The sequence below is a fragment of the Brachyhypopomus gauderio genome, chromosome 7, assembly GCF_052324685.1.
Source record: "Brachyhypopomus gauderio isolate BG-103 chromosome 7, BGAUD_0.2, whole genome shotgun sequence".
NCBI lineage: Eukaryota > Metazoa > Chordata > Actinopteri > Gymnotiformes > Hypopomidae > Brachyhypopomus > Brachyhypopomus gauderio.
In genome coordinates, this window is record NC_135217.1 from 21,520,400 (window position 1) to 21,663,463 (window position 143,064).

The 143,064-nt window shown below is 44.9% G+C and overlaps 8 protein-coding genes and 1 long non-coding RNA gene across 16 annotated transcripts; 3 read left to right on the forward strand and 6 right to left on the reverse strand.

The window, feature by feature from the left end:
* Positions 1-8,502: 8,502 nt before the first annotated feature.
* On the reverse strand, positions 8,503-19,186 carry nr2f5 (nuclear receptor subfamily 2, group F, member 5). The gene is made up of 4 exons (XM_077012580.1): positions 18,136-19,186; positions 12,398-12,678; positions 11,627-11,873; positions 8,503-9,946 (listed from the first exon to the last, which is right to left on the reverse strand). Exons 1-4 carry the CDS (start codon positions 18,500-18,502, stop codon positions 9,630-9,632), a joined length of 1,212 nt encoding a protein of 403 aa, XP_076868695.1. The 5' UTR covers positions 18,503-19,186; the 3' UTR covers positions 8,503-9,629.
* Positions 19,187-37,697: 18,511 nt separating this feature from the next.
* bola1 (bolA family member 1) lies at positions 37,698-39,825 on the reverse strand. Of its 4 annotated transcripts, none has more exons than XM_077012581.1 (2): positions 39,727-39,825; positions 37,698-39,033 (listed from the first exon to the last, which is right to left on the reverse strand). In XM_077012581.1, exon 2 carries the CDS (start codon positions 38,995-38,997, stop codon positions 38,545-38,547), a length of 453 nt encoding a protein of 150 aa, XP_076868696.1. In that variant the 5' UTR covers positions 38,998-39,033; positions 39,727-39,825; the 3' UTR covers positions 37,698-38,544. The 4 variants fall into 4 exon arrangements, with proteins under 4 accessions (XP_076868696.1, XP_076868699.1, XP_076868698.1 ...); XM_077012584.1 differs by lacking the exon at positions 39,727-39,825 and adding an exon at positions 39,580-39,688; XM_077012583.1 differs by lacking the exon at positions 39,727-39,825 and adding an exon at positions 39,377-39,529.
* A 1,944-nt stretch (positions 39,826-41,769) lies between these two features.
* sv2a (synaptic vesicle glycoprotein 2A) lies at positions 41,770-72,868 on the reverse strand. 2 transcript variants are annotated; one of them, XM_077012585.1, is made up of 13 exons: positions 72,661-72,868; positions 59,674-60,438; positions 54,545-54,725; positions 54,020-54,171; positions 51,915-52,048; positions 51,557-51,646; positions 50,897-51,007; positions 50,614-50,702; positions 50,099-50,263; positions 49,114-49,247; positions 48,130-48,333; positions 46,601-46,760; positions 41,770-46,087 (listed from the first exon to the last, which is right to left on the reverse strand). In XM_077012585.1, exons 2-13 carry the CDS (start codon positions 60,281-60,283, stop codon positions 45,904-45,906), a joined length of 2,214 nt encoding a protein of 737 aa, XP_076868700.1. In that variant the 5' UTR covers positions 60,284-60,438; positions 72,661-72,868; the 3' UTR covers positions 41,770-45,903. The 2 variants fall into 2 exon arrangements, with proteins under 2 accessions (XP_076868700.1, XP_076868701.1); XM_077012586.1 differs by lacking the exons at positions 54,020-54,171; positions 54,545-54,725; positions 59,674-60,438; positions 72,661-72,868 and adding an exon at positions 52,592-52,604.
* A 2,267-nt stretch (positions 72,869-75,135) lies between these two features.
* LOC143519293 (uncharacterized) lies at positions 75,136-76,969 on the forward strand. Its single transcript, XM_077012590.1, has 2 exons — positions 75,136-75,730; positions 76,219-76,969. Exons 1-2 carry the CDS (start codon positions 75,642-75,644, stop codon positions 76,568-76,570), a joined length of 441 nt encoding a protein of 146 aa, XP_076868705.1. The 5' UTR covers positions 75,136-75,641; the 3' UTR covers positions 76,571-76,969.
* A 136-nt stretch (positions 76,970-77,105) lies between these two features.
* Positions 77,106-99,357, reverse strand: mtmr11 (myotubularin related protein 11). Of its 2 annotated transcripts, XM_077012588.1 has the most exons (18): positions 98,894-99,357; positions 93,076-93,145; positions 88,011-88,147; positions 87,580-87,649; positions 87,353-87,492; positions 87,002-87,086; positions 86,713-86,860; positions 86,492-86,579; positions 86,237-86,325; positions 85,948-86,072; positions 85,058-85,136; positions 84,546-84,616; positions 83,635-83,807; positions 82,522-82,692; positions 81,653-81,868; positions 80,826-81,125; positions 78,989-79,442; positions 77,106-78,762 (listed from the first exon to the last, which is right to left on the reverse strand). In XM_077012588.1, exons 1-17 carry the CDS (start codon positions 98,945-98,947, stop codon positions 78,996-78,998), a joined length of 2,463 nt encoding a protein of 820 aa, XP_076868703.1. In that variant the 5' UTR covers positions 98,948-99,357; the 3' UTR covers positions 77,106-78,762; positions 78,989-78,995. The 2 variants fall into 2 exon arrangements, with proteins under 2 accessions (XP_076868703.1, XP_076868702.1); XM_077012587.1 differs by having other exon boundaries at positions 77,106-79,442.
* Positions 99,358-100,498: 1,141 nt separating this feature from the next.
* Positions 100,499-125,132, reverse strand: otud7b (OTU deubiquitinase 7B). 2 transcript variants are annotated; one of them, XM_077012592.1, is made up of 12 exons: positions 124,926-125,132; positions 111,883-112,067; positions 111,300-111,464; positions 110,750-110,977; positions 110,319-110,420; positions 109,550-109,677; positions 109,174-109,280; positions 108,784-108,911; positions 107,629-107,778; positions 107,030-107,144; positions 106,334-106,418; positions 100,499-105,969 (listed from the first exon to the last, which is right to left on the reverse strand). In XM_077012592.1, the coding sequence occupies exons 2-12, from the start codon at positions 111,965-111,967 to the stop codon at positions 104,521-104,523; spliced, it is 2,742 nt and encodes a 913-aa protein (XP_076868707.1). In that variant the 5' UTR covers positions 111,968-112,067; positions 124,926-125,132; the 3' UTR covers positions 100,499-104,520. The 2 variants fall into 2 exon arrangements, with proteins under 2 accessions (XP_076868707.1, XP_076868706.1); XM_077012591.1 differs by having other exon boundaries at positions 100,499-105,972.
* Positions 117,086-118,121, forward strand: LOC143518248 (uncharacterized). Its single transcript, XR_013132115.1, has 3 exons — positions 117,086-117,318; positions 117,608-117,787; positions 118,021-118,121. It is a non-coding gene; the product is annotated as an uncharacterized LOC143518248 (long non-coding RNA).
* Positions 125,133-128,927: 3,795 nt separating the features above from the next.
* rbm8a (RNA binding motif protein 8A) lies at positions 128,928-132,678 on the reverse strand. Of its 2 annotated transcripts, none has more exons than XM_077012593.1 (6): positions 132,544-132,678; positions 132,115-132,174; positions 131,954-132,031; positions 131,411-131,547; positions 130,246-130,382; positions 128,928-129,477 (listed from the first exon to the last, which is right to left on the reverse strand). In XM_077012593.1, the coding sequence occupies exons 1-6, from the start codon at positions 132,653-132,655 to the stop codon at positions 129,432-129,434; spliced, it is 570 nt and encodes a 189-aa protein (XP_076868708.1). In that variant the 5' UTR covers positions 132,656-132,678; the 3' UTR covers positions 128,928-129,431. The 2 variants fall into 2 exon arrangements, with proteins under 2 accessions (XP_076868708.1, XP_076868710.1); XM_077012595.1 differs by having other exon boundaries at positions 132,550-132,670.
* A 2,210-nt stretch (positions 132,679-134,888) lies between these two features.
* LOC143518249 (uncharacterized) lies at positions 134,889-136,687 on the forward strand. Its single transcript, XM_077010708.1, has 4 exons — positions 134,889-135,037; positions 135,290-135,354; positions 135,513-135,639; positions 136,343-136,687. The coding sequence occupies exons 2-4, from the start codon at positions 135,309-135,311 to the stop codon at positions 136,560-136,562; spliced, it is 393 nt and encodes a 130-aa protein (XP_076866823.1). The 5' UTR covers positions 134,889-135,037; positions 135,290-135,308; the 3' UTR covers positions 136,563-136,687.
* The last annotated feature ends 6,377 nt before the right edge of the window (positions 136,688-143,064 follow it).

Sequence of the window (143,064 nt, forward strand, 5' to 3'; positions counted from 1 at the left end):
ATGTGTATTTGTGTCTGTAGTTTGGTATGAACCACATGTTCATAACGACAGCAGCATAGTTCAAAACCTTCATTAGTTCACTTGCTTCACATTTTCTTTGAAAAGATACTTGAAAGTCAAAAAGCAGCTCAGAATAACTTAAATTCTGTTCTGTTCTTAAACATTCCTCAATGTTTCTCCAAGCAAATCTTCAGGTATAAAGCATTCATTTGATGTTTGTGCCATGGTGTGCTTCATACAGTTCACAAGTTTAAACAGATTATATTTTTACAGTGAATATCTTCCAGTTTTCTAACGAGGCATTGGCAACAAATATTAAAACTATTAAACTATTAAGAATTAAATTGAATATCACTGTTTTTGTGAATGATTATCATTAACAATGACAACACAATCATCCTCATCATATTTTTGCAGTAGTTGTTGCAGTAGTCAAAGTGAGAAAGGCAGACAAATCCATGTGGTATTTCTGCAGCTATTTGATTATGAGAAGCAGAAAAGCTACAACCCATCCAACTGGCTGCCAGAAACAGGAAACTGAATTGTTTATTGTGGATAACTCCCTCTGTAGCGCAAAGCAGAGATACATGAAGATTTTGTAATAAGCGCTGCAGGGACTTTGGGGATTTATTTATTTTTGGATGTTTCATATCATCATAGACTGAAGTGCTTAACCAGATTGGCTCTTTGTTTTTAGGTTAGGTCTTGAAATATTGTGTGTGAAATGGTGTGTTTGAGAAGGATCAATGAGATACACAAATGCTTAACGATGTATATTTTAAATTACCTCTCTGTTTATTTTTTTTATCAAATCTAAGATGGAACAACAAAATTAAACATTCTTCATGTGTTCCCTGAAAAGAATGGTGCATTTTTACACAACCACACACATGATTTTTGTTTCTCTGAATATTAAAGGAAGTCCTGTTTAAAGGGAAGTCCTGTTTAAAGGTAAGGCCTGTTAAAGGGAAGGAATGTTTCAAGGGAAGGCCTGTTTTTGGACTTTCAGTATTTCTGCTCCTTCTGACTTGAATGAGGGCACTATTAACAAAACAATTGGCCCACAATTCAGACTGTATACTTAAAAACATGCCAGCGCTACTTGTTAACACATCGCTCTGCAGCCTAATTGCTGAGATTAAGTGATAGAGAGAGAAACAGAGAGAGAGGAGACGAGAGAGAAAGAGAGAGAGGGAAGAGGAGAGCTAGTAGCAGCGTAGGCCGCTGACCGGCAGTTGAACCTCCCTCTGAACTGAGGATGAACCCTCAACTTGAGAAACATTCGGTCACAGATCTCCCTGGGAGCTAGAAGCAGGGGCGGCCGGTCCAGGGACTGACACTCAGGCACGTAACACACACTTCTTCACACTGCACTCTTGCATACACACACAAGCTCACAGACATTCTCATTCTCACACATGCACAAAAACAAAAGACACATATGCACACACACAAAAGCAGTCATCTGCAGGCATAAAGGTCGACCCTGTGTGCACACACACTTTCACATACACGTACACATGTGCTCAAGTGCATGCCAACATGCACGCACAAAAGCACACGTTATTTTTTTTTTACTACCACACACCCACACACATACAACACTTCACTAATCACATGTACACAACAGCCTTTAATCCCAAACACTCCAACACGCCCAGTGGGGCGACGTGTGAAGTGGAGCACAGGGGTCATGGACAGGTCACTGTCGAACATATCATCCCCATCCCTGTTTGGCATTAAGCCCAAAATGTCAGCGGGGAGGAGAGGGGTCTGATGGCCAACGGCAGGTCTCGCCCGCTCCGAGATGGTAGCAGCATGTAACCACTTGTGAAGGCAGTGATGATGCCACCTGAAGTAAAGCCAATCTGAGTCCCGGCATGAGAAAGAAGGCCGACAGATCTTGTAAAAGCCGTCACGGGGCTCGTGTTCTTGCAGCAGATCCCTCTCCCACACACACGCGCGTACAGAAATGAGGCTTGTCCCTCACCCCTTAAATATGAGTATGTGTAATGTATAGAGCGTCAAGATGTAATGAAGCGATAATCTGTGCTAAGTGAAGATGGTGGTGCTTTAGCACTGTGAAGGGGTCTGCAGTCTTCTACTGGACAGTCTTCTACTGGACAGTCTTCTACTGGAGTCTCACAGAATGCAGGTCTACACTGTGCTGGGTGCAGGGCTCGCCTGGTACTACAGTCTAAACACAGAAACAATAGCACTACAGAACCACAGTCCAAAAACTTTTTTTTAAGTCATACTAAAACATACTGAGTGCTTAATAAGTATTTAACCATATAGTAGGATTCATTTGCATAAGTATAATCTAATAATCTAATCTGTTTGTCAGGACCAATGTACTATGAACACCTTTACTGACAGTACTCTTATGAGGACTGTTGAATAGGTCATACACTGCATGCTTCTCAGATTTAGGACAGGTAGATCTTGGGACCCTGGGGATTATTTTTTAAAGTCAGTGTGTCTTACTTTAAGACATTCGGATGATGAATATGTGAGTTTGTTCGATTTAACATCCACTTCATTGGCTCTGGGGAAAATAGGACAAGGGAGATTTCAGTGAGACAGAACAAGAACAGATTAGCCTGCCTGCAGTATCTGACAATATTTTATTTGCTACTTAGTATAACTACTTAAACATTTTGCGAGCTTTATGAACGTGATAAAATCATGTCTGTGATTTACTGCATAGTCGTAAACATCTATTTTATTAAATAGCGTAGATGTTTACGACTTAGGGCTGGGTGGGTGGGGCTTCTGGCAGGATGACATGCGATGACAATGTGCAGCTGGAGAAGACTTCAGAGTGAAAAACAAAACCCTGTGTGGCTTGTTTGCATTGGATTCTGCTTGTTATCTCAGCGCACGGCCAAGTAAGGTTCATATGTACTGTTTTTTCTTAATTTAGAAGACAGCAGTGCACGGATCCCTCTTTCACAGTTCAGCTGCCACCACATCGGCGTGAAAAGCCAGGGGCCTTTCTCTGGACATTTTTGGACAGAGTGTTCCCACGTCCACATATCTGCCAAAGCAAACAGAGCAGGAGTTATGTGGGACAGCACGGGCCATGGTGTGCTCTGTTGTCCTGGCTGGGTCATCCTGCCCCCTTCCAGTACCTCCAGAGCGGAGCCCTCGGTGTGGAGCTGGCCGGCCTCGCTGGGAGAGTCCAAGCGTCACGCTCAGGGTCCTGGGAGAACGCAGGTGGCCTACTGAAAGCCCATCATGGAACACTTGCTTTTTTGAGGGTGGCCAAACTCAAACTACGTGGACACTGTCATAATCAAGGATGTCACCCTTACCTCATGGTTTCTAGGTGCGCAGGATCTTGGGGGCCTAATATGAAGATTTTGACATGTGTTATAATATCTGACTGACCCCCCCTTTGATTTCTATGGCCCAGTTTTTAATGTTGACATGCTCATCATTGCTTTTCCCTTTGAGTTTTGTTCACCTATTTTCAGTTTTATATTCTCAACAGACAAAATGCAATTTTTTACTTCAGTTTACAACCTTTGAATTGAAATAGTTTTAGAAAAAACAACAGAATCTAAGTGAGTCTGTTTATTCTGGAACATGGAATCTGCGTGACCCTGTAGATTTAGCTCCACGTAGAGGTTAGTCGTATAGAGGTTTAATCACGGAGGCAGGAACCTGTGTCAGTTACTTTGAAAGCAGCCGTCGGATCTGTGGACAACGAGCCTTAAATCATTATGTTCTCACGTGCCTGGGCAGCTGGGAACCGAGGCTTCCTGAACGCGGCAAAGGCAAGTGACGCACCAACTGGGCTCAGCGTGGCCATGAAAACAGAACAGGTGTGGGTGGGGGCAGCTTAACCTCCCCGTGGGACGGGGCTCTGCCGGGAATGGCAGCTGGACAGGTGGAGGAGACGTCAAACACCGCCGCATGCCTCAGATTCAGGTTTCAGCCCTCAGAGGCTGGGGAAGGAGCAGTGGAAACACTTTGAGACGGAGAAAATGATTTATACAGAGACGAAAAAGATTGTTAATCGCACCCGCCTTTTCCGCCTTTTGTTGCTTCCTTATGTCACTGGCTGGATGCCTCTTAGACGTTTATTTTTCCCCAGGAGAGATATTCAGATGAGCAATTGGCTTATTTGTTCAGTGTGATGGGAGAGGCAGAAGCAGATGCAGTCAGTATAGCAGCTGTATGTGTAGTGGGGTTTGTTATACAGTCAGTATAGCACCTGTATGTGTAGTGTACAGTCAGTAGACCTATAGCAGCTGTATGTGTAGTGGGGTTTGTTATACAGTCAGTATAGCACCTGTATGTGTAGTGTACAGTCAGTAGACCTATAGCAGCTGTATGTGTAGTGGGGTTTGTTATACAGTCAGTATAGCACCTGTATGTGTAGTGTACAGTCAGTAGACCTATAGCAGCTGTATGTGTAGTGGGGTTTGTTATACAGTCAGTATAGCACCTGTATGTGTAGTGTACAGTCAGTAGACCTATAGCAGCTGTATGTGTAGTGGGGTTTGTTATACAGTCAGTATAGCACCTGTATGTGTAGTGTACAGTCAGTAGACCTATAGCAGCTGTATGTGTAGTGGGATTTGTTATACAGTCAATATACCACCTGTGTGTGTAGTGGGGTTTGTTATACAGTCAGTATAGCAGCTGTATGTGTAGTGGGGTTTGTTATACATTGTATGTGTAGTGGGGTTTGTCATAAAGTCAGTGTAGCAGCTGTATGTGTACTGAGGTTTGTCATACAGTCAGTATTGACATTTGTTTTGTTCCAGTGCGCAGCTGTCACTTAGTTTGAAGTTGGTATACTGCACTGACATACACACTCACTCGCTCAATCACACATTTACAGAAACACCCCCCCCCCCCCCCCCCCCCCACAAAAATAAATCCACTGAGCATCATTCAGCAACAACACCCTTGTGCCAGTTAACATGGTGGTGACCTCACACGTCTGGGTCAGTGCATTCAGCCAGTGAACCAACGAGAAAACCGCACTCAGAATATGAGTTTCCAATTACCCTTCAGTAAGTGGACCCCGAGCCCTAGGTGAGAAGCCACTTCTGGGCCTTGGGTTATGGATGACAACGGCAAAGAAAGGTCTTGGAAAACAAATACAATTGTCAAGTTAAGTGGCTCAGATTTACTATTGCTCTTCCAGCCTATGGCCTCTTATTTGTGTTTGTGTGTAAGCCCCTTTGAGTGGCAAGTGTTCAGACTTTCAAAAAAGGATTTCTTTGTGAATAGATTTGAATAAATATTGCAAATGAATATAAATATTTCTTTGACTTCATGATATGCTCTATAGCTTTAAAGAACTCAACTTGGAGACCCAATTGTGATTACACAGCAAACTTTACATAAACAAAACAACAATCACATCTAAATAATGCAATAATTTAAGGTATTTGAACTAGTTCCCTATATTTACATACTTGATGGCTTTATAAACAGCATTTACAGGACACAAAACTACCAACCAAAATGTTGCTTTAAAAGACTTTTAAAAGCTTTAGCCTCAGGACCTGGGGAGTCATTTCAGGATCTGGAAATCTTTGTGGAATCTTTGTGGAATCTCTACAGATGTTAAATTGGTCTTACTGCACCTATTGAGTATAATGCATAAAAGAATATATATAGTGTTACACACGGCAAACCCACGATCAAATGGACAATAAAACACTTATGAAATATGCTGGAATATGGTATTCACAGTACATAGACTGAGACTGTGTATATACATATACATATATATTGATATATGTAATATTGATATATCAATATTACATATAGCTCAGCTACTCTCTGTCCTATACTGTGTGAAGTCACTATTCTTCTGTCTTCCTCCATGTACCACTGATATCCCTCCAGGTCATGTAAGCATGCATGACTTAGTGGGTCAAATGGAGCCTTAGGACATAACAGCCTATACACACACACACACACACACACACACACACACACACACACACACACACACACACAGAGAGAGAGAGAGAGAGAGAGAGAGAGGGAGAGAGAGTGTGTGTGTGAGTGTGTGTGTGTGTGTGTGTGTGTGTGTGTGTGTGTGTGTGTGTGTGTTGCAGGAGTACACAAAGTGGAAACAGACGTGTCTAAAAATACACCATCTGAAATATTTAACTTACTGACCCAGAAACTTGCACAGCGTAATCACACTGGAGCTCTAGCACATGAAGCAGCAGTGGAAGGCCATGATATGATTAGTGCTGGAGAAAGAAAGCTGTAATGAAATAGGAAGGGCGGCCATTTTGGGCAATCACACACAACATCCACGACAAAGTCAAGCATGTACCATCAATCAGTTTGTCCTATGGAATCGGAAAAACTAATAAAATGCAGATGACTATGCAAACATATTGCACATGTACATATTTCATGCATATTGTTATATAATATTTACAAAGCTAGCTCAGTACAAACTGAATTATTTGATGTATTGAGATTTTTGTGACAATTTAAAAATTCAAATAACAATAAACTGTTTGACAGATTCCTTTTTCATGAATGCTTGTTCAACTTGGATAAATAATCCACATTTGACTGCTGTTATGGGAAGTATGCATGGGAGTAGTGAAGCTTTATTTTTAGTGAGTATTGGCCCTAAAACAAATGCCCTCTTAACAATTACCCTCTGAGATCCAGGAGGTGGCAGGGATGAAACACAATGCCATAAATATTGATGCTCTGGTGCATTTTTTAAAACTGTTTTTTAAAGTAACTTTCTACCATGTTAATATTGATGTATCCCATATCGGAGTCAGTCTCCTCTTTAAGGGTTTATAGGAGGAAACACAGGGGCACACAGTTTTATTCAAACCCAATAGAAGTTTTCACTCAGGACAATAAGAATTTCTCTCTCTCTTTCTCTTTCTCTCTCTCCAGTTTTTATGCGGCACTCGGGAGGAAAGCCGGCGAGGTGAAGGAGAGAGGCCGGTCCTCAACACCAGCAGGGCGCTTATGCTGTTATCGGCCCGTCTCGACCGAGTGTCCCGGAATGCAGTGGCTTTTGGTTAGGAGACGAGAGCCAGGGGTTTTTCCACCAGCAGCGTGGATGGTGTGCAGCAGACTGGGAAGCTACTGCATGTGCTGCTGACATGATGGATGCTAACTTGGGCCAAACTGCTCTGTGCCGTGAACAGGGACATCAAAAAAGCCGCCGGCAGCCTGAATTTTGCACGCTCAGGACCACGTATGCCACAAAAAGGCAAAGGAAACATAGTTTTAAAAGATCCAGATTGTTTGGCTTTCAACAGCAGCGAAGCGAATCGATCTTGCACTCTGTTAATTTTTCTTTGGCTTCATACGTTATCTCCACAGGTTCACATAGCATCTCTTCAGAAGTCAGATAAAAATAGCATCCATCCATCCATCCAACCATCCATCCATCCGTCCGTTTATCCATCCATCCATCCATCCATCCATCCATCCTCAGGACTAAAGTGAGCACCCAGCAGAGAAAAATTCTGCCTAGCCCAGCTGGCTTTTTGACAGCCAGCCAGAGAAGTGGGACCCCTTATGGACAAACAGTGACCTCAATTCACTTTACCTATCGATTGGGACATGGCGGGCTGGTCAATCCCCCAGAGACAGGGACGACATGCCCTTGTGACTAGCATTCACATTTAAAAGCAGTAGCTGTGTCACTTCATTCATCTATTTAATATACAGAAGAGATCCCTATCGTAGCTTTGCCCTCCACGGCTACGATTCACTTAGGTCCAGCCACATTTCTGGCTAAAATGAAATCGTGTCACACCAGATTGAGGCTTTGGGGTTAGATGCACATGGCAGTGGCAGACACAGCAGGCCTGGGACAATTAATGTCAACTGTGAATGATCTATCGGCAAGGGCCGGGATAGGCCATTCCATCCATCCATCTTGCTCTGGCCCCTATAACAATTTGGATGCACCTCAGTGAGTATTATAAAATACATGTATTAAGTTATAGCTTCTCATTAATACTACTGGTAAACAAGAGATCTGGTGTTTATATTGCTAGGTTATAAGGTTGCTGGGTTATAAGGTTAGATGTCAATATGCAGCACTGACCCACAAACGTGATCTCATGCAACACACCCACCCATCCGTCGCTATAGGCAATATGACACATGTGTTCTGCGCAAGGAGCTAACATTACTGGCCAGTGCACTATAGGTCACAGTGTCAGGCTGGGACCGACGGCTTTGGAATGAAGGCATAAGTCATCCTCATAAGAGCTGTCTCTCTGCCACATGGTGGAAGGGAGCTATCTTATCTCCGTCTCCCATGGGGGGCTTGTGGATAAATGGCATACGCTTCCCCAGTGGGGGGGTTATGTGTTAACAATAAATATATCCTAATACAAGTTAGAAAGAATGTAGTATATAATCCCATATTATATCCCAATATTATATGAAGAAATTTTATTTTATGTGCTGAAAGTACTGTGCTGTTTGATTTACATTTTGTATAAAACAAAAAAAAATCACAATTTTGTGAATGACAGCTTTTATTTCAACAATTCACTTTTTTCAAACCTAAAATGCAGAAAGAAAAGTTATAGAAATATTCTGTGAAGTAATACAACAGTTGATGCTTTCAGAGGCTCCTATGGCTTCGCAAATGTCGCCTTTGAAAGCTGTAGTGCCATGTTCAAACCGTGACAACTGGACTTTGACATATTTTGACATACTCTGACAATTCAAATAACAGAAAACTTGAAGATATCTATTGCTACAGCAAGGCGTCCCATCCTCAAAAGAAATGACTATATGTTTTCACTGAGATTCTAACTCATACTGATAGAATGTTCAGTCCTTGATAAACGGAATGAGATTTTGAAAACTGGCAGTGAGCACTGTGAACAGACCCTGTCTGCCGAGGGTCTACAGTGCCTCTGTGTAGTGTTCTGAATTTTTGGTGGTAGCTGGGACGATAACAGAGAGGATGGTGCCTGGCGGGTTTCAAATAGCAAGTGCCTTTTTCACATCTCAAGACTCCCTTCAGAGACTTAAAATGCGAGCAAAGTCAATATTGAGATGAGCCAAAACCGGGTCGTGTCACCAGCACTGGCTCCCTGTGGTTCGTATGGCAATGGCTTTAGCATGTTCAGGTACTCACTGGCCTCTCTGGTTCTCTGGGGCTAGACGGTTAGCCTCTGTCTAACCTCTCAGATTTAGCTGCTTCAGTTGAGCTGCAGGCACACTGTTCTCAGAGCTCTCCACTCACATATGGACAAAGTCTTGAGTTTGTCTTTAAAACTAGCTGCAGACTGCCAAGCCACCCCGCAAAATAATCTTTTCTCAAAAATCCTGGTAAAATAAAAGAAAAATACACATTTTGGTATCAGCTTTAACGGCTTCTGGTTTGTGTGAATAATCGGGAATGTACTCAGCCCTTTTCAGTCAAGCAGTGTGTAAGTCCTCAGAGATCCAAGATCCAAAATCTTGTCGAGGCTCTCGAAAACCAGCCTGCAAACGGGGAGTTCCGTTTCCTACCACGGCACAGACGGCTGGTGCATCATAATAGCGAGTGGTGCTGATGGGTACTGGAGATGGGGTGCGCGTGGCCAATCGGCTGCGACCCCACCAAGGAGGGCGTGGCTTCGGTTAGCCATGGCTGAAGCTCAGGGCCCGTTCTCGTTGTAGTGGAGGGAGATAGGCCGGTCCCTCTGCATGGGAAGGTAGGGCCAGTTGTAGCTGGAGCCAGAGAGTAGCATGTCTCTCAGCAGGGTCTCGATGGGCGTCTTGCCCACCAAGCGCACAAAGAAGAGCTGCTCGATGACGGGCGAGGACACGATGCGCAGGGACGGCAGGCGGAGCAGCAGGCGGCCGAAGCGGTTGGGCTGGTTGGGGTACTGGTTACGCACATACTCCTCCAGGGCACACTGGGATTTCTCCTGGATGCTCTCCACGTGCGCCACGTCCGAGAGGCCCATGGCGTCTGGAACAGACGTGGAGAGATGGGGAAGGAAACATTAGAGAAGCTGCCAACAGTGGCATGGGTGTTCCTCCAGAACATAAGGGCTTCATTACAATACAATGTAGCCCTGTAAACACTCAAGCTCACTGAGTTTGGAGAAGCCCATGGCTAAACTCCGGCTTCTCGCTTCAAAGAGAAACGCACACATTTGACACCAGCAGAACTCCTTCCAGGATGAGAGCCATTTGGTGTTTCTGAACACATAAGGACAGTACATTTCTTACAAAAGCTTGAGAATGAAAAATTGTTTTAAGATTTCAACCCATGACCCTCTTCCTCAGTTCCTATGACTATTTATGCCTTTGTAGCCCAGACACACAAAAGTGGCCCCGCTGGGTTTCTGCTTTAGAGGAAAGAGATTGATTGCTTCATATTTCAGAAGAAGCCTCCTCACCCACCCCTGGACTGGTTGGATGGATGCAAATGCACGTGTGTCAGCCTGATGTTTATGCACGCAACGACATCCTTCATTATCGTACGCAGTATTTTGTATGTTGTGTGTGTGTGTGAAGGGGAATAGTCAATGCACTGGCCGCGGATGATAATGTCAGTACAGTAATAAGACTCGTGTGCCTCTGTGCAGCTTCTGTTATGGCCGCAGGCATGCTGTCTCTCTCTCTCTCTCTCTCTCCCTCTCTCTCTCTCTCTCTCTCCTGCTCTGTCGCTTTCTGTCTCTCTTGCTGTCTGTCTTTGTCTACTAGTGAGAACATGCATGGAGCCCCCACCACTCCACACCCAGGGACCGTTGATGCTGGACGCCTGCAGGGCGATGGAGGGGCAGCAGGGTCAGGGCTGCTCTCCCCTGGGCTGGGGAGGTGGGGAGGTGGGGAGGTGGGGGGGGGGGGGTGTGCTGGTCTGGCTGGGACTGAGGCTCTGGGTGAGACCTGTGGATCGCACTACAGAGGTTATGTAGGTCAGGCCTGGGTTCGGGCGAATCCCCTTCTCTGTAGCTCAGCATGCATAATTCAGGCACGCTGGTGGGAGGGTTGGTGGGGAGAGTGGGGCGGAGCCTGCCTGGATGGTTTCAATAATAGATGGAAGCGTGAAGAAACGAGGGATGAAGGAAAGCAAAAGAGCGGATTCAGCAGACGCTTGGAAGAGTGCGATTCCGAGCTCGGCGCGTTTCTGTGATTGGGAGCTGGGAGTCAGGGGGGAGAGAGACAACTGGAGAAAGATTTTTAAAAGGTTTGCACAGAAACTCTCTGATGTTATGTGTGAGGTGGCTCTCAGTGGCCTGCCTCTGTCTGTTGATATATCACTCTGCACACTCAGCCAATATTAACTGGGTTTTGTGCATAAAAGAGTACAGAACATTGCAGCACATAGTGCATGGATAGTGTTTCAAGCAACTTCATATGTTCTCTAGGCCTGGAGGGCTTGAATGTCACAGATGAGGCCTCTTACACAGCTTTAGAACTCTAGACCCAGCACTGAAGAAGGCTTATGACTTAGGGGAACATAAATAATTAAGACCGTCTTTGTAGTTGATAGTGGCTGGTGGGTCCACAGATTTGTGGAGAACAATGAATAATGAGGACTGACCACCTTTAAGGACACGAGGAGTGTGGACCTGGCGACGTGGCTCCATGGTGCTGAGGTCGGCGAGAAGATGCTGGTGCTACAGGCCGTGGTGCCTCTTACCTGAGGTGAAGAGAACGATGGACTTGAGGCAGGAGTACTCAGCCGTGTCCACCTGCAGCGCCTTCAGCTTCTCCACCTGCTCCTGGAACACGCGGATGTGGTCCATGAAGGCCACCACGCGCTCGGCCGACATGGGCGAGGCGTGCAGGCCAGCGGCGGCCAGCAGGGGCGCGACGTGCAGCGGCATGGAGCACTGGGCCGCGTTCAGCACAAATAGCTCACTCCACGACATGCGCAACAGCGCCACCTACGGGTCAGACATCAGAGTGGTGAGCAGGACGTCAGCGAAGATGCGGCATCCGAAGGGTCATCAGCTTTGAGGGACAAACCGCATCTGTTGTAGTGCTATGACTGTAGGTTTTGTGCTGTTTTGCGTCACTGCCAGTGAAAGACCGCCATGCAAAGTCTGAAGCCACACATCTACACTGATTCTGTCTGATGTGTTTTTACTGGATGAACTGCTGAACTGGTGAAAACAATTGCACAGAATTCTGTGCATAAGAAAGTGCATTTGCACAGAATGCATTATCACATCTATCTAAATGTAGTAATTATTTGTATTATTTTTGCAATGACATTTAACATTTCTTGCGATACATTTGAAAGGATTTGAGATTGCCTGGGAGAGTGGTTTGAAAGCTTCAACAGAAGCAACACTCTTGACTCGCACTGAAAGATGTATGTTCGTGTAGTTGTCTAGCTATGCGTACTGATTGGTCACCGACGACACGGGTGCCACTGGGCAACCCCGGAGAGACTTGTCGGCTCTACCTGGTCCATGAGCTGCAGGTCGGGGAAGAAGGGGATGTTCTTGGCCCACTCCACGGCGCTGAAGAGCAGACGTGCCGCCAGCTCACAGATGTTCTCGATGCCCATGAGGTTGTTGGACTGCATGCACTGGGCTCCGTAGCGGGACGTGGGGTACGGCTCGGCACGCAGCAGCAGCGAGATGAAGCCCGACAGGTACGGCTGGCCGCCATACGCCTCGCTGCCGTTGGTCAGGTACTGGCCCGGGCTGGACTGAGAGCTGGACATGCGTCCCCTCTGCACGGCTGGGGAGACAGGAGGAGGAAAAGAGGAAGGATAAGACGTATGACTGGAGTGGTGCTTAGGACTGACTTGAAGGGACTATTTCTTTCCAAAAGCCTTAGGTGCCTATGTTTGTGGACTATCTGTGGAGCCAGTCGGGGCAGTTAAGCTCTCCTCTGCCCTCTGTCACCGAGCAAAGCTCACTATGGCAGAAGTGGTTTTCACACCTCTCCCTGACAAATTGCACAGCGGGAGGCCAAGGGCCAAATACGGGCCATTTCGGCTGCGATGCCACTCAAAGTCCATTTGGAAAACACCTGTTCAGCTACCCTGCTGTCCGAACAATAACTCCATCTACTGTTACATACAACAAACATGGGTGGGGGTGGGATGGGGGCAGGGGGGGTGTGCAAAATGTTTTAAGGCCCAGTGTATCTTAGAATAGATCAACTGTGCCACTTGAGGAACGTTGGCTGTGGCATTGGTCATAACCTTATTCTTAAAGTGGAGATTATTCATCATCATTCTGACTTGCAGATGCGGTGTGGTTTCTCCGCGCCTGGATAAACCTTAGATGATGTGCACACCTAGTGACAGCGATGGCTTACAGGACATATGGTACTGATAATGTTCAGCATGGAAAACATCTTCAACAACAGTAAATAAACAAGCAAAGACCTTTGTAATAGCGAACACCGGAAATGTCTGAAATTTCAGTTTTCTCACTAACGTAAGACGTGTTCTTTGAAGCTGCGTGCTTCAGCAGGGCAAAAACAAACACCACAGACAGGAAAGCCATTAAATATGAGATGGGGGGAGGTGTGTGAGGAGGATCACAGGCTGGCCGCACGGAACAAAAGGACTTAGAAAGGGGGAGCAAGGGAGGGATCGTACTCAGCAATACCAAGAACCTAGCCAGCTGCCACAGTTGTCTCAGAGTGTCCGGCCGGAGCCGGGGTGAGACACTGGTGCAACTTACGTGACCAAAGTTAGAAGAAGTGGCACCTGGTAACCTCCCCCTATTCCCACCCCCCTTCCCCCATTTCCCAGCGAGAGTGGGCTCAACCCCCCACCCCCCCACCCCTCCACTCCTGCTGCGGGGAAGTCCTTCTCCTGGGGTGAATGGAGCGGGCATCAAAGACAGTTTCAGGCAGCATGAAATGTGCCCGCATGCCGCGATGCCCTGGTGCTGGTGCGGCTGTGGGCGTTTGTCCTGAACTTAGCATGCTGTTCAGGTCACTCAAGACTCTCATGCTAACACATAAAGGGAGGTTTTACAACATAACAAGACCCACTGAAGTGTTTATTTTACTGATAGCCATTTTGTCCTTTCCAAGTGACCTGAAGCCCAAGACATTCCTGTAAGTGTAATGTCATTACTGCAAATTCCCCGAAACCAGGCACCCGTCAAAGAAGAGTGAGTTATTCAGTGTATATACGAACAGCTAAATGAATTTTATTCTAATGTAGATTTCATTTTGGATGTATAATGATGTACACATGTTGGAGACATTGAAAAACCTCCCTATTCCTTTTAAATACATTTTGTGTGGTATGTGTCTGTGTGAGCTAAGAGCACCAGTTACTGAACAGGATTATCCGATGTGGCTTTGAGGATCCCATGCCCTGCATATTTTTTATATTAGACCCGAGAAATAACAAGAATGTGCAGTTCTTTGGGTCTCCATGACAACCAGCACTAAGAAACGTTGTGTCAAAAGGTCAGACAAGGGTAAATGGTGGACAAACAGGTTTTTGACACTTTAAAGCCATTATTATCTTTGCTACACACAACAGAAAAGAGGCTGCAGGAGATTTGAGTGTAGTGACTCCTAAGTCTCCATAGTCCCATTTTACTGACAGCCACACAGGCCGCTTATGAAGTACTGGTGAATTATTAAGAGAATATGCTAAACCTGAAGGTGTGATGGTGGGAGTTCTCAGAGAAGTCTTCTGCTGTAGGTTAAGCATCTCAGCAGGAAGATCAACACTGCTCTCTCTCTCCCCCTCTCTCACCCTCTCTCTCTCTCACTCTCTCTCACACACATTTCTATGGTCCAAACTAGCACATTTCATAACAGTTCAACACTAAGCTCAGGAGAGATCAGGAGAAACACTACTGAACGACCATATTCATTAGAGTCAAAGTACCTCAGAATCTGCAATGTGCACTTTAACCTTGATGGAATGTTCAATGGAATAATGTACCTCACCCATACATACTAGAATTGCCACTAATGAGAGAAATTACTGCTCAAAATTCATTGTTAACTGTTGTTAGCATTTCTGAGTGTCATAACTATGGCATAGGTCATCTTTAAAAGCATGACCTTTTGCCTTCCTTGCTAGCCAAGTGTCCTCAAACAAATTTACCTTCCGGCCTGAAGCTCACATTATAGGACTTGACAGAAAATACAATCAAAGAATCTGCCACCATGTCAGCCCCAAATGGGAAGGCATCACGTTTGTTTGTGGACCAGTGGGGTAGGGTTAGCTGACTGTACGGGTAGAGATGTGATATTTACCCAAGCCCTGCAGAGAACTGTCACATTTGGACTTTGCCTTAAACCTGTCTATTATTAATGTTTATTTTCCTTTGACCTATATTTTACCCTGTGTGTGTGTGTGTTACGGGTCATGGGATGATGCCCCAGGGTGAACGTGCACACTGAGGTCCCAGCAGGCAGTGCATGTGCACCGTTATCCACTTTGGCTCTTACGCTCAGGGCGTTGCTCACCCGGGGAGAGCTGAACATTTTTCTCCTTCCCTCCTGTACAGCACATCTCAGGAGCCAAAAAGCAATGTGTACCACTTGGCATGAACCAAGTCGACGGACATGAGAGTCTTTGCATGTGTGTGAGAGAGGGAAAGAGAGTGTAATTCACTACGGGTGAATGGTGAATACGCGAATGTCGGTCTTCTTTTTCTGTCTATATTTGGCCTTTTTTCCCCACCTGACACAGGTCATGCATGTAGAACATTCCAGAAAGCCACACGCTCGCAGAGCCCGTGGGGCTGCTGTCAGCCGGTGGCACTCGCCCTCTCTCCGTCACGGGAGGCCTGCTGTCAGCCTGGAATGTCAGTCATGTCGAGAGCAGCCCAAGGTGCGAAAACAGGTAGAGCAGTCAGCAGGGAGGAGGACAGAGTCATGACCTGGTGACGTACCGAAAGAAGAAACAAAGCCGCAGTAGCCCGGGCCCTTGACCCGACCCGCTTCAACAAAACACACACTCAGCCCGAGCCTGTGGTCATGTTCGGTTGCACAAAGAGACCTGATGGTCAAAATACAGGCAAAAGAAAATGGCAGAAAATGGTGTTTTCTGACAGAGTTTGAGCTGGGGGTTTGTTACGCGGCATGACGGAGGGCACACCATGATTCACCCTCATTCATCGGCAAACACATGTGATGCATCAGTAGGAGTAATGAGTGGGATTTCTGAACACTTCGAATCACAAAGAGCTCACTGAATTCGCCCTCTTCAGAAAAAAAAAACTACACAATAGTTCAACCACACTCTTCAGAGAGTCTCTGAGACAAGAGCTCCTTTTTCAGGGCCATTAATACATGTCTGTTTATCAGTGTCAACACCTACAACATTTTTCACATCTATTCAATTAAGAAGTAATACCACTGCATTGGTGACTTGATTACATCCCAGTGGACATAAAACAAAGTCGGTGTGAGCTCTGATTTGCTTCTATGATTGTGGTTATACCTAACCACAGGGTGTGGTGAGCACATTTTGGCTTGGTATAAATATTCCAAATAATCTATCATCATTTTGACATAAAGGCTTTTTGAGCACAGGACTAAATTACATCACTTGTGTTTTTAGATTATATATGCACCAAGCCTTTGAATGTGACTGTAATATTGTAAAATGGTTGTGTAAATTCTTCAGAACGTTTAGCCAGGAGTACAAATGATTTCCTGGTGGGTCCTATAAAAAATTTTCTGTTGTTTAATAATCTTATTTGCTCTAATTATAATGATTGTCTGTATACTTCCAGGACACAATGAAAACGTTACGCCTACCAGAAGGCCATAGACAGACTGAGTAATGGAGTGTGCATATTTTTAACACATCAGAATCAAGGACCATGCCTTTATTAAAATCAAATTCATTTGTTTTCATACAGTATACAGAATAGAGTACAGTACAGAGAGTATAGCGGTTCTGATGCACACATACACACGTATTTGCACACATGCACACGTATTTGCAGTGGATGGTTTTGTTGGAGCACGAGACGCAATGCAATGTGCTTTCCTGTCTGTTACCTGTCAGGCGACCACGCTGCATAATTGAGAGCAAATATAACTTATGTATGAACTCGAAGATATATAACGAGAAGGTGCGGTATATGTGTGCACAGGCGGTGCACACGTCTGGCAGTAACTCCATTTAAGTGATCTCACAATGTTAAAGGATTAGGTGTGAATGACAAATCACATTCTTTCCATTTGCTTGTGACTAACGCCAATCACGCAAGGATAAATTAGCTGCCGTAGTGTTACATGTGCCGACTCACACTTATGTACCGTACACGAAGAAGTCTTTAAAAAAAACTAAGACCATTTGAAGTTAAAATGTAAGCAAAAGGTGGTCTTCTTTGCGTTTTGTCACTTTAGCATACGGCTTGTACAGGCTTTATAAAATATTTCCCATATTTGCTTTAATAAATCTCAGAAGTGGTGTGGGAAACGATCTCATTTTCATTTAGACACTAATGCAAATAATGCAAATACTATATATTTCCATAGACGAAATTCTTAATCAAGAAACTAAAATTTTAACCTACTTCGAACCATCAAAGTTATACGTTACATTTACATTCCATCAAATGATACCATTGTTTTACGCACAAATGTATTGGCTGCTACAGATGTATGGTGTAGGCCTACACCTATTTACCAACCACAAGATAGCCCATTACACCTATTTACCAGTCACTAGACACCCATTACCAAAGAGCACAGCTCTGATTGCATAGCGGCCTATCACACAGAAAACAAGGACGCACATGTTTCTTCAGTTCACCACTCCAGTGTCAGGACAAATAAACCAAGACACAAACCTCTTTCCTCCTGCTCAAAACAGATGTTGAGTAAGATCCTGGGAGCTCCGTGAGATCTCCATATGTAACCAAAGTGGACCACGTAGTGTCACGTCTGCTGGTACACACGCTTGTATCCACAGTACTCGGCCAGAACGATTAGGAACTACTTGATTAAAATAAAAAAAAACGTTGTGTGCTGAATTCTCGCCACCAAGATGTCCCTTTTATATCAGCCAGCTCATCCTAAACTAAGCACGATGCAATAAATGGACTAGGACTCTGGTTGCAAATGGAGTATCGCGAGGCAATCACCATAATTAATGAGAAAACAAAAGGGATAATCGGCCAAGGAAAATACGAGAATGCACATGCGACAAATATCTTGTACTAACAGTGCAAATATAATGTACAGACTCACCCTCTCGCCTCATTCCGACTTTTAGACACTTTTTAAGCCGACAGTACTGACACTGGTTCCGATGGTGCTGGTCGATTGGACAGTCGCGATTGCCCCGGCAGGTGTAAGTCAGGTTGCGTCGCACGGAGCGCTTGAAGAAGCTCTTGCAGCCCTCACAAGTGAACTGGCCGTAGTGTTTGCCGCTGGACTTGTCTCCACACACCATGCAGTCCACGTTGGGAATTTTGTCCCCGGAAAGTGCGTCGTTCCCTGGGGTGGAACCAGAAGGTGTTCCCGGGGTCCCTCCGGGCTCCTGGCCGCAAATCTGGAGCTGGGACCCAGGATCAGCCGAAATGTTCTCTTGCCACTGGTTTACTACCATTGCCATGCTATCCCGCAACACTGTGGTTGAACACCAGACACAGAGGGACTCCTTCAAGCGGGGAGGAGATCACAATCCGATCTGACGTCCTGGGAAAGCAAGGCGAGTCTGCGGTGAGCCTTCTCCCAGAAAAGAACGTGAATTTTATTGAGTGTTACTACCGACTGCAATCTATGAAGCCCTAGATGTCTAATTATTCGACTTACAGAGTTTATAACGAAAAGGTAACGATGGCATGATCACGAAGTGTTGAAGTTTTCATGCTCCGCGCGGAAATCCCCAAGGTGCTTCGCTTAAGAGTTTCAGTATGTATACAGTCAATAGCGCTCAAGAAACCCACAGCAAACATCTATCCAGAGACCAAATGAAGTCAATTACATTCAGCAATACCAGATTCGGTATGTCTTTTGAAAGGTGGACATATAAAAATTCCGGCTGAAACACAGGCTATGTAACAGTTTCAATATAAACCGCAGCTCTCCTTTTAAACAGCAGAATAAGCGCTGCGAAACGCAGGTAATTCAATTCACATGTGCGCTCCGTCTAGCCAACAGAAGGTAACACACGTCGTGAAGCACACGAAAGTTTGAAAAAGATGATCCATTAAATCACAATATGGCAAAATTTGAATTCTTCGTTAACGAGCAAAAATCTTTGCCACAGCACCGTAGTTCATCCGCCAGCTGTCAGTCCCACGTCTCGCAGTCGTAGTTCAGAATTTGGTGAAAGTGACACTAAACAGCGGTGGTGGGTGAAGCTCCACCCACCACGGTCCATATAAGGAGTTACCCACCATATTTGGACATAACGCCTTCTCCTGGTGCGCGGTTGAGATAAAAGCAGAGCGCCTATTGGTTAGTGGGAGTGGATCAAACACGCAGTTGTCCAATTAGATGGTGGTGGCTTTACTAGCGCCGTTAATGCGATTTAATTGTGAGTAAGAGCTATCTCAAGATTATTTGCTGAATTGGTTCAGTTGTAGTGATACTGATATGTACGTATTATGAAATATACCACTGACAGTAACACTTTCATAGGCTGCGTAATTTTAGAGATGTTATAGGCAAAACATTGCTGGAGAAAAAATAATCTTGAAAATACATAAAATTATATTCATCAAAGTGGTATGACCACCTTCACAGCAAAATAAACACACAAAACAAATGAAGTTGTTTTCTATTTGTTTCATAAACTGAGTAGACTTTTCTCATTTTTGCAACACTCATCCTTTGCAGTTCAGATTCAGTTGGAGAAGTGAAGTTTTCAACAGTTCAATGAAACGTATTTCTTAAAGGGGTCTTTTCCACGTGGAAGGATAGGCTACTCAAGTGGATGCACACGTGTTAAATTGTTTGTGCAATGTAGTCTATGATTAAACAGAGGCCAGACCGAGGTGACTAAGTTTTCACCGTGGGATGCTGGACCCTGTTGGACCCTGACAGAGTTCAAACCTTTCGTGTTGGTTTTGTCTCTATGGAGTACTCTACGTTATGGTGTTCCTCAGTATCACGTGGCATTTCGCTGTTAGGGAACAAAAGGTCGTAGTTAAGAGTGGCAGTGATGTTAATGATGCTGTTTTATAAAGAAGACGCGGACGACCATAGGCTACGACATTACGGGTTAAAAGGACATAAAATAAACCAATTAAATTAAATAAAAAAAACGCCCCTTTTTATTCGTAACGGGTCGTGTCGAAATTAAGTCATAAATTAGCATGCTCTAATAATGTTACACAAATTGGCAATGTACTGATGAGTAGAACTATTATAAGCTGTTGTTTTATAGTTTACATTGTCGGGTCTAATTTTTTAATATCTCTCATCCAAACGAGGACCACAAATAGGCTAGTAAAAGGTGTATAAAACGCAACAGTCATGAAAACATACAAATATCTATTAAAAAACTGAAAAATGTATTAAGCTTTGCATTAGTATATCAGTGGACGAGCCATATAACATGGAAATACTATCAATATGCTAGTGGTTAAGTAAATTCTGATGTTTACTTAAGGATCAAAACAAAACAGCTTTACTTATATACTTGATCAAAATAAATAGTTCGACAGTGTTTTGTAATTACAGTGTGAACTAAATTCCTGGTGGATCCACCAATAGATTAAAAGTTTTAAAGCAGCAAACGGCTGTCTGTCACAAAATGACAACACAACTATCAGTTCTGTTCTCAGTCGGCTTGTTTTCTTTGAATAGCCCTATGGTCAGTCTCTCTTTCTAGCCCCCCCTCTCTCTCCTATAAACCACCCAAATCTTATGACTTGACACGCTCCAGGTTAAGTTTTCACTAACACAAAGTAGCCTACATTCTCCATAATATCAAATGATCACCCTCGGTTAATTATGCTTATTAATAAAACATGTCTAGACTAAACTACTGGAAATTAAACATAAACTTTGGAGACTTAGAAAATATATCCTCCAGTTTTAGAATGTGTGAATAAAGCTGCTTCTCTTTAGTACTGCCTGTGGTGAGCGTTGCCCTTTTAGTGCCAGGGGCCATACCGCTGGCCTTTAGCTTTGCTTAATTGTTGTCACATGTAACCCTACCTGTTGACCAATTAGCCCCTTGACATGCTATTGCATCATTCCACAGGCTGTCATGGTACTGAGTATGGGGCATTATTTTTGGCAGGGGCTGGTAATTAAGTGTAATTCTCCACAGTGCCAAATTTAAAGACTGAATGAAGTTTGATTAATTTCATCTTAACATCTATTGCTTAAACACAGAAACTAGTGAATGAGTAGTGATTATGAATATGAATGAATATTTTTGAACCATTATCAATAATCACTGGCCAATACTGGTCTTTTTTAGAATAACTCCAAGTGAGATGTGAATGAAGGCAAACGATAAAACTCAAACGTTTTCCGATCAGATTTGTTAAATGATGGATTAGAAGGACACACTGTATTTGAAGCCAAGGTTGATGGAGTGACGAATTAAAAAGGAAGAGACGTCGGTATCCTTGGGGTGACAGACAAACGGAGCAACTGGGCCACAGACACTAGGTGAACGGGGTCAGAGAGTAAATGTGGACACACCGAACTGCCTTGGACATGCAAAGGCCAGTGTTTCACTGGATTATTTATGGTGCTTCTGACACTGCATGACCCATGAGTCATTGCTCCCTCTCTTGACACATAAGACTACCCGATCCAGAAAGCATGGTTTAGGTAACCTGGATGAGGGCCAAAACAAGGACCTGTGGACCTGTCAGGCAGGTTTAAGCCACATTCACAAGCTGACACCGAACATTTCCTACCAGACGAAATAAAGCCTTCTCAGCTTTGGAATCTGTTGAGTCAGTAAGATGAACATCAGCGAGATCGTCTGAATAGTTTTTTCACAACTGGAAACCAGATATTGAACCTGAGCTTCACATTTGATCTGTTTAAAGGAATGAGTCTTTTCCTCACCCACTCTGCCATTGTTGATAACTGTATGTATTAATTGTATGTAAATTGGGTTTATAAAAGATGTCATATGAATACATTTCACTGACATGGTTATAAACACTACAAGCCCATTGTTTGTATGTGAATGTTTGATGACCTCAGTCTCTTTTTCCTTAAGGGCTTCTTGGTTGTTGCATTTATCGCATGCAATCATTGTCTGCAGATTGTAGCAGTTTTAGGGAAAAATGCTACATTATTATTATTATTATTATTATTATTATTATTATTATTATTATTATTATTAAAATGAAAAGTGATAAATCAGAAAAAGTAAACATGTCACTTCTCATCAATTAGATGAAAATCTGTGGAATTATTATGGTATACTTAGTTATGAGTTGTTTTAAACACCAAGCTGATATGGTACTGATGCACCAATCACATAAATCACTTCTTGACTAGGTTAACTCACTTAAAATGAAAAAGTTCAATTTTCCACTGCACTGTATTAATACATATTGCCAATGTGAGAAAAGTGTTCATTCATTTTATTATGAAATGTCCAGATGGTTATTAAGGAGTATTACACACATCAGTGTGAGATATATGTGACCATACGCAAAATTTCATGTTCAGTTGAGTGAGGACTAGCTCAGCATCTCAATACTGCTTCCAAAAATTTTTACAAAGTTTTTACAAACCACTGTGCTCTGATTTCAGTGGCAAATGTCACAATCAGAGTGTCTGCACCTTCACAACTGGTTGCACTGTGGTATTCATTTATAATACATGTGTATTTAATAGACAAACATTTCTATGTAGTTTGTCTCAATATGTTTCAGTGTAGTTCAACATTCCAGAATTATATGACAGTGATCAGTGAATGCAGATTAAATTAAAGTAGCATCAGACAGTGATGAATGAAAGATTCCACTGTGGTCTTCTGAGTCCTCAGCTTGGACAACTTTAGTGTGCGTGCCTTCCTTTGTTCCACTGGGGTTGATTAAGAGGTTAAACACTGAGAATCATGGCGTCCTTAACTGAGATTTATCTGTTCCTGTACTGACCCCCTCTGGGGTAGCTAACCTCCAGCCCCTGGTCCCCAGATTTATTTAGTTATTTGTTTGTGTATTCAGAGGGGTCCTGCGTTAGGGTTAGGGGTCTTACACTAATTTTTTTTTGTTCCTGTTTATGCATCCAAGTTCCATATTTCATGGCAGTAGTAGTTATGACAAGGGTGCTGATTCAGCTCAAGCGGGGTCAGTGAGCCCTACTGAGTCACCCAGTCCAGTGGAGCTATCTCTGAACGAGCCGGAGAGAATCTTAGACCCAGCACATGGCTTCCCTAGGAAACATTTCAAAGTTCTCGCACTAGCATAGCTAGGTACGGAGTCAGGAGCTTCTCAGAGCTAAAGAGGGAGCAGTAGTGCATGTGGCTGGCATGACCTGACATGTCTCTGAATCTGGAGGGGGTCTTGACCTTTGCCCCCAAGCTCCAAAACTAGGAAGACGATAAAAATGGGGCTTTGGATGGGAGGGTGGTTCCAAAACAAGAGCTTCTGTTTCGGCCGGCACAGGAATGTCAGCTCCATAAAAAGATGCCTACAGAGAGGTAGAGAGGAAGAGAAAGAAAGAAGCAAGAGAGAGATAAAAGAATGAGAGAAGGATAAAGAAAGAAAGAAAGAAAGAAAGAGAGCCAAAGGTTGAGGTAAAAGGGTTTTACTTTGGTCAGCCAAATTAAGTCACATTTTAAGTCATAATTAGTGAAATTAATTAAAAGTGAAACTACTGCTTTAGAGGACTGTCACTGGACACAGAGCTGTAAAGACCATAAATGATCTCTCTATCTGATTCACTTGCCATTTTTTTCTCTCAGTGCGTTTGGTAGAAAAGTACTCCTCCTCCTGCACCAGTGAAATGCAAGAAACCACAAGAAAGCCACAAAAGGCAAAACCTGGCATTCTAAATCATCAGGAGAGGAGACTTCAACCATTGAGCTTAACTAGGCTTTGACCCCCCCCAAACCCACCCCCCACCCCCCCCCCCCCCCACCCCCCCAACCCACCTCATGCCTCCATCACTATAATGCAATGTTTATGGGCATTTTTACCCGAGGACTTCAGTCATGCGATCGGGCTATAAATTTCTCCAGCAGCTCCGTGTGAGAGGGGGAAGCCTTGTGATTCTTGCACAGTGCTGGTGGTGGAACAGGGCGTGACACTGAGGGTCACGTCTGCTGGTGAGCTCGTGTTTTCTTGCTAGTCTTTCCCCCAGTGTTGGGGGCCTGCCCACAGAAACATGCGTTGTCCATGCAGCACGGGGGCTGGAATGGGGGTGACACGCAGCGGCGATACATCTCACGGAGCGACACTTCGTTAGCGTCATCTCCGCCTCCGCCAGTGGACAATGCACACAGAGCCAGGAAACAAGAAGGAAAGGCAAACACAATTGCAGCGGCTGGATTTACATGCAGATGTTTGGGAAGATCATGAATTTAGCTCTTGCTGCTTTTCTGTGTGCCAAATATATGACAGCCAAGCGCTATGAGAGCCATGATTGAAGACCACATGGGCACTAGTGTGAGATTAGTGGAATTTAGAGACTGTGAGATGTTCTGACTCTGCACCATTTTTTAAATGATGACTTCTATAATTAAAACAATACATGAAGATGAGCAACGGGATGGATGCTTTGGTGTGGGGCAGGGTCAACATGAAAGCCTGTCACGGGCGGCCTAGAAGGGATGTGTCACCCCAGTACGCTCTATGAAGGATATTTCTGCACGTACTTGTGGCTCGGCGTCCTGCCGATCTGGACTTAGTGGAGATGCCTGATTCCTTGCAGTTAAAATCTCAGACGGTGGTCTTTAACGCATCCTCCCTCTCTCCCTCCCTCCCTCCCTCCCTCTCAATCCCAATAAAAATCTTCTGACCACCAGTTGACCTCTTGGTGTTCCCCCCCTTTTCCAGTGCTCCCTGCTCTCTCTCTCTCTCTCTCTCTCTCTCTCTCTCTCTCTCTCTCTCTCTCTCTCTCTCTCTCTCTCTCTCTCTCTCTATCTATCTATATCTGTCTTTCTCTTGCTCTCTTTCTCTCTCTTCTGCTGCAGCTCACTGGAGGCCTGTGGGGGCCAGCAGCTGTGGGGAGGGGAGGGGGCTCTGAGGTCAAAGAGGTCATGGCACTGGTAAAGTCATCATCGAGGCTCCAATGTGGGGCATCATTTCCCCCCTTCAAAGGCAGTCCTGACGTCCACGGGGGCCGGCTCGCTGGCCCCGCTGTTCCCCAAGCGTTCAGGGGTCGTGACTGGTGAAGGTTAATAAAGTGATACCAGGTGTTGGCCAGAGAAATGCACCAGGCTGGGGCCTCTCTTCCCACTAAGCAGCACCCTGTGCAGTCAGACGAGCATTCGCAGCTCACTGGATGATGAAGGTAGTCGCTAAGCAGAGCGGCCGTATCTGGGGCTTTATCAAACCAGAATCTTCTGTGCAAACACCTAACAGCAAATAGCATCACTGCAAAGTGGCCCTCTAACACAATGTGGGGGGATAATCGAATTATCAGATTACACAGAAAAAAAAGTGTGAGATTACGGTGCAGTAGATTTGGGAGAAAGCGATGCGGGAACCTCCCCAAAATCCCAGCTGAAGGGAAATGCAAACAGTGAAGAGGGATGAGTCAGAGGATAGGGGTTGTGTTCTAAATGATGACAGGGAAAAGGTGACCCCCCCCTGAAGGGCTGTGAAGATCAAGCCTGCAGAATGGGTGGCGAGAGCATGTCACGAGAGACGAGTGAACACAGGGACGAACTGCTACAAGTCCACGTAAAAAACTTCACTATGTTCAAATCTCACCTCCCCCCCTCCTCAAAAAAATTGCCAGAGAGAAGGAGGACCCAATTAACGTTAATTAACATCACTGACAAGCAAGGGGCCATTAGTCCAGCTAATCCATGGTTTACATTTTCCTTTTGGAACCATGCTGACAAATTCTCACCCCAGTCATAGAAAGGACATGTTGTTAAAAAGACCAGCATCAAAGCCTTGCCCTTCTACAAAGTGCCCCATTAGAGAGTAGGAGCCCAGCCTGGGCTCAAAGCTCACAGACTTTGTTGGCGGGCCTGGGCACTGGGCCCCAGTCTGATTCGTCAGCAGTTCGTTTGGGTCTTTAATGACCCATAACCATGTAAAGAGCAGATGGTCAATGAAAGAGGCCAAAGATGTGATAATATTAAATGGCTCATTATAGACACTGAATTCTAAGAGTGTATGTATCTGTGTGCGTGTGTGCGTGCGTGTGTGTGTGTGTGTGTGTGTGTGCACGCGTGCAAGAACTGGGTGAAGAGATTCTGAATGTGGAGCAAAAGGGAGGGAGTTGAAGCCAATTTCAGTATAAGTGAAGAAAAATGACCCTTGTGTGTTAATATGCAATAATGCTCTTTACCCTACTGGGTTGAGCAATTGTTGTGTGGAAGGTTTGCTCAGAGCAGCCTCTTAATCCAGCAGCTACAACAAACACACACTGCCAAAAGAACAACTAAACAATCTACATCTTTGGTAGTACAAACAGAAAGAAAAAAATATAAAATTGTGAAATATTAATAGAAAATAAAATCAAATGCATCTTTATAAGAACAGCATCCTAATCTTTCAAATAGATTTTTTGTTTTAAAGAACCAATATATAGCAACAGTCTAATGAAAGGCATATGACAATGAAGGTAGAAACACTTAAGGTTAGGGCGAGCTGAGGCTTACAACGTTTCGCACGGTTCATTTTGTGTGAAATCCTATAAAATGACTATAACTGGCTGATGTTTCAGATATTTTACTGGATTCTTGGTGAGCTGGTGTTTCCTTCTCCCTGGGCCTAAAGTATTTGTTACGTTTTATCATCTGCATGAAGTTGGACAGCAAATGAAACCTGAATTAGTACTTAGATATACGCACTTAATTACTTTTTGAACAGTGAAGGAAATAAAATCAGCAAATTTTTCATGGTTGATAAAAGACAAAAAACTATAATATTTAAATAGAAACAACTGCAATTTCTTCATTCATAATGAGAAACTCACAAGGTTTGGAGTACATGCACATATACATTACACAGACGCTACACAATAGCTTTACAATCGGGAAACTACTGTTGAGAGTGTCTAAACAGACAGATGGATTTTCTAAGTGGTTAAAAGTAAAAATAACCTCATATGCTGCTTTGCTCTATCTAAAGAGCAAATATATTTAAATCGCGCTTAAAATACTGGGATATCACATAATACATGACATACACAAAACTACAGGTCACGGTATTAATGTACATATCCGGTCTGTAAAGCTGAGCTGACAAGCCTTCAAAAAAATGCAACATTACTGCTAAATCTTATTTCCTGTAAAATACTAATGTCTAGGTTTAGGATAACAGCAGCCACTGTTGAGATATTAAAAAAGAAAACTTAAGAAAAAGTGTGTAACACAGTGAAACTTCAGAAGCCTCCACAGCAAAAAAAAAAAGGCAGCTAGGAGATGCCTTAAACAAAAAGCTGTTGGGACAAGCTCACACATATACGGCACCTATCGCTCTAGGGGAGATGCCTCCCCTCCCCCAGTGCCGAAACACGATCTGTCGGCATGCAGCTCGGAATTCTTCAATCGCCCTGACATTTGACCTGTGGCCTTTCTGGCAGCACAGAGAAGAGAAGATGAAGTGTCCAAGGCTCTCTTTCTCCAACACAAAAAATCTCCTGTTCTTGTGAACCCTCCCTCCCACGCACACGCAAGGACACACACACACACACACACACACACACACACACAACTCTCTCTGGACCGCTCCTATCCATGTACACCCTAGTTCCTGTGAGACACAAGACATAATTACTCATAATATCTGGGTAATAGTCTGTGACATCAAGAGAACACTTTAAAAGCATTGTCCCTCTGCTCCTTCTCAGCTGCCCACAGCCCCATGCAACTTAAAAGCCTCCTAGCCCGTTTCATGGACCCATTCGGCTATTACTGCCGGCGCATGTGGCCACTCTGTCATTTTCTTCTTTGATTGCGTGATTACAATGTCATCTGTGTTCGGGAGGCCTGAAAAGGCCCCGTTGTCCGAGCCGGAGTGGTTCCTTCCTAACCGCTGCCCGCCACCGAGCTTAATGCCTTTTATGCACTTGACAACACGCTGACTGTTGGGGAAGTGTCGGGCCACTTGATATACTGCGTCACAACGTCACGGTGGCCTTTCTTTGGCTTTTCATGGCTTTTCCTTGTGTTGCTTGAGATTGTTACGGTCGGGACCTTCCTGTGCCTTCCAGCTGGATCTCGGCATCCAAGTGCGTCATCGTTTCTTATTTTTCCCCATCAAAATCACAAATGATGTCCTTCTGATGGATTTGGAATTTTTTTCTGTTTGCGCATTTATGGAAATTATTCTGAGCAGGGGCAGGTTGGGTGAATAACACTGGAAGACCTCCAGGGACCACCATGTGGTTTGACTTATGATGTTATTAGGAGGGGGGTGCTTCTTTCAACCCAGGTACCTCAGTGTGGTGGATCCTTAAACTGTGGCAAATCAATGAAGGGAAAGCCTCTCGATGGCCTTCCCTAAAACCCTGACCGTGTCGGATTCAGTGGAGCCAATTTCTACGCCTAAGCTTATGGAGCCATGGCCTGAATGGAGTCTCCGAGCAAAACCACGGAGAGCCGTCACTCCTGCAGCCCCAGGGCCACATAGAGGAGGAACCCACTAACTGGTTCTTACGACCATGCCTTGAAGAGCGCTCTCTCTCACTCCAGCTCTCACAAGTCTTCTTCTACCTGCAACCAGAGCTAAGTGCGGTCGAACATGTGTCATCAAACCCTAGTGGGAGCAAATCGTGGTGTGTATACGCGATCAACCCCCCCCCTCCCCTCTCCTCCACCCTCCTCCACTCTCCTCCCTCCATCATCCCCCCATGATGGGAGCTTCAGGTCCTGTCCTAACACCATCCCAAGGGATTCCTGGGAAAGAGCTGGTGGGAAGGGGAACCACTGCATCTGTCTCCCTGCCTGGGGGCAAGGCACGGTGGCATTCCTTCACCGGGTGTCCTATCCTGAGAGAGAGAGAAGGGAGGCTTTATGAAGCCATCCATCACTGCATCAATGGCGTGGCGGCCCAGAACAGCCACCCCAGGAGTGGGTGAATGGGAGTGGGAGGAGCAGTGTTCTGCGGCAGGCTAACGCTGCCACTAGCCCTGCCACTAATGCTGTGATCTTTCACTCCAACTCGTGAGGAGACGGTGGGGAAAGTGATTAGCCCTCCCTCCTTCAGCCCTCCCCTCACAGCTGGTGGAGACCGTGCACTTTAGAAGTTTGCTGTTTGCTGTTCTTTCAAATGGGGCCAAGAACACTACTTCAGGCTGTCAGATTCAACACTTCCAATACGCATTCCCTTTAGTTGGTCAATATACATTGTTAGATTGTTTGTGAAGCATCTCAAGTTTCAACTAAACAACTTCAGTTGAGGAAAAATGTAAGGGCTAATACACTGTGAAGGAATTTATTTAGAATTTAGCGTAGTTTCACAAAGTGACGGGGTAGGATCCGCAGACCCCCTCACCCCCCACCCAAAATGTTTCCATTTGGTATTTGTCCCTCCTTGTACTCATTAACTAAGTCTGTCAGACACTTATTTAGTGCTCAATTTGTCATCTAGTTATTCATCTACCAAAGGCTCCCTCCAATGATAAACACCGTGGGCCTGGACACTCGGCTGGCCTTTATTCAGAACAAAGCTGCTGTATCTGCAGAACTTTTTTTAAATGGCTGTTTTGATGACCTAAGTTCTTCCTTGGGGGCTCGGGCTCTGACTCGGGCCTTTATTGTGCTCCTAAAGTCATCCCAACTGCTGCACCGAGCAAACGTCTCCTAATGGAGTCACTAATTGGCCAAATAGGTTTACGGGGTATTGAGGTAAGACTGGAGAGCGTTAAGTTGTCACACACCCTCGTGAGATTTTGAGATTCTCAGCAGAGACAGATTAAGAGACCTCATCTTGACCTTAGAATCTCCTTCTGAAACACTGAAATGTGTTTGAGTGCTGTAACGAATCATTTCAAGGAGTGCAATCATTAAGTGCGTTGTAGTTCACTGAAGTACGGCGTAGCAATGTTCAAAGCTACAGCATTACCAAAACATACATTTATGCTTGCAGCCATGCAAGTGACAATGCCACGGAGCTAAATAACCCAGAAAACCCCCGTGGCCTGGCCCTGTCATGAAGCATATGTGCATGAATATGCACTGGGTGTTGTGCAGGGCTGAATCATACAGCCTTCTACCGCAGAGTATCGACCAGTAGGGCTGAGTTTTTCAGATGCAAAGAATAAAACAAAAGGTGGAGGCCACTTAAATAACGACAGGTGGCTGAACCTGACCAGCTTTCTCACAGTCCACAAGCAGTCAGACTCATGCATTTACTTTCCTTTAAATGGCCTTTTGAACACAGCAAAAGGGCTGTCAGTAATTCTCTTTGGCTCCAGAAAAGAAAGAGATGTCTAAATTGACCATGTCACGTACATGTCCTAAGGCTCTCTTCATTCACTGCAAAAAATTACTTATACAATACATATTAATAAAACAAATTGCTGCCATTAAGGCTGTTTTATGAATATCTGCAAATAAATAAATGTTTAGCAGCATGTTAAAAGCAGTGAACAACAGTCAAATTTCCTAAATCTTGCTCCCCAAAAGCACCTTAGTGTTAATGTTAATGCTAGATTGCTGTCTCGGTGAACAAGAGAAGTACACATCTTCTCCTGATTGAAAAAGATCGGTGTTATCTGTGGTGACCATGTGAAAGTAGATCTGTAGTCACAAAACCATTATTCAAAGATCAGAGTAGAGTCTGCAGAGACCAAAATGCCGTCCACGCTGGCATACTACTGTTATTTATTAATTAAATTGTTCATTTAATTGTTTATTTATTTATTTATGTAGAGACACATAATCATTTAAATCCATTCATAAATGCAATTAATCTTCTTTTTTGTGCTCCGGTATTTTTTTTAATAGTGAATTGACCTTTCTATCCTTTCGCCTTGTCACTTTATCCTTAAACAATGGGAGACTGTAGCTCCACGCTCTTTGCCTTGAGGACAGGCTTAAAAGTAGAACTATGCATTCACTCAGAAAAGCATTTTTTTAAAGACAACAGAGCTGATTTTCCCCCCAGGATGGCGTGTCTCAGAGAGTTTCTAAAACTGGTTCTGGATGAGCTGTCAAGAAAGAAGGAACAACAAGAGATGAAAATAAAATAAAATAAAGGCCTAAAGGTTCCTGCCCCCCCCCCCCCCCCCCCCCCCCACCAAGGCCCTTCCCCACCGAGCTTCTCTGCTGACCACTGTTTCAGGCCCCCCGGCCCCTTTCAGCCCAGGACAATGCAGAGGCCGTGTTATTGAAGGCACCAAAGATCTGGTCCTCCTCGCTGGCCAACGACAATGGCCACCCCATTGAGGGCTTTTTTCATTTAACCTTCCTAATGACAGGTTTCATCCTCTTTCCTCTTTTTAAAGGAGGAGTGCGGTCAGCCCACCGTCTTTCTCTCACTCCCCCTTTTCACGCCTTCTCTCTCTCCTTCCCCCAAGCAGAGGAGGAGAAATAAAGGGGGAAAAAAAAGAAAACAGAAAACAGTAGCTCCCGCTCCACTGAGCAAAGTGACAGCTCGGTTCCCGTAAATGACTTTGTTGTCTGTTTTCCGAGCGCGTTTTGTCCACTTGTTCGCTTGAGTTTGTTTTAGACTCGGCCTGCTTGCCATGCAAGAGTCCACATCATGCAGCTTTCAACACACCAGGCAGCGTCGAATAGCAAAGCACCGACACAACGTTCCTTCTCTCCCTTACTCTCTTACTCTCCCTTACTCTCTTACTCTCCCTTACTCTCTTACTCCTGCCCAAGTGCTGCAGTGACCAGTGTGTCAAAAAGGCTCACTCAGCACTTCCTGAGCAAGACGCACGCCTACTGAAGCAATTACACAAACACGGCCGACATCTGACACTCGGGGTCGCCTGTTCCCTGCTTCCCCCGAGGCATCCTCGCCCTGCCACCCCGCGCGCGTCTCTCACGGCACGGCAGGCGGGCACCGACATAAAGGGGGGGGGGGGGAGCTGCCCGCCTCGGCCGATGCCGCCCTCGGCAGCTGGGGGGTGGGAGGCTGGCGTTAGCGGCTCGGCCCGGGGGGGTGAAGGGGGGTTATGTGGAATGGGAAGATGGGTGAGCAGGGAGAGAGGCTGAAGACCCCAGCAAGGGAGATTTTACGGTTGACCTTCTCCTCATGCTCTCGTGAGTCTCTTCACCTCATGTCGATTCTCTTGACCTACTTGGCCATCCTGGAACAAGGCACTTAAGCAGAAAGATGTTGCTCTACAACACTCTGTGCAGCTGCCCCATGTTACTCACCGCCAATTTGCCAAATTCATCCTTAGCATGGAAATAGGGTTAAAAAATGGGGGAGGGGTTGTTTTAAAAATTACCATGAACAGAACTGGGCTGCAGTTGGTCACAGGCATGGGTCAGGTTGCTAAAGTCTGCTGAAGTGTTTTTGACCTGTGAACACTTGAGAAATAATTAGCTCGCCGATGAAGCCCAGTATCACGTATCTTATTATGTGCACTGAGAAATCAAGAACTGTCAGTTTTACATTGATCAACGTATCATTTGGAAAATCAGAATTTAATAAGTAATGTACTAGTGTAGTTTATTTATTAATATGCAACAAAACAAGAAAAAAAACACAAAGCCTAAAAAAGAGGGAAACCATCAATCCAACCTTATATATGTAACTGTAAATATATACATATATATGTAAATGCAGTGTACTAAGGTATAGATATAAAAGCACTTTGCTTACACAGTTGATGAAGGACCTCTGTCTGAAACGTCCTGTTTCTCTCTCTCTCCCTCATATATATATATATATATATATATATATATATATATATATATATATATATATATATATATATATATATATACATACATACATATATTTAAAACATTTATGTGTATGCTCTGGGTGTTTCAAAACATACTTTTATTTATTTCTTTATAAAGAGCAAAAAAAAAAAACTTGAATAAAGTGCAATAAATATATTTGTGTATCCCTGAAGTGATGAATGAATGAATAAAGAATGCTGGATCATATATAAAGATATTTCTTGCTCCACTTTACTACATGTATTATTCATTTTACATTTGATATACCATTCACTTACTTTATTCAATATATTAGAGTAGGTGTAATAAAGTACAATAGGTGACCTTAGATATCCTTTTCCGCACTAATGCACCGTTTCATTATTTTATTCATTATCATCATTAATCAACTATCTCCCCCTGCTAAAGGATATACCATGTCACGCATTTCATTTCATCTCATTTTAAGGCCGTGCTACTACTCTTCTACTATTTTTTTTTACCTTCTGCTGTGGAACTGTTTAACGCTGTGAAACAGTGAGTGTCTCAGAGCATCTCTAAGTGTCTCTAAGTGTCTCTGGGCGTCTCTGGGCGGTGGCTGAGGAGTTATGGCTAGCGGAGGGAAGACAGTCAGGACGTCTGACCTCAGCGTGAATGACGTGTGCTGAAGAGCGAGCTGGTGGAGCGCTGCTGTCTGCTCCAAGCTGGAACAAAGAGGATGTGTGTGGCAGGAAGTGGCTGAGGTGGGGAGCCAGGGTGAGTGCCAGGGGACCAGGAGGAAGACTCCGGCTGGGTTGGTGAGGACCCAGTCACGAGGAAGACTGCTCCCAGCATGCATGCGACAGGAGATGGGGGTCTGGAGAAACACAGGAGTGGCTCAGTGGACTGAGGTGGTGCCAGGTTATTGTGACTGTGACGTGTGATGCCGGGCTCTGACAGTGGAGGGCGCTGCGAAACCCCTGAGGGCTGAAAGCAGAGGGTCCTCTCCATGAGCACATGTGCCTAGAGAGAGAGAGAGAGAGAGAGAGAGAGAGAGAGAGAGTGTCTGGGGGAGGTGGGAGTAGGCCAAGACAGAGGACAGCAGTGATGATAAAACTCAAAATCACATGAACATCACGACCCCTTCCGTGGAAGCAAACAAAGGTCCCGTGCCCTGTACCCGCTCGGTCAGAGGTCAGGGGCCAGCATGTCCCTGCTGCCAGTGGAGCCAGCCTCCTGTTAGCCAGTAGGTAGACAGCAGCCAAGCTTACGCAAGTGCGTGGGAATCTCCCTCTGTAAAAGTTAAACCAACAACATGTATTACAAAGCAACGCCTTTGAGGCTTGTTGTGCTTTAGGTTGTTGCAGATGCTTCCAGAAGATCAAATGGTCTTTGATGTGAGTGAATCCTGATGGGCGTGCTGTGTTATCAACCACTGAGCTGTGGGTTTAAAGGGTCCGAAGTGTGCAGATAGCACTCATGACTGCAAATTCTCCAGCGTGTAGATGGGGAGGGTCCAATCCAGCATCACAACCGGCTCGTCCCATCATTAATCACGCTAAAGGGTCCGAGCGCAGTAAACCCTGGGGTGACCTCTCACCCCTCCCGCCCGTACGCTTTATTTGCCACCTAATCACCATATTAAGGCTTTATTTCATTTTCACTCTAAGGGGCTCCGTTTCAAAGGCTTAATGAAAATCAACTGGAGGGCCCCTGACTCCTTTTTATTTTTAGCCGAGGACACAGCCGCGGCAGGTTGATCACGAAGTGGTAAACGGGGTGGGGGGCTGGAGGCTGGGGGGGCGCACTAAGGACAAAGAGCAGAAGGGCCTGGGTCAAACGGCCCGGGGTCACGCAGCCTGGGGTCACACGGCTCGGGGTCCCCGCCGTCTCCAGCGTGCGCCAAGCCGACCCTCTTACAGCCACCGCTATGTGTTTTGTCCTCACCAGGGTAAAATACATCATGCCGCATGACAGATGAACAAAAGGAGCTGCACTTTTGTCCGGGCCAAAACCAGGGGCCTGCGTGCCCCGCGGAGACCCCGTAGCGAAACGCGCCCTGCGACTACGGGACGTGAAGCCTTGGTTCATGGGGTAAACACACTGAAGCCCTGGCTGGAGCAGAGGTAAGACAAGGGGGCCAAGCTCATCTGGAGATCTCGGGATCGTCCAGGTAAGCACACATCATCTGGAGATCTCTGGATCCCTGAGGTACGCACAGATCATCTGGAGATATCTGGATCCCTGAGGTACGCACAGCTCATCAGGAGATCTCCCTGAGGTAAGCACAGGGAAATACTGTCTTTTGGAATTTCTTTGGGTTGTTTCCAAACTGAACTTGAGTGTTTGTGTGTTGCAAAGAAACAGTTGTTTATCTAAGATCACAACTAACATTGAAGGTGAATTTTAAATAGGAGTCTTTGAAACATCCCAATATAGTTAGACAAATAGTTGAGATGTAGACAATTTTTAAAATATACAGTACTGCAAATGTAGTAAAGCAATTGGTATCTGATGAGCTAGTTTATACATCTTAAACCACACCCAATTTGTCAAAATCCTACAATCATATGACCTGCTACAATCATATGAACGCTGTGTGGAACGATGGCGACTTTGCAGAAGGACTTCAACACTAAAAAAGCTCCCCGCTTTCATTAGTTCTGTACATCTCACACTTATGATCAAACATTGAACTTAGGGACAAATAGTTCTGCATGTTTCGCCTTTCTTTTAAATATGACTGAATGATGATCTAACTGGGAACCACGCATGTGTGCCCACCTGCACATGATCACAGTCCCTGCTCATCAAAACTCAAGTTCATTTCCATTTTTGACGAAGATCTACAAGTACAAACATCTTCTCTTTAATTACTACACTAGCCTGACCTGCTGTATTCCAAAAAAGCTCCTGTCCTGACATGTGACTCCTGCACCACCCACCTGGGTGGACTCATAATCCCCACTGATCCTCTATCTGATTTGAATACTGGGACTACGGAGTGTAACTAATTCTACCACACAAGGACATTGTCTTCCCCCGTTTGCCTTTGTCTTCACACTGTCTTATTCACCAGCTCCTGTTCGTTAGGCGAAAGGCCAAAAAACAAAACTCCATCCAATCAAAAGGGCTTAACGAGCTCTTACCATCACCTTAAACCTGTCAAAAGAAAGCACACATAAAGTCTAGAGCCGAACAACCAGGCCAACAAAATCCCCCATAGACTCACTGTAGTGATTCTTTGTCAGCAGGTCATAATCACTGTTCGCCACACAGAAGATTAAACCTTGCAAATCTCACCTGATCTTTCTGCATAAAACAACGGGACAGCCCCAATTACAAGCCTGCACACGGCCATTTGTGCTCCAGTATACAGGCAAACAGCTGCTTTTGTGCTTTAGAGCAATCACAGTAATTGAGGTTTATGATTGCAGCAAATGTTAAACCTATTACCCTACCAGAGGACACAAACAGCACATGTGACAGGAGAGTCACAGACGTCAGTCCCACAGAGACGGCAGGGCCCTAGAGGTTTATTTTTTTCAGACAACCATTTGGTGCCCCTCATCCCCGCCCCCCTCCCTGACCCCGACATCTCTGACCTCTTGACCTCTGAACCTGAAGGGGTCAGCCGTGCTGGGGAGGCCCAGGAGGCCAGCAGCAGGCCTGTAAATCAGGGTGCTCACGGGAACCCCACGGTAGGCAGGATCCCAGACGGGTCCGGCACCACCGCTCTCCTGGCTCTGACGCACCACAGCCAGGGTTCCCAACGAGACCACGCCCGAGCCGGACCTCCAGCGCGACCCCGCTGCCCTCCATGTCCGTCATGTTAGGGCCCGCGGGAGAGCAGAGGCTCGGAGAGAAACACCCACCTGCATGTGCACACGTGCCCTCACTCCTAACCCAGCCTCCCCTCGTCCAGGTGGAGTGTTCTCAGGACTGGCGAGCACCTGGGACCTGAACCACACAGATGAGGCTTTGAGGCGATGAGCCCTCATCATCCTTGACTGTGACCGGTGTCCGATCACCCTCACTTTCTCTCTAATGGATGGGGACCACAAAATGGGCACAGCGCTGCCCAGCCATGACAACAGATGCTCACCGGCTCAGGGAGACCACAGGTTGACCTGTTTCACATGAATGAACCGAAACACATTCCACACATTCTCCTTGTTTTGGATAAGAGCTTATTTGTGTCTATTTTTACATTGTTCATAAAAACAAAATTTAAACACGTTATACGGATTCATAACGTGTAACACTTTGTGAGAAGAGAAAATGTTAGGACATGTGGGAGTCCTCACACAGCCTCACACAGCCTCCTCTGTGGTGTTGAACTCTTCCTCTACAATAACTGGGACTGCAGGAAGGCGAAAGTCCAGCAGTAATTCTGCTGTGGCGTTACGTCTGTTACGTCACGGCGCTGCTGTGGTTTAGGCTTCCCTCTGACATAAGAAAAAACATTTAAATAGTCAACAGCAAACTGGTTTATGACGTTACAGAACTTTTATCTTCAGTAATGAGGTAAGCATTACTGACAGTCCACCTTGCTACATTGTTTTACACAGACACGCAGAGGATTGGCAATTTTAGCTGATGGCGCCCTCTGCTGGGGAAATGAGAACCAGCACGTTCGTTCAGTTTCCTGACCATTCGTGTGAATTGCACGATACCAACAGGGATATTTTCATTAATTAGATCACCGATAGAAATGATTACATACGATGTGAAATGCTTGAGCATTTTTTAAGGGTCATATGTTTTCTTGTCCATTTGTTGTTAATCTCCCCCAGTTTCCGAGACTACGTGTTCATTACGCATTCATGTACTAGTGACTCAGGGAATGAACTGGTCCACCACCGCAGGGTCCCTTGAAAGCATTTTTGTTTAATTTATGCAAGTTACTCCCAGTTAAGTCGCTTTCCTTTGAAGCAGCATTGCAGGTTTTTTTTTTATTACTGTACAAGATGAAATGTGATCATTATTCATAATTCACTGAATAAATTACACAAAGTTTTTCTGAGACACGAGCCTACTGCATATTTAACATTGAAATATTAGTTCTCCAAAAAATATTTTCTATTTCCACATATAACATAAGAGTGGGAAATAAACAGGTTGTCAGGTAATTACCAGCCATCTGTACACATGATTTCTAATTATTATATCAAACATTTTGTGTGTTCCGTTTTCGAGTGATCACCTTCTAGGCTACCAAGATCATACACATCAGCACATGAGTAAAACAGAATTGTCCCCTCACAACAAACCTCAGGCAAGCCTTACAAGTGTGGAGGGACATATTACTTTGTTGGTGAGACAAATCACCCAGGACTCATGCTTCTGAGATGACCTCAACTTCCCAACCTTTATCAACTGCACAAGAGTTAGAACGTTATTCTGCTAAAACAGGCAGACAGCAGGAAACTCCACAACTAGTGTGTGTCATCAACCAGGACCCGAACCAGTGACACTGTTAATCAATATACTCATCACAGAAGCTCCTTGTCTCACAGAGGTTGAGATTTCCTCTTGTAGCATCAGATCATCCAAAATGCTACTAAGCCCTATAACAATCAGTAAGGGGAGCCCTTATTATTGAGACAGTGGCTTTGAACTGTTAGCATCAAACATGGACATGTTAACAAAGTGTAGCTTTATAAGCCACTCTTATAAAGGACGATAGGCAGGATCAGTCCAGGATCAGTCCAGGATCAGTCCAGGATCGGCTTAAGTTTGTGTGCCACACTGCTGTCATGTTTGGACCCCCCGAGGCACTGCGGACTCTCAGCCAGGCTGGGGTCACAGCGCCACTGCTCCGGCGTCTTGGCCTGGATGGCGAGGGCATGAACGCGGGAGCTCAGCTCTTCGCGCAGGGCCTCGTTCACCAGGCGGTGGCGCTGCAGCAAGGACAGGCCTTCAAAACGAGCGCTCACCACCAGCACACGGAAATGGGACTCGGATCCTGGTGGCACAGCGTGCATGTGACTCTCGTTCAGCACCTCGAGGTGGTCCGGATGGAGAGCCTGGGACAGTTTGGTCCGGATGGAAGCCTCAACAGGCCGGTCGGGGCTGGGCTCCATGTGCGACCCAAAACGAGATGACCGTCTAAAGGCGGCGAACGTGAGAGAGGTCGAACGCACAAAGTAGCGAGCACTGGAAAGCATCTGAGAACCAGTACTGAGAGTTCAACCAAAGGAGGCCTGCAAAGATAAACACAAGATTCGCTATGCATGATTTCGTATGAAAATTACATAATTCATAACATATAAGCAATATTAATAGGAGGCCGAGTGAAGAAACTTTAAATGACGCCCTTTGAAGTAATTAACAAGAATAAGCAACACACTGCTGACAACTTTGATAAAAAATATTGATATATTCCCAATGTAGATAGCTAGTTAGATATAAAGAATATATGCACTGGTGCATTGACGTAATTTATTGATAGATATTAGAATTAATAATCATGTACAAAAATATGATCAATTATAGGGCCCTACGTTTGCCTTCTCTAGCATAAAGTAATTTCTTTCCGTCTACTACCAGTCTGCGTAAGTTCAACTTCGGTCTGTGCTGCTCAGTCAGGACCAGAGACCGTGGACCAGAGACCGTGGACCAGAGACCGTCTATACGGGACCATCACTGATCATGACGTCACTCCAGGGACACACAAGGACCGGTTTACACTGGAGCTACTGGCCATCAGCTAGCTTTCACACAAACGTATAAATGATGGCGAACGTTACCTAACGCTATATTTCAGGCTCAGTGACTGGCTATTAAGAATATAGAAAACAAAAAGAGTTTATACAAGTAGCAGGTAACTGCAAATTAAATGTCCAAAACGGGATTGCTCGTTAGCTAGCGATGTATCTAGCTAACTTATTACTCACCTGACGTGTCGCCCGTTTCTCTTCGTTGTTCAGACGCGGTTAATCTAAACAGCTCGTACTGCCACCTACTGACCATTAAAAACATTGCGTTGAAATGACGGTGAGGATCCAAAATTGTCATTGAAGTAGCCATTTAATTATAGCCAATTGTGTGAAACTGTGAATATAACCTTAAAGCTGCTTTGCATAACTCAAAGAATTGAAATGAAATTGTTATTCCTGAAATGTTCTGCATATCAGAATCAGAATCGCCTTTATTGCCATTATAATTTGCATTACAATGAAATTTGATTCTACTCCAAGGTGCTTGTTGTGGATGAATAAATACACACAATGAAATAAAATGACAAGTTAAAAGTAGTGCCACATTTACAAAATAGTTCTGGTAGATTATTTCTATGATAAAAGTTTTGAATATTGCACATAAGCTATTTACAGTATATGTTATATAATATTGCACGTGGGAAAGTATTGCACACCTGTTGTATTGCACATGGGTTTGAGAAATTACATTATTCTTGCCATTATTTTTACATGTTGTTCAATGCAGTGATGGTTCTTGGGAAAAAGCTGTCCCTGAGCCTACTTGTGCGAGTTTTGAGCAACCTATACTGTCGGCCTGAGGGTAATAGGTCAAACAGGTGTTTGCTGGGGTAGGATGAGCCCTTGGTGAAACTGACCGCCCTTCTGAGGTAGCAAGAGGTGGCATTGTCCTCCAGGCTGGGCAGGGAGCAACCTGTGATCCCCTGGGCCGTGTTGATCACCCTCTGCAGCTCTTTTTTATCTGCTGCTGAGTACCCTCCGTACCATGCCGTGATGCAATATGCAAGAATGCTCTTAATATCTACAGAAGAGCACCAGCAGTTTCTCCTCCATCTTGATCCTCTTGAGAACCCTCAGGAAGTGGAGCTTTCTTCACCACTGTTGTTGAGTTTGCAGACCAGGAGAGGCTGTCGGTGATCTGCACACCAAAGAACCTGATGGAGCTGACCCTTTCCACGCAGACCCCATTTATGTGAAGCAGGGGCCTAATTTCACGGACTGTGGGCAGTCTGTGAGAAAGTTATGTATCCACTGGCAGATGTAGGTGGAGATGCCCAGAGCCGTGAGTTTCTGGACCAGAATCTTCGGGATAATGTGATTGAATGCTGAGCTGAAGTCTAGGAAGAACATCCTCACGTAGCATCCCCTATACTCCAGGTGACTCAGCGCGGTGTGGAGCGTGATGTTTATGGCGTCCTCTGTGGAGCGATTTGCCCTATAGGTGACCTGATGGGGGTCCAGGTTGAGAGGTAGCTAGACTCTGAGGTGTTTAGAGACCAGTCTTTCAAAACACGCCATGACTACTGGTGTAAGTGCAACAGGCCTGTAGTCATTTATGCTCTCCACCACAGACTTCTTCGGGACTGGTATGATGATGGAGGACTTGAGGCAAGGTGGAATGTTGGCTTGTGACAGGGACATGTTGAATATGCAGGTGGAGACCCCCACCAGTTGGTCGGCACACGCTTTTAGCCCCTTTCCAGGTACGCCGTCGGGGCCAGCCACCTTCCTGGGATTCACCGCCTTCAGCACTCGTCTCACTTCATGTTCCTGGAGTGTTAACATGCGTCGGTACCAGCGTTGTCCGGTTTCATGCATCTGTAGTTAGTGATGTGATTTATGCCCTGCCACATCATTCTGTGGTCATTCCCAGCTAGGTGGTCCTCTATCTTCCTTTTATACGCCGTCTTGGCCTCCCTGATGCCTCTTTTCAGGTCGCCTCTGGCTGCGCTGTACCGGGCCCTGTCCCCCGATTTAAAGGCGGTGTTACGGCTTTTTAATAAGGACTGGACTTCATCCAGGGCTTCTGGTTAGAAAACATCCTGACCTTTTTGTAGATGGTGACAGTGACTGCATACTAAATAGTATGATTGATGTTATGATAAGTATTTAAATACGCAGACTGTCAAGCAAGTGAAATAATTAGTAATTAACAATATGAAACATTTTCATTATGTCAAAAATTACAACGTCAAAAAAATTTGATCTTCATCATTTATTTATTTTTCATATATGTGATTTTCATTTTTTATTGAAGAACAGGATTTGTTCACTCCACAAGTGTAGTGGAATTCCCAGCATGACCCAAAAGGCCTTTCATAGACCTTAATACAGAACCATTTGGTGTAACATTGAAATAGTCTCCATTTTCAGTGATAAAATCTTTAACGTAATTTTCATTCTCACATACAAAAAAAATAAAGAAAAAAGAAAAAAATCACAAAATTAACAACATACAACAGTACTCCATTTTTCAGGTTAAATGATTTTGTCTTTTTTCATTTTTATTGTTCCACATATTTATACTTTTACATACAAACAACTACAATCTCTACAGCACAATACAATGATAAGGTGGTAAACTGTCACATTTAAATTATGGCAATACATTTTAATCGACAAAAGCATCAAAAGACCCATGGTATATTTTAGAATGGACATTGGCCTTATATTATATATATATATTTATATATATATATATATATATATATATATATATATATATATATGAATTTTTTTTTTCAACCACTACACATCTCATCGCGAGTCAAGGGTAACATTTTTTGTGTGCTTTCTTTTCCCAATAATTTGGGGGCAGAGCAGACATGTCAGTCATTTATTTCATTTATTTATTGCTTTGATGTCTTTTTGCACACATGATTGACTGTTCCTAAGTGAGTACGTTTAAAAATACAAAAGACCCTGTAACAAAACAAACAGGCCTAAAAAATGTACAGCCAATAACAACTTGAACGGGCGGAGTTCACAAATTTCAGGACTGATTCTATGTACAAATACATCATAGCTTCACTGAGATCGGTTACTGTAATTCAGCATTTTCACAGCATACGACAGCAATATTGACATCCTCTTCTGCAGGTCTAAAGACAACACGGTAGAGACGTGACAGTTAGGGCTGACATGCTGCACAAGCGCTGATGAGAGGGAATATGGGCAGGAACATCAGTGAAGCAGAAGTCCTCTCTGGCCGAGCTGGCAGTGATACTACAGTCTTTGAACTACTGTAAATGATGTGCTTTTCCAGTGGAGCTAAAAACTACCTTGATTTCCCTGATAAAATAAAAGCTATTCTAAAACAAATATTTTGTGGTTGAAAGTTGGATTCTTTCAAGATCAAGTGTTCTCTTGACTTTAGTTTATTTGTTTATATTTAATATTTAATATTTTATGCATTTTATATTTTATGCGTTTATTTATTTGCTCCCTTTAGCATGATTTGCACCTTTTAATATCATGTATGCTGCTTCTAACAAGTCTGAGCTGATAAAACATTTTAAAACCATCAGTGCTTTCTGTCACACGTGACCAACACAACAACCTGTGACACATCTCTGCTACCAGGGCAGTTACTTGTCTTCATTTCTACTGAGATCTATTGAGATTTGGCATGAAAGGCTAAAATCATCATCATGGCTAGATCACAGTAAAGTACAATTTGCCTCCATTGTGTGAAGCTGACATTATACAAGCCCATTAGCACGCTGCATTATCTTCAACCTGCAGACCCAGGTTTCACCCATGGCCATCTGATTCTGCTTATAATCGTAACATTTCGGGTCTTACTAAGTTGCTTTGATGTCAAAATACAAAAGAGCACATTGTTGCAATGTCTCTTTTTCTGAGTATATCTAGAGTATGGCTGCTCTCCTGCGTGGCAGTATAGAAGAGCGTGACACCCCTGCATCACTGCTATGAGAAGCACTTGCTGCAGACAGAAGCTGACACTGCAAATCTAGTGTGCTTTTTTGCTAAAGTATCTGTATGCTTATGCACTTATTATCATCTTCCTTAGGTCTTGTTAGATGTGTATTATATTGATAGTATATTAGAATAACATGACTGGGGTTTAACTATTTTAAAGCAGGTGTAATATTGATACTGCTCATTCAATTAACTCCTTCTATGCCCCCAATTTTAATTCTGGTCTTTTGACTGGCATTAATTATATTTATTGTTACAGTATTTAACATCATTTTAATGTCCAGCATTGTTTTAAAATTAAGACGTTCATCAAAATATCTTATCTAATTTTCAGCTGTAGTGTTGTAATTCTAAATGTGATATCAAAGATGACAGCATTAGACTCAGCCTGCATGTGGCACTATCTCTACAGACACCCAAAGTAAAAAATACCATAAAGTCAAACTCTCAAAAACAATCATATAAATTAACATAATAAATAAATAATCTGTGGAACACACATTTCACATGCAAGCACACACACACACACACACACACACATACACACACATACACACACACACACGTACATACATATACCTCATTTTAGGGACAGGGAAATTCTCAGAATAAACATGTTCTACATGGATTGCCTTTGTGTATACTTGTTTTGTCAGGTTTCTGAATATTTGTTTTGTTAAAAATAAAATTACTTTAACAAACCATTATATATACAGACATTAAGTAAAACCTATCTAGGACATTATGAGTCTAGTTATCAACATCTGAAAAAGAAACATAATTTCATCTATTTGGAATTTCCTCCTATATATGTATATATTTGCCATTAGCTAGAACATATTACATAATTTAGTACAGAATTTACATAAATCTTCAAAATAAACCTCTTGGTTTTTGATAGTCTCTTCAAACCATCTTGTGCTTGATTTGTTTTCCCTCAAGTTGTTAATGTTTTTTTGTTTTTATTATTTTTTTCTATGTAGATGGAAGAAATTATGTTTTTTTTTTAAACTTCCATCAGTAGAATATGTTTCCTAGTCCCACTAGAGGGCAGCACTTTAACTGATGATCCTCAGTGATGGTTGCCATGTTCGACAAATGCAAAACCACATAACATCAATACAGCAGGTAATGGCCATTTCTGACAGGGCTGGTAACATAGGACACAACGATCTCCACCTCATTTGTGAGCTGAGAATGGGGAAGGTTTTTCTGTCATTTTTCTGTCATTTTTATAAGCAGTCATAAACAAATTCCGATGGGCACCTTTCCTGAATTCATTTGGCCTACACACAACACTTTGAAAAGAGTCATTTTTCAAGAGTATTCTCATCATAGCATACAAATGAATCTCACTGTCCTTAACACAACCTAGAGTCAATCTAGAATGCTCTAATGCTATGAGACTGCATCATTATGTTAAATGGGCAAACAGCTGTGATCTAAATGTGAGAACCATTGGAAAGACACAATTCAAACAATTATGTTGCACATTCACGCACAATCTAAACATATGTGATTCACACTGTCTGTGAAGAGTTCTTAGGATATTGTGAGCGGAAGAAAACAACAACAACCAGCACCAGTACCAGTACCACACTAGAGCAAACACTGTCCGTGCAGATATATCTACCCACTGACAACACAGGCTCTCAGCCATGGTTCCACATTAACAGAATGGCTTGGACAAAGATTAAAGGGAAAAGTTTAAACTCATCACTCAATAGATCTCACATGCAAACTGTAAATAAACCTGGAATGTGTCTAAAATGGCAGTTGCACAACACACATACACACACACTCACACACGCACAGAGAGAGAGAGAGAGATACACACACACACACACACACACACACACACACACACACACACACACACACACACACACACACACACACATAACCTCTGTTTTCCCTGTAAAGACAGTAAGGTTGGAACTAGACCTTGGTGTAAACTAAGACTGAAGTCCAAGATCCATAAGACTGTGCAACTTGACAATACAGTAAAAGAAGGTGTGAATCTTACCACTATTTTATCCAAAGCTAAGGAATGTACATTTGTTTGAACAATGGATGGGTTTCCTGTGGTGAAACTAAGATAGTGCCTAGCAGTTTGCCATCACCCCACCTTTAAGGAAACATCGTGACCTGTACATCTGTCTATCTTACTAAGGACTGCCTCTCAAAACGATCATTCAAAGAAGTTCAGAACAGAAAACAGAGGGGCGGAGTTATAACGCCTATAACCGATCTCCTGCAGTAAGTGGGGAAAGAATTTGTTTCTCGTGCGCTTTTTCCACTGCTTGCAGTGTGGCTCACTCATTGACTGGGGACTGGGGTTCGGGGCACATGGTAGGTGGGTTTGCGCGTGCTCCCTACTCAGTGCTGCCACCTGCTGGCAGCGAGGCAGCACTATTGGAGTACCTGGCCCCGCGTCTCCGGGAGCTTCAGTGCCAGGAAGCTGCCGGCAGCCAAGGCCCCCGAGGCGAAGAGAATGGGCACAGCTTTAGTGATGCCCACGAAGGACTGGAAAATGCTTATTCCCAGCACGGCCGCAAGCTTACACAGGGCGTTCAGGAACCCGAAGGCTGTAGTTCTACAGAAGACAAGGACACACAGATACAACAGACAGGTGACTGAAGTGGCTTGAATAGAAACAAACAGACATGTAACCCCCTGAGAAACATTGAATCGAATACACGCAAACTACAATTCCAAAAATTGTTTTTGACTGTGTGGCCACAAGAGGGAGCTATAAGACATAGTCTGTGGCAGGCACCACAGTTAGTGCTCATCTTCTCACAGATAACACATTGGACTAAGTGCCAGGCCAGCCGGGATTTCAGACATTTTGGAGGAGAATTTTCAGATGTTCCCCCAGAGAATGTTGAGGGTCTGTTAGCTGTAAAGAGGAAGTGGCACTGCAGTGGCTATGCAGCAAACGCAAGCTGTCAATACACCAATGGCACGTCCTCAGAGAACTATGGCAGGCAGTCTTACTCTCAGACAATTAATAAGGATTTTAACTTCAAAACGAATAGCTAATAATAATTGTTAAAAAAAATGCTTTATTTATATCGGGCCGTCTGAGAGAGAGGAGTGGACCCACCTCTTGTCAGACGGGTACACCTCCACAGTGAGCACGTCCAGGGCGTTCCACGACGCGATGCTGATGCCCCCGAAGAGACAGAGCAGGGCGATCATGGCCGACTCGCTGTTGCCGAACGACAGGAAGAAGCAGCTCACGCAGGAGATCACGCTGGAGCCGGCTGCGGACGAGGAGGACGGCGTAAACACGTTAACGTGGTCATGGTCTGGTCTTCTGACCTACACTGCATAACTGAGATGATCGTTCCTGTTTCAACTCAGAGGCTATTTGTTAACCACTGCACGACTTCAGTCTGTTAAAGTAAAAACAAACGCAACTATGTACTGGGTGCAGTGGGGGACAGTAGGTCTGGGAGAAGACACCATATGGACAATATGCCTTTACATTGCTATAAATCGCCATGTTAATTGAAATATATCCTAAACAGCCATTACAAACACGTGCCTAAAGATGGTATATGGCTACAATGTGTTTCTAACTACTGTTGGCTGAATATATTTGAATGATCCTCCTTTAACATCAACACTAACACATGTCGTGTCAAACGTGTCAAAGTCAAAAGTCCAGCATACGCTAGTTTACCCACAGCCCCTACAGCCATGCTGCTGTCGCTGTTAATCACAATGTGTTTACATGCACTTAATAAACCGATAACTGCAGAAAATCCGATTTTGTCAGTAATCTGATCAACCCATTTACATGCACTTGGGCATTCAGATAATGGAAAAACTGGCTTTACACAAGTCACACAGTAATGATTTCCATTTCACAACCGGCCAATCTCACAGAATCTCAGAATAATATGATGTAAACCTCAAACTTCCTGCTATGGATTTTGGAATAGTTCCACTTTTACTGACAATCATGGATCTTTGGTTGTTATGGTTACCTATGGCTAATAATAGTACTGAAGTGCACAAAAACGTCCTCATATTCTGACAGTGGCGTTCTACACAAATAATGTCCACTCAGCAGTGGTTCTGTGGTCAGAGACTGACCAGTGACCAGTGAGACTCGCTATTGAGCTGTGTATGCAAAGATAACACAGGTAAACCATATGAAGAGGCCAGTGAGTGGAGGCATAAAGTAAAAACCCTGAATGAAGTGTTTGACACGTGTATTAATAAAGTACTTGTGTGAATGTTTTGAAAAATAGGTTTACATTTGTTGTATTGTGTGATTCACCAACACTCAGAACACTTGTCTGCAATGGCAGCAACTGGAGGTGATGTTCACAACACACAGCAAAAGGGCTTCTGCTGGTTGGTGGCAGTAACCATCTGGGACCACAGCATCACAAAGACCAATACTGCTGTATAATTAAGAAATAACAGATTGTGTTTTCCTAGTTAAAGGTATTCAGCTCTGGTCTGAATGCAAAGCCGGTCATTTTTAAACACAGACACATAATTAAACTGGCCAACTGGTTACTGGCTTTGTGACTCCTAGGCAGAGAGATCCATGGGATTTTCTATCGTTAATCTGGCCAATCAGAGACTAGCACTAATGACAGCATAAGGTCTTTTTACCCAGCATCCTCAGTCGTCCAATCTTGTCCATGAGCAGAGCAGACACAATGTTCCCAGGCAGCACAGCCAGTGTGCCCAGGAAGCTGACAAAGTAGATCATGTAGGCGTTGTTCTCATCACTGAAGTCCAGCAAGCAGCCTTCCTTGTTATGCAGGAAGGTACTGTTGATCAGACGACTGTTGATCAGTCTGTACTTGAACAGGTCTGAAAAGAAGACATGGACCTCATTAGACCAGCACCAAATACCCATTACAGCAGTCTCCCAGCAGATAAAACATCCCATCAAGGATAACAAACGAAAGTTAATAAGGTTAAGCACTAGCTTTAATATTCTGTTAGCGTTTAAGGTCAAACCATCCCCTTAAGAGCAGCTAGGCTCAGAAGGAGACATAAGTCTGGGAAGGCTGCTTGTTAAAAGGAGGGCAAGTTCAAAGCTGGGCCTACTAGTTAATGTCTGTCTGAGTGCAACCATGTAAAGCTGCGTGTGGCCCAAGACACGTGGAGATTCATCTACAGACTAATTTAGAATGTATGAAAATACATGTATGTTGGCGTGAACAGCGTATTATACGATGTGGTCTTGGAGAAAGTAGCGTAAAAGTCTGTGAAAGTCTGTTGGCTCAAAGGCGATAAATGAAAACCAGAACGACTGTTTTGTGTCACCCTTCGGAATTAATGCAGCGGCAACACACGTTTTCATTCCTTAACGGACAGAACTTCTGTCTGTGTTGCTAGGATACCTGAAACCTTTCTTAAGCATTTCATCGTTCCACTGAAAGAGGTCATTTTGAATGACGTCAAACACATCTGGCAGGACCTCTCGTTATGGATCACAGATGGATAAGATTGGGTTTGGTTTCTCATGCAGTTCACTCCATCTGTCTAGATGGCTGATGTAACAACACAGGACGTGAGGTAGAATATACGGGAGGCCACCCAGCATGCTTTGCAGGATATTTGCAGGAAACCACCCTGTTTTCTCACCAGTGTTGTAGAACAGGGTGGCGATGAAAGTGCAGTTCTTGAAGAAGGTGTTGGTGGAGGTGATGTCTTCAAAGTAGCACTCTTCAAACAGCGAGTCCTCAAACACCATGGACTTCATCTTCAGATTCAGAAACCTTCAGCGAAGTCAGGAATAAATCTCAGTACTGTGAGCAACATCGATAGCATAGTAAACATTCTAGAATATGGCTAGTTAGGAGAGCTGGCATAATACCAGTGCTTTTGTACTGATCCACAACTCGATATTGACACAGATATGATTTCATAAAAAAACACTGTGAAGCTGTGGTTTGGTTGTTTGGGTGAAATTTCAATTGTTGGGGACATGTGAGATGTATTATATATGCTATTATATATAGATCTATTATATATGCTACACATGGAAACACATGGATATCAATACAATTATGGAAAACAGAAAATAACTTTGTTTACAAGACTAAATCATTTATATATTTCTTTCATTTAAATGTCATATAGCACCTTTCTGAGATATTTATTTCCTTGATCATAAGTTGCTTGGCTCACAGCAGAGACTACATGCACACATACACACACACACACACACACACACACACACACACACACACACACACACACACACACACTACTACTACACACACTCACTGGCCAGGCAAAATACCATGTAGAAAAATGTGTGGTACAGCTCAAAAATGTCTGGCTAAAATCTTTATGCTGGAATCATCACATATAACACCAACATGGTGTACAGAAGGCGCTAATGCAATGCTGAGGAGGTGTTAATTAAATGCACATAGTACATATTCATTACAACATTCCTTCTGAAGAGCATGCGTTTAGTTGTTGTCACCACTCAGTTGCATTACATTCTTTCCTCACACCAACTGAACCGACACAACCACGTTTTTCATCCTGGGCAGTGCAACAAAAAACAACAGGGTCCATATCTTCTGAGATTGCCCCGCTACCATGGCGGGGGACCTACTTATTATTGAAGTACTCTCCTTGGCGATGGATCTGGTTCTCCAGGGTGAAGTTGAAGGTCACATGCTCCACCTTCTCCTTGATGAAGACCTTGGTTCGTGAGGCATACTCCTGCCTCTGCAGGTACTTGATCATGTCCGGGAACCACACGGTGAGGCCATAGTAGCTTTGGGTCAGAACAGGAGGCCATTTGAGCCACTCATTAGATCAGCGTCATTTTCATAGATAACCAGATGCAATAAAAGTGGGGTCAGCTGTTGCTTGTTTGACCAATAAACGGGAGTAACAGGGAGAAAAAGACCAGTTATGTTCATTATGACAAGATCATGTTCATTATGACCACCAGCCCTGTTACCGCTAGCTTTAAATCATAGTACAGTTCGCCTTTTCATTAGACTTAATGTGCTCGAAAGAGAAAGATTAGACATATACTAGCTATACTGGTCATCAATCTGTGAATGACACCTCAACGTTTCGAGCTGTTTGTTGTGAGCATGCTCAGTCAGGTCTCTCTACCTGAAGGACATGGAGAACCACACGGCCATCATCATGTAGGTGACACGGCGGTACTCTGGTCTGAAAACAGTCAGAAAGTTGCTCCACACCTGCAAGGATTCGAACGGAAGAAACCAGCATTGGCAAGAGAAGCTTCGGGCCGCGCGGTTAGCTCAGTTAGCTGATGCACCTATGGAAGTCCGGCCCAAAACGCATGAATTCATCAGCCACATGGCCTGGATTCTGAAGGTTTATTGGCAAAAAACAAACAGTTTTTAATTGCTTTGCTATATAACTGCTGTACCTGATGAAAGAGGTTGGTGAGCTTGCTCCTCCAGCGCTGATGCCAGACTGTGGTCTCATCTCCCATATCCACCAGCTCATCCATCTGCTTCACTGTCTTAATGGTGGTCACCTGGGGATTCAGTCTACCTATTAGTATTCACATCTTTCTACTGAACAAAATACTACTTAGTTTGGAATACATTTAATATTTGTCAGTACAGGGACATTTTCATCACTAAACTAAAAATACTACAAGCCTTAGCCAACAGAAAGCACTTGTTTCTATATATTTTAACACCCTTTAATATATTTAAATAACTGGTTTTTAGATAGTGATAAAACTTTCCCACTAATTCCCACAATTACAGTCTCAATCCACACCCTTCTTAACAAGTCTGCTACACCCACTACATCTCTGCTGACCACAAAGGGACAGTATCCAAGGCAACAAACGGACAATTCTGCATCAAGCAGACGTGTTTATAGTCCACTAATGTGGTTAAGTACAAATCACATAAACGTACGACACTTTGATCTCCACTGTTGCCATAAGAGATAAATGAAAACCCATTATCAAACTGAATTATTCATTTCTTAATCTGTGCAATAAAACATCTCCTACAAGCAGTTTATTGTTGGTTTTTTTCCTGTGGAGCTGGTAGCAGCGGCCGGTACTTACGGAGAAGACTCTCTCTGGATAGCCCTTGGCTCTCATGTTGGTGTCATGGACCTGTTTGAGGATCATCCACGCTTCATCGTGCTTCCCATTCTGTTACAACCAGAGGTTCACTCAGAGGATTTCACGTCGCTTCAAGATTCAAGATTCAAGACGTTTTCTACCCACACATCGCTTCACTTTACCCTTTGCTTAATTTTGTGTCATTTAACAACACAGAAAATGCTCAGATTCCATCCTGGCTCTGTCTTGTTAAACATACATAGACTTTAAAATGCAACATGCTGGAGGCACTACGATGTTCTGTAGTGGTGGTGGTGGTGGGGCGGTGTGCAGGGCGAGCGTGTGCAGGGTCCCTGACCTCCAGGAAGAAGCGCGGGCTCTCTGGCATGGTGTTGAGCGCAGCGATGGCGGCCACCGCTGGGAAGGCACACACCAGCACGAACACCCTCCAGCTGTGGAACTGATATGCCGAGCCCATCTGGAAGCTCCAGCCTAGTCATGGAGACGGAGAAGGTTTCACTGACAGGAGGCAGAGGAACGCCCATGGACGAACTCTCTCATTCAAATACATCTCCACCCGTCTCAAAGCTGAGCGTCTACCATGAAGCTTCTGTTAGTATCTTAAGCCCAATGGCAAATGCTGAAACACCTTCAGTGGCATATAGTTAAACTTTTACCTATGCAGCAGGTAATCTTAATTTCCAACATTAACTCTCAACTATCTGAGTTATAATGTGTATTTAAGATTTGGTTAGTATTGTTACAATAGATTACGATTGTGGCAAGAATGAGGGTGTGATTGTTATAAATAATGATCACTGAAATAGCTAAGATGAAACTGATACCATAAATAACAATTATAGTAATAGTTGTAATTGTTACCAGGTACGGTAACTGTGAGACTGTTACCATAGCAAGAGATGATGGCAGCGGTGTGGGTGGGACTGTTACCGTAGCGAGGGATGATGGCAGCGATGTGGGTGGGACTGTTACCGTAGCGAGGAATGATGGCAGCGGTGTGGGTGGGACTGTTACCGTAGTGAGGGATGATGGCAGCGGTGTGGGTGGGACTGTTACCGTAGCGAGGGATGATGGCAGCGATGTGGGTGGGACTGTTACCGTAGCGAGGAATGATGGCAGCGGTGTGGGTGGGACTGTTACCGTAGTGAGGGATGATGGCAGCGGTGTGGGTGGGACTGTTACCGTAGTGAGGGATGATGGCAGCGGTGTGGGTGGGACTGTTACCGTAGTGAGGGATGATGGCAGCGGTGTGGGTGGGACTGTTACCGTAGTGAGGGATGATGGCAGCGGTGTGGGTGGAACTGTTACCGTAGTGAGGGATGATGGCAGCGGAGTGGGTGGGACTGTTACCGTAGTGAGGGATGATGGCAGCGATGTGGATGGAACTGTTACCGTAGTGAGGGATGATGGCAGCGATGTGGGTGGGACTGTTACCGTAGTGAGGGATGATGGCAGCGGTGTGGGTGGGACTGTTACCGTAGTGAGGGATGATGGCAGCGGTGTGGGTGGAACTGTTACCGTAGTGAGGGATGATGGCAGCGGTGTGGGTGGGACTGTTACCGTAGTGAGGGATGATGGCAGCGATGTGGGTGGGACTGTTACCGTAGTGAGGGATGATGGCAGCGGTGTGGGTGGAACTGTTACCGTAGTGAGGGATGATGGCAGCGGTGTGGGTGGGACTGTTACCGTAGTGAGGGATGATGGCAGCGGTGTGGGTGGGACTGTTACCGTAGTGAGGGATGATGGCAGCGGTGTGGGTGGGACTGTTACCGTAGTGAGGGATGATGGCAGCGATGTGGGTGGGACTGTTACCGTAGTGAGGGATGATGGCAGCGGTGTGGGTGGAACTGTTACCGTAGTGAGGGATGATGGCAGCGGTGTGGGTGGGACTGTTACCGTAGTGAGGGATGATGGCAGCGGTGTGGGTGGGACTGTTACCGTAGTGAGGGATGATGGCAGCGGAGTAGGTGGGACTGTTACCGTAGTGAGGGATGATGGCAGCGATGTGGATGGAACTGTTACCATAGTGAGGGATGATGGCAGCGATGTGGGTGGGACTGTTACCGTAGTGAGGGATGATGGCAGCGGTGTGGGTGGGACTGTTACCGTAGTGAGGGATGATGGCAGCGGTGTGGGTGGAACTGTTACCGTAGTGAGGGATGATGGCAGCGGTGTGGGTGGAACTGTTACCGTAGTGAGGGATGATGGCAGCGATGTGGGTGGAACTGTTACCGTAGTGAGGGATGATGGCAGCGATGTGGGTGGGACTGTTACCGTAGTGAGGGATGATGGCAGCGGTGTGGGTGGGACTGTTACCGTAGTGAGGGATGATGGCAGCGGTGTGGGTGGAACTGTTACCGTAGTGAGGGATGATGGCAGCGGTGTGGGTGGGACTGTTACCGTAGTGAGGGATGATAGCAGCGGTGTGGGTGGGACTGTTACCGTAGTGAGGGATGATGGCCCAGGCCATGGCTGCAGCGTAGATTCCACCAATCATCCAGAACATGCAGAGCCAGCTCAGGTGCTCACCACGCTTCTCCTGAGCCAGAAACTCAGAGTAATACGAGAAAACGATGGGGATGGACCCTCCAATCCTGCAAACCCCCAGACAGGAGAAGGAGAGAAAGTATGAGGTAGTAAGTACACTATCGTTATCAGAAAACATCCATGACGATACAGTGCATAAATCCAAACCTGAACATTCATTACACTGTACCAATTACATTCAAACAACTATAATGCTTTACAGGTGATAGATATTATAGATATTACAGATAGTAGAATGAACCTAGATCGACTTCTGTTTGTGTTAAAGCTTGTAAACTCATATCCTCTAGAAGAAGCTTTAGGCCAAGGTTATAAGACGTGTGAGTCCCATTAACTGTTACTATCATGTTATATCATACAACCACAACTAAAAGACATACTGATGACTGGACGTAAATAATGTGGGAAAGCATTTTTTACCCAACACCAGAGAGTAGGCGGCAGAACAAGAAAGAGCTGTATCCTTGGACAAAGGAGGAGAAGAAGGCAAAGACGCTGTTGATGGAGAGAGAGATGAGCAGCGTCTGTCTACGTCCGATCCGATCGGCCAGACCACCCCAGACAAACGCCCCCACCATCATGCCCAAGTAGACAATCAGACCTGGCAAAGTGAACGAGATATGAAGGGAAATAAATGAAAATAAAACAGAATAATGTGAAAAATAAATGCTTTAACGTCTGCTGAGCAACATACAATAAATGAACATTAAGTAGCAGAACATTGGTTCAGAACCCAGAGTTTTATTCACGTGGGTAAAGTTCATGCTCCTGCTTATCTAGCAAAGGAGGATCAGACGTGGCCTGTTTCCCGGTGGCTGTTCATGAATCTGTAACAGCCACCCATGGTGTAGTTTGGAGTGTGACCCAGCGATGAGTCACCCCACCAGGGACTGAGCAGGCAGCCAGCCGCCACTGCTGTGACCACGGTGGCATCATCAGGGTCCGCTACACTGGCCAAGTACTTTACTGACAACTCAAGCGGTTGTGAATCAGCCGTGTTTGTCAGACTGTAACAGCCACTGGACTCCTTTGCTCATATCAGGTTCTGGGAGAGCGTAGTACAACGTAAATGTAGACGTGAGATACCGGAGTGCCGTTTTGAGAGAAAGGCCAGCAGGCGTGCATGTAGTTACTTGACGTTTGATGCTGAGGGACTCTAACAGCTTAATATTTTATAATACCGTCACTTAAAGCATGAATGTATTAGTGCTCTTGGTCAAATACTTTCTATTCAACTTCTATGATGTAGCGCTCAGAGCAAGCTTGGCGTTCTGCCAGCTGATCTACTATCTTCCGTCTGTACCTCCGAATATGTACAAGAGGCTCTGGTACTGAATACTCCACACGTGGAGAGCTTTGTAAGTCTTAATGCCATAAGGGTCCATGAAAGTGTTGTTCCTCCTCTCTAAAAGCAGAGGAGCAGAGTAAAGCGTGTTGCTGTCGCGGTGACAGATACAGAAGAGAGAGCGGTGAAGGTGATTCATGCTGGGAGGTCGAGGCCTCCTCGGTCACCTCGGCCGCACGACGGGCCTCCGTGGCAGAGAGCCGGCGATGGCAAACAGACGCAGCAGCCCCCAGTGTTAGCTCACACAGGCGCTGTCCCTGGTGCTGATTCTATAGACTCTCAACTAGGGATGCACCGAAATGAAAATTCTTAGCCGAAACCGAAAACCGAAAATGAGGAAACCAAGGCCGAAAGCCGAAAACCGAAACACCGAAATACATAAAGCACTTTGAGTTACATGTATGTATGAAAGGTGCTATACAAATAAAGATTATTATTATTATTATTATGCCAATTATTAGTAACATTGGATTTATGGCTAACCTCACTAAAATCAAGGCATTGCTATTCAAAGAATAAATCAACTACAAAATTTGATTTGTATATATTTATTTAGCACTGACATTACAGTAATGCATATTATAAAATAAAATTAGTGGTGGGCCGTTAACGGCGATACCGCTGACAACGGCCGACCACTAATTAAATTAAACTCGCTTGCAGACCGTTTTTATCTTAGAGGATAAATATATGTATTTTATACGAGTTAAATTTAGTTATAACTGACTGGCCTGAAAGATAAATATAAATTCTCTCATAAAAACGTGACGTGAGTTGCAACAACATTAAACAGCTCGGGTAAACACACTTCTGAGAAATGTCGTCTGCTCGGCAAAACATAACGGGGCTCAATGTGCTCTATTAGCCTACGAAATCCCTACGACAGAGAACGGCTGATCGTCTAAGGCAACGAGTTCCATAATTTTTGGTGTAATGTCTTTTGCCTCGGCGCCATCACTGGAAAACTTTTTTGCTAGTTTTATCCAAATAAGCGCGTGCAGGTGGCGATTTTTGCTCGCGTCATCACAGCACATTGTTTCGGCCGTGTTGTTTCGGTGATGAAAGTATTTCGGCCGAAAACCGAAAATGCAAATTTAAGCCATTTCGGCCGAAAATTTTCGGTGGCCGAATTTTCGGTGCATCCCTACTCTCAACGTCTTCTGTCAGTGGTTGCAAAGAAGGTTGCAGCCTTGCGATATGTCAGCTCAACCTGAGAGAGATTCTCATTTAGCCAAGAGGTATGACAACATCAAACCTGTACTGGTAGTGCTGCAAACATTGTGTCCAAGTATATAATTAGCCAAAATATCTGTGCACATTGTACCTTGTTACTATTCATTACACATGATCCAAATCAGACCTGTCTATTGTTCATGTGTTTTAGTGAATATATGTTTTCTAATGTTTCTAATTAATCTAATTAATCTAATGAATCTAATGAACCTAACAAATTCTAACATTTTTGCCACTAGACTGGATGTAAAAATATGCAGGTTCCAGACTACTGCCATGATACACGATGAATATATTAAAATGAAGAATAGAGAACACAATATCTATGTTACTCTGACCACTAATGATAATGATACCAGATTCAGCTCACTAACTCCATCCTGTAATTCAGGAGTGCTAATGGAAAACAGCTGCTGTGTATGTGGCTAACCACATTTTCAGTCTAACAGCAGGGCCTGTGCTTCGCAGTACCAATTTGCACGCTGACGCCATCTGAACGGACAGCTCAACACAGCCAATTAGAGTGCTGCTGTCGCTCGGCAACGGCTGAGTGGGCGGTACCACTAGCGTCGTGCTGTGGGAGTCTCGGAGGCGTGAGGGAGCGGGAGCCCGGAGGCGGCTGAGCGTTCTGTCAGCGAGAAACGGAGGGGATAGAGTGAGAGGGGGAGGGGAGGAAAAGAGAGAGCGAGAGAGAGGGAGGAGAGGACCGAGCAAGAGGGGGAGGGGAGGGAACGAGAGCGCCAGAGAGAGCGTGAGGAGAGAGAGAGCAAGAGGAGGGGAGAGAATGAAATGCAGAATGCAGAGGAGGTTGTGAGTCTCCTGCACAGTGACAGAAGAACACACAGGCTGATGCAGGAAATGGGGGGAGGGGAGAGAGAAAGAGAGGGAGAAATAGTGAGTGATGAAGTGGGATGGGTGTGGTGCTATTAATAGTGTTTTGCCTTTCTGCAAAAAAATCTGTCTGCATGTCTCTCTCTCTCTCTCTCTGATTCTTCCTTTCTGTCTGGCTCTCTCCCTCTCTCTCTCTCCCTCTCTCTCTCTCTCTGTCTCTCTCTCTGCACCAGAGACAGCTCTGCCAGAGACATGGGCTTCACAACTCTGAGCTTTTTACCTGCATGTTGACATAAAAAATGTGTATGACAAGTCTGCAAACAATTATGCAAATAAATATTAATCAAATGCTATAAATATTCATTTTGAGCCTCAAACCAGACAAATCTGTAATAGAGCTTTGCTGGATTCTGTTAAACAGCTTTGAAACTACAACTGCCTGTAGGTTTTGCATTTCATGCCAGTGTCCTTTAACTGATGCATTGTATGTCACATAAGGCATGCCCTGTGTGATAATGTATTCCTCACAGTAAACTGGGTGTGAAATGAAGAATAGAGGGTCCTGCTGAGAGCAGAGAGCACTGGTATTGGATGCATGTATTTTGATAATTGTAAAAATGTGTGCGTGTGTGTGTGTGTGTGTGCATGCGTATGTGTGTAAGGCCCTGTGTGTAATTCTGTCTCCTATTACGCAATGGCTCTTGATTCATGCTGGATTTTCTCTATTACATTCTGATTCTGCTTGATTTTCCTCTGGGTCCTTCTGCTCCAGACACACGCACGCACGTGTACACAATTCATAAAAAATTTGCAAAATATTCCTCATGTAATCTGTTTTATAAATGCAACAATGTACTATACATATGTAACTAACAGGAAGTGATGTATTGTACATGTAAGTAACAGGACGTAACAGAAAGTACATGTCCTGTACATTTAAGCTACAATGTACTATACATCTAAACACAGTTAAGCAATGTGCCCATACACACACAGACACACATGATCAAAATAATCAAAGCATAACTCCGGGAACAACACATATAATGCCCAGTGGCAGTTCTCTAATGAGCATCTCCCCCTTGCACACATGTTCATTTCACACATTCACTGACATTCACACATACACTATCTCACACACACAGGACTCCGGAATACATGTCCATTAGCACCTGCTGCATGCATGAATGCAACAGAGACGTTGCCTTTGTCTCCTGAATGGAGGACAATGTTACCTAAGTCATCTCTATACCCGCTGCAGTGCAAAATGTTTATCTACCCTTTCCCGTTAATTAAAGGTACCAAATGCGTCATTGCGTTGAAGAGATCAGCCTCTCACAGTGTCCTTAGCTCAATCGAACAGGCAGATGGTGTATTGGGCATGAAATCTGAAGAGACTTTGGCCTGCAGGAATACACTGCTGACTGTCATTTCAAGCCTCTGAAATGTAATTAGCAGAACACATATTACTACGCTCTAAACATATGTATCTATATTGATTGCATACTAGAAACACTTACTTTAGACCTGTACCTCATAGGATAGCCATACATTTTATAGCCATACATTTAATAGATATTTGTAATTGTACTGCTCTCCGGGCATGCTTACTGTATGATGTAGTCAGCTCACTAACTAGAGTCATAATGGCTATGTCAGCCATTACTGGCCTCAGTCATGAGGGATGTGGATTAAGAGGAAGTATTATGTGTGTGCTTTTTATATCCAGCTATACTGTAAATGCACTCTAAGACAATAATATAATTATAGTTACTAAGACAGAATAAAAACCAATGACAAACTAATGGACATGAAAATGTAGAGATTTGATTCAAAGCTTCCAGATAGCATAGCTTGTAAATAACAGATGTTAAAGGTCAACAAAAAGAAAGGCTTATACAGCTTATCAGCAATGATACAATGTTAAATGTATCGTACTAGCAATCACTTACTAAGAGTAAGATGAGTATTTTAGCATGAATTACTACTCAGCAAATTTGGAAAGAAATCATTCCATCTACAGCTCCTGTAAAATCTCCCATTTGTTCACTCTCATAGAAAATACAAGCAAACAAATGAATGGATGAATGAATGAATGAATGAATGAATGAATGAATGGAATAGGTGATGGCTGACTTACCCAGCATGCCCTTGTTGGGTTCAGACAGGCACATGTCCTTCTCGGCACTGGGCAGCACGAAGCCCACCACAAAGATCTCCACCCCGTCAGCCATGAGCGCCAGGCCAAGCACGAAGTAGAGCGTCCACTGGAAGCGGCCGTGCCCGCACTCCTGCAGGATGGTCTCGTACTGCTGCGCCAGTTCCTCCTGGTCCTTGCGCCTTTCGCCCTCGAACTGTGCCACGTCGCGGTACTGCGCGTGGGCGCCGACGCCACCCGCAGGTCCGTCCGTCTTGCCCGCTGCTGAGTCGCTCCGTGGGATGCCCTGGTACTCGCCCTCGTAGATCTCGTCGTCTTCGTCGTGGCCCTCCGTCGAGTCACTGTGGGCGCCGCCGTCCTCGTCCTCGTCGGCCGCGCGACTGTCGCCGCGGTAGTAGCCGCCATCTCGGGCCGCTGTCGGGTAGTCGTCGTCGTCGTCCTCCTCGAAGCGCGTGTACGAGCGTTTTGTGTACTCGTCAGTCATGCGGTCCATGTGCCGGCCCACCTTCTTGCCGGCATGACGCTTGACCTCTTTGGCGATGTCTTTGGCGCCTTTGATGAAGGCCGTCCGGTCTCGGTACCCCTCGTCCATGTCGGGAAGGCGTGCGGTGCTGTGTATGGTGGGACTGCAGTGGTTGGAGGGTGGTCAGCAGGGGTGTGCGTGCATGTAGGAAGGGCAGCAGAGGTGGTTGAGGAGTTCAGCACCCTGGACAGCGCCTGTTTTGCTGCAGAGCTGGAAAGGCCAGTCTGTGATAACAGATAAGTGAAATGTGGATGTGTTAACACAGTTTTAAAAAAGGACGCAAAACAGCACTGGCATCATTTGTTGAAACATATTGAGCAAATAAATACATCATGTTTAAAATGGGAAGGTGTTGCATCTAACACAAGACATCTTTTGATTCAGGAAGCGAAACGGGGCTTTTGATCACATCAAATCACTGACAATAACCAGGTATAAAATATGCTTGAGAGCAGCAGACTATGAGGACACACTGTCCAGAATCCAGAATCACCCTCTCTTTCTCAAAGAAGACAGAAAACACTTAAAGACATGGTGTGAACCTGAAAGCACCTTCTTAACAAACACTGTATTTAAAATGTTCCTGGATGAAAACCCATCATTTTGCAATGGCCTATACAACCTGCTGGAGACCCAGGACTGATATTAATAATCTGACGCAGATAATTAGGCAACATTAGTACTTTTTCTGTAGCACATCTGAACTTAAGCACTGTGAGATCAAACTCTAATGTAAAGAGAGACCTTTTAATGTGCCCGAATGTGTAGCAGACATTTTTATGTAGACGATCCATCTTTGACACTCTCCGCCATCTCACTCTTGCTGTCTCACTCCTGCTGTCCCCTCCGCATCTCCTACAGTGTCCCGTGGGCGCGAGTAGCTACAGTCCTGCTGTGCTAGGTTCAGCTGAGCTAAGCAGGCACAGTGGTCACGTCCCGCCTCTCCCAGAGAGAACGAGGACGTCCAGGCGTTCACGCAGGCTGTTACTGGGGAGACAGACTCCTGCATTTTACAGGGCATTATGGGTGTCAATCATTCTTCCACCTCTGTTAGAGCAGGATCTGTGATGCCAGCTAATCTGCTGTTCCACCGATAACCGAACACACAGGCACTGTGAACGAATAATGGGCCCACAGACAAAACCGAAACGAGCCACCGATTCTACTGCGGCTGTGCTTTGTGTAATATGATGCTCCAAAACCTGAACAACGTGCAAGATGAAACTGGGTTGTGTGTGTGCGCATGTGTGTCACAGTATGATCATCATCATCTGAGTACAAGATTGACCCTGTGGAGTAATGTCGCACTTGGCAGTGGTAAAATAGAAACTGCCTTATGGTGTCATCAGCACGACAAGAAATGCCTTATGGTGTCATAAGACACAGGACTACAGCCTCTTATAAAACCTATAACCCATTACAACCCCTCGAGACCTGTTAATAAATGTATTTGTCCAAATGTGCAGTCTCACCACAAATACTAATAAAACAGTGCAGCCACGTAATGATCTCCCAAATTCCACTCTAATCACTAGCACTGCTACCATGTAAGTGTTCCTTTCTTAAATCAATAACTGCCTGGTTGAATCCAGACTCTCAGAGTGTGAAATGGTATGGCGGAGGGCTCTGAGGATCTTCAAGACCCCGTATGGCCTCGTGGGTGAGGAGGTGAGAACCAACCACTTTCTCACCACACAGTCGTGCAGGTTTAACCGCTATATTAGATTCTTTCTGATCTGCTTGATCAAGGCTCACAAAGAAGAAAAAATATCCGTGCAACCCGAGTGCTGATCTGCTGAACACTGGTCTCCATGGGGTTTTGACACATACTGTAATAATGTCATTCAAAAGTCACGAACAAAAACAAACCCATACTTATAGTCATTACAAACTTGTGAAAGAATAATAATAATCAGCAATCTACATGTCAGATTAATGAACATGTGAATCAATACATGAGTATAATAAGTATATATCTGTGTATTCATGCCCTGTTGCCCTGGATGAGGCCACTGATATTTATGAGAGTCGACTTGATGGAATGATTCATCACTTCAGCTCTTGCACAAGAAGGACTGATGTGCAGATGTCAGGATGTGTTTGTTTGCACCTTCTCTTCTCCTAGTAGTAAAGTGTGATGACACACTGCTAAACCAGCTCCTCGACACGACTATAATACTCACATATTGTTTAGAAAGCATGTACATGTAGGCAGTTTTTTTTAAAGGATCTGCTAATTGCACTGCCTACACCATTACAAACAAAAAAACCAAGATTGGATCTGTGTTCAGGAAACAGAAATGAGTGTGCTCAAGATGAAAGCAAATATCCAGAACAATACGTTGCATTATTTCAGTTCAACCACAGCACAGTAGGTGTGACTGACAGACCATCAAACATAAATCAGTAATCAGTATTGAGCTTTCACAGTAGAAAAAGCATTGCATTCAAGTGTCATGCGGATTAGATCCCTCACTCCCTCTCACGCCCTCTCTCACACCCTCTCACCCTCACTCACCCTCTCTCACCCTCTCTCACTCCCTCTCTCACACCCTCTCACCCTCTCTCACTCCCTCTCTCACACCCTCTCACCCTCACTCACCCTCTCTCACCCTCTCTCACCCTCTCTCACTCCCTCTCTCACACCCTCTCACCCTCTCTCACTCCCTCTCTCACACCCTCTCATCCTCACTCACCCTCTCTCACCCTCCCTCACTCCCTCTCACGCCCTCTCTCACACCCTCTCACCCTCTCTCACCCTCTCTCACTCCCTCTCTCACACCCTCTCACCCTCACTCACCCTCACTCACCCTCTCTCACCCTCTCTCACCCTCTCTCACTCCCTCTCTCACACCCTCTCACCCTCTCACTCCCTCTCTCACACCCTCTCACCCTCACTCACCCTCTCTCACCCTCCCTCACTCCCTCTCACGCCCTCTCTCACACCCTCTCACCCTCACTCACCCTCTCTCACCCTCCCTCACTCCCTCTCACGCCCTCTCTCACATCCTCTCACCCTCACTCACCCTCTCTCACCCTCACTCACCCTCTCTCACCCTCTCTCACACCCTCTCACCCTCACTCACCCTCTCTCACCCTCACTCACCCTCTCTCACTCCCTCTCACCCCCACTGCATAGGGGAAAAATTGCCGACTCGTTACATATGAGGTTCCAATTGATCATGTTGTTCAGTTGTATCATTAAAGCTACAGAATCATTAGACTGCATCGATTCACAATTATCACACTTTTCCACCAGGCACTTTCCTCACACACGGCACCTTCATCATCTTTGGGTTTAAATCCCCCTCACATGGACTACCTCATTCACCTGGACCTCCCATTTTCCCTGCCCACCCTCTGTTCTTTGCGCAAACGATAAGCCTACATATTATTTTATCTAAGGAGAATTACCAGGAGGCTTTTAAAGAGGAACATCTGATATGGACTCAGAAGGGACCTTTGAGCCTCAGAGTCAGGTCTGGTTTCATTACTCTAACTCTACAGCTGGAAAATCTCCAGGCCACTGCCGTTACACCACAGCCCATTTGTGTCAGATTCGTTCAGTAAGGCCAGAGAGCAGATGCATCCTCGCCTCCACCCGCATCACTCCTCCACTCACCAACCACACTCTATGGGGTAAGAGCTGGAGATCCTCCATTTTTAAACTCTGGGTACTATTAGCAAAGCTGAAAAATATACTCATTGATTTACTTCCCCACTGCACTGAAACCTGTTTGAAACTTGATAGTTTTACATTTACTGCCGTTTCCAATATGCAGATTGCCGGTTAACAGGAGAATCGTCCGATCAATTGCGCTCAATGACATGCAATGTCAAACCATTCAGCTGATCAATAAACCATCTGCTTTAGTGATCAACCTCCAACTACCTTTCACCACACCGGAGGTCTGCCAATACAAGATCTCAGATGTATTTTTCTGTGTGATGCCGGCCTCCCCGTTCCGTTAAGTCTGTGCTCCCTGGTCTTTTGACGGATGAAGAGGCAGACCTCTCGTGTTGAGTGCTCTGCATGAGACAGTACACAGCTTTTGCTCATCCGAGGTTCTCCTGGATAATAACTCAGCAGGGAGCCATTGTCTTATTCTGGGTGGACCTCTCGCGTTTCAATTATGCTCACTCAAGCACATTCATCACGGCAGGTAAAACCAAAACGGGCACTCGGACAGCACTGTCGTAATGTACGATGGTGGTTTTTCCTCTTGGCAGTAACACAAAAGCAGCTTGCATTGTTGGACATCAACAGAAAGGATCTGTAGAGAAAAGATATTTATAGGACATAGAGGCCGTGCTCATGTTTAAATGCTACTGCAGGTGCAGAATGGGTAACACTCAGTTGTTACTGCTCAAGGCCCAGGAGTGTTACGCTCTTCCTAAGACCTAAGACTCGGTATGATGGCACAGTGGCCAGAGGGTAACGCAAACTGTCCTATTAAGGAGCAGTAAGGCATCAAGGGTGGATTGGGATGCAGGGGCCAGCAGAAGACTACATCTCCAGCACACCTCATTAGGAGTGACTTGATTGTGAATCAGCTGTCGTGTTAGGGGGTGGGCAAGTGCCACAGCTCTTGTTCAGCGGTGATGAAAGAGCTAATTATGCAACTGGATGTTTTGAAGCTGCATCGAGGGGGCCAGAGGGAGTCTGCCTGCTCAACCAGAGACCACGACAGAGCCACACCGGAACACGGGCGCTGCACCGAAGACATCGCTCAGTTCTCAGACTGTCGCTGACGAATCCCAGCAGAGCTTGTTCATGGACCACTGAGGCCAAGAGTGGAAGACTCACAATTATTTCAAAACGAAGTGGATCAGTGGATCAGATGGAGCTTCTGAGTCCTGGTCCTGGATGAACATCTCATTGCAGATGTTAGTGCCACCAAACACCCACATGCACATGATCAGATCACATTTAGGACTTTTTACCATTTCACTGTAACCAATATCATTCACATTTTGTTTGGTTGATAGATACAAAACAGAATCTTTCATGAATGCAGATTTACTAAACAACTTAAGATTGTAAACATTCTGTCCAATAGGTGAAAAGTTCATTGATGTACCTATTCCATAAATGTGATATTTTGTTCAGGTTATCTCCCAGAATTATTCTTCCTAAACACCACTGAATCATGCTTCCTAAACACCACTATGTCTAACACTCTGAGGGACCTGATCAAAGACTCTGCTGTAAGGACTTCAGTTCAAGGTGGAGTAATACAGCTACAATACACAGTAGTTTGTTTTCGAGGACTCAAATCGCACCATTCCAGCGAGGGCTGTGAAGACAAGCCACTAAGTAAATTCATGTGCTCCTGTTGTTTTGATATCATATGCACTATGAACTGGTTAATCATAATCCAGTCATAAATTGGGAGAGATTAAAGACTTACAGAGCTGGCCCTGCTTGTAGGGTTTATTCAAAAGGCTCCAGAAGCAGATGGTCACTCACTAAGCTAAATAAACACCTCCCCACCACAGATTCTAGATGTGGGCAGATGATTTACATAAAGCAGCCAGGAAGAGCAGGAACAGTAGAGCCAAAGGATTGTGGGAGGATCTTTGTTGGGAACACTTAGGAAATGAATGTTCATGTCAGCACTCATTTGGAGTTGTGCACCAATTACCATAAAGCAGAATGTCATTTGCATGAGTTTTGATGAGTTACAAGTCAGACACACACACACACACACCCAAACACACACACACACACACACACACACACCTTCTGCTTCCCCACCTAATAAAGCTCAGCCTCTTCCATATCACACTCATCAGGTCTCCAGAGATGTTCTTCACTGTGAGGTGAACACGCCCATCTCTCTCCCCATAACTGTGACACAGCTGCTCACGTAGCCGCTGCGCTGCTTTGTGTCCGAGTGAACAGATCAGGAGTCACAGGCAGCAGCACATATCGAAAGAAACCGGAAACTGGCAAACAAGAAACAGGTGCAAACGCTGATGAGGACGTGGTGCCAGACCGGAGCCAGAACAGCACCAGACCAATCAGGGAGAAGAGAGCTGATGCAGACTCTCCCAGGGGGAGACGCTTAGTCATCGGGCTTTGCCTTCTCCTCCAAACTCCAAAACTGCAGTTATACAACGTGAGCTTGTTTATGAGACATCTTTTGATGTTACAGCAAGTGGTAAAAGGATTTGGCTGCTGCCTAGCAAACATTAGTTGATGTCTACTGGTAGTTTTAGAGATAAGGGATAAGTTAGAATATTAAAATATTAAATTATTCATTAAGACTATTGAAACAGCTTCCTACAATATTTAGTTAATTATTAAATGATTTAAGCAGTATTCAGAATCAGGAACTGCATGTTAAACATGATTTTTTTTGTAACCCAAACAGGCCAATATTCATAGCTAGGGTGAACACTGTTGAATATTCAGTTTATGTTTTCCTTGAATATTCAAACTGTGGTTTGGGTGGATTTGCACATCTTTGGGAGAGAAAAGGCATCACTGCCCAGCAACAGTGTCCCACAGTGCTGGCCTTAATGTGGAGGAGGAGCAGGGGCTGAACTCACAGCTGCTGCTCCCACTGTTCCTGCTCCTCCACCCTCATGCTACTGCTCCACCCTGTATGCTGCCCCTCCACCCTCATGCTGCTTCTCCACCCTTATGCTACTCCTCCACCCTCATACTGCTCCTCCACCCTCATACTGCCCCTCCACCCTCATGCTGCTTCTCCACCCTTATGCTACTCCTCCACCCTCATACTGCTCCTCCACCCTCATGCTACTGCTCCACCCTGTATGCTGCCCCTCCACCCTCATGCTGCTTCTCCACCTTTATGCTACTCCTCCACCCTGTATGCTGCCCCTCCACCCTCATGTTGCTTCTCCACCCTTATGCTACTCCTCCACTCTCATACTGCTCCTCCACCCTGTATGCTGCCCCTCCACCCTCATACTGCTCCTCCACCCTCATGCTGCTCCTCCACCCTCATACTGCTCCTCCACCCTGTATGCTGCCCCTCCACCCTCATGCTGCTCCTCCACTCTCATACTGCTCCTCCACCCTCATGCTGCTCCTCCACCCTCATACTGCTCCTCCACCCTGTATGCTGCCCCTCCACCCTCATGCTGCTCCTCCACTCTCATACTGCTCCTCCACCCTGTATGCTGCCCCTCCACCCTCATGCTGCTCCTCCACTCTCATACTGCTCCTCCACCCTCATGCTGCTCCTCCACCCTCATACTGCTCCTCCACCCTCATGCTGCTCCTCCACCCTCATACTGCTCCTCCACCCTGTATGCTGCCCCTCCACCCTCATGCTGCTCCTCCACTCTCATACTGCTCCTCCACCCTCATGCTGCTCCTCCACCCTCATACTGCTCCTCCACCCTCATACTGCTCCTCCACCCTGTATGCTGCCCCTCCACCCTCATGCTGCTCCTCCACTCTCATACTGCTCCTCCACCCTCATACTGCTCCTCCACCCTCATACTGCACCTCCACCCTCATACTGCACCTCCACCCTCATACTGCTCCTCCACCCTCATACTGCTCCTCCACCCCCATGCTGCTTCGTGACTCAGCCCTGACAAAGCCCAGGACAAGACGTCATTTTGCTTGTTCTTAAACCCACGACTGGATTCATTTGTATTTTGATAAACCCTTAAAAGGCTTATTCAGCACAGCCCTACAGAGCTCTACATGTCCTTGAATACTAAAAAGCACTAGAGAGTCTTGGTAGCAGACAGACTGCTGGCCCCACAGACAGGTGGAGGAACCCCACGCAGACCCTCTCATGAACACCTTCACAGCCTTTCCACTAGCCAACAGCCCAGCCCAAGGCATCGTCAGAAGGAATAAACTGCCATTTTGTTAGCAGATCACAGTACATACTACTGAAAGTGTCTCCCTAGCCATTTCCTCAACATATCCCATCTGCATAAGCTGACGTGTCTGCATCTGTTTAGTCAAACCCATCTCTATTTTTCTCTATTTCTCTGGGGGTTTTTTGCAGCCTGAGCCAACGACGAATGAAAACATTTCTGCAGTGTTCCTGTTCTCATTTGACAACATAAAGCACACGCCAGGCTCAGCCTGTGATGCCTGCCAGGGAACACAGGTGAAACTCACTCATCTACCGAGGTGAGAATGAGGAGAAGAGAATAGCAGAAAGGAGAGGAGGAGAGGAGAGGAAAGGAGGAGAGGAAGGTGAGAGGAGAGATGAGAGGAAGAGAGGAGAGGAGAGGAGAGGAGAGGGAGGAGAAGAGAGGACGAGAGGAGAGGTGAAGAGAGGAGGAGGAGGAGGAGAGGAGGAGATGGAGGAGAGAGGATAGGTGAGGAGATGAAGAAAGGAGGAGAGAGGGAGGAGAGGAGAGGAAAGGAGGAGAGGAAGGAGAGAGGAGAAATGAGAGGAAGAGAGGAGAGGAGAGGAGAGGAGAGGGAGGAGAAGAGAGGACGAGAGGAGAGGTGAAGAGAGGAGGAGGAGGAGAGGAGAGGAGGAGATAGAGGAGAGAGGATAGGAGAGGAGATGAAGAAAGGAGGAGAGAGGGAGGAGAGGAGAGGAAAGGAGGAGAGGAAGGAGAGAGGAGAGATGAGAGGAAGAGAAGAGAGGAGAGGGAGGAGAAGAGAGGGGGAGAGGTGAAGAGAGGAGGAGGAGTGGAGAGGAGGAGATGGAGGAGAGAGGATAGGAGAGGAGATGAAGAAAGGAGGAAAGAGGGAGGAGAGGAGAGAAAAGGAAGAGAGGAAGGAGAGAGGAGAAATGAGAGGAAGAGAGGAGAGGAGAGGAAGGAGAGAGGAGAAGAGAGGAGAGGAGAGGAGAGGGAGTAGAAGAGAGGAGAGGAGAGAAGAAGAGAGGACAAAGCCACAATGACTCACATTAGCCACTGTAACAAATCTCTCTGTGTGCACTGTCACCATGGACACACTCGCTATGGCACCTCTCTCCATCAGCCTGGCTCCATGATCTGTGTCGCATCCATTTTAGCCGCCCACAGCGCAGCCAATCGGTGCACGGCTCACCCCCCCAAGCCCGCCTTAACATGTCCCATTAATACACCGCACAACAATGTTCAATGCATCAGGACAATACTCAAAGCAGATATGAAGAAGCACAGTGATCCTCGATCTGTGGCGTGGCAACAGTCCTAGGGTTGTACACTGCATGTAGCAGCACTGAATCTGTCATATTCAGAAATCCCCTTTGACCTCTTTGATGTGTGCCTTTAACTTCTAAATGGTCTGTGCTGGTTTGTGCTCGATGACATGACTCTGAGGGGAAATGCAAGCTCTCATATTACAGTGCCATGTACGCTTCCACAAACGAATTGAGAGAAGCTGATTCATTCAACAGGTTACAAGGGGAATTCCCAGCAGTGCATCCTGGGAACACTGCAGATCGCCTGTTGGAGGAGAAAGACTTCCTCCCCAGAAGAGCTACGACTTCACAGCAGCGATCAAGATGAAGGAGTGATATTCCTTCTGCCTCGCCACCACATAATGCAGGTTCTGGACACAGTCGTCTCTTGTGCTATTGCTGTCACCTTGATAGACCTTGCGTGGGCTTAAATCAAGGTGGTGGTGTAGTGATGTCACTGATATTTGCTGCAGTTTAGAGAGATCATCTGAGAGCTTTAAAAAAAATTTTTAAATTTTTTTTATTGTACAAATGTAGACATTAAAAAATGTACTCCTTAAGAGATAAAAGTCTACTTTTACCTTTTCATCTATACAATATAATGACTCTGTCAATCAATGAAGGTTTATCAGGGCCAGTTAGCATTATGGAAACAAAAAATCTCATGACCTGAAGTCAATATTAAACAAATTAGCATTTTGTGGTTACGTATGTCTATTTCAACAAGACTTGCTGCAGCAGTAACAGTGAAATTTACAAAGGATGTTGAAGAGAATCTTTGTATTTACATTTTGCTTTTTTTTAACTAAAAAAAAGAACTTTTTTTTGTATTTACATTTTGCATTTTGAACTAAAAAATTAAACCAAAAGATATCCTGTGTCTGAAACTGCCCAATTCACTATATAGTTCAGTACTTTCACTATATAGTTCAGTACATTCACTATATAGTTCAGTACTTTGGGCCTCCACTATCCTGTAGTAGTGTCTGAAAACATAGTGTGGAACATCCAGTGCACTGTAACAGTCCTACAATTCACCACAATATGTAGTGTACAAACGATGTACCCTACGGGGCAACATCCATAACGTTTGGTTTGAAGATTCGTGTGCAGCACTAGGAGGACTGTAGGACAGAATAACTAAAGAAATGCTTTCAGTTTCTTACAGGTCTGTCTGAAATCACAAAGTTTATAGTTAATTACATTTGAAATCTTCCAGGTCACATCATTTAACGTTAAAACATTTCATTACAAGTTAGCTAGCCAGTTAGCTGCCAGTTAGTTCGCTGGATGTTTAGATTAGCTCAGGCTAGCCATGGCTAGTTTAATCCAGCTCAAGATAACCATGCCTGGCACTTAGTCAAATTGGCAGTGGTGTTGAGATTATTCTAAGGGCCTGTGAGTTGGAGGAGCCCTATAAAGGTTTCTGGTGCTGGGCCAATACGGCCCAATGCAATATCTCTCCTTGTGGACCCAAGATCACTGGTGCCACCAGTGTGAATGCTGTTCACATTGTTTGTGTAATGCAATCTGATGTCACACAGTAACAAGCTAACACACATAACACATTCTATAGTGAATAGACCACAGTTTTGGACACAACATTCCTTAAAGCTCTCAGCAGATTAACCTTAGCATTTCCTTGTAGGAAATTTAACAACCAAAGCTCATTTGTACCCTCGTTATACAACCATATGGGTATAACACATTGAGAAACATTTGGTTGCATGTAATGCCAGCTAAACACATCTGATTGTATGTGTCTACCATTCGTATCGACCTCTTCAGACCTCTCCCAGTGGCAAGCCATGACTTGGTCAGTCCAGAAATAGCCCATAGCAATGGTCACCTAGAAGCAGATCATGTGATCAGTGGACACCCACCCCCAACTGGGAAGTGCAGTAAATCCAGAAAGGCGCTTTCTGCCTGCTAGGAACCTCAACCTGTTTTCTTCCGTCATTCAGAGCATCACAGATCTCCTCTGAGGGTTCCGCTCAAGGTTACGCAGCAAAGAACACTGCAGCACAGGGGAAACTCACAGCGAGCTCTACCAGCATTAGCAATAAAGCAGGGAAACAAACACGAAATATGATGGACCATAGCAGCATAGACAAATCGATGAATCTGTGAAGAACAGCTACTCGCAGAGCCTTTAAACAACTCCCTTAGAGGTTCCCTAGGAGTATACTAAACCAACATTTGTCGCGCTTGTAATGTGATTCAGTGGTTCAGTAACTGCATCTGGGAAAACATCAAAGTGGCAGAGGATGAGGAAACTTCTTATTACGCGTTTTATGTTAGTGTAAAGGTGCAGCAGTAGGTATCATAACTGCACGATCCGTTACAATTGTATTAGAATAACACTTCACATTTGTAGGAAAACGTTATCAGTCTGAACCTTCTTAAGGACGCTCGTTCCACACAGCACGGCAACATTTTCATTATCAAGTTATTTATTAGGTTACATCTTATTTCACGACGATTAGTCGATTACTCGCAACCAGCGTTATTCACACCCACCGCCTTTCATACGCAGGCAGAAGCGATCACCAATCTGTCCACGAATCGTGACTATGTACAAACATCTCAATACGTGACATGTCTTTTAAACACAAGGTCGACTGAAATCGCTGTAGTAGCTACAACTGCGGCACCATAACCGCCACAATGATGGGCCAGAACCCTTTCAGCATCCGACCCAGAACCCTCATGCAGTCGCGTCTGCAGCAAGGTCATTTAACGCTCGGAGACGCCGAACACCAAAGACACACCATGATTCATTTCACTAAACACGACGACCTCAGTCATAGCGTTATAACGCGGTTATAATCGATCCACATTCACAACGGCCTGCAGATCTGGTAGCGTCAGACGCGCTGAGCGCACAGAAGGTGAAGGGCCGAGCGCACTGACTACACGCTAATAAAAGACACATTTATTAGGCTGCGCTTTTATCTCTCCTCTATTTCCTCCTCTATTACAGTTCCGCCGGTGTAAAACACACAGACCTACCCGCAGGCACCACACTGCGCATTCTGCAACTAAACCCACACCAGCGTTCATATTTTAATACCGACATCAAAAATGATGAAGGGAATGCGACTAAATCGCTAAATATTTATTTCTAGAATGGTTATTGTCATTATTTTATTACAGTATTTTGGCGATACAAATGAAATGTAGGCGCAAGAGCCTGGTAACAATGACAGCTAATTATGAGATATATTACAGGTTGTCAAAAGATCTTTCACTATACAGCTTCCTAAAATGTTCTGGGCCAAAAAGACGACTGCATTATACCGACATGTAAAAAGAACGATCACTTACCTTTATTAATCTACTTTAGTGGGTTGTTCGTGACGGTTTCCCCTTTAATCTCCCCGTTATGGATGCTTCAGTGAGAAATGTGGGATGATTATTTGGTGGGGTGTGGAGTAGTGAGGGATCTTCAGCCCTGAAGAGGAGAACAGCTGGCGCGCGCGAGGAGGGTGCTGCCCTACTACACCGCGCGCGTCTCCCCCCCTCTCGCGCAGGCCTACACCATTCGCTTAATGGAGGGGGTTCCGACATAGGATCGGAAGGGTTATCAAATATTGGTAAAAAGATGCGCTGCACGGGTCGACTTTTGTCGGAGCTTATCTTGACGGGGGAAGATTTAAAGTTCGTGTTTTGAAACGTTTGAAGAGAACTGCAGCTTTTTGCAGTTACACGGTTGGTACTTGTGCGCGTGATCCAACAGAGAGATTCCTATATAATTACGTGCCATATTCTGCACGTGTATCCTACCATCTAAGGACGTGCGTAGGGGGAACTATCTGCTCACGAATACGTTCTGCATACACGTGCATTTACTCGTGTTTATAATTGGCCAAGGAGACAAGAGGTTCTGACGTATAAAATCATCCATGCCTCTGTAATGATTTCGTTTTTCTTTTTTTTGCATGCAGTAGACACCTCGTTATTGTATTTTTATCACATGCTTAAGAAAACGTATCAGAGCATATGCATTAGAGCGTATCATAGCATCCTCTCTGCATATTGCAAAAGATTATATCCACCTTTTTAAAAAAGCAAAAAAAAAAACAACTCTGTCTTCTATTACATCAAAAACTGAACACAGCATGTGCTTTGCAGGTCCAGGATGAATGGGGAGAAGAATTAAAATCATTATTTCTCGCTTGAGGAAATATAGACAGTTTTCGTTAACTTGTCCTGCAGTGCCAAGCGAGAGAGGAAACGCTGGGTGTTTCAGCCTCTGCCGCTCCGATCCTGTCTGCCAGGGTAATACAGCGCTTAGCAACAGGCAATGTGTTGATGTGACCAGGTTTTCAAATAAGGCTTCATGCATGTCACTGGTATGCTGCTGGAAAGGGGTGTAGCCTTGTGATGTCAGCTTTCTACGTATAGACAGCCCACTTACATAACCCATCAATGCACATAGATAAATACAAATACTGATAAATAGACTAGTCACGAATTACCAAGACACCACAACAATCATAACATAAAAACATATTTAATATAAATGAACATACATCAGTGTAACAAATGGACAGAGTTAATCGGGTTAGTATTCTACAATAAAACAAAAATATTTTTGAGCTGTTTTTGTATTGTATTGTGAAGTATGTTTAGTAGTCATAATGATAATGTGGTACTGTCCAGTACAAGAATAAATCAAGCACAGAAATCGAAAGACAAACAATTTAATTTACAGTAGGTGGTAGCATAACCTAAATAATATAAAAATAATGCACCCAGAAACGAAAACTGCACCATTTTTTTTCTCCACGGTGAGGCGCAGTTCTACCTGGAGAGAGAATGTCTCAACAGAATCTTTTTTATTAGGGTTCAAGCACGTAATGCTGATGCCTATTATAATTGTTAGAATTTTATAGTTTTGCTTTTTAAAGTGTACATTATTAAAATTGAGAGTGAAAAATCAATACACAAGCATTTCAACATCCATAACCAAATCAACAAACATTACAATATCAACACATTAAAACAAAACATACACATTACCATTTCATTATACATGATTATATATATCTATATATATATCTACATGATTATATATATATTATATATATAAGACGATGGATATGGTAAGGAATTCTAGTGTATATATATATATATATATATATATATATATATATATATATATATATATATATATATATATATATATATATACACTAGAATTCCTTACCATATCCATCGTCTTAAATCTCCGTAGATCACATGCCATCTGCTTAAAACAGTCTCTGCTGGCATTATGCATCGTTCCATAACCATTTTATCTTGCTTTGACCTTCAGATCAATAGATCAACTGCAAGGGTAGTGACATAAAATCTTCACAGGTGGATTCCAGGCGCTAAATGGTGTTCTGAAGGCATATGTGCAAACTTAAAACGCCTCACGCGGGAAATGTAGTTCTTAACCACTTGACACGCAAACTTTCTGGATTGTTACAAAAGTGCTAGGTGCTATAGGCTAGGGTTGTGACTTTAAGGCATGTACATACGTTATATTCTGTTTTTTTTCTTTGGACAGAAACTAAACTTAGCTCAAACGTAGCTCAATTTTAGCTACGGATGGAAGATGCAGTCGCTAATTTTAAAATAATAAAAGTAATAATAATTCCATAAGTTCTGTTAAGTTCAAATGTAGAACCTTGTTTTAGCTTGTATTGGATGCTGTTCAGTCCATTTGGTTGAAAGGAAGCAAAAATGTTTTTTGACATGCGTCACAGAACTTGCACCACGCGAACCACAAGACACGCAGACGGAATGAGGTTGCATGGTGTTGAACGAAACTGAAATCAGCTCTGTTGCGAGATGCGCTTGTCAAACCGGTTCTCAAAAAGGCACCAAACAACCCCTCCACCCAAACACACACACACAGTTATAAGTCACAGGACTGCCCTAAAATAAATAATTTATCGACACGTTGGTGTTGAAACCTGATTTGAGCAGAGACACAAAATATGCTCGCGCACAATTCATCTAAATGGCTCGAGGGCGCAACCGTTTAAGCGCGTGATCATTTGGGTTCTGCTGCTGAAGGTGCGACGCATGCGGACAATCGAAAGGGATCATATTTGCTCGACTGCCTCCCTCCTTACAACACCAGATAGGCTTCATGCGCGAACCGCTTTCAAATGACCTCGTTACTGGGCCAGCGCATTGTTAAAGTATGATTTGGGGTGTCTAAACGCGAGCACGAGGTTAAACATGTTTGGATGCTACAAGGTTGGTAAATATGAGGCAGTGTTCGGGAGGTCCGACCACAGTGTTTCTTCACCATGAGATGCAACGGCATGGACATGTTCTGGAGAATTGTGGCAGCGCTGAGCTTCGACTGTATCAAAGGTACTCCGTCGTCTTCCCAAAGGTGAGTTGTCTGGCCTAATTAACGTTTTGGAAACGGGCTGTAATTTTGACAGTGGCATTTCTTTAGTCTTTGTTTCGTGCACTGTCCATTTAGGACGCGTTTACAAACCACACGGAATTACATTACACAGATTTTACATTAAACAGTTGCTATGGCAATTGCTCTTTTGAAAATCTTACCACTTACGACACTGATTTCGGTGTGTCACATCAACCCAAAGCCCATCTTATTATCCACCACCGAGTGGGCCGAGTTTGTGACGTCCAATAATACCTAGATAAACAACAATATGCTACATTTAGTTATTTAAACTAAAATATTGAACGAAATTACAGCTCGGACGAAAATGTGATTAACATCTCCTGTGTGCAGAAATGTGTTGTTTTTTTTTTTTTGCGTGAATAATTTCTTGCTCAGCAGCATACCTTAGCTGCACCACGCACGCGTCCCAGGGATCCAACCATGTTCTCCCCACGTTGCCTCCTCAGGTCCTCCAACAAGCTCGGCTCTAGCCAGGCGGCTAGCATGGACAGCAGCTCACTGACCGGCAGCCTGTCTCTGGGCTCTGATCTCCCCCACTGCCAGTGCTGCATCTCTTACGAGGCCCGTCTCAAACGCCTTTCCTGCGGTCACCTGTACTGCGACCCTTGCACCGATCAGATCGTCAACCTGGCTTTCGAGGACATAGAAGGTCTGTCCGAGTACCCGTGCCCCATGTGCAAGTCTCTGCGCCACCTTACGGGTCTGGTACCTGCGCACAGTTACCCGGTCATGACCCACGGCTCGCCTTTTGGAAGCCAGAAGCAACGACTGGTGGAGGAGAGAGGCCAGTGGGACTGAGGGCGGCTTTTGTGCACTTTCATTTTATGAAAATCAGTGGAAAGGCCATTTAAGTTATATCACTCAAAGTTGATTATTTAACTTTGATCATTTTGCTAATCATCTTGTTGCACTCCTGGAAAGCCAACGTGATACAAACGTTCAACAGTATTGCATTCTGCTACATTACTACCTTATTGTGTTGGTTATTGTGAATAAGGCAACAACAGGTGTTTGAAGAACAGATTCTTTAAGCTGTTCTGTTTTGGTGTTTGAACAGTATGCCATGACATTTTTCAGCATTTGTCATTTTGTAGATTTTTGTATTCAGTGCTGTGCATTCAAAAGCATTACTGTTAATCAAAAACATTGTGTGAATATCTGAAATATTTAACATTTGTTACGCTTCTTGTGAAGTAACTATGTTGTAAATATTTATTTTCATAAGATAATAAATCTATCAAACATTGAGAAGTCCAGTGCGTTTTATTTTTATGGGCATGAATTATCAGGGCATCCAGACCTTAAGTACAAAGACAACATTTGTAGTAAATGAAGTTTAGGTTTATTAATCAATATCAAGCAAATGTACACTGATACAAATCAGAGAGGAAAACAAAACAAAAGAAAGAGGGGAAGTGTGTCCCATTTCCAGGATGTGTGTGAACAAACACGCCGGGACAGCTCTGTACCACGGCCACGTCTCCTTCAGTCAGACGCGGAGGGGTGGCGGCGGAAGACCGATTAGCAAGGCCGGGGTTCGAGTTATTTGCCCGAACGGAAGTGCCACTTGCGTAAGCTTACGCTCTGGCATTAACACTGAAGTTCAATCTGTAGCAGTCAGAGGCTTTAGAACCACTGTTCACCACCACCTATTTCAAGTGCACTTTTATATAACACTCTGACATATGAAGGACTCTGTTTTATAAACTGGGATGTGACGCATGTCAGAATGGAATAACGGTGAACAAATCAGCATGTACCCTTAGTCATCAGCAGTACCTTTTTGTCTCTAATTTCAACACACCGTACTGACACAAAGCTCAGACTGCATGTGTTGATTTGTTGTCATGTTGCCATTAAACCACAGAAAAGCACAACCAGCCTGGCAAACTGACATCATGTGAATAGGACGTGTGTCATTTTCCATTACTAACATTTCTCCACTTAGAGGAGTGGGAGCATTCAACCCTTTAAACCGAAGGCCTCCAGATGTCGTCACGGTCCTGAGAAGTAGCTCGTGACCATTTTTATTTAGAAACAGACTATGACTGAATGCAATCCCCTTTGAGCACAGTCAACTCTACCAGAGACATGAACATAACCATTTCTTTACACATGCGAAGGAATGAAGAGTCAAGGCAGTTGGTCAGGCTTAATGTTCAGTCCATACATACCTCATCAAATGATTTACTCTCATATGATTTTACAAATGACACTAGTTACCATAAGTGACACAGTAACAAATAATACAAATATCCATTGAAAAGGCAGATGCAGGAAAGTTATAAATAATTTACATGATGCAAAATGTGCTTGTTTCTTATTATTGTAATTGGTTTTCATTTGTCAATGCTGAACATAAAACTCATATGAGAAATATATACATCTCCAGTTGTGCCTGTGTGTATAGACTTAGCCCTCTAAGACACTGAGACTGTATTAAAATAGGCAGGTTAACACTCAATGGCTTATGGGGCCCCTTCACAAATGTCTCCTAGTGGTAATGAAGACATTTTTCCTTATTCAAACCACTAATAGCCTAACACCACTTTTTTTGCTTTTTTTAATAGGATGTCAGCAAATCGATTTAAAATTCATAAGCTACTCAAATCAAACACTTCTACAGCCAGTCTAAAAAGGAATGACCAAATGAATATTTGCCAGGACTTACACAGTAGGGCCTGGGCCTGCTCGACGTCCGCCTCTCCATAGCTACATGGCTTCTTCCCTCTATGTGCCCATTTCTACTACGGACATAACCAAACACTTATTCCAACGTCGTCTCTTTAGATAATAGGTTTTTGTTTTATGTTCTCTGGCAATGTATCAGTTACGATAAAACACCTTTTGATGTGCTTAGAATGTTTAAAAACGATATGTCTAGAATTCCCTACAATACTATATACAGGCAAGTAACTTTCAAGCATTTTTAAAAAATACTCACACTTAAGGAATGCTGTGCTTTTTTCTCTTCAACCACCTTCCGTTTCCTCGGATAACAATGCAGACATCATATAAAAACACAGCTCGTGGATATCAGTACCTCATTAACCACTGAGAGGAGTGGCAAATACACAAAGTGCTACATATTAAGCCTTGAACAGTTAGTACGATAATTAGTAGGATAATTAGTAGATATATTTGTAAAGACTGGTCCAGGCGGGTCCCGCAGGGTTAATTGCTATTTGCTATTTTTTCCTGCTTACTCGATCGTACCTAGAGGTCAGTGAGGCTTGTTGCCCGTGGAGGAGCCGTGGCGGGGCAGTCTGACACTCGGGCTGGTGGTGCAGCCCAGAGCAGCACGTGCCTCGGGCGGCCGGCCGAACAGGAACGTGTGCTTGGCGCCATCCCTGGAGGTGGAGCGCGGAGACATGTGGATTTGCCCCGCAAAGCGCCCGGGGCTGTCCTGCTGAGAGGTCCTGGGCGAGGAGGAGGAAGACGATGATGACGACGATGAAGAGGAAGAGGATGAAGAGGAGGAGGAGAAGAGGAAGGTCCCGTTGTTGGCGTTCCTGTTGAGGTTGGAGTCGAGCCGGCGAGGCTCCTGCTGCTTGCGGGGTGGAGGGGGCCCGGCGGAGGCCTCAGACAGACGTTCACGGAGGCGCTCCACCTCCCAGGCCAGCTGATCCATGGGATGGCGCGTGTTGGAAGACATTGGATGTGTGAAAGCCTGCCAAAGAAAACCCACATTTATCCTCAAAGAACAAACAAGAAAATATCCCAACACTGCATATGAAAAAAATATCCCATCAGTGCATATTTGTGCATAGAACATCTTCAACTTGCAAAACCCAAACCACTGACGAACAGTACAGTAAAGGTATACAGTATGTATCGTAAATATATATATTTATAGAGTAAAATGTATTTAGTAAAGGTATGTAATAAAGGTATTTAATTAAAGGTGTGTAATATATATATATATATATATATATATATATATATATATATATATATGGTGAAGGTACATGGTGAAGGTATATAGTGAAGGTATATAGTAAAGATATAAATTAAAGATATATAGTGAAGGTATATAGTAAAGATATATATATATAGTAAAGATATATGGTGAAGGTATATAGTGAAGGTATATAGTAAAGATATATATAGTAAAGGTATATAGTAAAGATATATATATAGTAAAGGTATATAGTAAAGATATATATATAGTAAAGGTATATAGTAATGATATATATATGTAGTAAAGGTATATAGTAAAGGTATATAGTAAAGATATATATAGTAAATGTATATAGTAAAGATATATATATAGTAAAGGTATATAGTAATGATATATATATATGTAGTAAAGGTATATAGTAAAGATATATATAGTAAAGGTATATAGTAAAGATATATATAGTAAATGTATATAGTAAAGATATATATATAGTAAAGGTATATAGTAAAGATATATATAGTAAATGTATATAGTAAAGATATATATATAGTAAAGGTATATAGTAAAGATATATATATATAGTAAATGTATATAGTAAAGATATATATATAGTAAAGGTATATAGTAAAGATATATATAGTAAATGTATATAGTAAAGATATATATATATAGTAAAGGTATATAGTAAAGATATATATATAGTAAATGTATATAGTAAAGATATATATATAGTAAATGTATATAGTAAAGATATATATACAGTAAATGTATATAGTAAAGATATATATAGTAAATGTATATAGTAAAGATATATATATAGTAAAGGTATATAGTAAAGATATATATAGTAAATGTATATAGTAAAGATATATATATAGTAAAGGTATATAGTAAAGATATATATATATAGTAAATGTATATAGTAAAGATATATATATAGTAAATGTATATAGTAAAGATATATATATAGTAAAGGTATATAGTAAAGATATATATATAGTAAAGGTATATAGTAAAGATATATATATAGTAAATGTATATAGTAAAGATATATATATAGTAAATGTATATAGTAAAGATATATATATAGTAAAGATATATATATAGTAAAAGTATATAGTAAAGATATATATAGTAAATGTATGTACCCACCTGTGCATGCAGCGCTCCTCGCAGGTAGCAGTTCCTCCACACACGGACACAGGGCCCCAGGAGCAGGGGCAGCAGTGGCTGGAGGGGGTCGCTGTGGCTGGGCGGGGCCTGGGAACAGGTCTGGGAACAGGCCTTGACCAGACGCTCCAAGGCAGGCAGGCTCTCGGAGGACGGCGCCCTGCGGTGACTCTTCCGGTAGGAGCTCGGCCCTCCGCTGTTCCTCCACGGCAGGAGGCCCACAGGGCAGGAGAAGGAGCTGCGTGCCAGCAGGAAGACGGAGCCTGGAGATCCGTCGCTGTGCTGAGAGACGGAGAGAAAGAGAGGGAAGGACAGAGGGAGCGCCAGGAAAAAGAGAGAGAGAGGGAGGGATGAGGAACAGACAGAAATTGTGGGAAAAATAAGAAAGGCACAGAAAAAGGAGGAGAGAGGAGGAGGGGGTGAAAGCAGATGAGCTACAGGCCGGAGGGACTGAGAAGGAGCTTGTTGCTCTCTGAATAAGGCAACGAGGTGTTATATTAAGGCTGAAAATTTAATTAGAAGAGGGAATTAAATTTGACACAGTTGTGTTTTTCTTTTTAAAAACTGACCTCATTTTAAAAGAACACCCTTGTTCTATTGTTCAACTAGGACAGTGTAAAAAGACTGGACCTAAAAATGTAATTAGCGTGCTATGACTCAACGCAAGTAACTCATCCATTAATTCATAACCTCTGCATATTTTGTCTGCGTTTACCAGGTAAACCTCATTACACCTCATGTGACCATGCAGGACCATTCAGGGATGTGAGTGACCCCGCCCCTCGACGCCCCCCGCCCCTCATTCTCACCCACTCATGCTCCGGGTTTGTGCTGAGGTTGCCGTTCAGGACGGCCGGAGGGGACGCGGGTTGCCACAAGGGCTGGGTGAAGAGTGCTCGCCTCCGGCTGCTGTACTGAAGGGCCCAGTCCCACACTGGAGGGTACGGAGGGTCAGAGGGGTCCTCGGCGGAGCCTCTGGCCAGAGCCCGGAGCCCGTTCACTGGGGTGTAGCTGGGGGCCAGGTGCTGAGGACAGGGAGGCGGTTAAAGTCCACATCTCAAATGTTAACATCTCAAATGTTACTGCATCACTTCCTGCAATACACAGCTCACCATTACACTCATGGACCAATGGGGGTGCATATTAATATCAATATGAAAAACTCTGCAGTTTATAATAAGGAGATCACCACGGTGACCTTATTACAAATACACAAGCAGACAACTGAAATCTTGGTGTATGGGAAGGTGTGACGGTATCAGATGTAATTTCTGCATTTAATTCAAGGCAACTGTACAAGCACAGTCCAGGACAGGACAATGAAATACACATGTTCTCAGCAGACTTCACAAATGCTTAAACAAATATGGGACTTCACATGTAAAAAAAAAGATCAGCACACACCCTACATACTACACACAAAATATGAACACACATTATATATATGTGTGAGTGTGTGTGTATGTGTGTGTGTGTGTGTGTGTGTGTGTGTATGTATGTGTGTGTGTGCGTATGTGTGTGTGTGTATGTGTATGTATGTGTGTGTGTGCGCGTGCGTGCGTGTGTGTATGTGTGTGTGTGTGTGTATGTGTATGTATGTGTGTGTGTGCGCGTGCGTGCGTGTGTGTATGTGTGTGTGTGTGTGTGTGTGTGTGTGTGCGCGCGTGCGTGCGTGTACCAGTGAGCGGCGACTGCGCTCTCTCTGACAGTTGGCCAGGAAGGTGGTGTAGAGTGGCAGGTGGATGGTGTCATGCAGCCCCAGCAGGTAGTCCTCCGTCAGCTGGAAGCATGCAGGGAACTGGGCCCACAGCTGCCACACGCAGTCCAGAAAGAGCAGGAAGATGGGCGCCTGCCACAGGAAACGCATCACACATCCTTCAGTACACGCTCATCATACACACACACACAACGCTTCAGTTCTGGTTTATCTGGTATATGTGCGGAGTGGCTGCATGCGTGTGCAAAAACGACCTTCCTCTCCCCTCCCCACACGCTCAGCCACACACGAGATGAACCACCACCCCAACACCCACCCACAACCCCAACACCCACCCCACCACCCCAACACCCACCCACAACCACCCCAACACCCACCCACAACCACCCCAACACCCACCCACAACCACCCCAACACCCACCCACAACCCCAACACCCACCCACAACCACCCCAACACCCCAACACCCACCCCACCACCCCAACACCCACCCACAACCACCCCAACACCCACCCCACCACCCCAACACCCAACCCACCACCCACCCCAACACCCACCCATAACCACCCCAACACCCACCCACCTCCCCAACACCCACCCACCACCCCAACACCCACCCACAACCACCCCAACACCCACCCCACCACCCCAACACCCACCTACAACTACCCCAACACCCACCCACCACCCCAACACCCACCCACAACCACCCCAACACCCACCCCACCACCCCAACACCCACCCACCACCCCAACACCCACCCCACCACCCCAACACCCACCCACAACCCCAACACCCACCCCACCACCCCAACACCCACCCCACCACCCACCCCACAACCCCAACACCCACCCCACAACCCCAACACCCACCCACCACCCCAATACCCACCCCACAACCCCAACACCCACCCACAACCCCAACACCCACCCACAACCACCCCAACACCCACCCACAACCCCAACACCCACCCACAACCACCCCAACACCCACCCACAACCACCCCAACACCCACCCACCACCCCAACACCCACCCCACCACCCCAACACCCACCCACAACCACCAGTGCTTCACCTCCTCTTTGTCACTGTCTCGGTGGTAGTTGATCCGGCTGAGGAACCGGTGACCCGCCGTCACCCACTCCTTCTGCACCAGGCCCTGGAAGCCTGCCACCGTGCGGCAGTGTGGGTCACACATCACCTGGACCAGGCTGGACACCACGCAGTTCCAGTCCCGGTCCTCCGGTTCTGCAGGGACAAACCATCCGTAATGGAGCCACTACACACTGGTTTGAGTAGGTTTACTCCTGTTACACGTGTGTGTGTGTGTGTGTGTGTGTGTGTGTGTGTGTGTGTGTGTGTGTGTGTGTTTGAGCACCCACGCTCTGTGCAGCATGACCACAAGGCTGAAGGGGTGAGGGCGGGAGAGAGGGTGTGGATCTCATTTTCTAGGCAGGGGATACTGTTGTATTTTCATTGTTTAAAAAATATATTCAATCCATACACTATGCATGGTTTTAAGTTTTTCACAGATACTCATTTCCATTTTTAAATATCAACATCAAAACCACTCATTAGATGTCTGAGCAACCCTAAAAAGGGACTAGATACAACTATGCTAAACACTGACAAACATCCCTGTGTATTAATAAAACCATTCATTCCTGATGCACTGCGCCCTCTGGTGGCCGTATACACTTAGTCCCATTCAGCCCACATCTGCCAAACAGGCTTCTCAAGCAACCGAGGGTCTCTGAGAAAGTCATTTTGACAGTCATTTCCTGCGAGTTCACTGAAGTCACAGCAACAGTAGCCGGGTTAAAACATTTGAGAACCTTACGGAGAACCCACAAGACTCAGATGAGTAAACAGATACAGATCACGCTACATCTGGACCTTCTGAGAGGTGTTTACAAGCAGATGTAAAGGGAGTTGCATCTTCAGGACTCACTCTGCAGGATTCTTTTACTAGTCAATAGAAGGTACCTTGCAGCACGATGGTCAAGTGGCCTCTTCTGAGTAAGCAGACCACTTCTGTAGCTTTTCTCAGACAGCACCTGCAGGCACACACACACACACAGAACATCCTCCACTCACTGCCACTTTAAACACAATACAAACCTAATTACAGTGTTCAAACCTAATTACAGTGCTCTTTACAAATAAGAGGATCTTTGTGTTAGCTAAGTACATTTTTGCTGAACTACTGTAGAAAATAAAAAGAAAATATTTAAATGTTTACGCCTGCTTTAAATACTTTATGGGAAGTTTCCTTTGGTCTTCTCACGCCAGTGTACTTAAATGCACACAAGAGCTTCACAGAAAATTGCTGCCTTTTTTGGTTTCAGGTTCTCATTTAGCACCTTGTGCTAATAAATACAGACTTAAATGGAAAGTAACGCCAACGTGGTGGGGAAGTTACGTTTATGAAGGGCTGCGGTGAACATGTTGGTCTGAGAGTAAAGAGACTGTGGCAGGCTGGGTGCCATCACTCATACCTGGCATAGTCCAGCCAGTGGGTGCTCTCCAGAGAGGAAAGCCACTTGTCATCTGGTATGGATACAGATGACGAAATGTCTGCAGGAGAGAAGGAAAAGAAATTAACGGACATCAAAGCAGCTGGGCTGGATTCCCCACATTCAGGGTCTAGAAGATCAGTTTCCCACTCGCACTTGGGAACGCCCACATTCTTCTACCCCATTACCGTCCTATTCCTCTTGGGAACAGATGGAGAAACGCTGTGTTTGATCAGCTGATTCAGAAACAAAGAGGAGCATAAGGAGAAACGAGCACAATAATCTGCTGTGACGCCCCCTGCTGGCAGTGTACAGTAACGCTCTGCTAACACACACCTCTGTGAGGTATTTTGTGAGTTAGTGTGAACTGAACCACCACCATGTGAGGTCTAATGCTAAAAACACTCTCTCTCACGCACAAGTACACACACACACACACACACACACACACACACACACACACACACACACACACACACACACACACTCTGCTCTCTTGATCTCAAGTGCGGCCTTCGACAGAAGGATTTCATTTACACCACCACATACAAAGCTGGCTGTAGGTAACTGCTCTCGCTCGCTCTCTCTCTCTCTCTCTCTCTCTCACACACACACACACACACACTCACACACTGACGACTCACTGGCACATCAAGTATTAATTAAGCTGCTGTCACTTGTCCCAAGATTAATGCCTTGACAAAAGTTAAATACTGCCTTCTTTATACTATTCAAATGTATGCATGATAACACCCTCTGGAAGCACACATTAAGTAGATATTAACACCCAACAGTCCTTTGAACAGATTCATTTATTATTAATGGTTATAAACAACAGAAGATAATAGAGATAAATGATGGAAGCAGCTGACCTCCGAGACACAGGGCACGGAGTCGCACGTGTGCCAGCTGAACGTCCACCAGCGAGGGCATCTCCTCACCCACGTCCACCACCACACACTCCGCATGGCCGCCAAAGAGGATCAGCTCCAGGTTCCTGTGGGCCGGACCACAAAGGCACTGCTGACCTCACATTCTTATCAGCAATAATTGCTCTTTATCTGCTGTATTGCAATGAATGAAAAAACGGTATATTTAACTATTCTGATTTAGGTTAGTTGGGCTCCTGGTCCCATGTTCCATGTTCAGACAGCCACTAACCGAATGTCGTCCTTCTCATGATAGATGTTGTTCTGAAAGCTGGCTGTCCTCAGCAGGTCACTGCCGTGGGGATGTCGCCAGCACCAGCGCTGTAGGAGAAGAACGACATGGAAAATGTTACGGGCATGAAGTGCTGGATGCAGCCTTTGTGGAAGGGCGGAGTCTGCCGGCTCCACCATTCTCCCAGCCGGGCGGAGATGTGTTGGAGCTCAGAAAGCAGCGGGTGGTGATGAACAGCAGGGTGTGTGGACTCACGGGAATGCGGCCCTCGCTGAAATGCGAAAATGTTCTCTTCAGCTCTGTGTCAAGGACCTTCTGAGGAACCACGTTAAACCTGGACAGGCTGTAGAGAAAAGGAACCAAAACTTACTGTGGAATGAACGGAACGTTCCGGATGCATTCCTGAAAACATTATAGGGAAACGAAACAGTTCTGAGAATCCCAGCTCCTCGGGAATGTGGGAGGATGGTGGGCACCTGGTGGACATCTCAAAACGGTCGTTGACGGAGGTGACTCTCCAGCCCGTGGCTCCCGTCCTCTCCAGCTCCTGCTCCCAGTCCGCCGGGCTCTCGAACCAGGCCATGCTTGGGTCACGCCGCCGGTTGCTCAAGAACTGCTTCATTTCTACAGAACATGACAACAAAGGAATTCGTCCCCTAATTAATCAGAACTGGGCAAACGGCAGGGCTGTAAAATGACACTCTGGAGCAGGACACGAGGTGCATCAGGGTGGACTTTGGTCGAGAACACGCCATAGTGACTCACCAATACTCCCCAAAGCAGCGTTCTGGAAAGAGACGACTGATCCAGGTTTCAGAGGCTGGTACATCTTGGCAATGGTGTGTGTGATCTGTGAAGGAACAAAATAACACATTTTGTTTGGAAGGGAATATGATCCTCATAAGTTCTATATTATTTTGTGTAGATATTTATATACAATGTACAGGCACATGCAGGTGGATTCATGCATACACACGTACAGGTGCACACACACACACACACACACACACACACACACACACACACACACACACACACACACACACACACACACACACACACACACACATACATACATACACACACATACACACACATACACACACACACACACACCTCCACGGCTTGGGTATCAGGAGTGAGTCTGTCAAACAGGAAACAGATGACACGAAGGTCTTTGCAGTACAGGACCAGTTCTTCCGGGGTGAACTTCAGCGAGGAGTTGGCAGTCACAAGCTTGGTCCGCGACGGTCCCACTGTAACCGAGAACACCCGTCAACATTACCAAGGTGAGCAGCCTAAATCCACACCCACTTAAAGCTCTCCACATTCAAGGGCCTTACCGGCAACAACCTTCTCAATGGAGGCCAGCGCAACGTCATGGTCACCCAGCAGGACTGGATCAGCATTGTTCTAGATCAAAAAGGAAGAGGAACCCACTGAGGCCCCGAGGTACTATGACCATGCAAAACAGACATCAGGTGATCATTTATCTTCTGAGATACCATCTGAACAAGACAATATACCACATATGTGAAGCTGAACTGACAGAGATGATGCCGAAAGACAGTATGTGTATCTGGAAGCCATAAACTCTTCAAAAGGTCAGTGATTTGACTCTGCCTGGACGATAACGGTCAGAGCCAACAGAGGCCACTTTGACAGCACGTCAGTCACACTGAATGGTGTGACTATTTTGCCTTCATTTGAATATTCACGTCCAGGCTCCGCCTTCCTCGACAGGGGGTCGGTCATGAGCAGCCGCGCTACTCACCTCCGGTTTGGCGACGTCCTGTGGCACGAAGGCCACTCTGAAGTAGGTGCAGAACAGAGTTCCTGACAACCAGCCGCCTCCTTCTTTAGGGGAGAGTTTCTTCCTCACCAAAATGGCTCTCTGCAACACACACTCCCCTACACACACACACACAACACCAAGTCATGTTTTCAGCAAACGGATAAAACAGCGTTCACAAAAGGCTTCGGAACAGAAAAAACTTCCAGACTCTTACCTTTGACAAAACAGTGACTAATCATACAAGCACATGTGCACATGTATGTTTTGAGAGCAATGTCTACATTAACAAACTAAAACAAATGTTTCAAAATTACAATAGCACAGAATCAAACCCTCCAGATATTACATAAAGAGAAAGAAGGTGTTTATTCTAAATATAATAATGACAAATATTTCCATTAGGTTAAAAAAACAAAAAAAAAAACTCTGCCCTTGAAGCTGGCCTAGATGTGAGTTTCACATTCATGAACGTAAGAGTTTCCCATATGTTATGACTATTAGGTTGATGTTTAGACTTCACAAGATTAGAGTGCTTCCTGCAGGAGTTCACTGGCACAACCCCTGGTTTTCACCCTACACCTTTCATCTCCAGCTCCAGGGACACACGGCTGAGCAGCCCTCACCCCCTCGGGGATTATAGTAGGTGAAAGGACGTCACCCTGCCTGTAAACAGCCTGAGTGACCACAGCTGGAAGGGCCTGCTCACATGAAGGAGAGTTCACTGCCTCTGCCTCCAGAGAAAGGCTTCAATACAACTCAGTGTGTGTGGTGGAACTACACAGCCAAAGGAAAAAAAGTCTGTTTTAAAGGATTCAAATGTAGTGACATAACTGCTCTGTTATCAAAAGAATGACCTTTGTTCCTACACTGTGTACCTTACTTGATAAATCCGAAACCAAAATACCATAAAAAAAAAAACACAAAAAAAGGTTTATGTGCATATCTTCCCATAATTAATAATAAAACACAAACTATTTCTTGTATTTCAAACAGACAACACTTTAGAAGGCAGGGGCCACATATCATGGCATGTATATTAATTATGCTATTAAAGAAACTATTGATCAGGACAAAGACAGGCAGTGTCTGTTCATGTGTGTGTCCTATAAACTAATGCTGAACAGAACAAAATTACAGAATAAAGAAAAACCCTGTTGAAATGCAGTGCATTCTAAGAGTCACAATATCTCTATAGCCAAGGACCCAGATAACAGCCCCTGGCACTGTGCTGCCCTGGACTGGCACAGAACACACATGCAGCCTTCAAACCTCCCACTACTGTGGTGTGATAGGGGAGAGGGATACGTCTACCACAACCTGGTAGCAGTGTGTGACAAAAGGGAGATGAGTGTGCCCCAGTGTGCCCACAGTAAAGCAATCCAACATATATGTATGCATATATATAATACATTCATATATAATATATGCATATATAATGTATGCATTATAATCAGATATAATTATACTCTGCACTGCAATGCAGATAAACATCTGCATTGCAATATATTGGCAACTATTTTTATGCAATATACTCAACATGGACACCACACAAAGTAACACACATTCATACAGAAAACACAAAGAATGTAATAACATGTGCAGCTGTGCAACCACAGGAAAAGGACGGCTGTGTAACAAATAGTAGCGTTTAGCACCCAGCGATCAGCACCCAGCGTAAACATGCGCAGTGGGGGTCAAAGGTCATAGTGCAAGGGGAAACAGGGATGCATCATAAACTGCTTGGTCATCCCCCCATAATATTGACTTCTGTAATACCGACTTCACAAAGGTGCACATGAGTTCCTGAGCAATGCAAAGAATGTTTTTTTACTCTGTGCTGGGTGCAGCCAGGCTATTCTCAGACATTCCTGCTGCGTGTTGATTGGGGATTTTAATGAATCACAGCCTTCACATGGCACAGTAATTATCCATCATTTTGGGCAAAATGACTTTAACCACATAACTATGGCTAACCGCTGCTTTTTTACTACACTGCAGTTCTTACCACACGTCCGATACGCGGCAGTGCAAAAGCAGTACGACGTTCTGTTAACCATGTGAAGTCGTAGAGGGGAAAGGACAACGTGTTTCATTAGGCTTTCTTACTACACAAATTGCAAACGCAGAAATGTGAAAACTATCAGATTTGTTTGAACAAGAAAATCTGCTTCGTGGTCAGAAACATGTTCATGCAAAAAAAAAAAAAGCATCAAAAAGAAATAAATGAAAAATAAAATATTCGAAGACTTCAGTGCTTATATAGCGATGGCGCGATCATGAGTTGTGGCAGCACAAGAGATTGTAACGCTGTGCAAGAATAACCCATAAATGAAACACAGCCATGAACAGCAGCAGTGTGAACAGAGCCAGGCAGAAGCATCACCACACTTCTTCACTGTCCATCGGCCTCCGTTAAGTCCACATGTGCTTGTGGTCAGTCCTCCTCAAAACAGCTTCTAAAGGGACATTTCACCTCGCATGCTTTCGTTAATCCCATGTCACAGATATGATCAAAGGAAAAAAAAAAGCTTCCTGTTTCTGATGAAACAAAACTTGTCAACAGCTCTCTGATGAGCTTAAAAAAGAATTCATTTCAAAACTAGGAAGTAGGAGCTTTCACTCTTAGGAGACATGAAATAGCTAAAAAAAAAAACACTGTTAGTGCAGTACTGACAGATCTTCAAGGTAAAAAAATGAATCTGGGTGAATTTTCCTTCAGTCTAGAGTGCAGGTGAACTCAGGTGAGCATTCAAGCGTACGTTGGACATGACTGCAAGTGAAGGACTCACTCAGGCCAGTAACAACACAGTAACACTGCAAAAATGGAGCATCACAGATTTCACTGGGCCGTCCTACGTCACGTGTGCCAATAGAGTTTTTTTTTTTTGTTTGTTTTTGGTCCATGATCTCAATTTCAGGGTTACCCAGTCAACAGGAAACCGGGACGACCTGGATTTCAGTGAATATTCACCACAGAAAGCTTCCTGAACACTTAATCTCCATCAGCCTTCACAGCAGAGTGTTTAAAGTCCTGCTTGCTCTGACATATAAACACGGCCACTGTGCCGCAGTGCTTCAGGAACACCTGCGCTGCGTTCCTCACCACGTTCCTCACCGTGTTCCTCACCGCAGGAGCAGGGCCGGTTGGCCTGGAGTGTAGTACTCCATCATTGTTTCACAGGGCAACCTGAGAGCGAGCTCGGCTTTGCCGAAGTAAACCTCACATTGCGCACACACTTTTGCTCGTTTTTTTTTGCTCACAACGGCCGTCTCCTCCTGCCTCTGAAAACGGAGAGCGTGCTGAAGTGGACGCTTGGCAGACGGAGCCCTACCCGGCTCTTCTGTTTACCGCGGTTCTTTAGCTGAGAAGAAGTGTGCAAGATGAGGAGAAAGAGAGAGACACTGAATGGCATCTCGGTGGAGCTCCGAGCAGCCTGGAATACTTCAGATACTTCCGCTTTGTGGTGTCAGCACAGCAATCTGAAGATTTAGTCAGAAGATCAAACCGCAAAATGCTTAAAAGCACACCACGGATCCAAGCAGCGAAGGCAGGTGTGTGCTCTAGCTCGCGCTCGTGAAACACAGCTGTAACATGCAGGGGAATTTTTAAATAAGCTCTTATCCCTAGACAACAAAGCAAATACAAAATAAAAAGCTGGAGCCAATGATATGACAGCAAAAAATGTTTGTTGACAGATCAGGAAACTGAACACTAAGCCGGAGAGCCTCTTGTTGTGGAGGTTCTTCTCTTCTGCGTGCCATCTCTGATATTAAGTATTAAGTAGTGATAAATCCACCTGTCCAATGCTGTCAGAGTTCCACCGCAGCTACGAACCCCCAGTGGCTGATTTGGTTTCCACTCTTCCACTCTGTTATTGGAGATGGGGACCAACACTGGTCTGGTCTCACATGCCATCGCAGCTACTGTGTGTGTGTGTGTGTGTGTGTGTGTGTGTGTGTGTGTGTGTGTATCAGTGATTTGACATATGTTTGGGTTTCTAGAGCACGGGTTTGCATGTTAAGCCCATGTACTTGCATCCCTGCCTCAGATGTCTTATGAACATTTATGCGGTCACTCAAGATGGTGCAAGCTGCCATGGTTTCTCCTTGCTGGTTTCAAACAGGCAGCCTTGGCACTGGGAGAACGTCAATGAAAGAGGAGGTTGGGGAGATGAAGGGGGCGATCAGCCCAGACGTGGGACCTGGAACCATCAGCACTGGCGTCTCAATCGTATTTGGTAAAGATTGACCAATGGCTGGCCGGGAGAGTGTTTGGGTCTGTAGTTTTTTTATTGTGTGGTTGTGCATTACAGTGGCTCACAGGGGACCGGAGGGGTTGCAAGCAAAGGACCAAAAAGTAGCACAGAATACGCAACACCCCCTACTGAGGTAGTGCGAATAAGTCTTGATATGAATCGTTATAGATGAGCTTGGCTGAGTCACACCCCTGTGTCCTGCCAAACATTCCCCAGTAAATCTCCTGGTCTGGCATGGCGCTGTCTTGGAGATTGCGTGCAGAGTGGTGGTGAGCATGGGGGGGTGGGGCTTTGTAAAACACACTGAGCGATTGTTCTCAGGCCAAATTCCCCTTTCGAGGGCCAAAGGTCAGCCGAGACGACCAGACAGAGCTGGGCGTGAACCCCCACCGTGCCATGGGAGTGTGGAGAGTGAAACTCAACACTACGAATGAGAATTTAGCACACAGGAATGCTGAATTGGCTAATCTGGCTTGCTCTTGACAATGATGGTGCATGGTGGTATTGTGGGAATGTCTGACTGAAACTGCTATTGTGAGTTATGCTGTATTACCAACAAACCGATTTCTAAAAAGCGCATTGTGCAATTACAGGCTGAGAAAAATTCACAAAATTATCAAAAAAAAATCTGTTCGTCATGAAAACATTCAACAAATGAAGATTTGTTACCTTTTTTGTGGCAGGTTCCCAAAGCAGTAAACATCCATAGGGCAGCCTGAATCTGTCCCACAGACAATCCCCCGACTTCAGTGTGTCACTATGGAGTGGCGTATCTACTGGGGTCTTACCTGGTAAACAGCACAGGCCAAACACGTCTCTCCCTCGGGTGTAAAGACCACTCTGGCTCATGATCCTCTCCTGCGGAGGCAATACAGACACATTGCCAGAGGTCAGCCAAGGACACGTATGGCACCGCAGTACAAGCATGTTGAGACTCTCGTTCAATTCTTCCCTTCGATCGCCACTGATTTGACATGCCCACAAGCACTTCTACCCAGAATAAACAGAGGGTTAATAAGACCCAGTGTTTTGAGGAGGGCTCAACTCTGCACCTCAATTCATTTCAAGTTTCCAGAGCACTTGGACTGGGTTTCTGTCTACTATGGTCCGGCCAGCACTCCGCCCACTTTTTTATTCCGTGTTCTTGGCAGGTCGACCCAGACGTAGAGATCCGCAGAAGCTGGAACTGGCAAAGCTGACTGAACATGTGGCTCTACTTAAGGGTAAATCCAAGCTGCCCCCCCCCCCCCCCCCAATGGCTTTTAATGGCGTGAAAACAGTGAAGAGCAGTAGCTGCAACACCTTCTACATACTGCCTGCATTTCAACATGTTTCCCCACCAGACCCTTGTTGGCCTAACGCTGTTAGAGAACCTGGTGACGTTCAGGTGGCCCTTGTCCACCTCTCTCCATACTGAGAACCAGAGACGACAGAACAACGGTTTGTTCTGTTTAGGGAACAGAGTCATAGTGAACATAACATAAACATGAAATATTGTTGCGAGTTTATATTAACAACCAAGAGTGTTAAAATGAACAAACATCAACCAGTCAAACAACCAGCAAGTCCTAGGCAGTCTGGCAGGACAGACAGGACATGAACTACACATGATGATGTGAGAAGAATCAGGACTGGTCAGCCCTGCACGTATGAACCTGCTGATGAGGATTATCTGATTAATTATATCCCAGTATCACGCCCTTCACTTGTTCTCCTACTCATTCACCCCACTCCTACTCACTTGGTGTTCAAGCTGAAAGAAACCTTTAAAGTGTGAAAGCACAGCTTTGCAAAATCTGTGTGAAGAAGAAGCAACCACCATAACCCTAACAACAACCCAGACCATGTTATATCATTTCTCATCATGTTATATCATTTCTCATCATGTTATATCATTTCTCATCATGTTATATCATTTCTCATTTCAAAATGTCTAGGACTAGTTGCGTCAAGAAATCCAAGAGCACCATATTTATGTTATTGGTCAGAGCTTTTTAGCCCAGTTCACAAGGAAATCATTCTTTTCAGAAAAAAATCAAATGTCCAAGCTTAGACAACCAACCATGTAATTACAATCCAAGTGAAACACCCTGAATGGAACAGCACGATGGAGGAGAACATTCAGGAAAAAACACTGAAAAACTTCATTAGATGCTAGAATCAGTAGTGGAGGGACAAGCATCGTTATGGGACTGGTCTTCACTGTTTTTTAATAGACCTCTGTTCCAACACCACTGCTCAGGCCGTGAGTCCCACGCCACCCGCCAGCACATCGCTCAGTATGTACACACACAAAGCTGCAGCTCAAGCTCTTGGTTTTGTACTTCAGGCAATGGGTTTTTTATTTTTATCCTGTTTTATTTGGAAACGCTGAAAGGCAAGACTCCATCTCACGCAGTTCCCTAAAGGACTGGCGAGATGTAAACCTTTGTATCCTTCACAGCTCATTCAGCACAAATAAGCGAGCAAGATCTGACCAAAGTAACAGAGAGTCTCACAAAAACATAAAGCCATAAAAGATGACTTGTGAGGTTTCTGTTTTGTGCGAGCACAGTTGTCAGGTCTACTTTGCCTGTCACGCATTTCTGAGAAAAGAGCTCTCGCTTCTCCGGGACAAGAGCTCTCGCTTCTCCGGGACAAGAGCTCTCGCTTCTCTGAGTCAGAGCCCCCCCTTGCCTGAGACCAAGCTCGCGCTGCGTTCTCAGCTTCTGGAGTGAGAGGCGGCCAACAATCATAGATCTTTCCATTGCTCATGGCTTCTCTGCTTCTGTGGCCAGAGAATGCAGGCAGTCTACCTCAGGACACATACTTCATCATCCTCCTCCTCGCCTGGCTCCCCTGCTGGATCACCAGGCGTGTAGCTGGGGGCTCGGGCGGGTGGCACAGTATCACTCTTGCCCGACCACTTTATCAGCCTCGGCTAAATTTCAAAATAAATTTCTGTGCATCGGTCTTTAACTGACATACCAGAGGGCAAGCAAGGCATGGTTTCAAAGGGTATATATACCCTTACCAAGAAGTGCAGTTTCTTAGTATTGATTTATGAAAATCTGAAGAACAATGAGGTGTGTCTAAAAACGTAGACCTAGTCTGGACAACCTTCTCTTGAAAGATCTGCATACCTTTTTAAGCTTTTAAAGTCACAACGTTCAAAATATGTGCAGTATTTCATTTAAGCAATATAATTTAACCACAATAATTCCGGTGCAGCTCAGTTTGTCTCAGTGATTCAGGAGGAGCAATAGTGAGCAGACTGTGATTCAGGAGGAGCCATAGTGAGCAGACGGTGATTCAGGAGGAGCAATAGTGTGCAGTTATTCAGGAGGAGCAATAGTGAGCAGTGATTCAGGAGGAGCAATAGTGAGCAGACGGTAATTCAGGAGGAGCAATAGTGAGCAGACAGTGATTGACTAGGAGCAATAGTGAACAATGATTCAGGAGGAGCAATAGTGTGCAGTGATTCATGAGGAGCAATAGTGAGCAGTGATTCAGGAGGAGCAATAGTGAACAGTGATTAAGGAGGAGCAATAGTGAGCAGCGATTCAGGAGGAGAATTAGTGAGCAGTGATTCAGGAGGAGCAATAGTGAGCAGTGATTCAGGAGGAGAATTAGTGAACAGTGATTCAGGAGGAGAATTGGTGAGCAGTGATTCAGGAGGAGCAATAGTGAACAGTGATTCAGGAGGAGAATTGGTGAGCAGTGATTCAGGAGGAGCAATAGTGAGCAGTGATTCAGGAGGAGAATTAGTGAGTAGTGATTCAGGAGGAGCAATAGTGAACAGTGATTCAGGAGGAGCAATAGTGAGCAGACAGTGATTCAGGAGATAGCTTGGTCCCAGGATGAGTAAGCAGTGTGACCAGAATGTTCATAGATCGAACCCACAACAAAGGGTACAATTGGCTTTGAACAACACAGAGTTTGACACACTCTATTGTTTCAGCCTAGTCAACTGGAGGGGAACAGCTGCATAGTGGTATATTTCTCTGTGGCATATTCTCCAAGTAAGGGCATTGGAGTCAATTAAAACATTAAAGTTACTGGCACAGCAAACAATAGTCATTAACCTGAAAAGAAAAAAGTTCCGTGTTCATCAACAACAATGAAAAAACCATTATATACTAGATCCAGTTGAGCTGAAGCTACATAGAATGGAACCTGTTTTTTCAAGAGTGAATATATACATGCCGTAGAGCTGACAAACAAAACTGATCCAGAGTGCCTTTCATTTCAAAGCACACTTTGTCTGCCGGTTAGATTTTACAGACAGCTGTGTTATCGCGTTATTTGGCTTTCTATTGGCTGCACTACCTGTTGGGGAGTCCAGGCTCTTAAACCCCAGAAACAGTTCTGAAGAACTCTAATGGGCCAATTTAAAGGTAAAAGTGGCCCGAGTGTCGAACATTGTTTTTACCAGGGTCCTCGACTGAATACACAAGCTATACCTACACTGGAATTTAAATTTATAGACTGTGGATCAGTCTTGAAGTAATAAAGAAAAGAGTGGTAAATGTCTTTAGCAAGCTAGTAGAGAGGAGACTATCAGTTAGTGCGTAGACTCCTTGCATCCTCTGAGGAAGGTTGTCATTCACTCCACTTGGACTCTCGGGCCCAGAGGGAGAGGGCGTGTGTCTCATATTTATACCCGTCAGGCCCTCTGTATCAGTGCTGATCTCCAGCCACATGGAAGCACGGCACTTGGACCCCTGAGAGGAAGCACTGTGCAGTGGGTGTGTGTCTAACCATTTCCACGTGGGGAACAGGATGAAGAAAGACAGTCAGCCACGCTAAAGTCTCAATGAGTAACCATGAAAACAGGCCGTCAAAGAACGAAGCATTTTGCTAAATAAACACTACTGATTACAGATGCAGTAGAGCAGATTCTTTTCTGCACTACGTTGGCAGTAATGCCACACCAGCATGAGGCATTCCTCACTTGGGGTTTCACTGCACTAAAATCCCACAAATAAAATGTGTGCAAATACGCACAAATTAATGCTCCATCTACAAGCAGAGGAGAGCTTAGATCTGGTTCAGGTTAAGAGGAATAAGTGAGAAAAAAAAAAAATCTGGGACACGCATATGTAAATTACCAAACGCTCAAACCAGGCAAGAGCCTGAGTGACCGAAACCTACACAGACACATACATATTCAGATTAGGAGTGGTTTTAATCCAGCTTATATGCATTTATAGCAATGGCAGAATCCTCACACTGTGTGCTCCTCCTTGCCTGCAGTTGCCACGGAAACAGCCAGATGTGGAGGCCATTATAACCACGGTGCACGTGAGAGGGGCCAGAGGGTGTTCCTTTACCCTGCAGCAGCTAAAAATAACCAGGGAGGGGGAAGACATTCAGGAGCAAAACATGGCTCCAGCAAGACAAGAAGAGGACAAATACGTTTGTGGAACATACAGACAAACTAGGAACTAATAACTGGTGTTTCCCTGTTCATAGCACAAGACACTAATGCCCACAGCAAAACACAGGCATGTGTTCACGCCCACGCATACATACAGCTACAAATCCCCCATTCTCCCCTGCATTTCTTGTGAAGGTTTAGTTTCATATGTGTAGGTCTTGGGTGAAGGAGCCGTGAGCAGACGCACCTCAGCGTCACCCCAATGCAGCAACGTTTACAGGCCACTGACCTCTGTGCTCAGTGCTTGGTTAACAGCACTGCACAGTAAAGATGGGGCAGAGCAAATATAATTACTACTGTGTCACACCAAACGGGGCTGCATTAAAACAAACCTAACAAATGGAGAAGTAAAGACATTGCAGAACATGGCACTGTAGCAGTAAATCTGGACAGCACGTTTCTTTTAGATGGTTAAAAAGCTGAGTAAGGCAAGCCATGAAGACCCAGGATGTTAATGAAAGGGTGCTGCCCAATATATTGTGCTCACTATTATCAGTATGTACCCAACTCTGTTATTGCAAAATGATGTAATGTATAAAGCAATGCACCCAAGACAAATGTTTTGAAGGAGACAGCAGGTGACATGTATTTCAAACATGCATGATGAAATCATGTCACAGAAACAGGAGTGGAATGACAGTAAGGAATTTTCCAGTTTTTGTATTTAGTCACTATACTTCCACTTTGTACAAATGCAGTCTGGGCAGGTTAGTAGCAGTAATTGATGGGTATTATAGCCTAGTAATAACAGGTAGTGAAAGAAAAAGAAAGAAAGAAAGAAAGAAAGAAAGAAAGAAAGAAAGAATCTTTGCAAAAGTATTACTGAAGTAAAAGAAAGAAAGAAAGAAAGAAAGAAAGAAAGAATCTTTGCAAAAGTATTACTGAAGCAAAAGAAAGAAAGAATCTTTGCAAAAGTATTACTGAAGCAAAAGAAAGAAAGAATCTTTGCAAAAGTATTACTGAAGCAAAAGAAAGAAAGAATCTTTGCAAAAGTATTACTGAAGCAAACAAAATGTTCCAACCCTACAAGACGGTCATTAAGCCAATTAAACATTATGCTCTACAATTTTGCGGGTCCTTCGAAAATCTCCTAAAAGAGAAAGATATTCTTCCCGGTTACTGTAAACCTCTTTTTTATACAAATACCGCCGTGTAGTTCTTATGCACAGCAAGAATATGGAGCTTACCTTTATATCTGGCATTTGTCTCACTTTAAATGTTGTCTTAGACCCCGTCAACATCTTGACCAGATATATCTAGCTAGCTGTCCTCAGTTAGAAATCATCGAATTTACAACACGGTAACTTTCACTGAAGAGTTCCAATACGTATACTTATTCTGTCCCATCTCTCCAAAAAGACACGGTAAAGGTAAAATATCGATTTAACGGTTTAACGCCTGCATCACCGCCGAGACCAGACGTCCCTTCTGAAGCTACGCGAAGAGGTTTTGTGGTGTTCAGTTTTGTTGAAAACCACGTTCATGTTGCCTCTGAAAAACAGTTCAACTTCGGTGCTTATATTCGGTAAAGGAATGACTAGAATAAATACGTCACACTAGAGGCATACAAAATAAATAAAAAATAAAAGCCTTTCCATTTGTTTACGCATTCGCCATAGTGAAATGACACTGGTGCATTACACAGTAACAAAAAAGGACTTGGGCGGCTAAGTCTCTTAAAGGGCCAGCACACACAGCAAGCAAAAAAAAAGAAACGGGCTTTACCATAGCAAATAGTAAAACGTAGGCCAAGTGGTTGAATTGCAAAGTAATCAACTTTTCACTTTCCCTGTCTAATAAACAAATAGTTTTGCTACATTATTATTGTACAGAAACGTGTTTGTTTTGACAGATTAACAGCTGTCCCCCAACCCCCCAATAATTTTTTGAGCATCATATGCAGTTACCTTGAGTCTGCTGTATCAACAAAACATAGGTGTTCTTCCGAGGTGCTGCACCTGACTCGGAGATGGACCACCTCTAGTGGCTTCGGCACTCACCTGGGTGTGCAGATCACAGTCGGATGTCTACATCCACTCTGTCTGGCTGGCTTCTTCTGAAACACACACCAGCACGGCCAAAAAAGAAATGAAAACCGATACCGTAGATATGGACGGCTGTATGATTTATTCATCAGACTCTCACTTTGAATTCATCGGAGATGAGAAAATAATAGTAGGATAATAAATATAAAAGATATGCATGCATGTATGCAATTGTATGCATGCAATTTAAAAAAGTATTTGAAATAAACATTCATGGTATTTCAGGATGGTGTCTATGATCACAAAGGACCAAACTCCTTGACATTACTCTCCCCCTCTACTGAAAACTGAAGGTTCCATCTAAATTTCAACAGCTAACTGTAATGTATTAATCTCTCAGTGATACAGGCCATGAGAGGTCATGGTATGGGTCATTATCTGCTGCACACATCTTGTTCTCACTCTGAAGGCTAGTGGCCTGGAGCAAACCAATGCGTTGTGAAGATGAAATGTATCTAAAGAACCACTACACGAACAGCATTTTCACGTTGAGTCAGGTGGCTTCCCATTACATGAGCAGCTTTCTTAGAAGAACTGGATCAGTAAAGCTGTGCAACATCACATCACTTCTTAACATCAAAATAATACAAATTTGTGTGCTCACTGACACACGCATAACAATTTACGTTGCAGGATAAGCAGGGAATTCTTCTTAGAAGGGAACACGGTCCTGTTCGCATCATCACAGGAAGTATATACAGCATATTTAAGCACAGGTGCAACAGAACAAGCAACACAAAGTTGTGTTTAAATACAATGGAAATTTTATTCAAATGGTGCAAAAAAGGAAAAAAAATTAAACCAACATAAAAACCAGATGTTCTTTCCATCTAGATTGCACTGCCATACAGCCCGGGCTTGCCTCTCAGAAAAACAAACAGAAAAAAAAGTGAAAGAAAAGAGAGATAAACTAACACAAATTGCTCAATTAACCAGAAGTTTCGCACATTTTTGGTTGAAAGAATTGCAACTGTGATGTGTACTATACATGCAAGAGTTTCAGCCTCATGCCGATTAGATGCTGATGACTGATATTCGGTCACATCCATGAACATGTAGAATATAAAAATAGCAAATCCATTACATAACAAAAATGAAGTCCACCCTTATTCAACAGGAGGTGTAGTCCCCACCAATCATCTCCAAAACAGGATCTCAAAATATTTAAGAAGGAAGCATATGAAGCTTCAAAACAGAAACCAAAATGACTGGAAGTGATAAAGGCGTGCCTGTTAGATGACAAGCCACATCAGAAAGAACATTCCAGGTTCAGAAATAAAAACAAATTCCAAACGGAAACATCTGAAAAAATCTTACTATAAATATATATTCTCAAATCAAAGCATTTTGTCAGGACGTTAAGGAAGAAATTAGTGTGTTTACAAGAAATCAGAATGTTGAAGAGGCTCTTGGTAGTCACCCAAAACGCACCAGCGACCTCCAGTGAATACTGAACACTCGACTACAAATTCAGATGACTGCACCACTCCTTCACTTCCCCTCCGTTTAGTGTCATGCCACTTATACATTCTTTACTTTAAAAATACTGTAAAACTGGTTTTGGTTTACAAAAATAACTCGAACGTATTTGTACAACCATTTTCATTGTCATATTTTTAATACAAAAAAAATGTCTGCAGTCTTGTTTAAGTCCCATGTTCTATGATTCTTAAGCGTTCCATGAACGAATGAACTAAATGTACATTAGTTACATTTGATGGAGAAACAAACACATTCAGCTGACATTTTTGACATTTTCTTGTTTGAAGCTTTTGCAACAGAACAATATTCTCTAAGAGTTCCATTTCACTCACACACACACACACACACACACACACACACACACACACACACACACACACACACACACACACACACACACACACACACACACACACACACACACACACACACACACACACACACACACACATACTCTGAGACTTAGGGTAGTAAGTAGATGTCCAAGTAGATATTACGATTGGTTAAAGCTGCAAAATTGTCTATCGTTATTTGCATTACAGTGAAATGTGCCTGACCCAGAGAAATCTCTCCACAGGAGCAGCACACCTTTCATTAGAAGGAGATAACTGCAGCGGGTGAATGCTTTCCTCCATTACACAGGATCACAATGAATTAAACTGGTCATTGATGAGCTGAAGAAGTACACATAATGTACTGTCTAACTGCGCCATCCACTGGCCATGTCTGGGAATTACATAGGGGGAAAACATTAAAGGGGCAAGGTGCCATAGAGTTTTATACAGAACTAAAAGAAATCATTGTGAGTTTACTTCAATAGACCACAAAATATACCACGGTATGAAAAAGAGACAAGAACAGTATCTTTTAAACTGTAACACATTGGGTGAATAATAAATACCATGCATAAAGAAGCATGTTACTTTTGTCAGTATACAAGTTTGGAATCTAATTGTGCAAAAATTCTGACTAAGCAGAAACACCAGTAAAATGGTAATAAAATATCTTGGTTGCTCTCACACAACCACTCTGAGGTTTTGGAAAGATGCCTTCAATTGAATTATTGCATTTAACAAAAGGGTTATGTACTAACATTTTCAGTTATTAACGCTGGTGCTAGTAAGCCAAAACTTTCAGCATCACCAATCACAAATTGAGAACACTACACAGAGTTTAGAATTCATATTAATAGTTTTGTCTGACCATAGTCTAATAACTTTTGAATGTTTTAGGTATATTATATTAAATATGTATAGTATGCAGTACAATAGACTATATTACACACTGTATAATATAGAGGGAAATCAGAATTCTGTATGTTAATCAGATCCAGATACCCAAAGCACAACATGACCTTCACCAGCTACTAGCACACAGCTGAGCACAGAATTTCATGTCAGTGAAACACTTGCGCAGAATGACCCTGTTTCAGCAGATTATTAACTGGGTGCCCTATACACAGATTATGTAACTAGCTAACAAACGCAAGCGTTTATACAGTGACCTAAACGATCTATTCAAAAGACACAAGTCAGTTGTCAAAGCAGCGATACCATCTTACGGTACAACTTGAGATCTCCTAGCAGGGAACACGGTCACTGTGAGACTCTGGAAGCTCTATCCATTTTGAATGGCGCGAGATCTTCAGTGTTCTGTTCTGTAGCAGTATTCAATGTAAGTGGAGACATGCAGCTTATGGTCAAGGAGACTATGAAAAAAAATATATAGCATTGTATGAGCAGAATTTCACCAGTGCATTAATGGGAAAACGAAGAAAAAACAAAACAAAAAATAAAAAAGTCTATTTGAGTTCAGATCGACAATCTCCACAAGGACTGGACCGAGACTGAGAAGGCAACTGGGAAACATCAAGGTTGCTAGCAACACGCTGGCACATACAGCCGTGACGTCCGTGGGTTTGAGCTTCAGCGCTGAGCTTGATTCTGTGCCAGGCCAGGCCGCCGTCCGGCCGCAGAATGGTCTAGAATCACCGTCCTCTTCATTAAAATCGTTAACACCACAACACAAACGCAAGGGAAAGCACGCGAACACACTCAACCTCTAGACGTTAGAAAAGTGCTTGACTTTGTGCAGAGAAAAGTCCACTGACCCAGGATCAGTATCTGAAGGACATGAGCACGTGGAGGTCACCTGGGACCTGTATAACATAAGGGGGTGAATTTGCTATATAGGACTTTATTGCCTAGAGACTTTCTTATTTGAATGAACTCCAATTAAATCTTGAGTTCTTTAGTTGCTCAGCACAAATCATTGGGTAACGATATGTTAATATAAGGACTTACGATAAGGCAAAAATCATGACCGCAGGATAAACATTTTAGAAGCAGGCGAGTGCGTCTTTCCTTAGGAACAAATAGGTTATCATCAGGGAAATGTTCCTATCATGTTAAGACAGGTAAAATGTACACCAGGGCAAAGTGTGTGAAGTAAATGTAGCTGGTGTAGCAAACTTTGGGTTCTCCTTAAGGTAGTATCCACTAGTTCTGCACTTTATTTAAAAAAAATGTCACCACTGCAACACTTCACATAAAGACAGATTAACAACTGCAGCCATTGGAGTGACTAACCATACAGTAAAACCTTTGGCTGCCAAGGTTTTTGCTCCTTAGGAGTTCAGAAAGACATAGAGCATCTTTTGGAGTAAAATTGCCCAAACATAAAATTCCTGCTAGCCCGATTTAAGCGAGTCAGGCCATGGCTTGAGAAACAGGGTTAGGGTTAAAGCATAGCGTCATCTGGTTAAAGGACTCTAAGCAACCCTACGGGGTGAAGTCTGTCAGTGCTGGCTAGCGGCGTTATGTGCTGATGTCTAACATATTTCTAACATCTTATGGCAAAAACGTTGGTTAACTCCTCATTAAGCTGAAACCTTATTGATTCCTCTCCGACAAAGCCGCTGTACACGTGTGCATTTTCCGTTTGTGCTTGGTGTCGACATGGGGCGTGTGCCTATTGCTGTGTGTTTCAGTAGCCTAATGCCACAGCAGCACAGTAGCGCCCCAAAATGGATCACCTCCTACGGCCTCGTCGCCGACGGGAAGCACGGACAGCAGCGACATAGCGTGAAAGGACAGAGCAGCGGCGACGGCCGCACGCGACTGCTGCCCGAAACCCAGGACGCGGACGCCCGGTTCCTGCCACCTCCGAGCTGACAAAGGAAAGCCCGTCCCAAAGTCTGGAGTGAGAGCCCTCGCGACAGGATGCACCGAGGCCCACATGCACAAGGTGGCGCTGCAGAGTCCTTCCGGAGGGTGGAAACGAGACGCTCAGAAGCGGTGGTTGGCTGGCTCCGTTTCCCTCTTCTTCAGCTCCTCTCGGTAGCAGTACGAGCAGTAGTTGCAGGTTTCCGGGTGACCGTAGTAGTTGCAGCTTGGCGTTCGGCACCTGCTGGACTGCAGGCCGGCCAGGCCGCCCGCGCTGCCCAGGGAGTAGTGCCTCATGGGAGGCGGCCCGCCACGAGCGTCCAAAACGGAGCGCGGGTCCCGCAGGCCGTTGACGTAGCCCTCGCCGGGGAACCCGGGCATTTCGTGCTCCTGGGCGTAAGAGGAGAAGCAGGGCACGGCGCGGGACGGGCTGAGAGTCGAGGCGGAAGGGGGCGGGTGGTACTGAGGGTGGGGATGACCTTGCGCAAGGGGGCAGTGGCGAGGCAGGGTGGCATAGGACGGCAGGCCGGGGTAGGGCGACGGAGAACCGCCGGCCAGCTGGCGTCGGGCATCCACGTAGCTGTGCATGTGCAGGTGCTGGGGGAGGGGCGAGGGTGCCTGGTCGATGAAGCTGGGTCTCGGGATGGGCACCACGCCCGAGTACACGGCCGGGCTGAACGAGGGTGACTTGAGAGCGGCGAAAGTGGTCGAGGGACCGTCCACCGACTCCTCCTTGCTCTCAAAGCTCCGGTAGCCCAAGTCCGAGGGTTCTTTCTTCAACTGCACCCCATTGGTCGCCCCGAGAGGAGGCGCGGGCTTTCGCTCAGCCTCCCTCTTCTGCTCCTGCTCGGCCCGGAAGCGCTCCTCCGCGTCGGCCAGGTACCGCTGGATCATCTCCTCCTGGTAGGGCTGCCGGGCGCTGGTGGTCAGCAACCCGGCGAAGATGTAGCGGCGCTCGCCCTGCATGGCCGCCCGCAGGATGCCCAGACTCACCTTCACGTCCGAGCTGTACTTGAAGGGGTCGCTCTCCGACGAGCTGCTGCCGTTCTGCCTCTCGCTGCCGGACGAGGGCGAGCCCTTCCCCGAGTCCTCCGACCCCGCCTGGGCCGAGGGCGAGCCGTCCTTGCTGCCCTTGCGGCCGCGCAGCGAGCCCTTCTTCTTCTCTCCGCCCTCGGCCTTGGCCCCGCCCCCGCCCGCCCCCGCCGCCGCCCCTTTACTGGTCATCAAGCCGCCCACGTTCTTCTTCAGCTTGCTGCCCAGGCTCTTGCCGAAGCTGCCCAGCTTGTTGGCCACAGAGTCCGCCCTCTTCTTCTCCTTCTCCTTCTCCTTCTTGCTCTTCTCCTTGCCCGCCGCGCCCGTCGTCTTGGCCGAGCCGTTGCTGGAGGAGCTGGAGGAGCTGGAGGAGCCGCCGGCGGACTTGCCCGTGGACCCGCTGGTGCCCGCCGCGCTGCTGTCCCCGTTGCCGTTTGAGCTGCTGCTCACGGACTCCTTGTCGGATTCGCCAGAGTCTGGGGGCGTGCGAGCGTCCTCCCCCGCCGAGGCGGTCGGAGACTCGGGCTGAGCCAGCGGAGCCTGCTGTGGGACAGAGACCACACACACACACAGCATACACACAGACAGACACACCACAGACATAGCCTTTACACCACGTGCCTGACAGCTTAACCAGACACAATACCACTGCTAATAGATCAGCCTCCATTAAGTCAGATCGATCAGTTTCAAGAGGAAACTTATTAACTCACCAAATACAGAATTTACTAGAAGTACTAGTCTCTAAGCCATTTAAGAAACTGCACTATGAAAGGGAGCAGCCACATTGAAGCCGCTTAGCTGATAAAAGCAACTATTTAGGCTCTGCTGCAAAAATCTAATATTCTTAGAAAGAGCCACCGGCTAAACACTGTTGAAGCCAAAGATAAGGTGGGCAGCACACCTGGACATCACAGGGCAGCGGGAGCCACGTCACCGTCATGTAGGTGTGCAGGAGGTGCAGCTTGGCCTCCAGAGACAAAGTCACACTGGAGAAGAAGGGGACAGAAATGTGACAGAAGAGTCAGGACAGCTGGACAGAGGTGTCCCTCACAGGACAGCTGGACAGACGTGTCCCCCACAGGACTGTATGGCCACTTCGACGTAACCGATACTTTCTAGAACAAGAATATAGCAGTTTCTCAACTAAAAGATTCCACGGTATGTGCTTCTTTAAAAAAATCTGATTCAGAGAAGTCAGGAAAGGGTTCCAGATCTAACACTACAATCGGTTTGAGACTTATAACTGTTGTAATAAGACAAGTTGTGCTGTCCTATTTGCAGGTTGCGAGATTTGCAAGTGTTGCAGGAGATGATCACCTAATAAGTGGATTAGTGGTGCTAATATAGAGCATCAGGCTATCCCTGCTAGTCACCACCGGGCCTACATCCACAAAGCATTGTGGGAAAGAGTAAGGCTGATGTAGAATGTTTTTTTGTTTTTCTATCTTATTCAAACAAATGAACTTTGTGTCTCTACATAAACTCAATATATGTGACTGCATTTCAAGGCACATGGACTCTCACTACTACCACACACACAGTACTACCATGACACTTTCATGATCATTAGGCAGGCAGGAAGAGACGTGCATCCCACCTGGCGAGCATCACGTTGTCGGCGTCGTCTCTGCCCCACTCCCAGTCCTTGCCCGGGTCCACGGCAAAGTGAACGGGCAGCATCTTGTGATCCGAGTCAGTCAGAGGAATCACCACTTCACAGAAGACAGCAGCCATGAGTCAGTGTCTTTTACCCATCACTCCTCAAGTCACTCCGCACGGATTCCACCACCCAGCACACGTCAAGCAGGTAACCAGAACTAGATTAACTGGTACTGATGTGCAGGGAGCCATTACATACATGTACAGGTCTTGGTTATTGTAACTGTAAATAGTAAATGTGTTAAATGTGTTATTTTAAAATAGTTTGGATTTTCCCAGTGGATTCTTAGTGGGTGCTTTTAATAAATGCATGCATTGATATGTAGTAACAACTAAATACATCTGCCATTTGCATTCCAAGTGATATATATATTATCTGAAAGGATGTTGTAGACAATCAAGCAAATGGGATAGTAAGAACAATGAGACATTTTGTGGTAATCAATCAAGCTCAAAATCCTTCGACAGACCATCAGACACAAAGAAGTGAAGGTCTAAAAAAACACGGCCATGAAAACCAAGTCCAGTCCTGCCAACCTTGCTCTTTGGAGCCGTCCTTCTGCTCCATGGAAACCAGGGCAGAGAAGTGGGCCTGGTCGTAGGCCAGTACCAGTGGTGAGCGGTGACACTTGCTAGCGGCGACCTCCAGGGGGAGATAAATCCCGCCAAATGGGATCGGGGCAAAAGCTGGGGGGGGAAATAAAGTTCAAAAGGGGACAAGTTTTATGGAGACACAAGAAGACACGTCTACACTGTTACTAGGCCTATAAGTGATGCGTGTGCACCAATGATTTTCAAAGTGTGAGTGGTCCGCTACTTTCAAGTCCTTATCGTAGTCCCTAAAATAAAACGTGTTATGAATGAGAAAACATTCCTCCTTACATCGAGTTTGAGTCACATGATGCCTAAAGACTAAACATGGCACAACTGGCATTTTGTGAAACAAATCTTTGTTTTTTCTCAATTTTTCTTAATCAAAATGAACAGAAAACAAGTGAACAGCAAACATCCTTTACACCACAGTGCCGGTACTTTAACCGCTCAGCACAGACAGGCTTGACAAATGCAGCCATAAAACTTTGCGAGCCTCTTCCTCTCAGTCCCAGTGCAGCCTTCTTCTCGTAAGGACGTGAGGTGACGTGAGGTCTCGTGGGGAACGTGACTGAGGCGACACCAGCCACACATTCTTGTCTCACTCTTCAGCACCAACTCACACCCATACAGCTAGCGGGCTGGCGGCAGTCAGCGTCTTTATATGTGTATTCATTTTAAACACTAAATATTGATCAACAAATATAGGTTCTAATAATTATATGTAATTATAAAACGGCATAGTTAAGTCACTTTTTAAATGGTCCGTCAAGACGCATTAGCCATGTAACTGAGACAGTTGCAGAGACAGATTATTACGAGACAGAGTGCTAGGGTTACGGGCATGAAGCATCTATTGGAAATGCTTCATGAAATCTGGGAGCTTCTTACATTGGAACCGAGGACATTCATGATGAGATCTGGATCACATTTAACTTATGATAGGAAAACATTTAAAAAACATTTAAACTCCCCCTGCTGTTTATATTTGGAATAACAACATGGCTACTTCCAGGGGGAAAAAATTGCTTATTATTACAAAATAAAAGTCTCATTCAGAATACTACACAGATGCTATCCAGTACAAATGTAAATGTATACCTTCTCCTCCAGAGTCTCTCAGCATTGTGTCAGCAACCACCACTATCGGTCTACGGAGCACATGAGCTAACACAAAGACATGGAACTCCTCTAAACTCTCATAGACTGGCTCCTCCTGCGACTCTGCCCTGCTCACAGACACACACACACACACAGACACACACACACACGATAGGTACACAAAGACAATAAGAAAGAGAGAAGAAGAAATCTTTAAATATGTATTTGTTCTTGTCAAGATCTTACACTGCTTCATTTAGTTCAGGTGTTTAATGTGGTCTGGTTTAGTTAAACTTTATTTATCCTTTGTGTTTAAATCAGATTTGTGTTTGGAATAGAAGGTAAGAGAATTGGGGGGGGGGGGGGGGGGGGGGGGGTAAGCAAACCCACCCGTTGGTGCCGTTGCCAGTGTAGTGTATCCTGGGCTCACTGGAGGCCAGCTTCAGCAGCTCATTCCATTCCTTCTGCCACTCCTCCTCAGTGTACACCAACCCAGACTACACACACACACACACACACACACACACACACACACACACACACACACACAATATACGCATGTGGCCCAAATGTAGCATGTTCACCATGTGACTACTTGTAAGCTTCAAAACTGAGCATTAAGCACACAATATTGGATACACAGGTCAGGCATGACAAGGGTGGGGACGGCAGGGTGGGCGTGGCCCAGGGGCGGGGCCAGCAGAGTGGGCGTGGGGATGGTAGAAGCGGGCGGGGCCCAGGGACAGAGGGGCAGGGCCCTGCTCACCTCTTTGTTCTGCATGGTCTGCTGCCACCTCCAGCGGCGCCTCAAGGCCTCCCTCTCCTGGCCGTGGTCCATCAGGGCGTACAACGACTTACGCAGCATCAGGTCTCGGTCGTGGAAGCCCCACATACCTGTGGTCCAGGTTCAGAGGTCAACATACTCAAATCACTATCCAACAGAGTGAAAGTGCCAGTTCTGAAGGAGCTCCTGACTTTCTGCATTCTAATTTTCTGAATGCAGTTTTTTGCTTTGACATTCAGTGTGGTGACACTGGCTGCACTCTGACGCACTCCCACACCACGACACAAAATGTGGGAGTGCGTCTTTGAACTATAAATAGTTCAAAAGCTCCCACCATCCTAGAAGATTAAGCTGTTGTACAAGAAAAGAATTTTTTAAGTGGTAAATTTATTAGCAATTACAGAGCAGGATGAGAACCATAAACCTTTTGACACTTAACACTGTAGGCCTACATACTATTAACACTGTAGGCCTACATACTATTAACACTGTAGGCCTACATACTATTAACACTGTATGAGCACAAAAGATCAGACAAAAAATGTGGGCCAGTTGGCAGGACCCGTTTGGCCTGCCAACTGTGGATCTGAACTACAAGGGTTATTGAGTGGTGGCATTTTTGGGCAGGGTGTTCCTTCAACTGCGCCGTGAGGCCCGTGACTGCCCAGCCCCTGTGGACCTCGTGCAGGGCCCGGAGAACGCAGGTGCAGGTGTGTGTCGAGCTCAGCGTGGGAACCGATCGGACGCTCACCTAGAGACGCAGCGTGCAGTAGACAGTTTCCATCTCCGCTCGTAGCTAAGGGCAGCAGGCTCTGACAGCCTGGGCCCAACTTTGTCCACCAGTTCAAGCGACCTGCGCGGACACAATTAACTTGCACTGTATTTCATTATATTACAACTGTTACAGTCAAAACTACATAATGCCTATTGGACATTTGCAGGCCTTTGCCAATAGACAAGATTTAAAGAACTGACCAAATTATTATTTTAATCTTTTACTATCATGTTACAATGATACTCCAATCATCAAGTGCCATAACGCTTGAGCATTGGAAAGCGAAACAAAACTTTTAAAAAACTTCAGCATGTATAGTCAACTGACTGCAGGAGGCACTGTAAAAACTGACCCAGGATCAGTTGGCTCCCTGCCGTCAGAAATGCAGCCCTGTGTTGGGGACTCACCGGCGTGCTCCAGGGCCACCAGCATGGACTGCTCGATGAGGTCCCTCTCGATGAAGCCACGGAAGTCCTCGCGGTAGACGGTGAGGTCGGGCAGCTGGAAGGTGCAGAGGGGCGTGTCCAGGAGCGCATCGTTGCTGCCGGCGCCGGTGCTGGACACGTGAGAGCGGGCCAGGGACACGATGGTGGAGCTGGCGTGGGAGATACCCCGGGACAGGCGCTTCTCCGTGGCTGCAGAGTGCACAAGTACACCACAGATCAACACCTGGGGCCGCTGGAGAAAAGGCTTTTATCCCACATTTAAGCCAGAGTTGGTGAGCCTCATTACAAGGGGTAAACGCACAGTAGAAAAAACCAGACGAAAATAGTTCAGTCCATAACGCTCTGGTGAAGTAATAAAGGACATATAGTCTGGAAATGAGGCCTACTGGAAAACAGTCCTATTAAATAAGATTTGTTAGTCATATTAACATTTTTAGTCAAACCATCTTTTATATTTTGGAAGAGAAATGTGATTTTTATGTTTGGGGGGGGGGGGGGGGGGGGGCTGTACCTTGTACCACCTCATCCTGACGGTGGAGGAGCGGTCGGACTCCACGTGCCCCCTCCCTCTCCGCTAACACCCGCTCCTCCACAAACGTGTAGGACAGGCTCCCAGCGTGGACCTGCCTCAGCTGCTCGAAATCACTCAGGGCTGCCGTCAGGTCCCAGTTCTTACCTGGGGACGGGGACACACGCGCGCGCACGCACACACACACACACACACACACACACACACACACACACACACACACACACACACACACACACACACTGACATTAACTGAATGTCAATACGGGCAGCGTGTGGCTGTGAGTTTTCTGCAGAGGTGGCCTGAACAAACAGTGACTCCACGGCCCCGGCGGACGCACACTGCAGGACAATATATTTTTAAATGCACAATCTTATCTGCAAGCGTTGCTAGGCAACACTGTCCTGGCTTTACCTCCCTGTATACGTTTGGTTTGGATTACTCAACCTACACCCTAATATGTGCTGGGCTGATGGGGAGGCTGCCGGTGGCTTTCAGCCAATCACGCTGCGGCGTGAGGAGGTGTGTGTGTGTGTGTGTGTGTGTGTGTGTGTGTGTGCTCACCCTCCAGCAGGTCTCTGGCCAGCCCGGGCTCAGCTCCCGTGGAGCGGACAAAGTCGGAGAGGACGGCGTCCATGTCCAAGGTCATGTGATCATGAAGCTGCGGTGCGGCAGGGGGGCATGAGGGCAGCGAGAGGAAGACGGGGGAGCGTCTGTCCCACACCACGCCAGCGCTGACACTGCCACACCTGGGGGGGGCAGACAGACAGGCAGACAGACAGGCACGGACAGAGAGAGACAGAAACAGGGTGGGTGAGCGCGTTCGGTGAGACAAGCAAACACATTGGAGATGCAGACAGGGCTCAGTGGCCCTGCTGCCGGGCCTCGTCTGCCAAGCCGTGAGCATGCCGAACTGGAGCTGCACAGACCATGCCCCACAGTCACATGACCACGCCCCAGTCACATGACCACGCCCCAGTCACATGACCACGCCCCGGTGCTGCTACTCAGCCCAGAAAGACCAAACCTGGAACAGAGACGCAGACCTCGCACTACATGCGTCATTTACATGTGACAAGCTCTTCCCGAGGTGTCATTCTTGAAATAAATCTTGTTTTATGCATTTGTTGATCGGGTATTTTCAATCAGAGGTGCAAGGTTACGTTGTCAGAGGGCTCCTGGCGAGGTCACATGACACAGCAGGGATCTGATTGGCTGGAGCAAACACATTTCTAAATTACAAGCATTGACACAGCAGTGAGAACTAAATCTGTTGGTTTTGTTGGTCCCTTTATTTAGAGAAAGAATTCAACCTGATCTCTGCCCTTAAAAACACTCACTCCCACAATGCACTACAGTAACTGACACAACACTGGAGATCACAGCCAAACCAACAAAATGTGTCTGACCCATGTGAGACAGGTCATCGAAAATCAAAGACCGGAACCGCCCTGGTCAGAGTGCCACAGACCACTGAACAAAGTGCAAATCAATATGGGGCGCATCAGTGCTCTTTTCCAGGGAGGAGGCGTGGCCTCTCACACCCCGCCCACACCCAAACACCAGCAAATGAGGAAGCTGGTTGAGGAGTCCTACAAAAGGTACTGGCCCGAGTGCTCCCATACAACTTAATGAGCTCTGCCAGGATGTCACTAGAAGCGCAGCCATGGAAAATTTGACCAGCGCTGAAGAGTAGGCGTATCAGCCCGGCCAGGCAGATGAAGAGTAACGGACCACAAAGCCCAGGACAAGCTGCGGTCCAGCCCAGGACAGAGCCACTAATATGTAGGCTATGATAAGGAAGGCTGCAGGAAGTCACTGGAGGGGTGACTGCGTGCGTGAAGCAAAACCGTTATCGCCAGTGATGCTCATTGGGTGTTTTAGATGGGGAGGGGAGCATGGCCAATCGAAGGGACGCCCGTCTCAGACCACGCCCTCTTTCTACGGCACCGACTCGGGTGTCTGTTCCGAACGGCGTCGCATGACTCATAGTTTTCCTTCATTCATCAGCTCTCTCCCGTCTCACGTCTTGGCTCGTCCTCACGTCCCAGCACGAGGACACACACGCACGGGTGACGGACGGCACCGCAGCGCACTTAACGGGGGAAGAGAGGCCCGCAGAGAAACGGCAACCGTCTGTGGGCGCCTCACACACGCACATCCACTCACACACCCTAAAGCTGAAGGGCATGTACCGTTGATCCATGTATACTGCAGTCTGGACGCCTACAGTACAAACACAGCAAGCTGTATTATACACTTACAGCTACACAGGTCACAGGTCTGCCTGTACAGTGAGAACCAGCCAATCACAGGCAGCTTTACAGAGAAAGAGTGAAGTGAGTGTAAATGTTTGCATGGAGGAAAGCAAGAGGGGGAAATGTGTGGAGGAACAGGACAGTGAGGAAACCTTAGAGAAGCACACAGCAGAAATCATGGCACACACACACACACACACACACACACACACACACACACACACACACACACACACACACACACACACACCTATCTAAACTTGGGCTACAGAACCATAACTAATAATAGTTTAGCTAATGGTCCATATCCTAAACTATACATTAGTGCTGGGAAGCTTGAGTAATTTCCAAGCCAATTCATCCCTTCTGGGAGGCAAAAATGTATCAGTTTAAAAGGTCCAATCAATTATTTCCTCAAGTTCAATTTCAGCATTAATACACTTGTGCAAAACCCCATCAAGCAAACAAGAACATTGCGTTTCTTTTATGTGATGTTCAGCATTCTACTAATACGATGGTGTGTTGATGTAAACTTTGAACTTGCAGATCTTGCAGATAAATATACTAAAACACAAACATGCAAATATCCTAAAGGTTTACTACTAATAGCTTTTGCATAAAACATCCTCTGTGTGGGAGGTGCTTCACTTCATGGATGTTCTGTGGCCAACATGCAGGCCAAACAAGCTTTGTGGTGATTTTGAATTTATTTATTTTATTTTTTAATACCACTTTTTAAGCCCATTTGTTAGGCTAGGTTAAAAAATATGCTACATTTAATCTCATCAACCAGCAGGTATAAAACCATGTGGTATTCATATTATCAGGGTATTTAAGATAGATGCTGGTGTATGATCTTTTGTTGCCTGTATGGCGCAGACATGTTCAGAGGTGTTCGGAGTAGCCCCACAGAGGAGCCTACACACATGAAAGGAGAGAGAGGGAGAGAGAGAGTGAGTGTGTTTGCAGGGTAAGGTCAGGGAGGCTGTCCAGTCCAACCAAAGTGCACTGGCCTTCAGTGGTTTCATCAAACATCTAAGAGAAACACCTGGAAGACAAACAAGTGCCCCAGAGACGAGAGGACAGGAAGCGTCAGGCAGGGTCGTCAGTAGCTTACACCGGAGAGATCAACGGAGCGGTCCACACCGGGCCACGTGAGCACACTCGCGCTGGACGTAAACGTGTGCGAGGGTTGGTGGGTGGGGTCCAAGGTTTGGTGGGCGGGGCCCAAGCCTGTTCGACGAGGCAGTTCCTCACCAGATAGGCAGGCTTTTGTCCGCTTACATAACGTGACGGGCACGGAGGCCAACACGTAGGTGCTGTGAGATGTCGGGCTCGCTGTCCCACCCACACATCAGGGAGGTCAGGCCTGCTGGTGCTGCTACACAACGACTACATTTAGAAGAGATGGGAAACTTAAAAGCTCTGGCTGTAGCTCACGAGGGCGCGAACAGACACGATTCAGTCTACACAAACTATAGAGTGAAAAGCCCGTGTGGCTGAACGGTGATGATCTAATGTGTGTGATGGCAGCAAAGCAAAACTTGTAGGCTGATCAAATTAACTTAAGCTTTGACTGAAAGGGGGATACATTTTAGTGAAGTGATTGTAATTATGCGGGATCACCACTGGGCATTAGGTATCCAAATATCCAAAATGATTTATGTATCAAAATATGTCTGAAGCCCAGAAAACAACAGTGGCTGGTTCTGTGAGGCAAATCCAAATAAAGCAAAAACGGCAGCGGCATCTTTAATGACACCAACCACGTCTCCTGTGTCTGCACCACTCGTGCCAGCGTCCCTTTAGACGCGGGAGCACAAACAGGGCCCGGCGGTGCCAGGCATGTGGGGGTCTGCGGAGAGATCCTGGCAGGCAGGGTGGCCTGCAGGGCTGGAGCAGGGGGTGACGGGGTCGTCCGGGGTCGTCTGGGGTCGTCCTCCTGCCCCGGGTGTCCCTGCCAGAGTGAAGCTCTACTAAACAGCCCAGCAAAGCCGCCGCGCTGCAGAGTGCTAACAGATGGCAGCAGGCTGCTAAAGTGGCTAACAGGCACAGCTGGAAACAGCAATGGATGGACACACACACACACACACACACAGCGACTCATGGGTGACAAGGACAAGGAGTGAGAGGAGCATCTGTCACATGTGCCGTCTGGGCTGTGTGAGCAGCCTGACGTGAGGGTAAAAGGGGCAACATTTTGGGGGTGAGCTACATTCAAAGGGGCATCTCATCGATCTCAGGCCACACGGGTAAAGGGGGGGGGGGCTTAAGATCTGGACTGCAGAGTGTCAGAAAGCCAATGTGCTGTCTGACTGCTGACGAAATGTTTTCCTAAGTGCCAGCTCAGGGCTGGTTGCGCATGTGATTTGCATACCGTTGGCAAAAACAGGCTTCAGAGCCAGAGATCTGCTGCTTCTGTGAACTGGTCACATGTGCTTTAACACACTTCCATTGGAAATGTTTAGAAACAAAAGCAGAGTCTTCCTCACTGCCTTCATACGTACCAGAGAACAGGGACAAGCAATGTGTGAAATTCACGTGCTGACAAACTAATCCATTAATGTAAAGAAAAGTTACTAAACTCCAGAACAGGTGTGGTTGGAGAAAGAATCCAAGTCTTTGCTCTGGAGAAGGTGCCCTACATTTCCTGCCTGCTGTGAACTCAATATGAACATGCCTCCGACCATGAAAGGATGTTGCTCAGCCCGCCTCTACCGAACCCAACGACCTCCGGGAGATGAACGGCAGACACGGACACACACGGACGTGCCCGCGCGGACACACACGGACACACACGCACAAACGCGGACGCACTGTTAAACTAGGGCATCCTACTGGTGGCTCCTGCAGAAGAGAAGCACCTCTTCCTCCAGGGCCTGGACCTGTCAGAAGAACCCTGCGGTGAGTCAGCACCGGCCCGTCCACAGTCCACCACCGATCCCCAAGCGCGGCCGTGTCCTCTTAAAGGCACAGGGCCCCAAAACAGGCCGACAAAGGGCCGGTCGAGGACCCTGGAGCTGTTGCTGAAGTTATGGACCAGAAGAGAAAGCCCACTCCTAGTGATGGGCCACTGAGGGGGGGAGGGTAAGAGGCCTAGCTGGGGCCTTAAAAACAATGATTGCTATTAAGAACTATTTTTACATTAGAAACTGTACCTTCAAACAGCCATCGGGGAGTGCCAATACTGTCATTTCAATCCACAGAGTCAAAAACACACACATACAGACACACACACACACACACACACACACACACACAGTTGCTGCAGCAGCAGTGTAGATCCTGTTAATCTGAAGACTGCTTACTGAAGCTCAGATTTTAAGAGCTCCTTTAAAAATCTGACATAAAATCCAAAAGGTAAAGGAACTATATTGCAGCACAAAATGTATGATTTGATCAGGGGCAGGGGATGAGTTCATATACACCACAACAATCCTCCGCTTTCAGGAAATGCGAAAACTGCTCCTAGCTGAGTCACGTCAACGGTGCGGCGACTGGTGCGAACTGCCTTGAGTACCGGCCAACAGAGTAATCCGTTTAGTCATCAGTCTGTTAGGATTATTAAATAACCTCCCTGCTATGGCTGGCAGGAGCCTTGGCTACACACGCCGGAGCGGTGCGAGTGAAGCCCATCGCTGCGTCCACACGCTCCCACGCCACGAGCCGTCTCCACGCATGCAGTCGCCGGAAAGCAGCTTAAAATGCAGTTTCTGGAGTTCTGCCTGAAGTCTGAGCCTGGGTAAAAGGTTTTGCTCTCTGATCGTCTTGGGCAAGGCAAGTGGCACTTTGTTTACTTGCAGTTAATTAAGGTGTTAAAGCAGTTTGTTGGAGTCGTTTCTGCAGTTAGGGCTTTTGCGCAGGTGCCGATCGATTCGCTTAATGTGGTCGGCGATTCCCTGCCGACTTGGGTTGAAGATAAAACCCTCTTTCGGCCGAGATGAAGAACTGAAGTCAGTTGAATTTCACTGTTTTAATAAACTGAACAGCAGGGGTTTTTCTGCCACACATTCTTCTTCTGTTTTGGTCAGAGCCGCCCGGGGGGGGTCCACTGGGGGCCACGGCGTGCGGAGAGAGGGGCCACAGCGCAGGCAGAGCCGCTGTCGGCCCAGAGCGGGGCCCGACTCGGAGTCCCACATTCCTGCTTTCTTCTAGCCACTGTGACCAGAGCGGGCCCGTGGCACTCAGCGGGCCTGGAGCACCCGGTCCAGGTGTGCTGCCTGTCTAAGGTCAACGCGACACTGGCACGTTCCGGCTGCCGAAATGTGGGAGTCAGGAGGTCACGCACAGAGCGTTTCAAACTGATGCTGGATTCGTTTCCAGACTGCAGCGTGTCTGTGATTGACCCCGACACACGTCGGCATGCTGACACACACAAACACAAACACACCCCACAATCCCAGCATAACAGTCATGCCACAAAAATCCTGCTCTCTTTTCTCAGGGCTGAAGAGAGAACAGACTGAATGTACAAGGGTGGTGAATGTGTCATGGCGCAAAGATTCCTCGCCGCAGAACGCTGGCCACAGTGATGTCCAAAACAGGAGGAATGGATAATAAAGCCATTGTTATCCAAGATGAGGCTGTTTATTAATCCCCATGCGTGCATGCTTACAGTGCAATTGGCCAAGCCATGGGCAGAAAGTGGACCAACTCACGGTCACAGAGTGCACTCGGTGGGTACAAGTGAACAGACTGTCATTATGTGTTTAGAGCTTCTAGCAAATATCCCAATGCCTGTTTGACAAATATATAGCTAATGAGAAATGGAGGCTAATGGGCTTTAGTTAGCATTGATGATTAGCATTACAGCAATGCCATTTCTCACTAGACATCAGAACAAGCATTTTGTGAGGTGACGTTTCCTTTTAAACAAGGCACTAGTCCTGAGCAATATGTTCGGGCTCTTAACATCACACCGAGTTTAGAAAAGTCCCGTCAAGAGCCAAAAACAGCAACATATAATCAGGGCCTGAAAATAGCAATGAGCAAAGCAAAGTCTAAACACGGAGCCAAGCGCTCAGGATGCCGGCGGAGAATGGCACAACCTGGCAACAATCCCTTAGCTGAAGACCACAGGATAAAACGAGGGGCAACATCTGATCAGCGTTACACAACGCCTTTTCAGCCATGAGCCCGACAGTCAAAAAGGGCTACGTAGCGTTAGCATAAGGCACTTAGGCCGCCACAGACTCCGATACGCAGCGTCTGACGGCACCAAAGTCATGATAAAGAGAAACAACTTGCACTATTTGTGACTGTCTGCTTCTCGCTGTGGCCTACTCAACAGCGAGCCCTGAAAACACCTCTGGCGAGTTCTCCGCAGGGATGAGGGGCAAGAAGTGCCGTGTAGGACAAGTGGATTCCTACCCCGCGTTCAGGGTTCTTCATCTGCCTTCATCTTCATCACAAACCATGCTAGACACATCTACACCGACCGTGTATACCATGAAACACCAGACCTCAACGGAGGACATGTTGAAAGGATAAAATGTGCGGATCTCTTTAGCGCTTTTGAAAGCCTCGGCACCATTCTTGGCCAGTGATGTGTGAGGCAGGATCGTTTTCAAATGCTTATTCGCAGAACCCCAGAAATACCCTTCTGTTGCTCGGGGAACTGTTGTGCAGTTCCTCCGCGGATACAGCGACCGTTTTGCTTTCGTTCACCCAGGCGAACAATGTGGCCTGGTTATCACAGCCCAGGGAAGGCGATGCCAACCCAAACTAGGCATGATGTGTGTGAGAAGTCAGATCTAGCAGGGCACATGAACCGGGCTTTCCCCCCCCCACTGAACACCAGCCTCTGCACTGACTCACGTCCTGCTCAGCCAGACAGGCGAGTGCTTTTGTTAATGATAAAATCGCTCGTCACAGAGCTTGGTCAAAGTTCTGTACAAGTTGTTTGCAACCTATATTATTTGGAAGATATAGACGTCGCGGGCCATAATGCTTGCAAGGGCTGTTTAGGGTACCGGTGACCTCAGTTATTTCATTAAAAGTGTTGGGGAAATAGCTGTTGGCTGTTCTCTGATCAAAACTATATGACCATAACCAGGGCCGGAGTGGGACACCTTTTCAGCCCGGGAGTTTTATGCCCAAATCCGGCCCAAAATTATTTTTCCCTCCCAATTGGCCCAAACTAGAGATTAACATGAACCGGCCCATCGGGAATCCTCCCGAATCTCCCGATTAGCCACTCCGGCTCTGACCATAACTCCTGCTCTGATGAATCCAGGTGTGACTCCGACACCCCCCCCCCCCCCACCCAAACACAGGACACATCCTTTTTATGCTACTGCTTACGATGTCTTCCATCAGGAACTCTCGTGTACACTGGTTTCTTTTCCGAACACGTAATGGTGGACACGTGTGGTGTAAACTAGCTGAAGTGCGTACTCCAGGAACGCACATTTTCAGGGCTTCTGGCTGGAGCTCGGTGGTTTCCAGGACAGGAAGTGGGAGCAGAGTGAAGTGGTGTGGTTGGACGTGCGGCCTGCGGCTGGAGGGCATCCGTGGACACGCCACTCCCTCCTGCTCGCTCGCTGCAGGACGTGAAGGTCGCCTTTAAGGCAGTGGCAGGGAGTAGATAAACCAGACCCGACGTTTTATGAGGCTTTTTTTTTGGCTGCTTCCCCTGAGACACAACAAGACCAGAATTACACAATACACAATAAAAGCCAATAGAAATAAAGCCTGCCTAACTAGTTACGACATTACGACAGACTTAACTGCTTTCTTTCTTCAACCCAAACACACCCTCCATGTAAACAAACCAAGTGAGAAAGAGCTTGCCTGCAGACATGACCAGAGCAGCAGCTAACCTGCCGAGGTCAACAAGCGCTTCCTACAACAGCCAAAGAATACAGCGCTACAGTTAGCAGCAGGCCACTCTTGCCTGTTCAGCAGGGGGACCAGTGACTGCTCAATAGGGGGGGAGGAGAGGGAGGAGAGGGGGGGGGTCACTCATGCGAATCCCCACGTGCTGTCTGGCAGCCGGTGCAGAAGCCGGCTTTGTGTCGAATCCCGTGATGTCACCCTGGGCTCTTCAGCCGTGGGGGGAACTGGATTACGGCTGCTCTGTACGTCCACACATGGGACCGTGAGGACGAAGTGAGGATAGGTTCCCTGTGATTGACACACTCTCCCTCTAGGCCCAGAGGTACAGCTCTAAGACCTCGATTGCATGTCATACCACCTGAGCTTTATTGACCCTAAAAGCAGTGCCAAACTAAACCAGTGTTGGATTGTGCCTTTATGCAAGTATTAAACTGTTCTTAACACACAACACCCCCCCTCCATTTTCAAAAACATCAGGGGTATCTTCTGGGCAAAAACAGTACTGAATACTTACCTAAACGAAACATTCAAAACATTATTTACATTTGCTGACGTTCCACTGAACACCTTTAATCATTCCATTGTGTTACTTTGAACATCCCAGACCTGGTAACATCATAATAATAAGGCTGTGCTCATGTCTGTGTCATAGCTCTGAAACACCCATCCTTTACAACAACAACAACATTATGCATGTGTTGAATGCTGATCACACCTCACACACACACACACACACCCCAAACATGAGGTTGTACCTTGAAGTGCAATAACTCAAGCATATTTGACAGATGCCAAATACAGTCAAAGTGCATCACCAGTAGCAACATGGCAGATTAAATGTGGGCTAGACAGGCTGAAGCCTAAAGCAAAGAGGACTACAGCTACTTATGTTGATCTTTGCAGCTAACAGGCGTGATTTGTGGTGAAGCCACAGACAAACAAATGTGTGAACAAAAATAAACAAAACCATGGCTCACAAGGATTGTGGCCCCTTTATGGCACAGGCTAACTGATAACACTAACTCAATTTTCTAGCTTCTGGGTAAATAATTACCTGTCTGCTTTGGTTTACCTTTAAGCCTGTTCCTGCGAACATGAAACTGTAACATGCATAATTACAGTTTAATAAGGCAGTGTTACTACCACCGTTACCTCACTGACTCGATCGTCACCAGCAGAACCCAATGTAGGTGATTTAATAAATTAAACCACCACAGTGACTACTAAACAGAATTAGCCCTTTAGTGAATTTAATCAAAGTTATTGTAGTGATGAACCAAAATGCTTTGCAGCCAGATTCCCTGAAGACTGAGTGGATAAACAGTATTCGCTGTCTTACGCCAAGACTTCCCCAGCCCTCCCCACCACTGCACTGTTTACTTCTTGCCCAAGCAGCCATCACAGGGAGCCTCCTCGTTGGGACATGAAGCAAGGCTTCCAGGCTGGCGTCCGTGAGGGCCAGAGTCCAGCACGGTGTGGGGAGTTCCCTGCTCACACACACCTGCTCCCACCCATCATCGCCGGCTTTAATGCAGTGTCCTCTCCAGAACTAGAGCAAAGCTCCTCTGAAATAAAGTAGTGCAATCCTTGGATAATTGTGATTGTACAAATTGTACAAATATGTACAAGTGACATTTAAGGCCGCTACAAAAAATTTGAATGGATCTTGAACATTATTAAACAAACACCTACAGACTTTGACTGGCTTATCTATGTAGAATTTCACTAATCTCGCCGCATCCGCACACCAGAACTTATTGAGACTATTCAGTGCTGACCTGACATCTCTGGACATAAGGGGGGTACGTCTTCCTGCAGTGGGTAGTCACAGGCCCTACCTCACCTTGCCCAGCCAATCAGGGTCTCCTGAAGAATGAGTTTTAGGACACAATTACCTGTAGGAGGACCGCCATTTGTTTTTATTTCGACAGCCAGGCCACATGAGAATGTTTACAGTGTTTTGCACTGGGCTGCACCATAAACACTGGAAACGTATGATTGAAAGCAACTCGTATGCAGACAACAACAATTAAACATAATGGAGGGGTGGGAATTCTGAATGTAAATAGCCTGAAGAAGTGCCGTTCAAAAAACCACAGAGGTGCAATCTCACTTTAAAACAGACAGACTGCTGAAAGCCGTTTAAGTAGACTAATGATTCACTTTCTAACATATGGGGCCATTGCACCCAGTTGATGTATAAAACAAAAAAAAAAAAACCTCTCATCTCAAACATCCCTGCTAGCAGTTTGGCTAGCAATAAGCAATTTCCTTGAAATACAGCTCATCTTTTTAAGCACTTCTGAAAACAAGGTGGACTTGCTGCAGTGGAATCCATCTGGGTATGCAAATGACTGCCAGAAAATGGCCTTTACGATCACCGATGGTACTTTCCTTGTTTCCATCCCTCACGTTTATGAAAGCAGCCCAGGGCTCGATCTGAGCAGCATCCTTCTGCATCTCTGCTTAGTCTTCCCACCAATTTTCCTGCGGTGGGTGGAGGGGCTCATTCACTATTAATCACGTTCTGTACTACAGATAAATCCATAGGGAATATGATGGCTCCTGGAAGGCCTGGCCCTGTAAGTGATACAAGGTTCCTGCCCCACCAGCCAGCAGCTGTTCCTGGGGGCAGACCATGACGCGGCAGCATGATAAAATTTTCATACCTGCTCGGTGGAATATGGGCAAAGCTGCACAGGACCGGTCCACTCGCGCCGAATGCGCTCGACCACTAGTCAGAGGCGTGGACCGAGCCCTTCCCGGGCAAGGCAATGTCAAGGTGACGCTCGTTATATTGATGTGTGCGCTCAAGCTCGTTTCAGCTCAGTCAAAGCATCCTGGTACGCAGATTCGTCCGGCAGCCTCCGAAATAACACAGGAGTATCTTTAATCAGCCCACGTTTACAATTAAACAGGAATTAAAATGCCCCATCAGACACAACATAAGCCACACTGACAAATGTCAGTGATTCATCACTGACAAGAACAGCTGATTTATGGTGATCAGGATAGGCTTGCTTGTAATGACACGGTCACAGAACCGAAAGTAACTTCAGCACTGGGCTGTGAGTAAGAACAGCACTGTGTGGAATATACGTTAGCAGGTGTCCACTGTTAGAGGAAGACGATGCCCCAGCCACAGCAAGCAGGGTAAAAATGAGCAAAGGGCTTCCTACAGAGCAAAACAACAGAACAGCTCAACAGCCATTAGCTGAATTTATTCCAAAGTGACGGTGATATTCAAGCCACCCGGCTCAATTTTTCCCCCCATGTGGATTTCTGTTCCAGTGCTTGAAATCATTTCTAATTCAACAAGGCTCAATGCTGTGATACTCAATAGCACAGCTACTAAAAACATTTCAAAACATGACAAGATTGTCTTTGTAAGCCAAAACAAAAGGTAAAGAAATCTCACAATTGGTAACAATAAAAGGTTTTTGTTTTCCATAAGAGAGAAAGAAAAGCTTGGTCTATAGGCTTTTAATCTTCATACATTTATCGACAAGCCCCACTTTTATGTTTGGGGTTGGTTTGCCTATCCTGGACAACAAGATGACAAAAGACCTTGTAAATAAAGGGTTGAATAATTTAGGACCAAGTGTAACTGTACGCGTACATTGTGAAGTCTTCATTTGAGCAAGTATGGAAATGAACACACAAACACTGTTCAAGCAGATCAGAGGGGCTCAAGCAACAGCATTATTATTAGTAGTAGTAGTAGTATTCCTAATAACAAAAATACTTTTAGCTTGCACCTGACCTAATTGGTAAAGACAATTGATGGATTTAGATGGTAAAAACATAATTCAAATGGGTACTAATGCATACACAATATGGTCAAATTTTAAAACTGCTCCTACTAACTTTTAACTCTATCGGATAAGACGATATGCCACTTGAAACCCGGCCCATCCGAATGGACCTTTAGTACCAAACGTGTGTGTCGGTACTGGTCTACACCCCGGCTGAAACCTGCAAGCTCTCCAAGTTAGCTTTTTAACTTTTAAAGCGCAATTAATACATAACATTCAGAACAAACAGTCGTGATGTGTGTGACTATGGTACAATTTGGTAAAATAAAGTACAGTCTGTCTCTTTAAACAAACTAAACACCAAACCTTAAATATTTACAGCCAGTATGGCAAGAACCGAGCCCACTTTTCTAACCAGCTAGCTAGCACACTAGCTTTCTGGACCGAGCTAGCTAGCTAACGAGCCCCTCGTAACTTGGATGCCGACATGGACGTTCACACATCACCGCCGCCGCACTAAACGCTCCTGCCAACCCATAGTTAACCATTAAGCGAGATTATTCGCGTTAATAAGTTGTTAACCAAGCACTTTTATACCTTATGGCAACAGCTACCCGGTGGGTCCCACCGCACGGCGCTGCTCGCCTGGTTCCCCAGTGTCAGCTGCCAGCCAACAGTCCCGACAGCTCAGTGACTCGCTTTAGCATTCCGGCTAAGCTAGCGGCTAAGCTAGCAGCTCAGCCCGTTGTCTGCTTACCTTGGCTTGAGCTTAGCGGCCTCGCACAGCGTCTTATTCACCGTCCCATTCCAGCTTCCACGTACAGCGGATTTACCACGGAGGCGTGTGGACTGTCGGCAACTTGTTACCCCGCTCTGCGTCTATCCAAAAGTTACACTTGATTTTACATGCAGACCTGACGACAAAGTGCATTCTTACTCCCACAACAACAATGTCAACCAAGGCGCTACGAAATACGCCCATCTGAGAAAACTCAGCCGTTATCTACCAATTAGATAAAAGTTTGTGTTTGAGTGAAGCGACGCTAAACCAATGGCTGTGGACAATTGCTATTAGTTGTGATTTTGTGGCCAATGCAGAAACATATAACTCTGTGGAGTCATATTGATTGGCTCATAACATTTGACATGGGCGGGCCTTCACTCGAGGAGCCTATCCGTGGTAATCTTTGGTTTGTGAGTGACAATTCAGAGGCCAACTTCGTCATGACGTCATCCTGGGTGACGCTGGAAAAGTGCCGTGGAATCTGAGAGGAGGCGAGGAGGCTGATGGCTATTGTCCCATTGAATTTGTCTTCAAAACTAAAGCTACATAAAATAACTACAAAAATGTGCATACAATTTTCAAAACATTTATAATGATCAAAAACTTCAATTATCTATGTGAACCTCATTAATCTGTACTGAATTTGCTGATGTACAGCCTACTTAATGGGTAAAAAATTGATTAGATGTCAGGCTTCCCCTTCAGGAAACTTAAATTCAAAGGACACGATATAACTGAAATTAAACAAAACACAGACACATTACAAACAACAACATATAGAAGCTTAATATTTGAATGAATGAAGGTGAGTAGATAGACACATAGCATCCTGAAAATCCTCACCATGCACCTCTCTGCCCGCCCATAGACCTCCAGCCTGATATGGATGGATGGGTGGATGCCGTCCAGCCCCTCTCTCCTAGGGTCGACCATTCCAGTGACCCAAACAGCCTGAATGTAGTCCTAGAAGCCCCTGGGGAAGCCTCTCATCGTGACTGCAGCTTATGTGTTTCTTGGATTGGTTTTCCTTGGCAATCTGTGGTACAGGCGAATTTTACAGCAAACACTGACGTCACCTTGGTGGTTTCTACCAAGTGGAATGTTAAGTGTCCACCAAGCCATCGCTGAGAGAGCAGAGTGCCATGGTTACAATCTCCCAGATGCACATCCAGTTGCAGACCTCAGCCATGACCACTGACGGGAAATTATTGCCATGGTCACAGTGGAACCCATCTGGCTCCCCAGACCATCAGAAGAACTCTTTCCCTATCCCCTCCTGTCGTGGTCACGCATTGGCCAGGGGTTGTATGTGCGGCAGGCCACGTGGTGTAATAATCCTCGGCCATGAGAACACTGCGGTTTCATACACACAAGAGTGGAGAAACTGAAGAAGTCATGGGACTCTATCAGCATGTCTGTGTGACAGCTTGGCTAGTAGAGCCACTGCCATAGCCACTTCAGCGTTTTTCCCATGCCAAGGTGTCCCACACCATGCGGCACACAGTTTCCATCAAAATGCGTGGCGTCAGTAGCTCCAATACATACTACCCCAGGCACCAGTATCTCCCACACATGGTACAGCAGTTCACTGTGCACCTGGAGGCCGTCCCAGCCAGCGTGATGTGCCTCAGCGGTGGATCTGTGCAGAATCTCCTCTGCCCCTCTGGCGTTTGTCCCCTCTGGCGTTTGTCCCGCCTGACGCCATCCTCATGCCCAGAGGAGCTTTGCATCCTCTTTCCGGGCAAAGCAGAATTATCCACAGAGTCACAGAGTCAATTCTGGTGTTAGTGAGAATGACAACAGCAGTGGCTGAACTCCTCTTGGACATCTTTCTTCTCACACATGGTAGCGGCGTTATTCTGTGGCAAATGGGATGTGGGACAGGGCGTTACAGTGTAAACATCCATGCATGATTTTTGACAGTGGAGCGATACTCTTGTAGAACCCTGGTCCTCCACACGTCCTGGCTCTCAAGCTCTCTGAACTCTGAGTGCCATGTCACAAAGTGGTTTTCAGGGCAAAGGGCATGCCACAGAGGTAAGGGCAGAAACTCTCTGTCTTGCTCAAGTGATGACTGTAGTAGGCAATGTCCCCCTAAACCTTGTCCATCACCTGTGAAAGTACAGCATCAGTGCCCCACTAGAATCTGTGTCCATGACGAATTCATCATCTGCCCTGAGAAACACCAGCACTGGTGCCTCACAGAGATGAACATGGGAAGCAGAGACCACACGCTCAGCCTCCTTGGGCCACTGGAACGCAACCTGGTGATCAGCGAACCTGTGCACAAAGCAACGCCAGTATGATAATCACAGGAAGCTCCACAGATTACCTACACTCCGTGGCACAGGCCAGTGCTGTGTCCACCACTCCACTGTGGCTCTGCTCACAACAGCTAGAGAGTGCTTTGTAAAAACTGGGTGTGTGGACCAATACACTGGCCAGGCAGACAATGCACAGACCCTAAGGTGCACCAATGATCATTCACTTCACGAAGCACTCAAATGTGGTTCATTACAAAGCCTGACGGACATCGCTGTGAATTGCCACAATACAGTGCCAAGTGTGAACACCATCTCTCTCCACAGATCTAGAGAGCAAAACCACGCTAAGCCAGGAAGCTGATCTGAGGCCTCGCTGATACATGGGAGTGGGTCTCAGTCAGGCTTCGTGACGGCTCTCAGCTGCAGAGGTGTTAGCTGTTATCCTTTTTTTCTTTGCAAAGACCACAGGAGCTATACAGGGGATGATCAGTGGCGCGATCACTCCCATGGTCATAATGTCCCCCACTTTTGGCTCTTCAGCCTCATTTTTAGCCAACAGAAGATGGTGGGGAGGAAACCAAATCAGTGCAGCGTCACCAGTGTTAATGATGTGCTAAATTAAGTTGGTCTGCACAGTCTTACTCGTTGACTGTGAAGACGTCCCTGTGAAGGCACCGAAGCTCCTATCACCGCAGGCTCTGTCCTTTTGTCAAGCCCAACCCACTCCACTGTCATGCTTCATATATCGCTTCCTGTGTCACACAAACCAGCCCTTTACGTTTCACTGCTGACCTGTGTGCTTTCCACTTTATCTGCTCTCTGATGCTGACGAAGGAGCTGCTCATGCACACTGCCCACGGCCCTCTGGGACACACTGACCAGCACTGCCAATGCAAATTCAGTTCCTACAGCTTGGGTGGCCTCAGCCCTCCAGTGCCAGAAGCTTCCATCAAACAAAAGGAAGGCCACACTTCCAAGGAGTCTTGACTCTGTGCCTCTGTTCCAGCGCTAGCCACCGCACCAATCTTGGTGTTAGTATGTACTAAAATGGCAAAATGATCAAATGTATTTATTTGTTCATTCTAACATTAAAATGCCAGTAAATATTAACATTTCTGCTCCATTTCAAGGCTGATCAGTCACAGATTTAGACAGCCACCATCTGAGGGTGTGTTAGGGTGAGATGTTGGGGGTGCACATGAACTTAAAAATGTGCTAAACATTTTGAACTACATGACAACCCTTTTCTCATCAGCATGTAAAGGCAATTAGAGCACAGTGAGGCTTCCCAGGAGGTTCCCAATCAGCTGCAGGGTGGACCTCGGAGGGAAGAAGCAGCACTTGCATGCTCTACACTACACTGCCACCTTGTGTCAGAAACTTGCTACTTTACTTTGTATTATCTGGAGATGCACATTACAACTGCTTCCAAATGAAGAATAGACATGTTTAACTTAAAATTACTTCAATTTGAAAGTGAATGTTTCTCATTTAAATTTATTTAGTCAACCGAATTTCCTGTTGGCTACATTTTTGATTTGTATACAGATTTTTAAAAACACTGATGCATGGCATATTATACGAAGGTGAAGACAATCTCATCACTTTTATATATTTTTTGCACCATGAGCAGAGCAGTGCTTCTTGGGAGACAACTCAAAAAAGGGGACTTTGAATTTATAACATTTAGGCCAGAAGAACACAATGAGGGTACTTTTCAATATTTAATTCAAGTGGATATTTAATTACACATTCATGCCATACACGATTAGGTCAGTAACAGTGAAGAGACTACTTATCAAATCACATCCAAATCATAACCGTTGGCATGTATTAAAGTTGTAAGATTGAAGAGAAAAAACTGACTTGACTTGGAAAACTGCAAATGACTAATTATAGAAATCAACACTCAGACAAACATAGGTCCAAAACAAATATATTGCAAGTGTACCAGTAGAAGAGAGTTACACATGCTTTTAAATTGGTTTTCAAGGACAAGTTTTGTTTAATTTTAGACAAAAATGTTCAAGTAAAACCAAGAACCCAACACTATACAATGTAATTTTAATATAACGAATGCTGATGCCTTGCAACCTCAAAACTATGCAGACAGCAGGGGAATAATAAAAAAAAAGCACTAAAATCTAAAACAACTCTTGAGTGGTGCAGCCTGGCAGAGTGCCAGCGTTGGACTCCAGAGAAAACCTTCACAGAATCAGCGACGTCTTCGGTCCGGGCTTCTGCTACGCCTCCTTCCACCCCTGCGGAGGGGACAGGAAAAACAACCAGTGTTTAATACACTGTAACCACATCAGACGTCTTTAAAAAAAAGGGTTTGTAAAAACTGGTGTCGCAACTAAAACCCCCCAAAGGCAGCTGCTATTACAGTTATGATAGAACCAAGGTTTTAAAATAAAATAGCAAAAGGATACTTGTATTTGTTGCCATTCATGCATGTGTCTCACACGAACATTGAGTCAGTGTACATGCCTTTTTCCAAGTAGGGGACAACTAAGCTAACATTATGAATATTTGTAAAGTAGTGTTAAACTCATCACTGATGATGAAAGATAGCACATACTTCCTCTAATGCATTAAAGCCACAGCAACATCTTACACAACCAGCTATCCAGCATCTCTAAACAGCTCAGTACACATGGAGGACAAGCCCTACTACCCTGTTACAACTAGCTTTACAGGTGCACACAATGAGCAGTGCACATTACATAATAAGGGAGAGAGGCTTCAGTTTAGGCCATACACCCTCAAAAAAATAACACAAATCTAGAAACATTGGTTTTGGACAACCGATGACATGGAAAATATCAGCCACCACTATTAATGTAAATATATTAAAAAGAAAATTATATAAAGTAGTTTAGCGGCAGATAAGTAATACATTTTAGATTAATATACAAGTAAATAAATATAGCTGCAGTCTTGGGCTTGACATAATCAAAGGAACAAGTACATAAACACACAGCAGCCCCGCCCCAGTTCTGTGGACTAGCTCAGTTAGCCATCCTCACCTTCTCTTGCTCTTGGGTGGCCCCCTAACGAAGCACCAGTCAACGCTGATCGTCTGGCCCATGAGGTCTTGGCCGTTCAGCCCCTCCATGGCTGCCTGCGCCTCTTTGTAGGTTTCATATTCCACCAATGCATATCCCTACAAGAAACAAAGAAAAAATGTACATAGAAAAAAATGACTGGAGTAATAATATATTCACTAAACTATCCATCGCACAAACTATCTATTCTGTACACATTCACTATATTGCCAAAAGTTTTCGCTTGTCTGCATTCACACGCATATGAATTCAAGTGATATCCCATTCTTAAATCGCAGCGATAGCAGTTTCAGGTTTTCTGGGAAGGCTTTCTGCTAGATTTAGGAGCATTATACATTTTTTACCACTCTTCCAGAAGTCTAACTGTGTGGTCAGATGTTGGATTCAAGATTCAAGAGATTTATTGTCATGTGCCCAGCAGAAACAGGCAGTTACACTGTGCAATGAAATTCTTACTTTGGTGTTCCTCCATTCACCATTAAAAAATTAAAATATTTAACAATACAATAGTAAGAAATAATACAAGAGTAAATAAGTAATTAAATACAGAAAATAAAGTGAATTTGAATATTTCGCACGATGAGAAAGCTAGCAGGTTGTGCTCTAATGAATCCCTGATTGAGGACAGGATTCTGTGCAGGCCAGTCAAGTTCTTCCTCACCAAACTCACTGATCCATACATTTATGGACCTTGCCTTGAGCAAGGGGTCATGCCCAAACTGTTCCCATAAATTTGAGAGCATGGAATTGTCCAAAATCTCCAAGGCTTAAGTACCAAGAGTTCCTTTCACTGGAACTAAGTGGCCAAGCTGCAATGCAGTGAGACAAATTCTGTTCTCCTGGCAACTGCCAAACCTAGACTCACCAATTGAATTGCGTGATTGGTGACTCTAGAGAGCATGTATCCACAGTTCTCTACATGCTGTTCCTGCACCACATAAACTTCAAGGTCATTTGAAGTTTGGAGGTCTGTAGCAATTGACTCTGCAGCAAGTTGGCGACCTCTGTGCACTATATGCCTGACCCCGCTCGGTCATTTTACATAGCCTAGCACTTAGTGGCAGAGTTGCTGTTGTTCCCAATCGCTTCCACTTTGACTATGGAACATTTCGTTCATTAGACTTGCCTTGAGGTAACCTGTCCTTCTGTCCAGGTTGAGGTGCAGGTTCTTGATTTCGCCGTATTCTGCAAATTTGTCATGGATGTCTTCTTCTGTTGCCTCCTCGTGAACCCCAGTTACAAAGAGGATCCATCCCTCTACAGCTGCAAACACAAGACCCCCCTAGTTAAAAACAACTACTTCTTTGATAGTTAAGTGTAAGAGATGAACTGAGATGGTAAACAGTAAACCACAGTGTTGTTGGTGCATTAACAGGGCATAAATGTATTTTGCCATGTTTGATTAAGCTATACTATCAGGTGAAATAGCTATAGGTATTCTTTTCAGTCACAACCTCAAAGTACTTTCACATTTGCGAAATCTATGCCCCTGTCCAAGTACTGTTTCTCATATTTGCGAATCTTCTCAAGATTAGACACCATTATTTTACGTCCGTCTAAATATGAAAACAGGCAAGTTAATAACCCTCACTCAAATGTTTGAACAAGTTTTACTGTAACGCAAACAGGTTGTGCAGTAGACATTTCAAACACAATAGCAACAACTCACATCTCTGGGGGCCAGGCTCATCTCCATCCTGCTCTACTGTATCGTAGTCTTCTCTCACTCTAGACCTGGCGCCTTCATCTGGGGGGATTAAACACTTTATTACAGATTGGAGTGAAAGCGTATTCAGATTATATGGATAAACAAAAAGGCGGCGAACTTACCAGATCCGAAACCGCGGCCTTTTCTCTTCTTAGCTTTTTCCTTTAGTTTGTGAATACTCTCTGTAACCGAATTTGAATGAAACAGATGAATAAAACGAAGCCCACAGCGGAGAACATTTTGCGCATGTAAGGACCACGGTAGCTTGCTGGTTAACTGCTAATATCCGGGAAAGCAGCAAAACTACAAGACATCAGATTAGCCGTTTAGCCCCTCGGCTAACTAGTCAGGTAACGCACGCGCCACCACTCACCAAGCAGCTAAGCTAGTTAGCATCTTGGCTACCCGACTACAAACGACGGAGGGGAGCGGACAAGGCCGCGGACCAAACACACGCTCCTTCTACACCCCACATTGGTAACAAATACGAATAACCACTCGACACCATAGCGTAATGCACATTACCGCCCAATTTATATTTTAAATAATACCATCACCATCCTCGTCCATAGGGAAGTCCTCGCCTCCCGCTTCATGAAGATCTAGTACGTCCGCCATGATTCCAAGTCGAGTGGAAAGAGTGGCGCATGCGCATATCGTCATTTTTCTATTGTACGACCGCAGGGAAAAAAGAAGGGAAAGGAAACAGCAAATATCGCCACCTACCGTTTAAATCGTGACGGCCACATAGATTACTGAGCTACCGACATTTGTGTTGTGATTCTGACATGTTCCAAGCTATCTAGCTTCAAACAAGCACCTAAACTGTTTTTAAATTACAGCTGATGAATGAATGAATGAATGTTCAACGTATATAGCGCCTTTCTAGATACCCAAGGTCGCTTTACAATTTTTAATACAGGTACAACTCTTACACAACCAATAACACACCGGCGAGAAGCGGCAGCCAATTGCGCACAGCGTACTCTCTATCGGAATCCACAGCCCCCTGGGGGACTGTATGGGGTGCAGGAAGGGGGGGACAGACCCTAGTGACAGAGCACCATCCACCACTGGGCATACAAGCACACATACATTCATGCACAGAGACTGAGACAACTGTTTTTATTGAACACAGACACACACTCAGGGAGAATTTGTCAGGGACTGCCAATTTGACCTAACCTCCATGTCTTTGGAGGTATGGATGTATTGCAAAATATATATATTTGTTACAATATGTGGTTTCTCATTAACGGATGCCCTTTTTCCTACTTCACAAAAAACGATTCGTGTTTTAAGTGTTGTTTCTTGCACTCAGAACTCTTTGTATATTCATTTTAAGAGCAACGTATTGACAGCATTTCTGCATTTGAATAGAGCTGTTGTGCAGTCTTAGTCTGAGTACTTTGGCTCATGCCGGGAAGTGAAATTCACAAATCACACCGAAGAGGAGTAGGTGGTTTTTAAAATGTCATGACACTCAGCATGTGTGGTGTTGAATTGAGGTTGGCTTTGATGACACCACCAGACCAGTATGAGTGATTCATTCAATGTGAAATTATCCCACTCTGTCTGCCCCTGTGCTGCCTTACACATTACACAGATAAAGCAACGGAAAAATACAAAATAAATAGCACCTTCTAGCTCCTGGCTACATGGTCTGCAAACATTTAGCAAATACAGCAGTGATTGTCACTGTAATGGACCATGTGAGGAAAACCCAATGGTCAACAAATGAAAGAAATGGTAGCTATTGCTTATACAGAGAAAAGTTTTTTAATTAATTTAAAAAAGTTAATACAGCATGAAAATAAGAATAAGATTGGAGAGAGGCCAATCATCACTCTGCTAAAAGATCTTCTTAAGACAGCAGAGGACCATCAGCGGTCTTAGGCCTTTTACCTGAATGGATTAAAATGGACTTCATGCTTATCATCACCCATCACCCCCGGATACCTCAGATAAATCCAATCAGTGAATGATATGACAGTTGAGTTGGCGGAGTGCTTTAGTTCAGACTTTGCCCTAATGAACATTAAACTAACATGAAACTCTTGTGCAGTCACAGTACACTGGATGTCAGAAACATGTCAGCAAGAATCTCTTCAATTACACATAAGCTATATGAAATAATAGAGCATAGTAAATTAATACACTTAATTAGGTTAACTATATTAGGTTACAGCGCTAAATGTATGGGTAGCCTAATGCATTCAAATTTATTTATTCATACACAGGAATACAACCTTAATATAACATTATTTGTATAGTAAAACATTAGTCGCAAAAAAGTTACCAAGCAGTATTGATAAATTAACAAACAAGGTGTTTTCATCCATTTTCTCTGTACAAACAGAAATACAACCACAAATGTTGACATACAACTGCAGTTGTCAAAGTATCAGAGACCACAGTAACTTATAACACTACACCAAAAAAATACTGTATGCACTATAAATTATACATGCTTCACATCAATCCCACATAAGCTGATTATTTCATATTATTTCAAGATATTCTAGTATCCATTCCAGCAACTGTATAACAATCTTTTAGGAATTTATAAATAGTGCACTTTCTAACAAATATTGCCTCCATGACATAAATACATAAATGTCATATAATAAAATTAAAATGCCAACACACTAAAGGTTATTTGCCTAACCAGCTTCCTTGGGATAAGAATGACTCCAAAATACAAGACATTGTGTTTAAACATAAAATTATGACTGAGGCAGACTGTGATTTTTATTCATACATGCTAGTTCTGCTGTGTTACGTAAGCAATGTTGTTGAAGAGTGATGAAGTTGGAAGAGTGCTGATTCACATGGAACAGAAATGCACATAGCACTTAGAGAGAGGGAGAGAAAGAGCAAACTGTGAACTTTGAATTTATCACTTCAGTTTGTTCAGATAAAGCCTCAAGGTTCAGCCAACACAACTCACCCTTTGACTGGTGGAATCCACCTCATTCCAAGCATTATAAAAGACCCAGTTCCTAAGAGAATGTACCATCAGGTCCTAGACTTCCAAGAGTAAAGGTAAGACCTCCTGTTCTATTCCTGTGATTAGCTTAGAGAAAGCTGTTTTTCATGTGTTTTCTGTATTAGTTAAGTTATATAATTTTGGATGCCAAGCACTTGTTTTGGGCAAAACCAAACCAAAAGCAACTAAACAGAAATAGAATACATTTTTCCTTAAAAGTATTTATATAAAAAAAAGAAAGCTTCTGGTTGTATACTACAAGGAGATAAAATCTGTACTAATTATTTCAATCTGTGTTTACGTCCCAGGCAAGCTCCTTCTGCAACCATGAGGTTTGCTCTTATTGCTGCTTTTGTTGTTGTGCTGGCCATTGGTAAGACATAATTTTATTACATCGGTTTGGTTAGCAGAAACTTAAAAAAAAAGAAATTCTGTGATTTTCCACCCATAAAACAATAAAGCTATCAAACATGAAAAGGTTCCTGTCAAAGTGTTAATGACATGTTCATCACATTTTTTCCTATGTAACAGGCTCAGAGTCTGCCAGTCTGGTCAAGAGGGAGGTGCCCGCAGAAGTGGAACAGCTCGGCAAATACATCCAGGATCTTTTTGAGAACCTTAAAACTGTGGAAGGCCCTGAGCTGGCTGACAAAGCAAAGTGAGTTTCGGTTTTGTGCTGGCTTTGTGACATTCCACTGACCTACTGTAATCATGCAGGGCAGTTTTTACTAAAATCCAGAAAAAACAAGCAAACAAAAACCATGTGACAAAATATAGTTATAATAATGAGTAAATTAGTTTATTATCAAGAAGAGGAGTGAGTGATGCTGAGGTGGAGTCAGTGTGTGGACACAAAGTGAGGGTGCGGATAATCCTCTGGGTGAAGACATAGCAAGGTGTGGCTAATACACCTGCCCAGGGCCAACAGCCCAGCCCAAGGGAAGCTAGAGGCTGGGGTGGGAAAGATTCCATTCCCTAATGACTCTTACATTCCCCATAAGGAGGAATAACATATACGTATAACATATAAACTAATAATATGAAATCTGAAATAGTAGGTAAGAAAATCTACCTTGTGCATATTTATTATATTGAAAACGTATATAAATAAACCGTATTTAATACTTTAAATTCAGGGAAGGAACATTGCTTCATTTCATTGTATTAATTGAACATTTGTATAATTTCTACACAAAGGCAAAATGAAGTTCAGATTTGCCCATCAAGTAGTATGCTATTCAGTTAGTTAAAACACTTGCTGACTGTCCCTTTCAGCTGAGGCTACTGTAACTTCCGTGCCCAGCGTAATTCACCTGGAGCTTACTGTGCTCATCACATCACCATTGTTCTGGTTTCTCCAGGGTTTACATCGAGCAGAGCAGAGCCCAACTGCAGCCCATGATGGAGAAGCTTCAGGAGCAGCTGAAGCCCCTCGCCACCAACATCGAGGAGCAAATCAAACCCCTGGCTGCCTCCATGCAGGCACAGATCGCCCCCTACACCGACATGGTACAGTCGCAGGTTGAGGACATGTTCAAGTTCATGGTTGATCAGACCAAGGCCATCATGCCCACAAAGTAAAAAGAATTTCATCAGCCAAAGGAAGCTATGAAACTAGGAGCGAGAGTAAATCTCCATTCTTTAACACCTCCTTTAAGATGACATCATAAGTTTGTGTAAAACAATAAAGGGGACGCAAAAATAAATTGTCTTTTGTTTTATTTAAAATAAAATCACTGCAGAAAAATATTTCAATATTTTCAAATTGGCAAATATCAGTAATTTTTCATCTGTGAACTTCCTGTGTCTAAATTTATTACAAAATATAAATATATAAATAGGACAAAGACAGACACAGACATGAGAGTCTCATTCAAGCATGACAAGGGGGCAGTCCCCCTTGCTTATATACAATCCTAAACACAATCCAGCAGTTCTAACAAGCAGGTTATCTTAAGCACAGCATGTTCCAAAACATAGGCGCCCAGCAGGCTACTTTGTCTCACATATGTGTATCTCCTAATATGGAGTTTCCCTAGAGTTAGCGGAAGCAACTGATGTATCAGTTGAACGCAGAGACAGCTAAATGTGTCCCTCTTCAGGCGAACCGCAACAAAACGGATCGAGGAGAATTTGGACATTCAGCTGCAAAACAAAACAGACATTTACTTTTACATTTCTTGACTCTGGACGAGAGCTGTGACGATTAGAGGTGGGCGGATCGATCCAAATATCGATAATATCGATACCAACGCTGGTACTGATATTGAACAATACTCGTGTAAAAAGATCGATACTCTAGCTTTTTTTCTCTCCCGCACGCACTGACTGCTATGCACGCGGATTCATCAAAGTCTCCTCTGTCTGTAAGAGCAGCGCTGCGTGACACAGCACGGAGCAGCGGCCCGCCCCCCTCTCGTCTTTTGTTGTTGCACTGTCACTTGGCTCAGCAGCGCCAGCCAAACAGCCATGCAGGTAGGCTCAGCCTGGTCCCGCCCACTCAGCCTGGCCCACCCAATCAGCGCTCTCCTGGAGTAAACACTCACAGGTTTTCCATCCACCGAGTTTTTGCGCATTTTGAAAATGCGCATGAAAAAAGCTGGATGGTAAAAGACCAAAATTCGAAAAAAGCCCCAAATATCGCAAAAAGATTTTTACGCTAGGAAGAGGTGGAAAAGTTAGACTATCGCATCGCCAAAATTCGGAAAAACTGGATGGAAAAGGGTTTTTTTCGCATAAACGATGATGTATCATGCCTCAAGTCATGTGGTTCTGTACATGATCGCGATGTAAAGATGGCAAATGCATACAAAAACAGTTCTGGAGAGAGCAAAAATTGAATTTAACTTATCCATGTATAGAAAAGAAAAAATTTTTTCAAAACCTCAAAGTGCAAAAATGCGTAACTGCCAGATGGACGTAAAACCACTATTGTTTGGCGTCCTCTCTCGTGATCTAAAATTTATTCGCATAACTGTAATGAATGGAAACAAGGCTTAATTCGCATTTTTTTTCTGCCGAAACTTGGAAATTGCGCATTATTTTTTCGAAAGGTTTGGATGGAAACCCGATAACAGTAAGGAGAGAGATGCCACAGGAGTTTTGAAATGTCCGAGAGGAAGACAGAAATCCATCGTTTATGCAATATTTACTGTAACTCATACTATTTTATTATTTATAACATTCCTTTATTGTTAGAATTAATATTTGTAATATATTGGTATACATTTTGGGATTTTTTCACGTACAAATTCATAAAATATATATTTTTCCACCGATCGAATGACGCAAAAAAACGGAAAAGCGAAGATCCACAAATTATTTTTTAAATGAATATCTTATAAAAATCTGCGAAAGAGTAAAGCCGCACAATCAGAAGCGTGAAGTGGCGAGGAATCACTGTATATATATTGTGATGCACGGCTCGTGGCGAAGGATGAGACACGGAATCCTTATTATCCAGTACGTCACTTTAATCTTTACAAATGTTGCGCAATAGAGCACGAGTAACATGAAGCAAGCACTCACACAACGTGCAGACTTAGACAATGACGAGCACAGGACACTGCGCGAGCACACATTAAATAGACAAACCACATTAGCCCCACGTGATTACGAGACGATTCACAGGTGAGACATATTATCACTCGACATAACCATAACCACGGGAATCCACTGACGCAGACAGAGCACGTGGACCACGTTAACACACGCCCAAAAGGGAGGGGCCGGTGTCCTCAACGTGACATATATTATATAATATATATATAATTAAGACATTGAGATAATAACCTAGTACATTTGTAAAAGTGTTATCTAAGATAACATTAGATTAAGCTTTAATTATCCCACAACAGGGAATTTTATAGAATTAAAGCAACAGGCAAGTGCACATAGTGCAACAAAATTACATAAGGTTTGAAAGATATGAGAGGTGGACTAGAAAAAATATTATGAACAATTTAACTTCAAGAAAATAATAGAAAAGATATCTAGTGAAGAGATCATTTTTATTCATTTTTGTATTTTTTGTGTATTCTACTTGTTTGGGCAACACTGTGGCTTGGTGGTTAGCACTGGGGTCTTGGGTTCATGTCCCTATCTGAGTGGAATTTCCATTTTCTCCCCGTGTCTGCGTGGGTTTCCTCAGGTGTCTCTGGTTTCCTCCCACAGTCCAAAAACATGGAAGTTAGGTAAATTGGCATTCCCTGACTAATTCTCCCTAAGTGTGTAACTGTGTGTCTCTGTTCAATAGAAAAGCAGGTGTCTGTGCATGAATGTGTGTGTGCTTGTATGCCCAGTGGTGGATGGTGCTCTGTCACTAGGGTCTGTCCTCTCTCCACTTCCTGCACACTCAAGGGGGCTGTGGCGTCTGGTAGAGTGTACGCTGTGTGCAATTGGCTGCAGGGTTGCCAACTCTCACGCATTGAGCGTGAGACACACGCATTTGACCGTTTTCACACGCTCTCACGCCACACTTCCGATATCTCACGCCGAAAAAAAATATCCAGTTTATTTACCTCAGATCCACATATATGATTCAATACGTTACTAGTTCGCTAGCTCTGGCGCCATCCACCGGCGATATAACACTGAATCTGTGTCCATTTTACGCTCGCCACACCCCCCCCCCCCCTCAACAACTTTCGTTCGCCCCCCCCCCCGCTCAACAAAATACACTCGCCACCGGCTCCAGGTTAAAATCTCACTCCAAGCGAACGTCAAAAGTTGGCAACCCTGTGGCTGCCGATTCCAGTTGGTGTGTGATTGGTTGTGTAAGACTTGTACCTGTGTTAAAATTGTAAAGCGACCTTGGCTATCTTGAAAGACGCTATATAAATTGAACATTCATTCATTCAAAAAAGATTTATTTTCCTAATGTTAAGGCAAACTTTGTTTTGTTACTGTTCCCTTGTTTCTAAACAAAAATATTGATTGTGATAAAGTATTTTGTTGTCACATACAATGTTTGGAGAAATTGTATCCTAGATATTTTGGATCATTTGGATCTATGATCTATTAATAAGTATCGGTATCGGCGATACTGGCCCTGTATTTACTTGGTATTGGATTGATACCACAATTCCCAGTATCGCCCACCTCTATAAGGCGTTCCCGACGAAGAGCTCGGCGAATAAACTGCATTTCAATATCCACATGATCTTCGAGGAAAGGACACGTCATGATGACGTGTTTGTACCTCTGGTTCAGGTACAAGTTAACATGCCAGCGAGCAGGTTAGCTTCAGAGCATAAGTTGCTATAGTAACTGACTAAGGTTTTCTCTAAGCTCGGTTTCTGGAACGGAAAACTTCGAGTTTCCGTGTATTCTGAGTTAACTTACCCGGTTTTCTCGCTTAACCCGCTTTGTGGAACACCCCCCAGATTGTGCTAGTCATTTTGTGTTTGTTGTCGTTTTGCTTGTAATCGGTATCGGCGTATAGCACCGGAAGTTTTAACACAAAGTCAACCAAGATGGCCCTGCCCAGCGTTGTCATGGAAAATAGCGTGAATAAATAGTGACCAACCATCTTGACTCTCCCCTTTTCATTTTAATATCGTGGGAGAGGTATGTCACTATTTGTTATCCACCAATTTTATTTCAGTTATGGTGGTGATGGGGAAATATTTTACAAAGATCGGTTATTTGTGCTTCACTCACTTTTCTTCCATTGTGCTTTTACTGTGCGTTCACACCGAAAGCGACGAGAACGACGGCGACCGGAAGTCATTCATTTTCAATGAGAGTGAGCGACACCCAGCGACGCGACGCGGCGCGACGCGAAGTGAGCGATTCGAGCGACGCGAACAAGTTGAGCTTGGCTCAACTTTATGCAAATGAGCAGTGACGCGTGGCGGCGACTACCAATCAGAAAGTATGTTTGCACCCTCCTCCGAAACCGCACCTCTGACTTTGGTTCCTACTGATTATTTGTTCCGATTGCAAAATGGAGGAGAGATTAATAGTGGCTGTCTCTGGATGTCCCGCACTTTACGATGTTTATTTTTGGAGGGAATACTGTTCATTTGTTAAAAAACATCTGCAATAAATTAGCGTATACCCTATTATTGGTTATGATTTTTTAAATTCCTGTTTGATCTTCGGGTCTGGGGTAAAAAGTAAAAAAAATACATAAACATTTTAGGTTTATATACTATATGTGTTTTATACACACACTATGTTTTATACACGCACTCCTTTATAATCGTGTGTCCTGTAATCAATAGATTAAAATAAATACTGCGTCCTGCTTTAAAAATGTGATTTGCATATCTGTCACGTGCTGCATGCAGGCGTGATGTTGGACACGCCCCCACGTGACGCGATGCTGGCGACTCGGCGACGGAGAGTGATTTTATTGCTTTCGGTGTGAACGCACAGTTAGAGTGCTGGAGTGAGTTATCAGCATTGTTCTATGTACTTGCTATGTACTAACAGGAGTGGCTGGTCCAATAAAAGATGATCGCCTACAAAGATTGCATGTGGATAGTGATTCTTACACAACGCAGAAACACACCGGTCACACATACCAGTTAATAGGGTTGCCACCTAGGTCTGACCAAAATCAAGGACACTCTGGGTGTATCTCAATCCGCGAATGTAAATTGTTTACGGGGGGGGGTTGGCGAACGTAAAATGTTACGGGGGGGGGGGGGGGGGGGGGTGTAAAATGGGCACAAGAAAGAAAGAAACGCAAAAGAGGGAAAGTATTACAGAAACAAAATAGGAACGTAAAATGCAAAATGCTAATCTTATATTTGCGATATCATTATTTTTTCGTCACCATTAAAGACCCTAATTTGACTCCATACACCGATAAGTTTATTATTTCAGCGGCAAACGTTGCCCTCTAGTGGCTATACGAGGTGTGGCAGAAAAGTAATGAGAGAGATTTTTTTATTTACCAAAGTTTTTATTCTTTTCAAACAGCAGTGTTGTCTCCTTCAAAAACGTCCCATTGGGCAGCTACACACCGATGGAGACGTTGTTCCCACGTTTGGTAGCAGCGCTGGAAGTCTTCAGCCGGTATGGTCTTCACCATGTCCGTTACACTGTTGGATGTTTTCTAAAGTCCTGAAACAACATCCTTTCAGGACATTTTTCAGTTTATGAAAAAGGAAAAAGTCACAGGGGCTGAGGTCAGGTGAATAGGGGGGCTGGGAAACCATAGGAATGCAAGCTTAACACAGACTTTAATGGCACAACTTTGCTCCAAACTACACTAATAGCAGGAACAAAAATAACGTAGTTAACGGAAGGAGTTGAAACTCTGAGCTATGGGAGGGAACAGATACACGTCTCTAGTCTCATAATGTTTCTGCCACACCTCGTATGACCCTATTAATGTGCTTATGACATTCTGACCTTTGAAATCACAGCAATGCTCAGTTGATAATTTTTGTTTTTTATTTTTTGGGTGAGAAAGTTCATTCTTTTGTCTGTTAAGAACTACCCTTGTTTTTAAAAAGATGGAAGTCTGCATGGTTCTACATGGTCAGTTTTTAAAGTTTGAGTCAAATGTAAGGCTCAGTGTAATGTGTCCCTCCTGGTAGAGCAGAATAAAAGATGAATGAATCAAATCAAGTTCCATAACAAATCCAGATTAAAATATCAATAGTGAATTACATCACATTATAACAGTATTCACATGTAGCCAAATGTCAGCATAATATACACCAAGGCTAAAGACATTCAAGGCATTTCCCCCACATTTCCTGTGTGATGTCAATAAATGTATGTCATTTATTTCTGTCAGATTCCAACTCAAAGTTAAATGTCATTTCAGATTTTTATCACATTTAAGATTCAGTGGATCAAGGCAGCATGCATTGCACATACATGCACACAGCACTGAGTGGCATTTCCTTTTAATTGCTGCAATCAGATTCTTGGAGTGGCCACCAAGTTCCGCCCAGTGCTTCAAGATTTGTTTGTTTTCCTTCTGCCAGAGGTGCACTCCCTCACTGGGCTTCCTTGTTCGGACTTGCTTTTCCAGTTCAGTCCATGTGTCTCCTATGGGATTCGGGTCAGGGTCATGAGGTTCTCTTGAAGCCATTTTGTCACACATATGGAGGAACACCCA

What these genes read in the sequence shown, in the direction of transcription:
- sv2a (XM_077012585.1), bottom strand. Translation starts at nt 60,283, where the DNA reads ATGGACGAGGGGTACCGAGACCGGACGGCCTTCATCAAAGGCGCCAAA. An exon ending in GGCCATCATCCCTCACTACG is followed by an intron (nt 52,049 to 54,019) that starts GTAACAGTCCCA and finishes CTCCATGACTAG; the next exon opens with GCTGGAGCTTCCAGATGGGC. An exon ending in CACCCTGTTCTACAACACTG is followed by an intron (nt 48,334 to 49,113) that starts GTGAGAAAACAG and finishes TCTTCTTTTCAG; the next exon opens with ACCTGTTCAAGTACAGACTG.
- LOC143518249 (XM_077010708.1), top strand. Translation starts at nt 135,309, where the DNA reads ATGAGGTTTGCTCTTATTGCTGCTTTTGTTGTTGTGCTGGCCATTG. An exon ending in TGTTGTTGTGCTGGCCATTG is followed by an intron (nt 135,355 to 135,512) that starts GTAAGACATAAT and finishes CCTATGTAACAG; the next exon opens with GCTCAGAGTCTGCCAGTCTG. An exon ending in GAGCTGGCTGACAAAGCAAA is followed by an intron (nt 135,640 to 136,342) that starts GTGAGTTTCGGT and finishes TGGTTTCTCCAG; the next exon opens with GGTTTACATCGAGCAGAGCA.
- rbm8a (XM_077012593.1), bottom strand. Translation starts at nt 132,655, where the DNA reads ATGACGATATGCGCATGCGCCACTCTTTCCACTCGACTTGGAATCATG. An exon ending in GAAGGACAGGTTACCTCAAG is followed by an intron (nt 130,383 to 131,410) that starts GCAAGTCTAATG and finishes TGTTTCTTGTAG; the next exon opens with GGATATGCATTGGTGGAATA. An exon ending in CCACCCAAGAGCAAGAGAAG is followed by an intron (nt 129,478 to 130,245) that starts GTGAGGATGGCT and finishes TCCCCTCCGCAG; the next exon opens with GGGTGGAAGGAGGCGTAGCA.
- bola1 (XM_077012581.1), bottom strand. Translation starts at nt 38,997, where the DNA reads ATGCTTTCCAGTGCTCGCTACTTTGTGCGTTCGACCTCTCTCACGTTC.
- nr2f5 (XM_077012580.1), bottom strand. Translation starts at nt 18,502, where the DNA reads ATGGCAATGGTAGTAAACCAGTGGCAAGAGAACATTTCGGCTGATCCT. An exon ending in AGTCGGAATGAGGCGAGAGG is followed by an intron (nt 12,679 to 18,135) that starts GTGAGTCTGTAC and finishes CTGTCTCCCCAG; the next exon opens with CCGTGCAGAGGGGACGCATG. An exon ending in CATCGTTCTCTTCACCTCAG is followed by an intron (nt 9,947 to 11,626) that starts GTAAGAGGCACC and finishes CGTCTGTTCCAG; the next exon opens with ACGCCATGGGCCTCTCGGAC.
- otud7b (XM_077012591.1), bottom strand. Translation starts at nt 111,967, where the DNA reads ATGACCTTGGACATGGACGCCGTCCTCTCCGACTTTGTCCGCTCCACG. An exon ending in GGCCAGAGACCTGCTGGAGG is followed by an intron (nt 111,465 to 111,882) that starts GTGAGCACACAC and finishes CCCCGTCCCCAG; the next exon opens with GTAAGAACTGGGACCTGACG. An exon ending in ACTGGCAACGGCACCAACGG is followed by an intron (nt 108,912 to 109,173) that starts GTGGGTTTGCTT and finishes GTCTGTGAGCAG; the next exon opens with GGCAGAGTCGCAGGAGGAGC.
- LOC143519293 (XM_077012590.1), top strand. Translation starts at nt 75,642, where the DNA reads ATGAGATGCAACGGCATGGACATGTTCTGGAGAATTGTGGCAGCGCTG. An exon ending in ACTCCGTCGTCTTCCCAAAG is followed by an intron (nt 75,731 to 76,218) that starts GTGAGTTGTCTG and finishes TTGCCTCCTCAG; the next exon opens with GTCCTCCAACAAGCTCGGCT.
- mtmr11 (XM_077012588.1), bottom strand. Translation starts at nt 98,947, where the DNA reads ATGTTGACGGGGTCTAAGACAACATTTAAAGTGAGACAAATGCCAGAT. An exon ending in CCGTGCCCTGTGTCTCGGAG is followed by an intron (nt 85,137 to 85,947) that starts GTCAGCTGCTTC and finishes TCTCTCCTGCAG; the next exon opens with ACATTTCGTCATCTGTATCC. An exon ending in GAGACAGTGACAAAGAGGAG is followed by an intron (nt 82,693 to 83,634) that starts GTGAAGCACTGG and finishes TTCCTGTGGCAG; the next exon opens with GCGCCCATCTTCCTGCTCTT.